The following is a 125,384-nucleotide window of genomic DNA, read 5'->3' on the forward strand; positions in this document are numbered from 1 at the left end:
ATTAAGAATCATCCCATCACTTCAGGGCCATTTGGCTAAGATCAAGTGTGAAGAATCATCCTGAGCCTTTCCTGCTAGAGAGAGGAAGGGCAGAGTTTCCTGTGTTTGCTTCTTCTGAATCACTTCGGATCACAATCATCCTTATGTCAGGGTTGCAGACTTTGGGTAGCATACTCTGAATGCTCGGAACCCCTTCATTACCTTCCAAAAAATGTTCTAATTTTCAATCAGACCACCAGTGTACAAGAGGGCTTATGTCATCACACTCTGCCCACAGTGGATATTCTTAGGTGCTTCTTTTTAAAAGCTATTTGAATTAAAGAGAAAAAGAGCTGCATTTTTGTTTTTATTTGCAATTCAGTGAAGGTGAATCTTTTTTTTTTTTAACGTCTACTAGCCCTTTTTCTTTGTCTTTGTGGGTCGCCAAGTTTTATCCATGGTGGGCATGGAATTTAAATGTTCTCTTGTTAACTATGGAGAAGAGAAGAGCAGGTTAGGTGGGTCAAGAGAAGGAAGAATAGGGTATACAGAGAAGAAAATGGAGCCCCTAAAGAGCAGGGAAGTCCTGAAGTAATTGAATGGGCAGGATCTGCTAAGCGGTACAGTGAAGTAATTAGGTCATTGCCAAGGAATGGAAGATCAGCTTTGGCTGAGATCATTCGGCTTGACTGGCTCCTTCAAAATGAGAGGACCTCAGTCCTTAACCTTCAGAAAAGCTGCTTCTTCTCTCCTTACCCTCCTCCACCTTCCAATACTGGAAGGGTCTGAAGAACACCCATGTATACAAAAATAGATATCTGATGATTTTATTCTTTTGTTGGTAAAAGACGTCGAATCTCATAAAGCATTATATTTATTTCTCTAGCAAGATTCCTGTGGAGTAGGGTCTATTTTTTCATACTTTTGCAAGTGGTACAGAATGCCAGGCCGTGAAGAAATTGAGGAAGTTGAATGCTAAGGAGGAAGTTGAATTGTTGATCGGACAAACGCTCAGCCGAGGATGAGGGGAAAGATAACCAGCCGAAGCCGTTACAACTTTACTTTTCTGATTAGGAAAATAATCTATGACCATAAATATGAAAAACAGAAACAAGTATATAAAAACAGTAATTTCTCAGAATCCCAACACTCAAAACTCTATTACAACAGTTGAGCTTCTTTTAGTCTCTTCAGGAAAAGGTTATTTTAATAATTACTGACTTGCTATTCCTTTGGCTTTTCTTGACTCTACTGCAAATTTTGTGTGTGTGTGTATGTGTGTGTGTTTTAAGATTTTATTTATTTATTTGACAGAGAGAGAGAGCATGAGCAGAGGGGAGCAGATTCCCCCCTGAGCAGGGACCCTGGTGCGGGACTCGATCCCACAACCCTGAGATCATGACCTGAGCTGAAGGCAGACCCTTAACTGACTGAGCCACCCAGATGCCCCTGCCAATTTTTTTTTTTTTAACCCACTGGATATTATAAGTTGCTTCAAACCACTTATGGGAAGAGAGGAAGCTGGGTAAAACTATAATAGCATCTAGCTTGTTCCCCGGAACATGAATCATAATTCATTCCCAGAAGGATGTGTAAAGAGCACATAGGCCCTCCTGTTTGCCTGGCCTGAGGCTCACGGTGAAGTAACTCATTCAAGGTATACAACTTTCCTTACGGACCGTAGAATCCGGCCTCCTAACTCCCAACCCATGGCATTTTCTACTAAATCCTGTTGCCTTGTGACTTCGCTTCCTTAGTGGGCAGATCTATGTGAAGAACACAGATCTAAATCCATTATAACTCACTCTGGATCTGGGACTATAGGATTTCCCATCTGGAACTAAGTTTAAGGGTGCACCTCAAGTACCAATGATCTGTGAAGAGAATCCAAAAATCCCTTCTCTGGCAAAAGCAAACTTTGAGTGGAGAAAATGGAGGGTAGTCTCAGAAAAATACCAGAGAATAATTCTCATGCATCCTACATTAGAGCGTCCTAGTGGGAGATCCAGTTTTGGCACAACAGCTACTTCCCTGTTAACTGCTTAGAACCTCTCTGGGGTCGGAAGCCTTAGATTCAAAGCCTTTCCGGATTCTGTAGGGAAGGGTAGTAACTGGTAGTAACTAGATAACTTGAGACATCAAGACTCCAGGCACAGATCTTTCTTTGGTTCCCAGGCCAGCCCTTTGAGGGTGGGACTAAAAGGCAAACAGATCTTTGTGTGTCCGCATTCCAGCTTTTGTTATCCCACTTTCTAAAACATTAGAGTTAATTTGGTTAACCTGCCTTTACCTTAAAGAGAAGGAGGTATTTGCGGTAGGATGCATCTGGGCAACTTCATCCTCCTGGGAATGAGGGGGAGAGAGATAGAGAGAGAGAGAGAGAGAGGAGAGAGGAGATTGGAAGGAGGGGCACACAGAGTTACCTCTGTTTAATTCCAAGCAGTATACAATCCAGGAGGATTAAGCTTATGTGGGCTGCCTTTATGTTTTCTATTTCCAGAGTCTAGCACAGTGCCTGGCATAAAGTAAGCACACAAAAAATGATTGTTGTATGAGTGAATGAATCATTCGATAGTGGTACATGGGATTTCCATTTCTGAAGGTTTTTCAAAGAATAGCTCAGGGTAGTGTGGGGTCTCCTTATGCCATGAACTTACTGGGGACTGTGATTGTTTTCATTTGCCTTGTTAAATCATTAGTATCCATATATATTTAATTACAACTTTTAAGCTTTTATTAAAGGGCAATGTTCACTTCTAATTTAGTGGTTGACTTTATGTTCTTCAGTTTTCTTCAAGCAAGGGGAAAATGTTTCCAGAATTTAGCAAAGTACTTGGCACTGTGCGGTGGGTTAAAACATACTTTTACTTCATGAGTCTCCACAACATTCCAGTGAGGCATAAACTCCAGTTGAGAATAGATAAAACTGGACAAACTAGAAAAGCAATGAGGTGGGTTTGCAAGTGATTTCTACCAAAATCCATCTCCAGAACTGAAGACAGATCGATTACTTAAAATCAGGTTCTGCCAAACGCAGAGCTACTTTTCTGGTTTTCCTATTTTGTCACTCTGGGCCTGTCTCAAGCCCGCTCTGAAGGCAGGTCAGGGGGTTGTATCTTTCCACAAGGTCGGCTTTATGCAATCATAAAGCCAGGTAAACACAGTTGTAAAGCAGGTTCAGGATTCCAAATTCAATGGCATTTCACCGTGCATTTAACTTGGCTTCAAACATGGCACCCAAAACAAAGCACGATACAAAGTCAAGGACGGAAGGTACAATAAGGAGTAAGAAAGTAACAAACCAAAGGCAAAACATGTATGTCTAGGGGCAAGAGGTAAATAGACTACCATACATGAAAACACTGTTTACAGTCTGTAATATTATGTTGTTTTATAACTAAGACGTATTGGGAAAATAGGTATGTTGAATGTACCCACATCCACAGACACAAAATTAGAAGTCCTTAATACTTGGAATCTCGCACTAATGTGATCAGGGAAACAGGGAGATGAAAACTAGAGCACTCGATCAATACATATTTGATTGTCTAGCATGTGCAGACAGTGGTGGGAGCTAGAAACAGATGAGGGATGTGCTCACACACCACTCCTCCGAGTGTGGACCGCGTACGTTCACACCCACATGCAGCTAACTACCAAATAAAGTAAAACGATCCGTGTTCTCTTTGGTGTATCATCTAACTGGCAGGGGCTCGCAGAGGAGAGAATAAGGGAAGTGTAAAAAGGTTTCAAAGGAAAGGTGGCGAATGTGTCATTTTCTTGACACGCGATGGGGGAGGGGCTTTTGTTCACTCTTCTCTCTCCCCCCTACTTGTGGTTGGCCATGCCCATGAACTCTTAGACATATTATCTCCTTTTATTCTCATGACTGACCTACAAAGGTGGTAAAATTATTTTCACTTTTACATGGGGGAAACCCCTTTGAAAGGGTTTGTACATTTGTAAAACCTCTCCCCTTGAGTTCTGGAACTTCCCAGACTGAGACGGCTTCTCTCTTTTTCCTCTCCAGACATCAGGCTGCTCTGCAGGTACCCAATTTGGGCTAGGGTGAAATCACCTTGGCATTCCACTAACTTCAGTTTTAGGTTTTACACAATTTTGGGGTGAGGACAGCTGTTTGGGGGGGTGGGTTTTTTTTTTTTAAATTAGCCTTTATTCATCCAGTGCCCTGGTCACTCTGTGTAATAAGTTAGGTGGTCAGGTAAGCTTGCAAATGTGCCTTTTTAAGGACCTCACCTAGCAGCAGAGAAAATTAAGCCTTGGAAAGAATTTGGCTTAACAGCCAGTCATATGCCTTGATTTATAGCATACCCAGCCAATATAGGGAGGAGGGTGAGTGTGTGTGGAAAAAGATAGGTTAAGCGATTAATTTTTAAGCACTAAATATTTATTGACAGAATATCTCTCCAGGCAGTGTTCACATGCTTAGAACTGAAGCTTTTAACTTGGCAGTGCTGTTTAAGCAAACAAGCCAGTCAGTTGAACGCAATGATTAACAGGAAGTTGGGGAGCTGACACAGTTGCCAACCTTTGGCTGGGAGAAGAGCCTAGGGTAGAAGTCTTAGGGGGATGACTTGCGGAATGGTGACCTCACCCTTCGGTGATTTTACGGCGGAGATAGGTGGCCTCATCAGAATCAGAATCTGCCTGAGGCCGCTTGTTTTTGAGTGGTAACAGGTTGCAGGTTAACGGGAGCCGGAGCAAAGCAAATCCAAGGGAGCTACTTCAGAGATGTGTCAGAGAAAGGTGGAAATGAAACAGCGGTGAATGAGCAGGGAAGGAAGACAGCAAAAGGACAAAACGGTCAACTGTAAGGGCACACAACCACTGATCAGAATTGCGTCTACCAAGAGGATGATTTATGGATTCTGGAGAAAATGTAAGTTAAATATATCTACACTCTGATCAGCTCTGGAGAGACATTTCCCTCACTTTCTGGTCTTGAATGATGGTCTCTTGGAAGCATTGTCTTTTTACCGTGTCTCTTATCACTGCCCTGATTTTTGTCTTTGTTTACAATAACGAGTTATGGGAGGAGAAGCATTTTCTGAAGGCATCTCTGTCCAATGCTTCACTGTTAGCAGAAGTCTGTCATCAGATTTTTAAGGGGAAGGTTTTTTACCCAAGAGAGAATGCATTGAAAACTACCCTCAGTGAATCTACCTGTTACGAGTACATGGCTCAAAGTCATTATATAACAGAAACACTATCGGAAGAAGAAGCGGGGTTCCCTTTGGCGTACACGGTGACCATCCACAAAGACTTTGGCACTTTTGAGAGACTCTTTAGGGCAATTTACATGCCCCAAAATGTCTATTGTGTTCACGTGGATGAGAAGGCGACAGATACATTTAAAGATGCAGTAAAGCAATTACTGAGCTGCTTCCCAAATGCTTTCCTGGCTTCCAAGATGGAGCCAGTTGTCTATGGGGGGATCTCCAGGCTCCAGGCTGACCTGAACTGCATCAAAGACCTCGCAGCGTCCGACGTGCCCTGGAAGTACGCCATCAACATGTGTGGGCAAGACTTCCCCCTGAAAACCAACAAGGAGATAATTCGGTATCTGAAAAGCTTTAAAGGGAAAAACATTACCCCAGGGGTGCTACCCCCCGGTCACGCTATTGGACGGACTAAATTCGTCCACCGGGAGCTATTAAGCAAAAAAAATTCCTACATGCTTAAAACAACAAAATTGAAAACTCCACCTCCTCACAACATGACCATTTACTTTGGCACTGCCTATGTGGCCCTCACAAGGGAATTTGCCAACTTTGTCCTCCAAGACCAGCATGCACTTGACTTGCTTTCCTGGTCCAAGGACACTTACAGCCCTGATGAACATTTCTGGGTGACCCTCAATAGGATCCCAGGTATGTGTGTCTCTTAACTTTTGTTTTTACGGGTAAACACTGCATGGTTGATACTGAATGAACTGCTTTAGAAAATAGTAAAAAAAAAAAAAAAAAAAAGGTTAACATTTCAAAGATCTTTTCAGTTTTAAATGTTAATTAAAAAAATCTTTATAGCAGTTCTGCTCACCGATGTCATTCATGATATGACTCATGTCCATTTTACAGATGAGGAAACTAAGGCATAGGGATTAGCAGGGCAGAGGTAGAGCTCAACCCTCTGACTCGATTTTGCTGATATGTCGAACTGCCTTTCTGGACCCACAGACCCACTTCAGATATGTGCTGCAGCCTTGAGACAGGGCAAAGGATTGAGGGAAAGCCGGCTGTGCCAATGAAAGACTAAACCCAACTCTCCTTTAAGTGTGATGGCATTTACAATCAGGAAAAAATATTACAAAGTAAATTGAAATGGCAATTTGAACATTTTAATAATACTTTCACTCCTGTCAAAGCTCCAATAGCTAAATTCACATGCTTTCAAAATGGGAGCAGCGTACGACTTTAAAACTTTTTATTTGCAAGTTCTTTCCTGGAATTGAATCAGAAATTTAGAGCACCTTAAAGGCTTCTAGACCAATACCTTCATTTTATAGACAAAGAAACGTCAATGGGGTTGTGTGAAGTCCTCAAGCTACCCGGCTAGTGAGTGATCGTGCCAGTGATATAAACCCCGTCTCCTAAGCCTGATGTTCTATTAATTTCAGTTAGATCTCAGTTGTTACTAAATTAACTGCACCTTTCCTTTGGCCCAAGTTCTAAATGATTTGAATGATCTCAAGTGTTTCTAGTGAACGGATTCAGTTCTGCTAGTTCAATTCAGAATAAAGATTCAGATTCACAGTTCAAGGGAAAAATAACTTGAATCAATATGAGCATCAGAGTCATGGTTTCTTGAGATTAGTGGTTCAACCCTGGATGCATACTACATTCACCTGGAGCTTTTAAAAATATATAAGGTCAGGCCCCATTTCCCATAGGGCCTGACTTCTGGGGTGGACCTCACCTTAGGTATTTGTTCTGTTTCCGGATAATTCTCAGGGACAGCCAGGGCTGTGAACCACTGCAGATGCTTGTTTTAGATGTTGTTATACAAAACTTCATAGACTTAGAATGCTTTTTTTTTTAACCACTTGAAAACAACCTCTCATTTATTTTTAAGATTTATTTTTAAGCGAGGTATAATTAGCATGTAACATTATACTAGTTCCAAGTGTACATACAGCGTGACCTGCTATTTGTAGATACTGCAAAACGATCACCACTCTAAATCTGGTTAGCATCCATCACCATGGAGAGTTGCAATTTTATTTTTCTTGTGATGAGAATTTTTTGTATGTGTGATAAGAACATTTAAAACAGCTTTCTTGAAAATAATAATAATAATAATAATAATAAAGCGTTTCCTTAGCAATTTTCAAATATACTGTCAGAGAGGAAAAAATTTACCTCTTCTTTTGAACGTTATTCTGTCTGGTCTAAGAATTCAATTGGCATGAGATAAATTAACAGGAGGAAAAAAATCCAAAGTTTAATTACTTGTGTGCCGAGAACCAATAATGAAAGTATGACCCAAAGAAATGATGGTGGCATCCAGCTTTTATACATTTTAGACAAAGAGACATAAATCTGTGAGAAATTGACAGGACAAAGAAAACTTATGTTTGGGAGCCTCAATTACTAAGAAATTCTAAACAGGATTTGGGCTGGGGTAATAAATTAGTAAAAGTACCAAGGTTTGTTTCTCCATTCTTCTCGGCTCTGAATTTCCTACCTCTGGTGAGAAGGATGTCCCTTTATCTCCTGATACAGGGAGGGTAGCTTTCCACAGGAGATTTATTTCCTGCTTTCTGGAGACAAAGGGTCGGGGGGAGGGTCAGGATGTTGCTCTTGCGTGGGCTCTTTCTTTTCTTTTCTTAATTTAACTTTTACTTAGTTAACATACAGTGCAATATTGGTTTCTGGAGTGGAAATCAGTGATTCATCACTTACGTACAATACCCAGTGCTCATCACAAGAAGTGCCCTCCTTCATCCCTGTCACCCGTCTAGTCCATCCCCCACCCACCTCCCTCCAACAACCCTCAACTTGTTCCCAATGGTTAAGAGTCTCTTATGGCTTGCTTCCCTCTCTCTTTTTTCACCCCTTCCCCTATGTTCCTTTGTTTTCCTCCTTAAATTCTACAAATGAGTGAGACCATATGATATTTGACTTTCTCTGACTGACTTATTTCACTTAGCATAATACACTCTAGCTCCACCCACATTGTTGCAAGTGGCAGGACTGCATTCTTTTCGATGGCTGAGTAGTATTCCATTATACATTTATGTGTGTATATATATGAGATTTTTATATTTATATATGTATATATATGAGATTTATATATTTATATATAAATAAATCTCACATCTGCTTTATCCATTCATCAGCCGATGGACATTTGGGCTCTCTCCATAGTTTGGCTATTGTTGATAATGCTAGTATAAACACTGGGGAGCACGTACCCCTTCAAATCTGTATTTTTGTATTCTTTGGGTAATGCACTGTCTCTTTCTTAAGTAACTTCAGTTCAAAATAGTCAATATGCCAAAAAGTGGCACATTTTTGGCGTGGGCTGCCCTTCGGCCCCACAGTATAATACAGTATTATTAACTAGAGTCACCATGTTGTACATTACGTCTCTATGACTTATTTATTTTAAAACTGGAAGTGTGTAGGGGCACCTGGGTGGTTCAGTCATTAAGCGTCTGCCTTCGGCTCAGATCATGATCCCGGGGTCCTGGGATTGAGCCCCGCATCGGGCTCCCTGCTCGGCGGAGGCCTGCTTCTCCCTCTCCCGCTCCCCCTGCTTGTGTTCCCTCTCTCGCTGTGTCTCTCTCTGTCAAATAAATAAAATCTTTAAAAAAAACCCCAAAACTGTAAAGTTGTACCTCTTGACCACCTTTACCCATTTGCCTCCCCATCCCCCCATCCCATCTCTGGAAACCATCAAATTGTTCTCCGTATTGTGAGTGTTTTTTTTTTTCTTTCCCTGATTCCACATGTAAGTGAGATCATACAGTATTTGTCTTTCTTTGTCTGACTTATTTCACTTAGCATAATGTCTTTGAGGTCCATTCATGTTGTCACAAATGGCAAGATGTCATTCTTTTTTATGCTCAGTAATATTCCATTGTATATGTATCACATCTTCTTTATCCATTCATCCACTTCTGGACACTTAGGTTGTTTCCATGTCTTGGCTATTGTAAATAGTGCTGCGAGAACAGGGAGTGCCATATCTTTTTCTTCTAGTGTTTTTGTTTTTTCAGATAAATACCCAGAAGTAGGATTGCAGGATCATAGGGCAGTTCTATTTTTTTTTAAAGGTTTTATTTATTCATTTGAGACAAAGAGATACAGAGAGCGAGCATGAGCAGGAGGAGAGGCAGAGGGAGAAGCAGACTCCCCGCTGAGCCGGGAGCCCGACTCGGGGCTCTATCCCAGGACCTGGAGATCATGACCCAAGCCGAAGGCAGATGCTTAACCATCTGAGCCACCCAGGTGCCCCAGGGCAGTTCTATTTTTAACTTTTTGAGGAACCTCCATACTGTTTTCCAGAGTGGCTGTACCAATTTACATTCCCACCAACAGTGCAAGAGGTTTCCTTTTTTTCCACATCCTCACCAAGACTTGATATTTCTTGTCTTTTTGATAATAGTCATTTTAACAGGTGTGAGGTGACGTCTCATAGAATACTTTTCAAATCTGCGGTTTTCCAAAAGTTGGAAGGGGTAATGTTGTAGTGATAAAAGAAATCAAGACTCAAGAAAGTTGGGGGGGGGGAGTCATGACCATATAATTGTTTATATGGGATTCTGGTGTCCAGAATGAGGGAGGAATAACCCCACTTCTGACTTACATGTTGCTTGGATCAAGCATGATGTTGACTGTTTAGGTATAAGCACCATACTTTAAGCAAAGATGTTGACAACACAGTTTCCAAAGATAGCAGCCAAGAAGGATAAAAGACCAAACCCCATTTTTTTTTTCTAGAAAGGACCAAGGCAAACAAAAAGTTTATTCAATCTGAAAAAGATTTGAACAAGGATCACTGTCTTCACAAAATTAAAAGATTTGCTCAGTGGTGGGAGATTTAAAAACCTGTCAATCTGGAGTTAGAATGGGTAGCTTCCTTGGTGGTGAACAAGCAAAAGGGATAGGTAGAAACAGAGAAGGAGAAATGCAGTGAAGGCAGCTCATTTATCAGGTGTTAGACAAGATGGCCTGTGAGTCTCTTCCACTCTGAGATTCCGTGATCCTAAAGGATGATGCTAATCAGTTTGTTGAACAGAAACTTAAGGCTAACACCCTGGCTTCTCAACCTGGTTCATCTATTGGAAATGGATTTTTACACCTCTGGTTAGCGGTTACAGATCAGTGAAGCAATGGCAAACCATTGCACCGCTCCAAATCTTAGAAGAGTGAGCCCTTGAAATAGTTTCTGTCTTATATGTGTGAAGGATCTTTTTTTTTTTTTTTTAAGATTATTTATTTATTTATTTATTGGGCAGAGAGGGAGAGAGAGCAGAAGGAGGGGAGAGGGAGAGGCAGGCTTCCCTGCTGAGCGAGGAGCCCGATATGAGCCTGATTATGACCTGAGAGAAGGCCGCCGCTTAACTGACTGAGCCACCCAAGCGCCCCCGAAGGATCCTTTCTGGAAGCCGGTGCCCCCTCACTGGTAAAGTTGGCTCATGAAAGACCTGGGTGAGCCTTAGTAGAGAGCTTGGTCATGAGGAGAGAATGGAACTGAAACCTAACTGTCTGTCTTGTTTAACTATCACTCCTGCTATGTGGATATCTGAGTCAATTCTGTTTTGAGGGCACTTCTGGTTGATGTATTAATTGGCTGCTTGATTGTTTTGGACATTTTAAGGTTTTTCTAGTTGACTGCAGTGATTTGGGGTTTATTAGAATTCTCAAAGAAGTAATAGGGCCAGGACAAAAAAATCTCACAGACAAAATGGCCTCATGGGGAGCTAGAACAGCACCACCCAAGAGAAATATAACGTGAGCCATATATGTAATTTTAGATTTTCTAGTAGCCACATTAAAAGAAATAAAAACAAACTGGGTGTTATATGCAACTGATAAATTATTGAACACTACATCTGAAACTAATGACGTACTATATGTTGGCTGATTTGAATTTAAATTAAAAAAATGTTAAACATATAAAAAATAAAAACAACAAAGAGGGGAAATTAATTTAAGTAATATAGTGTATCTAACCGAGTATACCCCAAGTATCATTTGTACGTGTGGCTGGTGTACTCGCAGCAGGTGTCCTCCCCGCTCTGGGTGAAATGGTGGGACAACAGTGATGGCATCCCAGCAGCGTCGAGGAGTCAGCCACGCTTGTGTCTCTGCGTGGTCCCCTCCGCTGCTTTGGCTTTGCCTGCTTCCTTTTCTGAAATTCACACCCCGGCTTCAGCGCTTCACTTGCTGGTGCTGCCCACTGCCCTGTGGCTCACGCTCTTTGCATCTTCCTCCGCCGCCGCCGCCGGACGCCGTGGGGTTCGGGGAACGTTGGCCGTTTCTCACGGCGGCCCCTTCCAATATGCACAGAGAGTCTTGCTTTGAGTCACGTAGGAACTGCAGGATGAGTCTCTGTTCTCATTTCACATCACATCATAGGCACACTGCCTGCTCTGTACGTGGCTGCCCTTCATTTAGGTCTCAAGCTGTTCTAGTCTGCTGCGGGTTAAAGCATGAAACAAAACATGCCCCGCCTACGTGCCTTAAGAACTGGCAGGTCCTCTGGAAGCCTCAGAAGGTAAGAATTTGTGCATAGTCCACACAGGTGAAGGTGCCCATCAGGACAGAAGGGTCACAGAAAAGGAGTTCACCTATGGTCTTTTTTTTTATTATTGAAGATTTTATTTATTTATTTGAGAGAGAGAGAGCACGTGTTCATGAGCAGGGGCAGGGGCAGAGGAAGAGGGAGAAGCAATTAGGATCCCCCCTGAGCAAGGAGCCTGACTTGGGGCTCTGTCCCAGGACCCTGAGATCACAACCTGAGCCAAAGGCAGACACTTAACCTACTGAGCCACCCAGGTGCCCCCACTCATGTTCTTAAAAAGATTTCTCCCTCCCCAAATAAATAAAAATTAAAGCAAATATAAAGAGGTTGCCCAATAAACTTCACTAGCTGTTGTGAAATTAGGGCTTCCTGCCCTCCCTGCTTCCCCTCCATGCTTCCATCTTTCCCCCACTTTTCTCTAAGCTCTCTCCTCCCCATCTCTTCCTTCAGCCAGTCTGCAACAAGATGGCAGCCTCTTAATCCTCTGACTCACCTGGGCATGATTTCCAATTAGGGAAAAGATCCATTTGTAGGCCCCAGGTGCAAGTTCTTGGCCTCCCACTTTGCTTCTGAGTTTCTCCTCTTGTGTATGTCTGGCTTGCATGGTTCTGCCCGGGTTAGGGTAACACCAGTGGGTGTTATGCTCATCGAGTGTTCCTTGGATTTAAAGATTTGAAAACTGACCAATGATTTCTGCCTCACTTGCTACAAAGGAGTATTTGGAATATGATTCCGTGGGAGTTTATTTGAAATTCGTATTAAAATCTGAATGAGTGAGGGTGCCTGGGTGGCTCAGTTGGTTAAGCGACTGCCTTCGGCTCAGGTCATGATCCTGGAGTCCCGGGATCGAGTCCCACAGCGGGCTCCCTGCTCAGCGGGGAGTCTGCTTCTCCCTGTGACCCTCTTCCCTCTCGTGCTCTCTATCTCTCATTCTCTCTCTCTCAAATAAATAATAAATAAAATCTTTAAAAATAAAATAAAATAAATAAAATAAAATCTGAACGAGTGAAAAAAGAAACCTGACTGCAGGTTTTGTTGGAGAGGGGAGGAGAAAGGAATGCCAAGGTGCGTGAGGGAAAGGAACAGAGAAAGGAAGAGAGCTGGAGATAGTGGACCTAGAAGGCAGACTCCCTGCTTCTCATTTTTCTTTCCCCCTGGAGCCAGCCTACAGACCAGCCCTGAAGGTTTTCTGTGTCCTGCATGTATCTCTGTGCCCTTGATAGGGGAGGCTTGCTGCCGTAGAGTCCATACTAGAGTGACTCTACCATTATCTGCGATGGCTAATCTCCTTATTTTCTATCTTTGTAGAAATGCAGTCAGAGGTGCCAAACTCTTGAGAGAAGCAGCTGCAGGAGTCAGGGAAGAGCAGATCTGAATCATGGTCCTGGGAACTCATCCTTTGGCCCCAGTGATTTGGCTGGGATCTTGCTATGCCCAGAGGGAATTTATGTTCCTCAAACACATTACGCTCACAGAGCTTCCAAAAAAGCCGCGAGGTGTATGGGCAGACTTGCGGCTGGGGGCGGTGTAAGTCTTACTATTAGCCTGAACAATATTTTTTCATGTCTGCTAGAAAATACCAATTTTGTCAACTTACAGGAAAGGGAATCGGTGAATGGGGCCCCCATGAGTTCTTTTCAGGGAAATACGGTCTCTTGAGAAGGTGATAAACCGCGTGACACACTTCACCTTTGCATAGATAGATTGGCAAGGAAATAGTGGTATTAGTTTTATTTCTCCGGAAGAAATGGGGGTGGGGCAGGGGGAAGTGGGTTTGCAACCTTTGAATGATCTTATCTGTGCTGTATTTCTGTCTGCCCTCCTTCCCTGGTCACTGAATTTGTTTTTGGAGCATTCTGTGGCTCATACTCTAACCTTACTTTCTCTCCTCTTTATCCTTCCTCGCTAAGTTAGACAATTCTCTCCTGCTTCTTTTCTCTCAAGAGGGTGACCTGGGTTATCTTGACAGTTACACCCTGATAGGACTGAGGTCACCTAGAAGTTCAGGCTCTTTTACGGTCTAAGTTATGGAATAGCAGGCTTACTTGCTTATGATGACAGCAGAGCCAAGGACCACTGGAGATCTCGGACTCTTTTTTGAGTTTTTAAACTCAAATTAATGATAATTTCTGCAAATCAGAAATTGCCCTAAGATGCAGTTTAGTTTATTTATATGCATTTTACATATCCACATATATTACTCTCAAAAATGGTTTGCATCATAGTGCTGACACATAATGAACAAGCTTGCTTTGTTAATTAGAACATCTGGGATTTCTGAGGAAAAACCGGAGACATGACCCTAGATTAATCAAGTTAAGATATTAATATTTAGATTTAATTGATTTAATGAAGATTGTAATGCTTAATATTCAGAGATAGCATTTCTTCCTGTGGTGACCCATCTTAATTTTAGACTGAGGAAGATGAAAGTAGATTGAAGAGAAAGAAAAAGGAAGGGTTAGGCCTAACTGAACTAGAGTCAGCGGTCGGTTAGAATGCATTTCAGACTTCAGTGGTCTGTGGAGTGTGTTGAATACTGTTTACTCTGAGGAGTCAGAGGGTGGCCTCCATTTGCTGGTGGGATTTAAAAGCAGACCGTCTTAGCTCCGCCACCTACACTTTATAACTTTGGGCAAGATGCCCAATTTCTCTGAGACAGATTCTTCATCTTACCTTGAAGATAAAATATCTCTTTGTAGGCCTGTTGGAAGGATCACGTTGTAGGAAGTCAATGTCCAGAAAGAGGGGAACAGACTAACTTCTTAGATGTTGATTTTTGCGGTTTTAGTGTTACTATTCTAAAACTTCTGTGTGTGACCAAAGACAGTCTCCCCACCCTTGCTGGTGCTGTCCCATTGTTCTGGAATGTTCTTGACTCTCACCGCCCAGTCTAGCCATTTCTTCAGATCAAGCAGCCGCCCTCCCCACCTACTTTACTCCTAGTTGGATTATAACGTCTCCTCCATGCATCTTAATTTACTGCATGGATCCTAGTCAGTCACCCACCACATGCCCCCCAAATATGAGAATGTGAACTGAATGATTGGCATGAAGACTGAGACACTTGCCTAGCCTTATCATTCTGTGGGGTTCCCATATCATGTTGAATGAGGAGCAAAGGAGTGGGGGAGAGAAGTCCTATTGTGCTTGTCTAATACAATATTTTCTACAAACAAGGAAGATGCTTCTTAAGCTTTGCAGAAAGTTTATTTTCTTTTCAACTCTGGCTCAGCTTTGAAGCAGTCCACAGGGCAGGACCTGCCCCCCCACTTCCCACCTACTTTTCCAAAGGATACGCCTATGCTACATCCATTTGAAAACACTCTTGGGAGTGCAGTTGGCCTGTGGGAGTTATTAGTCATCTGATTGCTAAGGTCAGCATAAATTACAGTTCATGCATTTTGAAGACTGAAGTTGTAGGTTTTGGAAAAGTGGAATCAACAATTAAGGGAATTTGCCATAGTCATGTTGGCCTTGAGAGACTTTGTTCTAAAATATCCGGGGGTGGGGGGGGGCACCTGGGTGGCTCAGTCAGTTAAGGGTCCGACTCTTGATCTCAGCTCGGGTCTTGATCTCAGGGTTGTGAGTTCAAGCCCCAGGCTGGGTGTGGAGCCTACAAACAAACAAACAAGTAAATTTTAAAAATCCAGAAAATACAGGTGAAGTGGTTTGTTTGACTACCACTTGAATTCTCTGTATAATTGCTAGGCCCCAAACAGACTTCCTGGCCTTTCTGCCAGTTTTCCCCCCTGGCCCCTTCTTTGTCTGGAGAAATCCTGATTATCTTGGAGGGCCCAGCTGAGTTGTAATGTCTGCTGTGAAACCTTTGACAAGCCACAGCCCCAGGCAGAGTCCACCTGTGCCCTCTGTGCCCCATCTATCTGTTTTTACCTAACTGGATAGTCCTTATCTTCTCGTTTGGTTTTTGTCATTTTAGCCTCTCCAGGGCCTGATGGAATGCAGCTCTGGAGGGTCTGGAGAGCTTTACGTGTTTGCCAACCTCAACCCACACAGAGCTCGGTGTCAGGTTGCATTTGATTCACCTGATGTTGTTAGTATAAAATAAATAGGGTGCTGCTTTCATGCCAATCCAGAAGTTTCCTGCTGTCCAGGTCACCGACAGCATGCACTAGGCTGACAGAATGACTAGCTGCTTTTTCAGCCCCAGGTTTAGGAGCTGTGAAGCCTTTCCAGAAGGTGTGAGTCCTTACAATGTCAGGCACTGGACAAATTACCTTTTCTTTCTTTCCTTTTTTTTTTTTCCCCCTAAGTTAACCGCTTCGTTGAGGTATAATTTACATACCACAAGACTGAGGCATGTGATTCGGAAGTCTAGTTCACACACCGTAAAACACCACATTCACCCATTTGAATGTACAATTCACTGATTTTCAGTATGTTTACAGAGTTGTGCAACCATGACCCCCATCTAATTTAGAATATCTTTTTAAAAGATTTTTTATTTATTTATTTGACAGAGAGAGAGAGAGAGAGAGAGCACAAGCAGGGGGAGCGGCAGGTAGAGGGAGAAGCAGACTCCCCGCCAAGCAGGGAGCCTTATGAGGGGCTCGATCCCTGAGCCAAAGGCAGACATTTAACCGACTGAGCCACTCCGGTGCCCCTAATTTAGAATATTTTTATCACCTCCAAAAGAAACCTCCTGTCCTTTATAGCCGCTTTCTATTTCCATACCCAAACCTTACTTTCCTGTCTGTATGGATATGCCTTTTCTGGACATTATATATAAATCAAATTATATATATATTTTCATGTCTGGCTCTTTTGCTTTGTGTGATATTCTTGCGGTTTATTCATGTTGTAGCATGACTCAGTACTTTACTCCTTTAGACGGCTCATCTACTCTTCCATGATATGGATGTACCACATCTTGTTTATTGATCCGTTGATAGACATTTGGGTTACTTCTACTTTTTGGCCATTATGAATAGTGCTACGTGAACATTCCTGAGTAAGTCTTTGTATAGACACAGGTTTTCATTTCTCCTGGGTAGATCCCAAGAGTGAAATTGCTGGTCCATGTGGTAACTCTATGTTTAACATTTTAAAGACCTGCCCAGCTGGTTTCCAAAGCAGGTGATGCTTGTTACTGCCTGCTCTTTTATTTACACCATTGTAGTGGCTATAAAATTATAGCTGTGATTTAGATTCGCATTTCTCTAACGAACAACGATGTCCAACATCTTTTCATGTCCTTGCTGGCCTTTGGTAGATCTTCTTCCGAGAAGACGAACTGCCTTTTAGACCTTGTTTCCTTGCATCTCAGTATTATGGCAATCCTATTTTATAGATGAGGAAACCGAGGTATGGAGAATTTGGGGTACTTTCCCGAGGACACCCAGTTCATAAGTGTCAGAGTCAAAAATGTTAAATTTGTTTTGAGGGTGGAGTGGACTGAGAGATGAAATTGTCCAACCCTGAATTAAGAACACAGGGCATGGCCCCAAATGTTAAGGTTTTTGCCTCCTGAATCCTCTGACTAAGCAATCGGCTAAGACTTATTTAAAAGATGAATAAAACTGGGCGCCCGGCTGGCTCAGTCGGTGGAGCACGAGACCCTTGATCTCCAGGTCGTGAGTTCAAGTCCCATGTTGGGTGTAGAGATTGCTTAAATAAATAAGCTTTAAAGAAAATTCCTTAGGAATAAATAAAGCAACCCACGTAAATGAGACGCAGTTACTGTGATAGGATCCTTTTTCTCTGGGTTTACACAAACCACGATTCCTCCTCTTTTTAAGAAGCAAATGACTCCAATTCCCTCCTTTCTGATAAAACCCTGTGGACTATTTCAGCCCCCATCCTTACCCTCCCTGTTCTTTATGAGGAAGGGTGTGTGCTGGAGTCCTCGTTGGGGTTTCTGCAGCTTTTACTTTTTGTTCCCTCCATTTCTCAAGAGGTGCCCCGTGGCTGTGGTCTCTGTTCTGGGGGCGATGCACCGGTCTGTGGTCGGGGCGTTCAGACACCTGGACACTGAGGAGGGAGGCTCAGTTACCTCAACGTACTGCTCCGAATGCTAGTTCTTGGCTTACAGAGCTTGACGAACTCAGGGCAGCGTCTCACAGAGTTTCACAACCAGTTTTTTTGCCTTTTTTTTTTTTTTTTTACCTCAGAGGATTCATAAATGTGTCTCTGTAGTTTTCTCCTTATTAGGAATGAAGCGAGCTTCAAATTCCTATAATCTCTGCCATCCTGACTGACCTCCTTCGAGCCTTGGTGAAAAAATCATAACAAATTTTTACAGAAGGTAAAGTCCCCCGGTAGAACTTTCCATTCAAATGCCGAGCCATGCACCACTGTTTTTTAGCTGCTCTTGGGACTTCTCAGGGCTCAGTCCTGCTCTGGGAGACTCCAGTGTCTTCAGTCTCAGGAATCTGGCAAAAGCAAGGCGAGGGGCAGGATTTAAGGCTCTGCTTGGTTTCTGCTCTGAAGCCATAAAAGGGAAGGTTCGGACGGGAGGGGAAATGAAATCAAGGAGACAGCGGGATTGGGATCGCTCACTACTAACAAAATGTGGGTCTTGAGGGTGGAGACCTTGACTTGCTCTGAAGGTCACAGGGCCCAGCAGAGCCGAATGCATAGCGCAGCTAGAAACAGCTCAGCCTTTTGCTGAAGCGTGTGCCCTGCTTTTAGCTTATTCCCGAGCTATCTCCCATGATAGCAGCCTCTTTGCTGTTGTGCTTGGTGCTCACTGTGGAACTTCCAGCGTCTGCGTGTGCTGATAGGCTGGCGGTGGTTGTAGGTCAGCTACAGATGGATCCTGGCGGCACGCAAGGTCCCAGGCACTTGGTGTCCCTTGGCCAGACACCTCTGGCGGAGAGAGCTTTGTCTCTCTCTCTATATACATGTTTTTTATATAGACATATATATATTTCACATATATATGTCTATATATATATTTATATTTATATGTCTATAGTTCTATATATATGTCTCTATATATGTCTCTATTTATATTTCATATATATATATATATATTTTGGTCCATATTTTTTACAAGTGCCAGACAAATGATTGTTTTCGGTAGATGTCACGGGGTGAAAACGGTGGAAAAGTATTCCCTTAATATACCATTCCCACATTAGACCCTAGATTTCAGAATCTCAGAGGGGCAAACTTTCCACTTGGTATAAAATGTAGGGAAGAGCTGAATCCAGTAACAAGGCACGGATCTCTGGGTAGCATCCTGGTGCTACGTTCATTCTATAAAATGGGGATATTTCCACATTCTAGACGGCCCCAGCATTGGCAGTTTTGTTGCTGTTGGTAATGTACATTTTCTCAAAGAAGAAATTTTCTAGAACAAATGCTTTCTCAAGGAGAAAGCAGAAAGACTTAACGTTGATGCTTCATGGATTGAGTCACTTAAGCCTTACAGAAATCCTCTGAGGGAGGGGCGCCTGGGTGGCGCAGTGAGGCGGCAGACTCTTGGTTTCGGCTCAGGTCATGATCTCTGGGTCCTGGTATGGAGCCTCATGTCAGGCTCCCTGTTCAGCAGAGTCTGCTTGGGAATCGCTCTGCCTCTCCCCCAACTCACACGTGCTTTTTCTCCCTCTCTCTCTCAAATAAATAAATCTTGTTTTAAAAAAAGGAAATCCTCCGAGGGAGGTAGATATTATTACCTTCAATTTGCAGGTGCAGAAACTGACACTCCAGAAGGTAAAATGACTTAATTTCTAGGTTTGCGTGACCCCCCACTTCATAATCAGTCTAATCCACCAGGCTGCCCTGCAGAAGTTCCCACAGCTTAAGCAGTGTATTTAATGGAAACATAACTCCGAAAAAAAAAAAAAAGAGAGAGAGAGAGAGAGAAACTGAAAAACAGATTCTTAACTCTGGAGAGCAAATTGATGGTTCCCAAAGGGGAGGTGGTTGGGGAGACGGGTGAAATAGGTGATGGGGATTAAGGACTGTACTTGTTGTGATGAGTACTGAGTAACATGGAAATGCTGAATCACTATATTGTACACCTGAAACTAATACAACACTGTATGTGAACTATGCCGGGATTAAAATTTTAAAAATTAAACTAAAAAAAAAACATGACTCTGATTATCGAGAAAATGTTTAAAGATCTCAATGAGTTTTTAACCTTTTATTTTAAACTCTTTTCAAAATTATTATACTTACAAGAAGAGTATAGAGCTCTACCCTTCATTCCCACGTCCCCCAACCCATAACATTTTACCACGTTTGCCTTTGCCTTATCTTATCCTTCCCTCTCTCTCTTTTTTTAAAGATTTTATTTGTTTATTTGAGAGAGAGAGAGAACACGAGAGGGGGGAGGATCAGAGGGAGAAGCAGACTCCCTGCTGAGCAGGGAGCCCGACGTGGGGCTCGACTGTGGGACTCTAGGATCATGACCTGAGCCGAAGGCAGTCGCCCAACCAACTGAGCCACCCAAGCGCCCCCTTCCCTCTCTCTTTTATAAATTTTTCCTAAGCCACTTGTCAATTCCTCCTTACTGCTTCAAACAGTGTTTCCTAAGCACAGAGAAACTCCCCTATATGACTAACGCCACCATCCAGGGACATGTCATTGCTCTTCAAACCACAGACCCTATTCCAGTCTTACTGGTTGTACTAAAAACGTCCTTCATAATCTAGGATCTGAGTAACGATCTCAAGCTGCACTTAGCTGCCCTCCCTCTTTAATCCCCCTTAATTTGGAACCATTTCTCAGCCTGTGTCCCCCCAGCTCTTACTGTTTTTGAAGAGTGCAGTGTTGATGTTTCCTCGTGATTAGATTCAAGTTATGCCTTTTGGGCAAAGATACCAGAAAAATGATGCCATGGAAGCATGCAATGTTTATTTCTTCTAGTAGTGGTGATGTTAACTTTTGTCTCTGGGGTAAGGTACTAACTGCCAATTGCTTCCCTATAAAGTTAATCAGTAAGATTGTGTATTTATTACTACGTCATTAATAAGCATTTTGCGTGGAGACCGTTTGAGACTCTTCAGATACACTGTTCTTCATGAAATGTTCACTCCCCGGTTCTACCATCCACTGATGGTTCTTGCCTGGCTCAATTATTATTGTGTGGTTGCCAAAATATGATTTTTTCCTAACTCCCTCTTTCTATGTCTATTAGTTGACATTCATCTATAAGGTACATGTGTTTGTTTATTTATATCCCTATGGACACGGATTCCCATTTTACTCAGTGTGTTATAATCCATTACAATTTTTACCTACTTTGCTGCTGAAATTGTCTCAGACTCAGCCAGTGGGGGCCCCTTCAAGGTGATTTTTGAATCCCTTCAACCAACCCCATTATTCTTTGAGCACTTCCTTACTTGTACTAAACCTGCCCCCTGTCTTGGAATCAGCCATTTTCTTCAAGGAACCCTGGTTCCATTTCATGGAGAATATTTAGAAACCAAGGTCTGGGCACTCAAGGGCGTTATTACTTCTATGCCCTCTCAGGGCGTAGAGCTAGGAAAAAAATATATATGTATGGGTACCCATAATGTCTGTATATACGCATGACACGCATCTGTACAAACATGCACTCCACGTCGCTCGCACATTCACACACATACCCATCTATATCTTAGCTTTTCGAGTAGAGATTCAAACCACAAGTGCACACTGATATCTGCACTTCTGATCCACCAACACAGGGTCGATCCCCTCCATTTCCTTCCCTGGCAGTGAGGGACCCAGCCCGCTGTTCTCCTCACTGTATTCACTTAGGGGCTTGCTTCCACCCTGTGAAACGAGTCCTCCCCCTCACGGTGCTCAGCAGCAATCCTGCTCCCAGGAGCCGCCGCCCACTAGCTGCAGCTTTGGCTCCTGGGAAGAGAGAGGAGTTCTGAATGATTTCTTTTCTTTCTTTTTTTTTTTTAAAGATTTTATTTATTTATTTGAGAGAGAGAGATTGAGAGAGAGAGAGCACGTGAGAGGGGGGAGGGTCGGAGGGAGAAGCAGACTCCCCGCCGAGCAGGGAGCCCGATGCGGGACTCGATCCCGGGATTCCAGGATCATGACCCGAGCCGAAGGCAGTCGCTTAACCAACTGGGCCACCCAGGCGCCCTGAATGATTTTGATAACATCATAAATGTACTTGTATTGGGAGGCAGGTAAATATGGAAATATGTAAAATACAAAGTTAGGCTCCAACTCTACCTGATTTCATGAACTTGGGTAATTTGGGGACCTCTCTGAGTCTTACTTGCTCATCTGTAACAGGGGGATAATAATAGTGCTTACTTCACAGGGTTGCTGTGAGCATCAATGATGTCCTGCATGAAAGAGTGACCAAATACTTGGCACCTGACAAGTATTCTCTCAATGTTATCTTTTATTAGTGTTATAGCAGTCAGAGGCCCAGCAAGAAACAGATAGCATGCTTAGATTAGGCTAATCAAAGGGTGCCTGAGTGGCTCAGTTGCTTGAGCCTCGGCCTCTTGGTTTTGGCTCAGGTCATGTGATCTCAGGGTCATGAGATCGAGCCCCACATTGGGCTCTGTGCTCAGCAAGGAGTCTGCTTGAGATTCTCTCTCTCTCTCTCCCTTCTCCTCTGTCCCTCCCGCCACCTTCATGCACACACATGCTCTCGTGCGCTCTCTCTCTCAAATAAATACATAAAATCTTTAAATTAGGCTAATCAAGAAAGACTTACCCAAGGGACTCTGTGGGCAGAGTGGAGGGAAACTATAAAGAGTATGGTAATACCCAGGGCCAGTAATAGTGGAACTATTGTTACCACTTCTAGACCTGAAAGAAGGAGTGCTTGGAAAAGGTGTTGTGGACTGGGCTCCTTTGAGAAGAACTTCAGTCAAAGGAGGCAGCTATCCTGCTGTGACTGGCAAGAGAGGAGCTGGGGAGCAAACACCTTGAGCTCTCTCTCCTGCCCAGCCAGGGCCAGAGCTGCTTGATACACTCTCTATAAGTCAGCCCTCCTGCAGGGTGGAGAACAGAGGGAGGGACCTAAAAGGGCCAAATGGAGGGGTGCCTGGCTACTCAGTGGGTAGAGCAGTGACTCTTGATCTCAAGGCTGTGAGTTTGAGCCCCATATTGGGTATAAAGTTTACTTAAAAATAACATCTTTATTTATTTATTTTTAAATTACTATTAATTATTTTTTGAGTAGTTTCCATGCCCAGTATGGAGCCCAATGCAGGGCTTGAACTCACAACCCTGAGATCAAGACCAGAGTTGAGAGCAAGAGTTGGACATCCAATCAACTGAGCCACCCAGGCACCCCAAAAATAAAATCCTTAAAAAAATAAAAGGGCCGAATGGAAGCTATTAACTCTGTTTTTCAAGTTGAGGGGGTGAGGGTATGTTTTGGTCAAACAGGTAACTGATTCTGACGGAATTCTTGCAATAGTGTATCAAACCCCTGTCAAATATATCAGTCATGTGGATGGTCTCACACCTAGTCCTCCTGAGAAAGGAAAGCTTAAAAACAAACAAACAAACAAACAAAAAAAACCTTAGCAGAAGTCACCAGGACAGCCGGTGTCTGAGGATGGGGAAGGGCTGGGAATCCAGGAAGCATGAAGCAAGATCTGAGCACCTGGCATCCCCAAGTCAGATCAGAACAGAGGAAGGAGTGCTTTGGGCGTGGGGAATTGTTCTCTGCAGAAAGAGAAGAGAGAGGGATGGTACACGGGGCCTCTATTGCTCCAGATTGTTACCAAGCACCTGGTAATTAGTTCAGGGGCCAGACCTCAGGAACCCAGTTCAGCCTAGGCCAGGAATTCCCTAGATCCTGCCTTCTACTTGTGGCCAGTCAGAACATGCAGAAATGTGGTCACCCAAAGAGGGGAGGGAGGGATGGAGTTTGGAAATCAATCATAATATGTGCCGTAAGGAAAAGATTTGTCTAGATGGTTTTTCTGAGCTATAGAAAAAAGAAGCTGAAAGGAAAGGAAAGGACATTTCATGTTTCTGTCCTTTGTGCTTTCTGAACACTGCTGCTTGATTGAACTTAAATCAGAAAATAGAAGTGTTGGAGAAAAGGAATGCCTGTGTCTCACTGGAAGTGAGCCCAGACCCCGTTCCTCCTCATGATCTCTCCACGAAGACCATCTCGGTGCTATGCCATTCCTGGGCCTGCCTGATGGGGCACAAGATGGCACAGACACCCCCATTCCAGTCCCGGGTCACCCCTCCCCACTGAGTGACCCTGGGCTGGAAGGTCCCTGAGTCTCAGTTCCTCATTGGGCAGGTAGGGGTGATAGCCCCGGATGCCAGCTATCAGCTTTGTCATTCATACATTTGGTTTGTCTCTGTGGGTGCCTCCTCCATCCACATCTGTTCCAGGTGACAGGTGCCCTAAGGGCTAGCACTCAGCAATGTGCTGATGAGCACAAAGGGCTTTTGAATTTTTGACCTCCTGTTCTGTTTTCTCTTGACTCCTTTTCTTCTGGACGTTGCTCACTGGCAGGAAGGAGAGGTGGCCGGCTGGGTCGTGGCCCAGGGTGGCTGGTGTCAGGAACCAGACTGGAGACACCCGTAGCAGTCCGACTGCTTGAGGAAGAAGTGAGTGGGCTCTGGTATGTGTCTGCCGAGTTTTTGGTCACCCTGGGTAATAACCCATAAATATTAGTTATTCCAGGACGCCTGATCCTAGAAGATCCTAGAAGGACCTACTCACCTAGAAGACTCACCTGGCAGAGTTTTTCTGGGAGAAGGACCATGACTCATTTCATTCATTCATTCATTCATTCATTCATTCATTTTTGGTGAAGAGTTGTAGAACATGGGAAAGTGCACAGATTAAGAGTGTTCAGCATGGTACAGTTTCACCCACTGAGCACACCCAAGTAACAACCATCAAGACACAGAACATGACCTGCCTCCCCGTCACTATCCTGATGTCTAACACCACAGATTACTTTTTCCTGCTTTTGTCCTGTATATACATGGAAATAAACAGCATGTACTCTTTTTCTCTCTGGCTTTTTTTGCTCCGTGTTATGTCTATGAGATTCACTTTTTGTGTTGCAAGCAGTTACATTTTTCCATTCTCATTGCCTTGTAGAGAGAAGGAGGTGCATGAGGTGAGGAAGGATGGTTTTGCCCCCCCAGGGAACATTTGGAGATATCTGAAAATACTTTTGGTTGTTACAATTTGCAGTTAGGGGCAAGGGATGCTACTGGCACTTAGTGGGTCGAGGCCAGAGATGCTGCGAAACATCCTACAATGCACAGGGCAACCCCCACAACAGGCATATTCACCCCAAAATGCCAGTTGTGCCAAGGTTGAGAAACCCTGATGGGCATTTGGGTCTGTTGTGAATATGGCTGCAGTGAATACGGAGTTGTATGGCCTTTGATAAACGTGGATGCATTTCTGTTGAGTAAATCCCCGGGAATGGCATTACTGGGTCAGAGCACCTGCCTCTGCTCAAATTCTGCATTTCCCAGCGCTATGTTCATTCACACTTTGACCAGCCACACGTGAGATTCAGGTTGTCCCACATCTGCCCCCAATAATTGCTATTTTCTGCTTCTCTCTCTCTTTTTTGGGGGGTTGTTGTTTATTTTTATTTATTTTTTTAAAGATTTTATTTACTTATTTTAGAGAGTTCATGTGAGGAGGGAGAGGAGCAGACGGGGAGAGGGACAAGTAGACTCCACACTGAGCACGGAGCCTGACATGGGGCTGGATCTCATGACCCTGAGTTCATGATCTGAGCCAAAATCAAGAATCCTGACGCTTAAGGCATTTGGGGCAGGACTCTTGCAACTAGGGCTTCTCTCTCTCTCTCTTTTTTTAAGAGAGTGAGGTTGGGTAGGGACAGAGGGGGAGAATCTCAAGCAGACTCCCTGCTGAGCATGGAGCCCAAGGCAGGGCCAATCTCATAACCCTGAACTGAAATCAAGAGTCAGCCACTTAACGGACTGATCCGCCCAGGCACCCCTGGACTTTTGTCATTTAAAGAGCAGCAAACGGTACCTTTCTGGACGTCCATTTTCTTCCATTCTTCCTGGGGGTGCTGATAAGCTTTCCATAGTAAATGTTATGCAAGGGATCAGATTATCCACCATTTGAGTTCATGTTTATTAAGTATTTTCCAAATTGTGCAATATTGTTTTCCCCAAAACTTTGGTTGTTTTGTTTTGTTTGTTTTTTATGGTAAATGGCTTAGTCACAGGAAAATAGATCAGGTAGAATCATTGAGGAAAAAACAAAACCAAAGAATTCTGGTCTTTGATCTATTGGTTCTCAAACAGTTGGTCCCAAGAGCTTGTTAGAAACACGGATTGTTGGGGCACCTGGGTGACTCAGTCGGTGAAGCGTCCAACTCTTGGTTTTGTATCAGGTCATGATCTCAGGGTGGTGAGATCGAGCCCCACATCAGGCTCCACACTCAGTGCAGGGTCTGCTTGAGTTTCTCTCTCCTCTTTCTATCCTTCCCCACCCCTCTCAAATAAATAAATCAATCTAAAAAAAGAAGAAAGAAAGAAAGAAAGAAAGAAAGAAAGAAAGAAAGAAAGAAAGAAAGAAAGAAAGAAAGAAAGAAAGAAGAAAGAAAGAAAGAAAGAAAGAGAGAAAGAAAGAAATGCAGATCATTAAGTTCCACCTGGAACTTACTGACCACTTGGGGTGTGGGCCCTGCAACCTATATTTTTCACAATCCCTCCAGGGGATGGGATGCTTCACAGAAGTTTGCATACTTTTGATCTGGACAATCCTTATCCCTAAGCCACAGACACACCTAGTTTGGCTGAATACTTTTAGAAACAAATGTTTTGGTTCTTCCAGGGTTAAGCAGTTTACTTCCCCATGTAAATTCAGTAGTAAGTTTCCTCTTGGAATGTTAATATGCTGTGACTTATTTGGGGTAATTTCGTTTTCATTTTCTAAGCCTCCAAATTTCAGGCTCTTCCTATTTCCAGCTGATACATTTATGCTATCAGAACGTTGCTGCCTATCTGTGCGTGCTTGGGCACTTGCCTGTTTGAATATGTATATGCTGTCTTTTGCAAGTATTTGCATAGCATCCTTTAACATCCAGGAAGTGTTTCCATATAACTTTGCTCCATCAAAATCAGATGCAGATCAGTTCAGCTCACATCACCATGATACGGTGTAGCATAACCATCCTCTGGACCTGATCTCTAGGTCTTAAAATTCTGCATATTAAACTTCTTCCCTCCTCTGAGATGAGGGTTTGAAATAATGCTTTGGGTTCCATGGATCTAGACAACAAGTTCTTCTGTTGCTAATTCGATGAATGGTATAGAAAGCATAATAATTGGGTCTCAGGAGAAGGTGGATTTTTCCCCAGAGAACTCTCAGTTATGAGAGTTGTTGTTTTAGTTGAAGATGTATTTTGGAAATGTCTTCTTTCTTCTCTTTAATATCGTGATCATCATCATGAAAGAGAAAACCAAAAACCTCCATTTACAAACTATCTGGCCACCAGAACAGAATTACATAGTTGGCTGTCCGAAGTGAATTGGATTGTCACCATTCTTTACTTCCCTGTGAATTACCCTTAGCTCAATTAAAAATAAATCCCTGAGTCATTTGACCTGCTTCAATAACAAAGGAAACCACACAAAAATGACCTTCCAAAGGACACCCATCAGTTAGCCCAAGAAATGATAACATCTCACCTCATTCACTCAAACTTTTCAGCCACGGGACTTAAGCTCTCAATGTTACTTCTATAAACTTCATCAGACCCTGTCCTTGAGGGGCCCTTTCTGCTGTTATTTAACATTTTAAATGTGGTCTGCCTGCTCAAGCCTGTGTTCCCTCCATTTCTTTCCCAACTAAAGGACAGCAGTTAATTGAGAATGGAAAAACCAGTCCCAAAACAATTATGAAACCATAATGAAGCTTTCGTCAATACATGCAATTAAAGAAAAGGTGTGTGAGGAATTGCAAAAGAGTTCAGGGCCGATGTGATACATTCATAGTTAGGTCTCTGCAGGTATGCTCAAGGAATACTGGAACAGTAAAATCACAACTCATGGAGGGTTCTCCTAGCCTTTGCTGTTCTAATTTACAAATTAGAACAAGTGGCAAATACAGGTTTTAACAGTCCTTTTTCCATAGCTGGAAACGGTACTTTTCCAAATGTCCAGATGATTCTGGACCCATTCAACAAGCATTGAACACGGTGTGTGCCAAATGGCTCACCTTCCAGAACAAGAGGGAAGGCTGTTCGAGTTGCTGGACCATGACAGGAACAGGGGGAAAATGTCCCCACTCTACTGAGCTCATCCTCTAACTGTGACTGGTACTCTGAGGTCAGGGTTAGCTGATAAGAAGGTTTTTATCTGCTGCTAAGCCAGAGAAGTTCCAGATTCACAACTCGGCCCCAGGAAATTTCTCCACATTGGGCTTTCTTGTTCTTCTGTTCTTGCTCTATCTTGTAATCTCTCCAGGTGGAATGCCTTCTCTATGTTCTGAGGGTCAGAATCCACCCACTGGAAGCCTTTTCTCACCGTCCCAGTTCCAAGGGAGCTTTTTTCCCCTCTGAGCTTCCATCACATTTACTGGATGTCCTCTTGTTTGGAACCGATCCACAGTCTTCTGTGTTTTGCCGGTCATGTATTTTCAGCTGTATGTATTTTGAATCCTAGTGAAGATGGAATTTCCTACAGGACAGGGGCCATTCCTCACACTTCCTGCATTCTGTCACTGCTGCTTAGCGGATTCACCATACAAATACTGAATTATAGCTCATTTTAGCTAAAAGGGACTATAGACAACATCCTTTTTATTTTTTTTTCAAAGATTTTATTTATTTATTTGACAGAGAGACACAGCGAGAGCAGGAACACAAGCAGGGGGAGTGGGAGAGGGAGAAGCAGGCTTCCCGCGGAGCAGGGAGCCCCATGTGGGGCTCGATCCCAGGACCCTGGGATCATGACCTGAGCCGAAGGCAGACGCTTAACGACTGAGCCACCCAGGCGCCCGACAACATCCTTTTTAAAGATGAAGCAAATAGGGACCTAAGACCACATACTCGGTTAAAGTTAGAAAAGGGACTAAGATCCAGTGTCCTGATTTTTGCACCATGTGAGCACTATTGCCCTGTTAGTAATGTTGTGAGGGTTAATAGTCAGCCCTTGTTCGTTTGTGGTTTTTTTTAAGATTTTTTATTTATTCATTTGACAGAGAGAGAAAGAGAGAGCAAGTAAAGAGCATGAGCAGAGGGGAGGGCCAGAGGGAGAGGGAGAAGCAGACTCCCGGCTGAGCAGGGAGCCAGACAGGGCGCTGGATCCCAGGACCCTGGGATCATGACCTGCAACCACCTGAGTCACCCAGGCGCCCCTGGACAACCTTTCTTGACACATAAGTGAAAACATTATCTTGCATAGTTTCCCACAGAAACTTGATCGAAAGTTGTGGGTTTTTTAATGTCATTTAATCTACCTGGTCAATCAATCTGGTCAGACTCTTAATCATAGGAAACAAACTGAGGGTTGCCAGAGGGGAAAGTGGCAGAGGGATAGGGTATCTAGGTGATGGACATTAAGGAGGGCACGTGATGTAATGAGCACTGGGTGTTATGTAAGACTGATCACAGGCCTGTACTTCTGAAACCAATAATACATTAGATGTTAATTAATTGGAAAAAATTAATTAATTAATCAGAAAAAAAACCAAGAAAGAAAATAAAATCAATCCGGTCAGAGTTTTTGTTTGTCAAAATAAAAGATACCAGTTCCTTTGTTCCCAATTCCAGTTAAGAGTGCATTTACCTATGGCTACCTGGAACCATGGGGGATGTGGACTCCCTTCATTCATTCATTCATTCATTCACTGAACACATACAAACAGGTAAATAAATAGTATAAATATGGTAACATACATATTTCTACATTACAAGGTTGAACGAATGGAAAAGTAAGTCTAGACTTCCCACTGATTCCCAGCCCATGAATTCCTTAGTGACCCTGGGACTTTAAATCCTTCTTCTATCTGTATTTTTTTAAGAAAAAACCCCAAAGCTGCAGCAGCTGATGTTCTGTGAGTATTTACACGACTAAATCCCCATTAAAGCCTCAGGGTTGTTTCTAGGAAACATCGTTAATGAATACATAAATAATGGACTTATTTATTATTTGTTATTATTATCAGTGGGTGCAGTATACATGTATGGGCTGATGAATACTTCCTCACCGCGATTTATTTTGCTCTTGGTCCTCCCTCATCTGGCACGGGTGGCCTGGGAGCACTCCTCCATCTAAAAGTGTCCTTGGTGGTGCTCCTTTGCAGCAAGATGGAAGCCCAGTTTCTCACACAAGGTCCTTTACGACAGTCTGGTGAGCCATGATATGTGTGGTGCCGCCCCCTTCAATGCTGTCCTCTTTGACACGGAAAGCGTAAGGCTGCTGAGGTGTCAGAGGATCTTCTTCCGTTCCCTTGATGATTTCTTTATTTCATAGAGATTCTGAGTCTTCTATCATTTCCAAGAAAGGATACTCTCTTCATTTGGGGGCTGTGTTCTAAGATAGCTCCAGAGCTGGAAGAATTATCTACAGCTGTACAAAAAATAAAAACTGAATGGAATAAAGAGCAAGTGCTGATGGTGGCCCCAGGGGAGGGTAAGCACGGCTCGCCTGATTAATTGGCTAGCTGGGGAATAACTGCTTCCAAAGTGAGCGACAAGGCTCAGTTGCTAGGCCTACAGGTGCCCACCTGGTCCTTGCCTGCAGTCAAAGGCGGAGAGGGAGGGAAGGCTGAGCTGGTCAGTCTCGGTAGCAAAAAAACACATGGTGTCTGTTCTGGGTAAACCGCTCTTATGGCCTATTAGGAAGGAAAGGTAACAATTACAGCCTTTCTGTGTTTTGACATGCAGTTTCTTAAAAAGTTCTCCTGTGGGTTTTATTTTTTTGTGTTTTGTTTTATTTTTTTCTTAAATACCAGAACCTGGGGGTGGGGAAAGTTGGACCAAGGGCAGCCAAAAGGGCAGAGAGGGAAAACAGCTATATTTTAAACACACAAACAATGCCATTGGAAGTAATAGATTGAATACAGAAACATTGGGATAGCCCCTAATTCGGCTGGTGTGTATTTCTTAATATAATGGCATTATTAGTCTGTTCCCAAGCCTGTGTAGATCCGAGCTCCTGTGTTAATGGCCAGTTGGAAACAATAATGTAAACAGTCTCTGTTGGCCTAATTAAGTCATGCATCTGCACCCTGAACACTTTGTCAGGCCGCAAATATATTAATATTCATTCTAAGCCAAAAGGCTTTCCAAACTAGATACTGAAATGACTGTCTGTTGTTCTGAAATAAAATACACAATAACCTAATACTTAAAGGTATAATTTGGAAAAAGAGAAGCTTGGGATTGACTTTTCCATTATCATGCACTTTGCCGTCATTTTCTTTGCTTTATTCCGTGGAAGACACTAAGAATTAGATTTATCTGTTTTACCCACATAATGGCTACATTTTCTTTTTTCTACTTTGCCTGAAAATCTGAAGGTGGGTTCTACATGGAGTTTATTTGTGACAGGTCTTAAAGAATGAGAAGGATTTAGTGAAGGGGAGAGGAAAATAAGGTACGAGTTGGAAGAACGAAAAATAAGAACAATGGAAACTAGCAGAAAGAAAAGATACAGAGGGGCGCCTGGCTGGCTCCGTCAGTGGAGTGTGCGACTCTTGATGTCGGGGGTTCTTGAGTTCGAGCCCTGTGTTGGGCATAGAGTTTACTTAAAAACAAACCAACAATACAATGTGCTCAGGAAGTCTATCACTTGGAGCATGGTGCCTCAAATGGCGGGGGCTCACATTGTTTTTCCATCCAGGCGCCCCAAAGAGCTTGATATTCTTTAGCCAAAACACTACCCTTTACAGGTGGGGGAAAACAGCCATGCTTTTCCTAGGTGGTCAATAAGCCTGACTGGGCAGGTATGAAGTACTTCTCTGAGTATTAGATGATGTTCTCCGGGTGTTTAAGAGCTGAGTGCCCCCCAGGTCCCCTAATCTGAACATCATTTGTGGCCAGGATTCAAGTTCTTTCCAGGGAAACTTTAAAGGCTTAAGTAAATCAGGGGATGTAGCTTGGGACTTGCTCGTGTGACAAGCACTGCCGTGAATGCTGGATGCCGTAAGGGTGGGCAAGGGGCTGGCACCCGATCTCAAAGTCACGGCCCCAGGGAGCCTGCGTTTTCAGGTCCCCTAGGACTAGGAGTCCCGTAATCTCTTGTTTTCCTAAACGGTAGGGCAGGACCCGAAAGCATTACAAAGGAGCCGGGATGGATGCTGTTGTTTTTTTTCTTTTAGATATTGTCACTTTTGTCATTAGAGCATGTTTTTCATGAAAGCATTTGCGCACGGAGGCCACATTACATCCCGTGGATTGGACTGGAAGGGCCGAGGGGCCAGGTGTTGCCATGAGCAGCCGGGGTGGGGGTGGGGTGGGGGGGGAGCGCCGCCGCCTGCGGGTGACTAGCAGGAAACAGCACGCCTGCCAGAACACATTATTTCAACTTTGGCTTTCACGGCGCTAATCCCCTGAATGGCAGTAACCAGGGGGTGCGAAGGGGAAACACACGGGAACTCAAAGAAAAGACATCTGAGAAGCTCATCCTGCAGCGGAAAGGAGTTGCCGGAGAGATCGGGGGCCACAGCGAGCAGATGCGGGCAGGGAGGCAGAGGGAGGGAAAAGGCCGGCTTCGGGAACCTGCCGCTGGGCTTTAGACAAAGGCCCTCTGAGAAGCAGAGAAGGAGGCGGGACCAGTTACTAATATCAGCACGGGGACGACCGGAGCCAGCAGCCGGACTGCAGGCATGAAACGGAATCAATTCTCAGCGTCTCCTTCAGGCTAGGAATTGCTGGAGTATGTACCAAACTAAGAACTCAGAGGAAAAAGTAAGTTTGGGGAAGGACTTCCAGATTTTGCCCGGCTTTGAAATCTTGCTCCTCTGTGAGGCATGCCTTCGATGCGTTACCTCTTTATAGTTTCTGTTTCTTGCGTAATCATTTTTATTGTGTTCTACGTGCTCAGTTTTGGGGGAGAGCAAAGCTTCCAGAGGCTGAATAACTCAGACACTTTGATGCTGACTCAAGTTTGCGCATCCTTTGTCAGAGGCAAAACACCTTTCCTGTGGAGAAACAAACTGATAATGTACGAGAAGTCTTCTTGCAAGGATTACCTGACCCAAAGCCACTACATCACGGCCCCTTTATCTAAAGAAGAAGCTGAATTTCCTTTGGCATATATTATGGCCATCCATCACAATTTTGATACCTTTGCAAGGCTCTTTAGAGCTATTTACATGCCTCAGAATGTCTACTGTGTTCATGTGGATGAAAAGGCGACCGTTGAATTTAAAGATTCAGTGGAGCAATTACTGAGCTGCTTCCCAAATGCTTTCCTGGCTTCCAAGATGGAGCCAGTTGTCTATGGGGGGATCTCCAGGCTCCAGGCTGACCTGAACTGCATCAAAGACCTCTCGGTGTCCAAGGTACCCTGGAAGTACGCCATCAACACGTGCGGGCAAGACTTCCCCCTGAAAACCAACAAGGAGATAGTTCGGTATCTGAAAGGCTTTAAAGGGAAAAACATTACCCCCGGGGTGCTGCCCCCAGCTCACGCTATTGGACGGACGAAATTCGTCCACCGGGAACACCTGGGCAAAGAGCTTTCCTATGTGATCAGAACCACAAAGCTGAAACCACCTCCTCCCCATAACCTCACCATTTACTTTGGCTCTGCCTATGTTGCTCTATCCAGAGAGTTCACCGACTTTGTCCTCCACGACCCACGGGCTGTTGACTTGTTCCACTGGTCCAAAGACACTTTCAGCCCTGATGAACATTTCTGGGTGACGCTCAATAGGATCCCAGGTATGTGTGGTTGCGTGTGTCACGTGACGTCAACGTGCTGTACTTCGAAAGGCTTCTCAAGAGCCTGCTCCTTTTTAGTGGACATAGAAGATGAAAAGTGAAATCCATAGTTCTCCCTCTAATCCTTTCCAGATGCAGAATCGTGGTCTAGCATGGCCAAGTAATACTTTTGAGTGGTATTGCTTTACAACTGATCAATTTCTTTTGCATTCATCTTATGAAAACTTTACCACAATAGGCATTACTTTCTTGGTCCCCGGTGGTGTTCTTGCTTTCCCCCAAATTTGTCAGACTCGCTCTTACCTCAGGGTCTTTGCCTCAGCCATTCTCCTTCCTACCCCCAGACCTGCACAGGCACCTCATCAGCCGGATGTTACAGGTCACAGAGGCTGAGCTGACCACCCCACCCTATTTTTCTTTCAAAGGAATTTGGAATAATCACTTTTTTTAATTGGAATAATCATATTTACTTATTTGCACGGGTTTGTTCTTGGCCTTCTCTGTATTATTAGCGCCATGATGTTGGGGTCATTTTCTATCTTGTTAACTGCTGCATCCTCAATGCTTAGAACACATAGTAAATGGTCGATAAATTCGATAAATGATTGAGTAATGAAATGAATGAATAAATGACCAAGCATAAGGCTTTACACCATAGTTGCCTCCCCAAGACCTAGTGAGTTGAGAAATATTTGGATTCATGCATATACTATATCACATGTATAGAGTTGGTTGGTTTTTTTTTGTTTTTTTGTTTTAACATTTTACTTCAGATCAATAAGGAGATTCTAGGAGCAGCTCCTTCTTCTCTCAACAAAACATTTCTACCTTTACCAATGGACCAGATCAGTTATTTTTAAAACTACATAAACCGTGATAGGATTTCTTCTGAAGGAAATCGCATGCTTTGGACTCAATGAAAAATACAAAATGGATCTCTGATGAACTCAACAGCATTATTATAGCAAGAGAAAAGCAATCATTGTTCTGGTTTTGGGGTGCTGCCAACTTGGAAATACTGGTCGGTGCTCTCAGGCTGCAGGGCAGAGCCTGCTGGGCAATAAACATGCCAACATTCTCTGGAAAATACCGTGTTTGGTCTGTGAATTCCAGGGTGACTGGCCTGTTGAATAGGGTTTGCTCTTGTACTGTGAGCTTGGGCTCTCCTGACCTCCCCTCTCTGTCTGGCCCCCATCTTTTCTCCTCTTGTCTGCTGTTCCATCATTGGCATATAATTTGGGAGCATTAGGTACGTCGAGCTGATTTTCATATTTAAGTATGTAGTCCCTTTCTATTCTCGCTATTCCCTTTTGATTAATAAAAAGTCAGTACTATGTATGTGGTTCCTTACATATGGTTTGAGGTGAGGGCATTTCGTTAACTTAACAAAAGCCTGAATCATCACTTTTTAAAAGAAGAAAAATGTGGATTGGGGCTGGTGTTAAATGTCTGTGGTTATTGTGACAGGTGGATGATCAATCTTCTCAATGTCAAATCAACAGAAGAAAACCAAGGGAAAAAAGAATCTTTCACCTCCCTCCTTTTTCTTTTTCTTCCCCTTAGTCTCCTTCTCCTTTCCAGCCCTGTCAAATAGACAAGGTGGGAGACCAAGATGGTTATGTAGATAAGCCCAGGAGAGGAAAGCATTTTTGCTATAGGTCTGTGGTGTGGTACGCTTGCTGGCTTCTGCCCTCTCGGAGTGACCCTGTCACTCCATGTAAATCACATAACCTCTTGGAACCTTAAATCTCCCCAACTACCAAATGAGGGCCCAGGTAAGAAGACCCCCCTTTGTCTCTACCTGTGCCTTTCCTTGCAGAAGACACATTGCCCAGCACCGTATAAACACCTGGCACGCGACTATCAGGAATTTGTAGGAAGGTAGAAATAAATGTTGGTGAGTCAGGATTCTCAGTTGCCCATTAGCCTTGGCGAATGTATTCCATTTCCTTCGGAGGTGAGAGCTCCACCATGAGCATCCCCCAGGGAGGAAGGCAAGCACAGCCCAGAATCAGTGATCCCTCAGGTCTGATTCTGCAAGGGATGCTTTTCAGGATAGCGTGACATCTCCTGCGGCTTTGACTCCTTTCTTAGATGCTGAATGGCATCCTGGTTCAGGGAGAAAGCAGAAGGATATCCTGCTTATAGGTGGGGCTTCCTGAATTGCAAGTTATTTTTTTAAAAAAACAAATCATCAAACGCTCTAGCCCATGTTGGGTGTCTCCATCTTCAAAGGCAATGTAAAATCCAATCACACACTCAGGGAGCTACCGGGTTTTAAGCTCGAGTATTCCTTGTGACTTAAGATTTAGTGTGTGAATGGGATTCTTTGCTACCAGACAACTTCGAATGATATCAGCTCTTCTGTTTTCAATGTCATGTGAAAAGAGGAAAAGTCCTTCAGCAAGTAGGGTGTTGACATCTTTTTTGCAAAATGTGCAAGTAGAGATAGTGTTGTTCCTTTCCTCCCTCAAACGTTCCTTCCTCTCTTTCTCCTACCATCCTCAATTAAAGTGGTTGTGTTAGAAAGACCATGCCGGGGTGCCTCAGTTTCCCCAAATCACCCACCAAAGTAACAAGACCACGAAAATGGCTAGTTCCCTCTAATGAGATGACATCAGAAAACCAAGTGAAAATAGTTTAAAGTTGGTGAGACTCAGTGGAAAGTATATTCACAGAGGTAGCCCTGAATCACATAGCTTCACTGGCTTTTTTTTTTCTCCCATGTTATCTTTCTATTGAGAAAATGATTTCTCTCTTGGTTTTCAACACTTCAACTTTTTCCATTCTGCACTGGAATTAGAAATGGTATCGAAACAAGCCAGAAAGAGTCCCTTGGGGAAGAGGCCCCAGTCTCTCATCCTTCTTCAGGGGAGGCCAGACAGAGGGGGCTATCATTCCACTCTGTGCGGCTCCTATAGAGATAGACTATCTAGACCTCTCCCTTCTGGCCATATTCCCAGAGGAAACCCTCCAGGAGTGCAGATTTCAACACTTCTCTGACCGACACTACAGAGCACCAGGTTCTGCTAGCCATAGTCCAAAGACCATGTTCTCAAGCTTTTTTGGTTATTCCTATAGCACTGTCTTTGGCCTCCCTGCCCCATGGTGGAGAGCCAGAGGCCATTTAGATTTTTGCTTTAAATCTTGTGAAATTGATCAGTATCTGCAGAAACAGCTGCTGGGCTTGTTTTTTGCAGGTCATTCCCTTGACCAAATTGTCCATCTTCAATGGAAAAGCAAAGCTGTTATTTTTTTCTCCCAGCTATTTTTTTTAACCCCCTCGCTATGTAAGTTTGTTCTTTTGAATTTTTGCCCATGAATTACTCTGACCTTTCTCATGCCATGAGGTTTTTCTTCCATAAGAATGTTTTCGTTTGCCTCTCTCCCTTTTTCCATTTTGTATACATTTTTTTTTTCGGAGCCCCTTCTTCAAATAAATTATCTCAACCTCAGAAGTGACTGCATGATCACATTTCTGCATTTTTCAAATCTAAAAATAGCAAGTTTCCTACTTCCACTTATTTTGCTTCTTTAACTTCGAGTTTTATTTATATGTGCACATTCTTTGGGAGTGTGCTCTGACTCCTTAAGTGGCAAATGGCAGAAACACAACTCAAAGTTGCTAAAATAGACACCAGAACCCACTGGGTCACAGAATTGAGATGCTCAAAGGGCTCCAAATAAAGCTGGATCGAGAGTGGAAACAATATATTCAGGACTCTTTCTTGCCAGGTGGTCTTTCTAGGAGGTGAAAAACTGTTCCTGTTTGCCCAGAGCTAAAGGGAGGTCCTAGGTACGGGACTCTCAGTGCTACCATCAGAAAAGTCCTGGCAAACTGGGACGAGCTGGTGACCCTAGCTCTCTCTCTGTGTTGGCCCCATTCAGGCAGGTTCTCCCCACATGGTGTCAGAGATGGCCAGAAGTAGCTCTGGGTACGTGGTTCTGACCCCTGGCACTCCTGGGGGACAAGAAAATCTTTTTCCTGAGAGTTCCAGCAACAGTGTAGGGGAGTCCTCAGATTGGTCCTGCTTGGTCCAAATCCCTATCCCTAACCAAACTGGGGCAGGGGGATGAAGAATGTTGACCAGCCTTTCTTAGGTCACTTTCCCAAGGGGGCAGGCTATGGTAGAAGGTGGCTCCTTAGACCACAGCAAAATGGTCCCTTGTCCTGAGGGCAGGGTGTTAATGATTATCTCCACCTGGTATTAGAAGGGCAAGATTTAGTTGAGATATAAAACTTTAAGGCCTTGAGCAATTGTAATTTGGAGAATACTAATTAAGTTACTTTTGTGGAAGTGGCATGATCTCAAGAAGCATATCCCTTCTGCCTCATAAAAGCATATTTTTTTAAGACTTTATTTTTAAGTGAGCTCTACACCCGGCGTGGGACTCAAACCCACAACCCCGAGATCAAGAGTCACATGCTCAGGGCACCTGTGTGGCTCAGTCAGTTAAGTGGCTGCCTTCAGCTCAGGTCATGATCCCAGGGTCCTGGGATTGAGTCCTGCATCAGGACTGCTCAGCAGGGGGTCTGCTTCTCCTTCTGTCCCTCCCCAGCCCGCTTGTGCTCTCCCTCTCTCTTTCTCTCTCTCTCAAAAATAAATAAATAAAATATTTAAAAAATAATAAAAATAGGGGCGCTTGGGTGGCTCAGTCATTAAGCGTCTGCCTTTGGCTCAGGTCATGATCCAAGGGTCCTAGGATCGAGCCCCGCATCGGGCTGCCCGCTTGGCCAGAAGCCTGCTTCTCCCTCTCCCACTCCCCCTGCTTGTGTTGCCTCTCTCACTGTGTCTCTCTCTGTCAAATAAATAAATAAAATCTTTAAAAAATAATAATAAAAATAAGAGTCACATGCTCTACCAACTGAGCCATCTAGGCACCCCCATAAAAACATTTTTAATAACGTTCCTTTGTTATGTTTAGAGAGTACTTATTTTGCAAAAGTACTTACACATGATCTTTAATCCTTATAAGACCCCTGTAAAAGGACTACCGTTCCCATTTTGCAGATGAGAAACTTGAAGACTAAAACATGGGACTTGTCCAAAGATAAATACCTCATATACCTAGCAAGAAGTAAGAACAAAAAGAAACATCTAGAAGGAGAGGGGAGACTTGTGTTATACATTTAGATTAAAATGTACCTAGTTTGATGAATTCTTCATTTAATTATTGCAAAAAGTGCAAGTGTTCCAAAGACGAAACTTGGCTCATTGTAGGTCTTGTTAAGTTTGTGGAATGGTTAGGGGCGCCTGGATGGCTCAGTCGTTAAGTGTCTGCCTTCAGCTCGGGTCATGATCGGGCTCCCTGCTCCGCGGGAAGCCTGCTTCTCCCTCTCCCACTCCCCCTGCTGTGTTCCCTCTCTCACTGTGTCTCTCTCTGTCAAATAAATAAATAAATAATCTTAAAAAAAAAAGTTTGTGGAATGGTTAGATGGCTGGACCCACACCCAAGAGTGTTCTCTCTTGTTCCTTGTGTCATCTGGATAGTTAGCCTGTTTTCCTGGAACTTGGGCTTTTTCCTGTGAGTGGGAGGTAACAGGAAAAATGAGGGGACTATTTACTGTACCTCTAACAATGGGTCTGCCTTATCTTAGTTTAATCTTCACAAGAATCTTGTCCGGTCAGTACTTAAACCCACATTTTATCAACGAGAAGATGGAATCGGAACAGTTGAATAATGTGCCTTTCCTCCAAAAGTAAAAGGCACAGCGAAGGAGAGAATGGGTACAATGAGAACCTCAAATCCTGCACGCTCAGACCTCAGCCTACACCCTCACCTTTGCGTGCCCTTGAATCCCACAGGGTCCTCTCTGAGCTCCGCCCCACAGGCTGGATTCCCACTCTCTCGCTCTCTCACGGCCCCATCCCTGTGGATCTGGCTTTCCCTGGAGCTTGGGTTCCAAGACTTGGAGAGACCCAGGTGGGAATCGTAGTTCCTCCGTCCCCAGCCACATGGCCCGACACTTACGAAAAAGCACCAGCTTCGAGTCTCGTAGAGCAAAGGTATTGAAAGCATGGAGCCTGTAGCCAGACTGCCTGGATCTGGAGCCCTGCTTTGCCATTTACAAGTTGTGTGACTTTGGAGAGGTTGCCTACCTTTGCGGGCCTCTGTTTCCCCATCTGTAAAATAGGGAAAATAACATTTATCTCAAGTATATGAGGCTTAAATGAACTGGACTGGTGCCCAGCACCTATTTAAGTGTTAATTTTTATTATTGTTCTTGTTTCTACTATGTCTTCATCTATAAAATGCATATTCACTTAATAAATATTTATTGAGCACCTAGGTACCATGCTAGGTATGGGGATATAGTAGCGAGTGAGACAAAGAAGGCCCCTAGCCTCATGGAGCGTTTGTTGTAGACGGGGAACATAGATAAGAATAAGCAGACAGATAAGATAATTAGAGGTTATGGTAAGCGCTATGAAGGAAAGACAGGCTGGTCCAGAAAGGGACCTGCTTCAAAATGGGGTGGGTTGGGGAAGCCTTCTTGAAGAAAGGAGCACAGGAGCTGTTCCTCCTAAATGAGAGCGAGCCAGCCATGCCCTTGAGAAAAAGGTGCCAGGTGGAGGGGCGGGGCTTGCAAAGGTCCTAGGGGAGCAGGACGGTGGGGGCTGGAGCTGGGATGAGGTGGGCCAGGCCCTCGTGGGATGGCCACGGGGATGACACGAACTAGCAACTCCAGCTTCCTAGGGTTCCTGGCAGAAAAAGCAAGATGATGAGTACACGTTCTTGGCATAGCGCCGGATACAGACTAAACAGTCAGTAAACGGAATCTGGCTCTTCTCCGCTTCCAGTGCTACCATCTGTGTCCCCTTGTCTCTCTCCTACGACCGTCTCGTTTCTTTCTAACTGCAGCTGACCCGTGAACGACGTGGGTTCGAACCATGTGGGTCCACTGACGCGTGGACTTTTTAACAATCCAGTGCTGTAAACGTAGTTTCTCTTCCTTATGATTTTCTTAATGACATTTTCTTTTGTCCAGGTGGCTTTACTGTTGGGATAGAGCATATGATATGTATCCGATGCAAAATAAGTGTTGACTGGTTGTCATCGGTAAGGCTTCCAGTCAGAGGTAGGCTATAAGTAGTTAAGTTTTGGAAGAGTCCAAAGTTGTATGTGGATTTTCTCCTGAACAGGGGTGGGCACCCCTAACCCTTGCATTGTTCAACGGTCAACTGTGTTTTCCCTGACTCCATTCTCAGCCTGCTTTAACCCATTCTCCATAGCGTCAGGATGACCTTTATAAAAACTGATCATTCGATCCTCTCTCTCCTTGACGACCTTCAATGCATCCTCATCACCTCGAAAATAACATCCCAGCCCTTCACTGGGCACAGGGCACTCTTAGCCTTTCTAGCACCTTTTCTTGCTATGTACCCCATCCCATACTGTGCTCCAGCTCTACTGGACGACTTGTGAGTCCCAAATGTGCCACTCCCACCCGCCCTGCCTTGACTCATGCCAGTCCCCCTGACAGGATGCTCTGGACTTTTCCTCCCTCTCCCTCATTTGACTGACATATGCTTTTCTTTTAAGATTCAGCTTATAGTCACTCTCTAAAAAGGCTTTCGTAATTCTCGCTCCTGTGGACTCACTTCTCCTGTATCATACTGTACTATTAGTAGTCTTGGAATGCTGTGTTTGTGTTCTCAGTGGCCATCTAGACTGAGCTTCAAAGGTAGAACCTGTACCTGCTAATTTTTCTTTTCTTTATACCTAACACAATCCCTGGTACATGAGCAATGCTCAATACAATGGAGTCTCAACTTATATTCATTTAACCTGCGTAAACTCAACTGTATTCACACATACCCACAAACACACACACACGCGAGTGCGTGCATGCACATACAATGTGTAAATTTAGATGGTTTTGGCCATCCCACCCTGCCCTCCATTCCGCCCAGTTTGTCTGGAGAGTGAGCATGAGGTGGATTCTGCTTATTCCCATGATGGGCCTTGGTTCCCATGGCTCCCTAATGTTAAAGATACTGTGTATATCTCATAAGATAGCTCCTCAACTAGAGCCAACTTCTTCATTCGGTGCTTGTTAGAAGAAACCACCATCTGGACCAAGATTAAAGGGAAAATCAGTCATGTTAGAATTATGGAGACTCCCTGTTATCTTAATGTGGCACATTCCCAAGGGATTTCTCCAGAGGAATTTTGACTGTATGTTGTTTCCGCTTTATACACTGACTTGGCAACCTAAACTCCCTGTAGGATGCATATCTTTCTCTCAGTATGTCTTGAATTTATTGAATGGCTAGTAATCAGCAAACTCAGAACACGAATTCAGATTGTTTTAGGGCTAATCCAGTGTTCTCTCTCCTCCCTACAGTGAATGTATAGAATCATTCTTCTCTAGAAGTCATTTTTAGGGGCACCTGGGTGGCTCAGTCAGTTAGCGGGTCTGCCTTCAGTTCAGGTCATGATCCCAGGGTGCTGGGATCGAGTTGAGTGTCAGGCTCCTTGCTTGGCAGGGAGTCTGCTTCTCCCTCTCCCTCTGTCCCTCCCCCTGCTACCCCCCCCCCGCCCGTGCTCTCTCTCTCTCTCTCTCACTCAAATAAATAAAATAAATAAATAATAAAAATCATTTTTACTTAGAAAGGCAGATAGGTAAGAGCCACAAAGAGATAATTATCAAAGACTAAAGCCAGTAGTCTTTGAACAATACTTTGTTATGGAAATTTTTTTCCTTGAGGACTATCTAGTTTTATTTATTGGTTTATTTTTAATTTGTTACGTACTTGAAGAGGTACATTATCTTTTTAAATTTTATTTAAATTCCAGTTAGTTAACATACAGTGTAATATTAGTTTCAGGTGTACAATATGGTGATTCAACACTTCCCTACAACACCTGGTGCTCATCACAAGTGCCCTCCTTAATCCCCTTCACGTTTCATCCACCCCCATTCCCTCCCGTAACCATCTGTTTGTTCTCTAGAGTTGAGTCTGTTTCTTGGTTTGCCTCTCTGTCTTTTTTTTTCCCTTTGCTCATTTGTTTTGTTTGTTCTGTTTCTTAATTCCACATATGAATGAAATCATGTGGTATTTGTCTTTTTCTGACTTATTTCTCTTAACTCTAACTCCATCCATGCCGTTGAAAACGGTAAGATTTTTTTTTCTTTTTATAGCTGAGTAATATTCCATCGTATATAGATACTACATCTTCTTTATCCGTGCATCAGTCGGTGGACACTTTGGCTATTTCCGTACTTTAGCTATTGTAGATTATGCTGCTATAAACATCGGGGTGCATGCACCCCTTTGAACTAGTATTTTTGTATTCTTTGGGTAAATACCTAGCAGTGCAATTGCCGAATCATAGGGTAGTTCTATTTTTAACTTTTTCAGCTATGATTCAATAAAGGCTCTCATGTTGCCAAATGTGTTAAAGGGCATTGCTTTTAAATCCCTCTTTGAGAAACTTGTATTTAAATGGATAATTTTGTTCTTTTCTTACTCTTGGTTACCAACTATTGAGTTGAAACTTGGTTAATAGTTGATTTTAGGGTCACTATTCTCAGAGAAATTCAGAATTAGGGAAATTTGAATTTTCAATAAGCATCCCCCTGGGGTCTTTCCTCAGCTTGCTTTTTCGGCTCTTAATGTTCTCTCTCCCTTGGTGATTCTAATTTACGTCTGCAGCTCATCACGGCTTGGGTACTGATGAATCATCGTGCCCCCCAGGCCCTCCCAGACATTTCTCCCCATCTATTGGCTAGCTCTTCCTGAGGCTCCCACTGGCATGCTCCCCCTTCCACCTCTCTACTCCCCACAAACCCACTTCTAGAGAATCTCTGTGACTGCCACCTCCATTCTCTCCTGTTAGCCAATGGCTTTCCACCCCGTATCTAATCAGCACATTCTGTACATTCTGTCTGGGATGGTTTCTAGCGAGTATCACCCACCGTGTTCCCATCGCTAGCACTATAACCCCAGCCCATCATGCCACTCTAGTAGGTCGTTAGACCCGTCCAAGTGCACTCTCTAGCCCAGGTCTCTCTCTTCAAACCATTCTAACACTCTTGACATATTTTTCTCATGAAGGCATGGCTCTAAGAATAACTTCTCAATCCCAAGTGCTTTAAGGAGTTCCCACAGCTTATTAAATTACTCTGTACAGACATCTCAATGTGGCATGTTGCCTATCAGCATATTCCTAGTAACTATCACCTCATTGTCAGTTCCCACTGCTGCTTTCCCAGAAAAACCACTGTGCCTTGTGCTCCTGCCTTTGGCACTTTTCTTCTTCAGGTCATTCTCTCTACATAGGCCATTCTCCTCCATCTCTCACATTTAAATAATGGTTTTACTATGTCCACATTCAATGGCTTTCATTTAGGAAGCTTCCCCTGATTTTTTTTTTCAATTATACACTTTGTAAACCTTTGTCATAACTCTTTCATGTCATTCTATAATCTTCTCTACATTTTGAATGTGAATATCATATTACCCTGACTGCACTATCTAATCTCTTTTTGGGTCTTTTATATTTTTGGCAGCCCAACATAGTGAGCATCCAGTGGGATAAGAATAGTTACTGAATTGATTTAAAAGGACATAATTTTTTATTCAAGTATAATTATCATGCAGTGTTACATTAGTTTCAGGTGTACAATATAATGAGTTAACAATTCTATACATTGTTCAGTGCTCATCAAGGTAAGTGTGCTCTTCATCCCCTTGATCTATTAACATTCCCCCCTCACCCCAAACCTTCCCTCTGGCAACCACCAGTTTGTTCTCTGTATTTAAGAGTCTGGGTTTTTGTTTGTCTCTGTTTTCTTTGTACTTTTTTTTTTTCTCCTTAAATTCCACTTGTGAGTGAAATCCTATGGCATTTGTCTTTCTCTGGCTGACTTATTTCATTTAGCTTTATACCCTGTAGGTCCATCCCTATTGTCATAAATGGCAAGATTTCATTCTTTCTTGTGGCTGAGTAATATCCCATTGTATATATATATATACCACATCTTTATCCATTCATCTATAGATGGACACTTGGATTGCGTCTGCATCTTGGTTATTGTAAATAATGCTGGAATAAACATAAGGGTGCCTATGTCTTTCTTTTCAAATTAGTGGTTTTTTTTCTTCGGGTAAATACCCAGTGTGGAATTACTGGATCATATGGAAGTCTATTTTTAATTTTTTGAGGCTCCTCCATACTGTTTTCCACAGTGGCTGCACCAGCTTGCATTCCCACCAACCGTGCACGAGGGTTCCCTTTCTCCACATCCTCGTCAACACTTGTTATTTCTTATGTTTTTTATTTTAGCCATTCTGATGGGTCTGAGGTGATATCTCATTGTGGTTTTGATTTACATTTCCCTGATGATGAGTGACGTTGAGCATCTTTTCATGTGTCTATTGTTCATCTGTATTTTTTCTTTGGAAAAATGTCTATTCAGGTCCTCTGCCCATTTTTTAATCAGATAGGATTTTTTGGTGTTGAGTTTATGTGTTCTTTGTATACTTTGGCTACTAACCCTTATCAGATATATCATTTGCAATTATCGTCTCCCTTTCAGTAGGTTGTCTTTTACTGCTTTCCTGCACTGTGCAAAACTATTTTGGTGTAGTCCCAATCATTTAATTTTGTTTTTGTTTCTCTTGTTTGAAGAGACATAGCTAGAAAAAATGTTCAGCTGATGTCAAAGAAATTACTGCATACATTTTATTCTAGGAATTTTATCATTTCAGGCCTCACATATAGGTCTTTAATCCATTTTGAGTTTATTTTTATATATGGTGTACAAAAGCCAATTTCATTCTTCTGCATATAGCTGTCCAGTTTTCCCAACACCACTTGTTGAAGAGACTACCTTTTCCCCCGTTGTATATTATTGCCTCCTTAGCCATGGATTAATTGACCATATATGTGTGGGTTTATTTCTGGACCCTCTACTCTGTTCCATTGATCTATGTGTCTATTTTTTGTGCCAGTACCATACCGTTTTGGTTACTACAGCTTTGTAGTATATCTTGAAATCCAGGATTGTGATAATTCCAGTGTTGTTCTTTCTAAATAGAAATAATTTTTAATATGCTGCTCAGCCCTGCTGCTCAGTCATCCGCAAACTGTCATCCCCTCCACCCCCATCACACACACACACACACACACACACACACACACACACACACACAACCTAGATTACTTTGCCACGTTCTGAGGGATCAACTTAAGACAGCATTTTCTAGCCATGTTCAGTCTTTCTGGGACATTTCCTGAAGTCCTTTCTGCTCCTGGTCAACAGCAATGGGACTGGTATCTCTTCTTCAGTTTTTCCAAAGCATCTTGCTCACCTTGGGAATGCTTCCCAATGCCAAGCTTATTTTGGGAGCAGTATGGGTTCAAGCCAGACTATGCTTCAATCCGAGGTCTACCATCTTTGAGTTTACCAAACTCGTGCCTTATTCTGCACCAAAGAAGTAAAAAGAACAGCCCAACAGTAGAGGCCCCTGGCTGCTTTTTATTTATTTATTTATTTTTTACTTTTTATTTATTTATTTTTATTTATTTATTTTAGTTTTTTAAATTTTTAAATTTTTAAAATTTTTAATTTTTTTACATAAAGCTGCTTTTTAAAAAAATATTTATTTTTTATTTGAGAGAGAGAGAGCACGCAGTGGGGAGGGGCAGAGAAAGTCTTAAGCAGACTCCCAGCTGAGTGCAGAGCCCAATGCAGGGCTCCATCCCTAGACCCTGAGATCACAACCTGAGCCGAAACCAAGAGTTGAACATTCAACCAACTGTGCCACCCAGGCACCCCATAAGGCTGCTTCTTTGATGGAAAAAAACCCTCATCAGTTGGTTAGGGAAATGACCTTGTTAAGATCTTGGGTGACTTTTTTTTTTTCTCTGAACCTCAGAGTAGACAATTTGCAATCTTAGAAAGTTACATCCAAAGCAGTAGATATATTAGTTACTTTCCTAACTAACCATTTCTTAGTGTGGTTTCTTAGTGCCAGAGCTGTTTACAACCCTGTCTTTATCTCATCCTCTGACTTGCAGAGTATTTGACATTCTTTCTTGAGATGTTTTTGGACAAAGCCATGAGTGTCAGGTTTTCCCCAAAATATATTTATCCTGTATCTACGTCAGTGCCATGTTTTCAGAAAATAGATGGATGATATTGATTCCCTATAATTTTTCTTTTCAGCCAGATTTAAAAGATCAGAACTTAATTGTGAACATTTGGGGAGTAAAACTGCCATTTTTATATAGATTTATTTATTTTAGAGAGAGAGAGAGAGAGCATGAGTGCACGTGTGCATGCGAGCAGGGCAGGGGCAGAGGGAGAGGGAGAGAGAGAATCTCTAGCAGACTCCCCACTGAGCACAGAGCCCAATGCAGGGCTTGATCCCACCATCCCGAGATCATGACCTGAGCCAAAATCAAAAGTCGGACACTCAACTGTCTAAGCCACCCAGGAGCCCCCAAACTACCTTTTTTTTTTTTTCCTAAGCAAACTGAAGACACTCAGATCATCCTAATGCAGTTAGCTTCCTGCCATCCTAAGTCCCTTCTAGACACTTCCTCTTTCCCCACCCCCTTCCTTAGCCCCAATTCTCACAGGATTCCTCCTTGATGAAAATCTGTAATTCTGTCTTCAAGTCAGAGCTCCCTGGGGGTCTACAAAAAGAAGGCCCTCCTGCCTGGGACTCCAAACGCTCTCCCACATCCCACCTGAAAACTGCCCAGCTTAGACCCCGAAGTCCTGGCTAGGTGTCCAGTGGTCTCTTGGAGAGGCTGCACACCCCCATCTGGCTTCACCTCTCCCCGGACTTTGGTCTGTCTGAGCTAACTGCCCTCCACCCGCCTTCAAGTCTTCTTGATTTTATCACGGGTCAGTTATCCTACCACATTTTGGACTTTCCCCTGCACTTAGTGAATCCAGAAAAAACTCCCCAGTGCAGTTTTCCTGTAAAAACAGCCTCCTCTTTATTCTGGGCAGAATTTAGAATAATCACAGCATTTAGAGCTGAAAGAAGCCCGAGGGAGCATCTACTTCCAATCCTAAGGTTGTACAAATTTGGGAAATGAGAGTCAGAGAGCTCAAATGGCTGGTTGACTCTGCTGCTCCGTAAATAAGAAACATTTTCTGGCTTTGTTGCCCAATTTATTGCAAATGTTAAAATAAGTGTTTCCATTCATAAGACCCCCATATTTTTCTATTAGTCTCGTGTTCACAGAAAGAAGACCTCTCAAGTCACATGGGATGTGGAGGGGAGGGGATTTCAGAATCCGTTGACACTATAATAACAGTTATTTTCCTTTTGGGTTCTCCCTTCATTATGTAGGTTCTTATTAAGACATTCTTATATCCAGTGGGGAACATCTATGTGGGTAGTACAATTTATGTGTGTTCTTTTTGGTTCACTGTGAAGCTATCCCACAAATGCTAATCATTTTGTCCCCATTCCTCAGTGGTTTGGGATATGTAGGGAAGGGTTATGTAGTTTTAATGCTTTACAGTTTGCAGACTTTTGATGGTCTGCATGCTCCCCCACCCTGATCAATGGCTTAAACATTTCTTTCCCTTCCACACTGATCAGTTATTTTTTTTTTTAAGGATTTAGTTATTTGAGAGAAAAAGAGAGCACGTGCAAGCTCATGAGCAGGGAGAGGGGCAGAGAGAAAGAATCTCCAGCAGACTCCCCACTGAGCACGGAGCCCCACTGAGTGAGGAGCCCAATGCAGGGCTTGATCTCATCACCCTGAGATCATGACCTGAGCTGAAATCAAGAGTCAGATGCTTTACCAGCTGAGCCACTCAGGCGCCCCTGGTATTTTTTTTTTTTTTTTTTAGCCTTTCTTTTCTTTTCTTTCCTTTTTTTTTTTTTTTTTTGAGAGAGAGAGAGAGAGGGAGGGAGAGGAGGGGCAGAGGGGCAGAGAATCTTAATCAGGCTCCACGCTCAGCATGGGGCGTGGGGGGGGGCTTGATCTCACATCCTTGAGATCATGACCTGAGCTGAAATCAAAAGTCGGAGGCTTAACCGACTGAACCACCCAGATGCCCCACACACTGATCAGTTACTGAATACTCTTTAAGCAAATATCTCTCAGCTGTGAGTGGGCAGGACTGCTGGTGTCTAGGATGACCAATTCATCCTGGTGTGCCCAGGACTTTCCCAGTTTTAACACTGAAAATCCTACATGCCCCAGAAATTTCTCCATCTTGGGCAAACTGGACAGATGGTTACCCTGAGCGCTGCCCCAGCACATTCCTACTCACTTCCCAATGCCCAGGTCATCTCAGGATCAAGATATTTATGTTCCATAGAACAGCACTGATCAATAAACTGGAAACAGGTTATAATCAAACCACTCAGTTATGCAGGTTCATCATACTGAAGACTGGTTGAAGGGTAGTGATTGAAACTGCACTATCAGTCACAAGGGCCCTAACCAAAGCAGACTGGGGCCAAGCCTACTCTATTTATAACAATTTTTCCATTGTTTTTGAGGAGAAAAGATAGAGTTTAAGGAAGTCATTTAAAAGGATAAATCAGTACACATAAAATCTGAATCTAAAACCACTTTAACCAGTGGGAGAAATCAAATGCAAAGATCTTCAATGAAGTGCAAACACAGGACATATCTTGGAGAAAAATTTGTTCCAGCATTTTAATGTCTAGGAAAGAAGAAGTGTCTGCTTTTTGGGATTGATCCAAGCCCTCTGCCCTAATGAACTGTCTAAACTCAAGTTAATGACAGGTTCTGTGGGAAAAAAGTTAGTAGGAGAGTGAATTGAATAAACTGAACACGAGTCAAGAATTTAATAGGGCTATTAAAAGTAGAAGTTGGAGGGAGCCACTGCCTATCTCTATTTTAAGACGGTTTTGTTTTCCACTTATTTGAAAATGTTCAAAAGATAAGGAGTATCTTCAAGATACAGTTCTCTGGCAGCTGCTGAATGATAAAATACTGTCTCTTAGAATCTCCAACAGACACCCTCCTGAGTGCAGATTCCCAACACAGGGCTCAATCCCATGACCCTAGGATCGTGACCTGAGCCAAAACCAAAGAGTGGAATGCTCAACTGACCGAGCCACCTAAGCACCCCGATGAATAAATCTTAAAAAAAAAAAAAAGTGGAGATGTTTGCTTCAAGGCCTCTTCCAGTACAATTAGTGATTGTAAATTAGCCATTGCCTTGCTGAGTAATGCTATCTGGTAAAAGGTTTGTGGTTTATTTAATAAATGAAACTGCCAAATTAAAAAAAAAATACTGTCTCTTAATAGAAATACCATCCCCTGCAATGTCAGTTTGATGTTCAAAAATACGGAGATGGAGGAGTTTGGAGGTAGTTAGTGTCAGAAAGGTGGCAGAAGACTATCCCAGATCTGGACAGACCTTGGACATGCAAGTTCTCTTCATGAATCTACAATCTTTTTTTTTTTCTCAAAGGAGACATTTAGAAAAGTTGCATAGAAAGTCACCTATTCTGGGTGCCTGGGTGGCTCAGTTGGTTGGGCGACTGCCTTCGGCTCAGGTCATGGTCCCAGAGTCCTGGGATCGAGTCCCGCATCGGGCTCCCTGCTCAGCGGGGAGTCTGCTTCTCCCTCTGCCCCTCTTCCCTCTCGTGCTCTCTATCTCTCATTCTCTCTCTCAAATAAATAAGTAAAATCTTAAAAAAAAAAAAGTCACCTATTCTGTTCTTGAAATTTAACAGAATATAACCAAAGATAAAAATTTTTGTTTGTGTTTTGTGTTTGGTTTTTACTTTTGTTTTTGTGTGGGCAATTAGAATGAAATCTGGGCAGTTCACCCCAGAAGGGAGAGAACTTTGCTACCCGAAGACTCCTACTTCTAGGGAAATAGGAAAAGGAGTAGGACCCCAGAAGAATGAGGTTGTGCTATGTGGTGTAGCAGGTGGAGAAGATGCAGAAGAAGCCTTCTTAGCCAGATTCACTTTCCACCACTTGGATAGACTACTCCTTTTTTCTTCTTTTTTTAAAGATTTATTTATTTATTTGAGAGAGTGAGAATGAGAGAGAGAGAGAGAGAGCACGTGAGAGGGGGGAGGGTTAGAGAGAGAAGCAGACTCCCCGCCGAGCAGGGAGCCCGATGCGGGACTCGATCCTGGCACTCCAGGATCATGACCCGAGCCGAAGGCAGTTGCCCAACCAACCGAGCCACCCAGGTGCCCTTAGACTACTCCTTTTTTTAAAAATTGGGAAACTAAGGTAAAGGGATCCCAAGAGACTCTTTCAGGGTCATGTAGGAAGCAGCAGAGCCTTGGATTTTTTTTTTTTTTAAGATTTATTTATGTATTTTACAGAGAGAACACAAGTGGAAGGGGCAGAGGGAGAGAGAATCACAAGCAGACTCCACACTGAGCGTGGAGCCCGATGTCGGGCTTGATCTCACGACCCTGAGATCATGACCTGAGCCGAAACCAAGAGTCTGTTGCTTAACCAACTGGACGACCCAGGCACCGCCCCCAGCAGAGCCTTGTTTAAACCCTGCTCCAAAGCCTCGGTCTTCCCCACTGTGCTCTGTATTTGTCTCTATCATAACCTTTTTATGGGGTTGTATTTGTCTCTAGCATAACCTTTTTGTGGGGTATACCAGCAGGCTGGCACTCTGAAGAGGTAACCATTTGGATGTGGTTTGAAAAAAGAGTCTGAAGGGGCTGCAGTTGGGAATGAAGAGTAGCTGCCCCACCCTGGGGCAGAGTACAGGGCAGAAGAGGCCAGTGCCGCCCATGGTAACAGTGGCCTTGAGGGCTCCTGCCTATCCTTCGGGATCTTTTAGGTGGCAGAATGACCTCTCAAGCACAGCTGTTCTGCTTCACTGAACGTACCTAGGAAGGCAGATGGGGCAATAGTTTCCTAGGTGAGCCAAGTTTGCCATCAGAGAGATGCCTGAAGATGTGTTGAATCATTCTTCGGTGCAAGGCATTGTTCTAAGCTCTTTTTATGTCCCAACCTATTTAAATCTCTTTAGAACCCAGGGCGCCTGGGTGGCTCAGTCAGTTAAGCAACTGCCTTTGGCTCAGGTCATGATCCCAGGGTCCTGGGATGGAGCCCCGCATCGAGCCCCTGCTTTGGGCTCCTTGCTCGGCGGGGAGCTGGCTTCTCCTACTCCCTCTGCCGCTCCCCCTGCTTGTGCATGCACACTCTCTCTCTCTATCAAATACATAAATAAAATCTTAAAATAGATAAATAAATAAATCTCTTTAGAACGCTATGAGGTCAGTCTTCTTAGCACCTCCATTTTCTAGAAAAAGAAGGACACCGAGGCATATAATCCAGTGCCCTGTACTCTAACCCAGACAGTGTATGTAAGGGGCTCCGTGCAGGTTTAAGGATGACCAACATCACTATTTGCCCTCATTTTACATTCCTTTATCTGCAAAGATACAGAAATTCTAGGTGATGGCAAGGACTCCAATACTGCAAAATGTGGGCCTGGAGCATCACGATTGCAATCTAGAACAGAGATCAACAAACTACAGACAGCCCCTGGGCTAAATCTGGCCCATTTCTGTACTGTCCACAAACTAAGAGTGACTTTACATTTTTAAATGGTTGGGGAAAAAAATCAAAAGAAGACGATTTGGTGACATGGAAATTACATGAACTTGAGCTGTCAGTATCCATAAATTAAGATTTAGCAAGACACGGGTAATATTGTTATGGCTACTTTCGTGATGTGGTAACAGCACTCAGTGGTTGCATCAGAGATCAAAAGTCCCACAAGTCTAAAATATTTACTATGTGGCCCTTTATAGAAGAAATGTTGATGCCTGATATAGGATCATGTGGTCAACATAATTGCCTAATACTTTCAGGGGAAAATTGTTGTCATAATTGTGAGTTTATTAAATAACCAAAAGCCTCCCCTTTTATGCAGAAAAAGGTTTATTAAAAAAAGATTCTGAATAAACATATTTCACAAAAGACTTTTTTTTAGATTTTAGTTATTTATTTGAGAGAGAGAGAGAGAGAGAGAGCTCAAGCAGAGGGAGTGACAGAGGGAGAGAGAGAAGCAGACTGCCCACTGAGCAGGGAGCCCAATGTGGGGCCCAATCCCAGGACCCTGGGATCATGACCTGAGGCGAAGGCAGACGCTTAACCCACTGAGCCACCCAGGGGCCCCCACAAATGACTTTTTAAATAGCATCTGCAGCATGTATGCATAAGATACAGAAATACATTTATATTTCTATTCACTAGATGTTAGTACTCTGCTTCTTTTCAAAGAAAGTCTGGTTGACCCAATGTTTGCAGTGATCTTTATAGTTGTCAAACCCTTTCACAGTGACATTAACTTATTTGATAGTTTACAAATACTAGAGGTCCTGATCGACAGTAATAAAATAGTCACCGAGCTATATGAATGCCAGCCATCCTTTTATTGAATGATTGTGCATTGCTCTGCTCCTGGAGTTTTTCTGGACCCTACTTCATCTTCTGTCCGCCACCTCTTGACGAGGGTGCCCGGTTCCCCAGTGCTACATCCCTCTTTTAATCTGTGACTCCTTGTCTGTTCAGTTCCGAGTCAGTTTGTTACGATTGTGTCTAAATGAAGAGTCCAGAGGCTAAGTCTCAAGAGGGATTCAAAGTACATGACCTTTAATGCTTAAAACAAGAATGATAAACTGGCATCTTTAGGGCCAAATGCAGTCTTTGGGGGTGCATATGCATGCAGGCACTTGTGTCTTAGAAATGTGTTAGTGACTTGGTAACATTTAAAGAGTTTGGGATCTTTATATATGTGTGTGTGTGTGTGTGTGTGTGTGTGTGTGTGTGTGTGTGTGTGTGTGTATAATTCAGCTTTCTCACTTCTCTTAAAATATCTGAAGAGTTGGCAGCACTGGTCCTATGACCAGCATGGCATTAATAGCTGGCGCTGAGCTGGAGCTGCTTGCTTTAGGTGGGACCCAGGCTCTTCGCTGCGGTCCCCACCTCCCCTCACCCTCAAGGTGTCCATGACACTTTGGCCAAGTGTTCACTGCCACTCGTGAACTTACTAGTTCTGTCTTTCCCTTCCTCCACCAGCTTCACTTCCTTTTTTCATTTACCGCCCTCTCTACGTTCCAGTGTGTGAGTCCAGTCCACGGGCGTTGTGATCGTTGTTTTGGTTGCTGGGAGATCTTGTTTGCTTTCCGGGTCTCCCGTGCTGCCAAAGTGTTTTGGGTTGTCAGACTGACACCCAATGGTGTACCCTTGGCAGAGGTCAGGGGGCCCATCAAAAAGCATCACCTTGATTCTGTAGCAATAATTAAGCTGGGAGGAGCGATCTGAGGTCAAGGAGAACTATGAGCACTTGGGAAGGAGTCAGGCTTGGATCCCTCCCCTGCCCCTGTGACCACCGCACCAGCATTCGCAGTTAACCTCTCGTGGCCCAGTTGGGGTGGACAAAGAGCTCCTAGAACATTCATGAGAACTATGGGCCTGTGAGGGTAAAAAGATCCCACCGTGTTCTCAGAAAGCCCCAGAGTCTCGCCTTTTGCTTTCATGTTGAGCTGAGGGGATTATGCACAGTTAGCCCCTGTCTGGGTGCTGTCTCCTTGTTGGTGATGTTAAAGATTATCCTGGGACCGAGAGAGGCAGGGAGTGTGATACAAAATGTCCACATGATGACAGTTTTCAGTATGTGAAGCCAACTAGAGTGAACAGAGCAGAAATAATGTACTGGTTGGAAGTTAATAGCTTAGCCCGCCTAGTGATTTGCTAGAAGAAAATGCCTGTTCAGTTGCCACAGATACCAAGCAAAACAAACCTACCCGCTGAGCTAAGTGCTTAGCAGGCATCCCATTTTCAAGTCAGGTTTTCCATTCAAAGCACTGTAAATAAGGCAGGACAGACTATAGAAGGGTTTCTGGGGTACTGGTGTTTTGAACTGTAAATCACCTCACCCCACTCCCCACCCCATTTGCAATCTGCTTTGACTAGATCATGATTAAAGATTTGTTGAGTTTGCTTTGGATGGGCATTGCAGCGGGGCTCCCTCTTGTGGGGTCAAGGCTCAGGGCAAAAAGAAGGAAGAACTCACAGAATCTGTGATGAGAGCCCGTGCCTCCGCTCCTCCCTTTGGCTCTTTCCTTCCTGCTCTCCACAAGTCTGCCCAAGGATGTATTTTGCAGAAAAGGGTGTGGCTCTAACTAGAATAAAGGGAAGTGAAGGCATCCAAATGGACAATTCAGTTCTTCCCTTCCCATAGCCGTATTTCTACTTTTTGTCTGGGCCAAAGGGGGCTAGCGATGGGGGAGAAAAAGAATGGGATTTAACCTCCCCTCGTGTTCAGTGGGAATAAATCAACCCAGTGGAAACGTTTCTCTTTTCCATTACTAAGAACAGAAGTCAAAATATCAGTTCATTCACACGGTAAGAAATGTTGGATATTTTTCGAAAGAGAAATGACAACAGTAACTGGTAATGCGTATTGAACACGTGATCGTATACCCAAACCCTCAACAAGAGTCATTTACTGTTCTTCACAACCGCGCGAAATGGGAACCGCTGTAATTTTTCCATCTCACAGAGGAAGAACCTGGGGCTAAGAGAGGTTAAGTAACTGTAGCGTGGTCTCTCAGCTGGTCACTGACCAGCGGCGGTTTGAAGCCAAATAGACCGGCTTCAGCATCTGGACAAGGGAGCTGCAGAGTGAAGGTTTCTGGCTTCAGTCCAGCTGAATGACTTTGGAAAAAAAAATATTCTTCTTGCCTTCCATTTTCCTCATCTGTAAAATAAAGGGCCGTGTTAGATGATCTTTGAGTCTGTTTCGAAATCAATACCCGTCACCTCCAAGCCACTGTTGTCATTCATTAGCTCCGTGGATTATAGTAAGCTAAGGGGGGTGTGAGATAGGAAGGGGGCAGGGAGATTGCCACATTATACACCAAACACTTTCCTAACAGAGGTAACTGCTCCAATGGCCACAGTGCCCAGACAGGTAGGAAGGCTGGGTGACTGCGGGCTGAGAGGGGCGCAGGCCACTTTTAGTTACCATTGTGGCTGCCACAATTGATTTTTTTTTTTTTTAGCTGGATGAGTTACTTTCCCCCAGAAGCATCCTTACCACCCTCCTAAGTCTACAGCGCACTCCACATTTGCTGAGTGCTCCAGGCACCTGCACAGATGAGCGATGACAACCGCTCTGTAATGTGACCAGACCTGCTGGGCTTCCAGTCCTGCCTCCCCTGAATTACACTGACTGGTACTTCCAGGAATTTTGCAGCAGCCCTGAAGCCTTTGTTCTTTCTTCAGAGTTAAGGAAGTGGGAGAGAGGGGGCTGGGTGGGAAAGAGACTTCTTTGATTTGTATGAAATGACCTCAGATCAGAAGATGTCAGACTTTCGAAAGACCAGTGGCAAGTGACTCCATATATTGTAGATACTGCCGTGTTAGGAGTTGAAGATATCTGAAGCTCTGTGTGAAAATGGGAACCAACTTTCTGGGAACAATGACTATCACCTTTCCCTGTGGCGTGCAAACGAAAGTGTGTTTCTTTCATTTATGTCATCCACACCGACCCTTTAATGTTACAAGTCACTGCTAGGTTCCTTCTGCCCTCATCCCATGCCCCAAGAGTGTAATTCTTTTTTCTCTCTTCCCATACATAGCCTACACAAACATGTATAGGCTATGTAACACCACTGGAAACGGATTTAACCCAGCTCGCCACAGACTCTTTGGCCGCTGATAATCTTTTACCTACGCCCATTACAAGTGCATTTTTTCTTTATCTGTGTCTGTGTGCCCAGAGGTAGAAATAACACTGAAATGCAAAAGAGGGGCAGAGAAACGGGAAGACGAATAAAGCCGAGGGGCAGAAGTCCTAAATGTTGTGGTTTGCAAGGCGGGCTGGCAGGTTGCGGGGCGAAGCAGAAAAAGTAGAAGCACTTACTCTAAATGGCGAGGAGGAGAGAGCTGCAGAAGAGCCGGGAGATCAGATCCGAGTTGATGGGATGGAAGGGGGGCGGGGTGAGGCGAGGGAAACTCAGCCCCTGTGAAAAGGACCCGTCAGTCCTTTCCAGAACGTAATTTGCTAAGATCCGCCACTTGCATTTCGTATGCATAGGGGGAAGGCTTTCCGGAAGCGGGGCTGGGCGGAGAGGCGCTGCTGGCCGCTCGGGATTCAGCACCCGGGGTCCGAGAAAAGCGGTGCGAGCTAGGGCAGCATCTCTCGTCCGGCCCGCGCCGCAGAGGATGGACGCCACGCCGGAAAGGACAATAAATGAGGATTGAAGGACTCAAGCCCTCTGGAGAAGCTTGCCGAAATTCAGGACTGGGAAGAGAAGCGGTTCAACCTCTTCACACTTGCGGGTTCAGGGACTGGTCATTTCTCAATCCCTGGAGAGAGACTCCTTCCTCAAGGAAGTGAAAATAATGAACTTTTGGAGGTACTGCTTTTTTGCTTTCACTGTGTTCAGTGGGGTTATTTTTGTGATATTTTATAATAGCCCGTTACACCTGCCAAAGAATTTCGGGACGCTGAATAGCTCCAGTCACAGGTATTTTAGAATACATGCCTGTGATTACGCCTTAGAAGATAAGTCCACTTTTTTGTGGGGAAAGACCTTGCCATCACCTTTGGGGAGTGTCCCCTGTAAGGACTACCTGATCCAAAATCACTACATCACCAGCCCCCTGTCGGAAGAAGAAGTTGCTTTTCCTTTGGCTTATGTCATGGTCATCCATAAGGACTTTGATACTTTTGAAAGGCTCTTCAGGGCTATCTATATGCCCCAAAATGTCTACTGCGTTCATGTGGATGAGAAAGCCACAGCTGAGTTTAAGGAATCTGTGTGGCAGTTACTGAGTTGCTTCCCAAATGCTTTTGTTGCTTCCAAGATGGAGCCAGTGGTCTATGGGGGTATCTCCAGGCTCCAGGCTGACCTGAACTGCCTAAAAGACCTCGTGGCGTCCAAGGTGCCGTGGAAGTACGCCATCAACACGTGCGGGCAAGACTTCCCCCTGAAAACCAACAAGGAGATAGTTCGGTATCTGAAAGGCTTTAAAGGGAAAAACATTACCCCGGGGGTGCTGCCCCCGAATCACGCAATTAAGCGGACTAAATTCGTCCACCGGGAGCATATAGGCGAAGATGGCTCCTTTGTGAAAAATACAAATATTTTGAAAACCTCACCTCCACATCAGCTGACCATCTACTTTGGCACTGCCTATGTGGCCCTTACCAGAGAGTTTGTCAACTTTGTCTTCCATGACAAAAGGGCCATTGATCTACTACACTGGTCAAAAGATACTTACAGCCCCGATGAACATTTCTGGGTGACACTTAATAGGATTCCAGGTATGTGCTGATATCCATTCCAATTTTTTCTTATTCATAGATTTAGTTCACTGACATACAACGCTTCTAGAGAACAGACTTGTTTGAAATTATTTGAAAAAAAAAATTTAATGCTTAGAAGACTATTAGTCTGGTTGCTTTTTAGTGACCAGCTTAGTGCCAACTCTCTTGTAACTGTGCGGTATAGTGATATAAGAAGTATGCAAGAGCTGCAGGAGCTCTGGCAAAGCTGTCTTTGATCTTGTATCATGTAGCTCGGTCTTTTGTTTGTGTGTGTTTTTTTTTAATTGAGGTGTGATTGACATATACTAGCTCAGTCTTGTGAATGAATGCTTTTCATGTCCTTGATAAGCATAGCCATAACATGTTGAAATTGATTTTTAATAAGCATTCTAGAATTTATGACTTGAAATAGGTAGTGTTTCTTTCAGAGCATGTCACACAGTACCCCATTCATCCTCCAAGTCATTGCTCAAAGTCGGTGGGGCTGTTTTTAGAATCTGTGAATCTTCCTTGGAAGTTGATAAATTGTCTCTTCAGTTAAATGTCTCTAATCTAAGACCTGATCAAGTTACCCAGGTCTCAACCAACTTGGTTCAACAAAAACAGTCTGATACTTTGTTGTCGAGAAGAATGGGTAAAACGAATTGGAATCCCCAGAGTTGATCAACAGCTGGAGGTGATCCAAAGTAAATTTTCAATTTCGAAGTCACAGATTATTGGAAATTCCACTTTGCGGTCTCTTGATTTCATAGACTGGGAAGTCTTTTCTGTTGTTTATGATCATTTGGAAAGGGGTCCGAGGTATGCCAGGCCAGTGTAGGCAGAAAACAGCTCCAAATTCCCTCTTGGATTCAGGACTGAGTTTCTTTTCAAAATTCTGTTTTCCGTGTGTTGTCTGAGAACACCTGTGTGACCTGTAGCACCTGTTCCTGGTGATGTACCAATAAACGAGTTTCCACTGTTGTGACAGCATGGCTGTGGGTATCAACCCTGTATGAGGGTGGTCCTATCCCTGCTCTTACATGGAGTATTGTTACCAAGGACACATTTGAGTGATGTTTCAAGCTACCTTCATAGATGAAAGTACATTCATAGCAGTGACTCTTTTCTCAATTACTCGGCGTTCCTAAGAGCCAAGTTGGAGTGGTGGTCACAAAGTCTCCTCAGGGCAGAAAGAGGACAGGCAAGGTGACTGGGAACAGAGACATACTCTGTCCTGTGGGCTACTAAATTGTCAGATCACAAAGACTTGTAGGAGCGGGAGTAAACCAACACTTACCAGAGTGTAGTGAGTGTTCGTTCTTCTTGTTTACAAATGACTATTTTAAACACATGTAAATATGCTGTAGGTGGCATCTAATACTATTTTGGTTGATATAGTTTGCTCCTATATGCTATATGTTCTACATCGTTTCTTTCAAGGATAAGAAGTAATCATTGTTATCCTCATGTACAGAGGAAGAAAAGGAGGCTTAGAGAAATTGAAGTAATATGCTCCTCTTTACACAGCTTGTCCAAGCAAAGCTGGGATCTAATCCTGGATTCGTGTGACCTGAAGTTTGAACTTGCACCAGGAAAGGAAGGAATAATCATTTCTTCTTTCCTATATCTAAAGCAAATTCCCGGGGCACCTGGGTGTCTCAGTCGGTGAAGTGTCCTACTCTCGATTTCAGCTCAGGTCATGATCTCAGGATCCTGAGATCGAGTCCTGCATTGGGCTCCAAGCTCAGTGTGGGCTCCAAGCATTGGGCTCCAAGCTCAGTGTGGGCTCCAAGCATTGGGCTCCAAGCTCAGTGTGGGCTCCAAGCTCAGTCTGCTGGTCCCTCTCCGTCCCCCCTGCTTGTTCTCAAGCACTCACGCGCACTCTCTCTCTCTCAAATAATAAATACAATCTTTAAAAAAAAAAAAAAAAAGTAAAGCAAATCCCCTGCAGGATTCCCGAAAGGGGATAGGGTAAGGATGGGGGAGGGGGGGGCAGAACAGTGGAAGTAAGCTCCACCTGACCACTTTAAGCTGGAAATAAGGTTAGCAGGAATATGGAGTGCTAGTGTGTGTGTTGGAACACAGTGAACATGCTGAGGCTTAGCAGGGCAACTGTGCTAGCTGGAGTCATGGGAAGGTGTCCTTGCCAGAACTGATTGCCAACCCCACACAGGCTTCTGTGCCAATTTCCTCAGTCCCCATCTGCAACAGGCTTTGGTCGGCCTCTTCCTCCTGTGAGCCAGTGGAAATGGGAGGTGTTCTTCAGTTAATGTTCTTACAAAAGGCTGGTGGGGGGAAAAGCAACCAGGCTGAGACTCTGAACCTAATCACTGTGAAGTATCTTGAGGACTTTGCCTTTACAATGAGTAGAAGTCTTTTTTTTTTTTTTAAGTAATCTCTACACCCAACTGGAGCTCGAATTTACAACCCCGAGATCAAGAGTCACATGTTCTACCGACAGAGCCAGCCGGGCGCCTCTTGTTCATTTTACGTATACTGTTTTTAAGTTTACCACAAAAATACACAGAAAAAGAAAAATGATCTTTATTTTAGGCACCCTATTGTTCATGAGAAACAAAGGACTACTGGATATGTTATTTATTTACATAGATCATATGCAGATATTTAGGAAGCTCATTTTAATTTAAATGCTTAAGTTTTTCTTATTTGGAAGCATTTTATAATCTGGACTCAAACCATTTGGTGGAACTAAGTCTCCAGGGATCTTCGCTTCCCAGAACGCAACAATGGCAAGTGCACACAACTCTCAGATAGGTTAGTACAATGCTTGTTTCCTTGCTTCAAGCTTTGCAGTGGCTTTTCATTATCTTGAGGATCAGGTTGAAGTTCTTATGGTGACATGACCTCCATGACCTGACTTCTCCTTACCCTTACCCTTCCCTGACCCATCTCTCTACTTCCTTTTTACTCGATGCCTCAGACTTCATGTTCCAGCAACTCCTTAGTCCTACACACTTTCCCAATTTTCACTTAATTTGGGGGGGACGGTCTTTGGGATATCCCTCCTACCATCTCTATCTAACTCCGATTCATCCTTTATAATCCACCTTGGATGGCACCTCTGGAAGCCATCTCCAGTCACCCCCCTCCCAGATCATTGGTACTCCATCTCTGGGTTCTCCTCTACTCAGTGCCACAGCTGCCGGCATTGGATTATAATTTCCTGCTAAGTGCATATCTCCTCTGCCCTACCCCCTCAGTGTTTGGGTTCCTAAGGGTAAGAAATAGGAGGACCATCTTTGTCTTCCCCATCACTACCCCACACTACCACCTACCACCGTGCCTGACTTGAGGATTTGTAGCTTGCTGGATGGCAGTGGGGTAGGTGTGGGGAGGGGCTGGATAGTTACGAGAAGCTTCGAGGGATGTATAAAAGTGTCCTGTCTCTGGGTGGGGTGGGACGAATTTTCAATAGTAAGGATTAGAGAAAGAGGAGGTAAGATACTGCTTGGAGGTGTCATGCCACAATAACGAAGTCCCACAAATGGTATCAGTAAAGAGAAAGAGAAAGATACCAGAAAGATGTTGTAGAATTGGCAAGCCCCAGAGTTCCAGCTGAAATGTTAATAGGGCAAAGTTCCTCCTTAAAAGATTCTGGTTTCCAGGTAGCCACCCTGGGCCCATCATGCATTCGCATCTGATTCCAGGAGAAAGCACTGGCACCCCATGTGGGCGCCTCCAGTTAGTTCCCACCTTACTCGCACCTGATTTGAGTTTCTCCCACAACCTGGCACCCACCCAGCCCTGCCTGTGGTACTTCTTCCTGACCTACTCACCGTTCCTGCAGTGGGCTTCTACTGCCATAATTTGGTCGAGGCTGCCTCTTTGCTACAGGATTAGGAAAAAAAAACAAAACCCCTGAGTATAAGTAAATGAAAGGTTAGGAAAAGACAACAATAGAAAGAAAACTTGAAACATTTCTCCAGGTGTAGCTCCCGGCAAATGTAAACAGTGAGCCATTGAGAAACTCTGTGTTCTCCACGAAAGGTTACCAGGCCCTTAAATCTGGGCGGGGCTGGCTCAGTCCCAGTTTTTTTTCAAAGTATATGTTGTATGCTCTGTACATCAACCTAAATTTAGAAGTCAGTTTCTAGAACCACAAAGGATGCATTCAATCATGCCGACTGTACCAATGGCTGAGAATTAGAAACACCGATGGCCTGGTGGAGTCCTGTCGTCATGAATGTCATTAGAACAGTCAGGTCTACGAGAAAGCTGAGTTTGTGTGTGTGGCCAGATGACAATCCACACTGGATGTGGAGGTAAATTCTGGTTGAAGGAGAAATTATATAAAGCAGAAACTTCCGTGGGTCCTTATCCATTTAACAGTTTTAAAATGATACCACTTTAGGGGCGCCTGGGTGGCTCAGTTGGTTAAGCGTCCGAGTCTTGATTTCAACTCAGGTCATGATTTTGGGGTCATGAGATTGAGCCCCTCATCAGGCTGGGCGTGGAGCATGCTTAAGATTCTCTGTCTCTCTCCCTCTGTGCCCGCCACCATGCATGTTCTCTCTCTCTCTCTCTCTCTCAAAAAAATAAAATAAATAAAATGTTGCCACTTTTGTATAGCCAGATAATACCAAATACACATAATAAATTTGGACATGATTTTTCAAATATTATGTCAGTGATTTGGGCCTTATGCCCTGTTTTTCCTCCATTAGAAAAGGGCTCCAGGCTCTTCTCGGGCCAGTAATTTGGGGAAGATTTATGATTTACAATTTATCCTGACTCTTGAGTACCTAGACTGATAAGTTTATATCATAAAATGGTGAGCTCTGGTAGAGAAACCTTAGGCAAGTTGCCTACTATTTAGATAATTAAGTTCTGCTGAAGCCATAGGCTTCAGTTGAAGAATCATTTATGATGCCTCCAGGCATTGGCTGTGCTGTAATATTTGGATCATCTTTCCTGGAGAATCTATGCCCAAACATTCTTTGCTCCCCACCCCTGTGAAGGAAAAAGTCCGGAAACACTGCTCTTAATTAGCTTTTAATTCCTAATCTCTAGAACAACATTATGCAAGGCAGAAAAAATTGGATTAAAGTATATATGAAGATTTAATTAAATATAAATACCATTATGATTGGTAAATATTCACTGAGCTTACCATGACTTGAATTCTGGCGGAAAGGATTAATGTAGCTACCATTTCAGAACTGGCGAGACCATTTGTCCAACATTCTTTCAACCTGCCATCACTGTCTACAAATTGTATAAGACAAGTATTTTCTAGAAGCCATAGTTGCCTTTTTTTTTTAAAGATTTTTTATTTATTTATTTCAGAGAGAGAGAATGAGAGACAGAAAGCACGAGGGGGAAGGGGGTCAGAGGGAGAAGCAGACTCCCCGCCGAGCAGGGAGCCCGATGTGGGACTCGATCCCGGGACTCCAGGATCATGACCTGAGCCGAAGGCAGTCGCTTAACCAACTGAGCCACCCAGGTGCCCGCCATAGTTGCCTTTTTTAAACAGAAACATAATATTGCATTTCAATGACTCTTTAAGCAACAACATAAAATGTTTTGTGTATCAAAGCCCTAATAAATGTATGATCAATGTCAAAATGATCTGTTTAACACAAATATCTCTATCTATTTCTCTGAACCATTACAACAGCATCTCCCTCCATCCGCCTTTGAGTCCACACAATACTATGAAAAGGACTCGGGAGCCAGACAAAGTTGGAAGTCCCGGATCCTATTATTTGCTAACTATGTGGTAGTGGCCTTAGTGTATGCTGACCCTCAGTTTACCCATCTGTGATGATGGGAATAATAAATAGCACTTAGTTCCCAGAGAAGTTATAAGTATTAAGTAAGATAATGCATATAGTGCAGTGGTTCTCAGCCAGAGCCCCAGAACCAACAGGGCCTGTTGACACAGATTGCTGGACCCTCCCCCCAGAGTTTCTGATTCAGCAGGTATGGAGGAAGCCCCAACATCTGTATTTCTAACACGCCCCAGCTCCCAGGGGATCCTGATGCTTTTGTCTAGGAGAACGCTGATCTAGACCCTCTCTTATGGAGACTGGTCCACGTATAGATTTGCAGCAAATGTTCTTTCTGTTGATTTCCATCAGAGACTCTCCTTGACTGAGAAAAAAAGGCAGCCACCAGGACAAAGGAAACTGAGGGTATATACATAGGAAAAGCCGGACCGGTGGTGGTTGCATACAGAAGGTGTTATAAAGGTGGTGTGCAAAGGGCTGGTGGGAAACTATTCCTATTGAGCAAATATCCCCTGGGCTCAGGAATGAGGCAAACCCTCTGATGAGTTTTAGCTTTGTCCTTATTAGCTTGGTGACCATGGGTAACTCTAACCTCAGATACCTCATCTATACAGTCCTGATAACAACAGCTACTTAATAAGTTGTTCTGAGAGGGGCACCTGGCTGGCCCAGTTGGTCAAGTACAGGCTTCTTGATCTCGGGGTTGTGAGTTTGAGCCCCATATTGGGTGTAGAGATGACTTAAATAAAGCTTACCCAAGAATTAAAAAAAATATAAGTTCTGAGAATTAAATGAAAAAGTTGAGTGTCATGAGTGACAGGATAAGTGTTTATCCACTGAGTAATATGAATATGTATAAAGAAAACCTTAATGTGGTCTAGAGTTCCTAAACTAACTAGATCCTCAAGGTATTAAATACAATTAATTTAAATATCTTTTTACTATAAAAGCATGTCTACACTATGGCTCCACCACCAAGTACAACTGGATGTGTAGATATACCCAGAGAAAACCAGGAGGAAGTATAGGAAAATGTAAGTAAATTTCACATGTTGGGATGGGCACTTATTCTTTGTAATTTTGATTTCCCTTAATGTAATCGGTATAATTTTTGAAACTAAAACAGCTCACTTTGTCCTCACACGAATATTGCTGGGTGTGTATTATCCATAAGAAGTGTTTCCTTAAAAATCCAAAGGATGTCAGTAGTGTCTTCAGGACTTTATTTTTGTGAACACATCAGGTGAAAGGAATTGGGATTCATAGGTTGCTTTGTTTTCTGAAAGCATACTGTGCCCCAGAAGGGACTTACGTTGTATTTGTTTAGAATATAATATAATTTCTCAGAAAAGGAAATCAACACAGCCAGGACCTGAAAAAAAATGAGAACTTTTTCACAATCATTCTATACAGATTTTCGCTGGCGCAGCCACATCCTTCCCATTTTGGGTGTTCAACTTCCTCAAAGTTAAAACAAATGTTACCCCTCCTAGCTACTTACACAGGGATCACTTATAAACCCTAATACGAAATTCACCAACACGCAGCTCCATTACCCTCTTGTGCCCATCAACCAGTTTCTCCAGCTACCAACATACTACACAAACCCAAAGCCAGAAAACAAAATTTATGAAAAATCTTTGAATTGACTCTATAATTTTCAGACAGGAGTAGCTTCCTCTTTTCAAAGGAAATATAAAATTCCAGTAGTCCAGGCTGAGGCTTTCTGCATATCCCATGATAATGATCTCCTGAAAAGTGAAAATCTTTTTATCTGACCTAAACTTTTAGGATCTGTTACATCAACCAGATTGTGTTTTCTTCTCTCCGCCCCCCCCCCCTTTATTTTTAATGGACAAAGCTGAATCTACAAACTCTTTAAGCCTTAGAAAGCAAGGGTCAGAATGATGCTTGTTATGTTACTAGGAATAGTAAAACTGATTTAGTGGGATAGACCCTTCCACGTGCAGTGTTTAGAGATACTTTTGTTGATCTCTTGTTGCTACTGAATATCCACTTCCTCAAAACAAAACAAAAAAAGGACAAATAGACAGTCTATTTTAAGAGTCCCTGTATGTTGACTGTGGAAATGACACAAGGATATTTCACTTTCAGCTATATATTAATGTATTTAACATGACCACTGGTTCTCGCAGACCCTTCTCTTTTTTTCTTTTTAAAGATTTTATTTATTTATTTGAGAGAGAGAGAGAGAGAGAGAGAGAGCATAAGCAGGGGGAGCAGGCAGAGGGAGGGGGGAGGAGCAGGGTCTCCGCTGAGCAGGGAGTCCGATGCGGGGCTCGATCCCGGGACCCTGGGATCACGACCTGAGCCGAAGGCAGATGCTTAACCGACTGAGCCACCCAGGCGCCCCGAGCCTTCTCTGCTGGGTTCAGTCATCTTGTTAATTTTTCACATGTGTGATTTCACCTGAGATTCCTCGGGTTTCAAGCTTCCGAGCTTTGCATGAGGCTCCTCTCATCTTGCAGGACTGTGTGGAAGGACGAATTTCAACGTTGGCATCCCAGCCTCATCAGTTAACAGCTGGTCTGACACTGGGCAAGTTTACTTTACCAACCTGAGCCCCAGTTAATTTTTGGTTTTAGGAATTTAGAGAAAGTTTGGAAGGTATTTGGGAATTTATTAAAAAGTAAGATTGTATATTGGGCAGTTCTGATTCAGTTTCACTCCCCAATATATAAATATGTAGAATAATGCATTTCACAGCAGTGGCTCTGACTTGCTAGTATTTCTTTTCAAAGATGCTTGTAAAAGAGCCAGAAGAATCTTGAGGTGGCTCTAAGGAGGAGAGTTTTGGATGACCCCAAAGGACACTCAAGAATTAAAACAGCAGGGGCGCCTGGGTGGCTCAGTTGGTTGAGCTTCCAACTCTTGATTTGGCTCAGGTCATGATCTTGGGGTCATGGGGATCAAGCCCCATATCAGGCTCCGAGCTGGGCGGGGGAGTCTCCTTGAGATTCTCTGTCTCCTCTGCCCCTCACTCTCTCTCACCTTCTCTCTCTTTCACTAAAATAAATAAGTAAATCTTAAAAAAAAAAAAAAGAATTAGAACAGCAGTTTGTGGACTTTGAGTTTTTTAAACACTTCACACTGCACATCTAAAAATAGTAGAATACTAAACAAATGGACAGTAAGTGTTACGAGCCTGGTGTGAATGTTTTATTTTCCTTTTTATAAGTTCTTCACACTCCAACCACTGGACCACATAAGAGGGGCCAATGACCTAGATATACACACTGCAAAATTACCTTCTTGCCTCTGTTCTAACCTCTGTCCTTGTATGACCCTAGGTAAGTCACCTAACTTCTCTGGGCCTCAGGTTCCTCCTCAGTAAAATGAAAAAAAAAGTGGGCTGGGTGATCTCAAAAAAATTCTCCTGCATTATTTTGCTTTAACTCTGGAGCATGCAGTGGAAGGAGCAAAAATTTTACACATTCATTTACCTGCTGGCTGATCGTGAGCAGTTTAACCTATCCTACGTCGCCTCAGTTGACTCATCTATAAAATGGAGACAATACTAGCAATTTATAAAGTGGTGGAGAAGGTAGCTCCCAGTTCAGCCTTTGTTGATTGTATGACCATTTCCATCCTGCCTTTTTTCCAGTATAGGATTACTGGAACAATGGCTTCTGGGCAACGAATTTCTCTCCTTGTCACAGTCACCATGTCTATGTTTAGATGCCAACTGCCACTCCTGCCATGACTTAATAAAACTCAGGCCAATCATCATAGGCAGTGGGTGTGGGTGATTTTTGTGCTGTAGAATTCTAACCAAATGAGGATGTTAGTTACTGAGTACTAACACAATAACCCCATTTGCCTAGCTGTCTTAATATAGCACATATCTCCTGGTTTCTGGAGAGTATTTTCTGGGCACGCCCATAAACATTGAGCTAGATGAAGGCTAGTGTAATATATAACTGTGGGGGAGGGGAGGAGGCCCTCTGGAGCCAGACGACTTGGCTTCAAATGCAGTTTTGCAGATTTCTAGTGTATACAATTTGAGGCAAATGATGTAATCACTCTGAATCTCAGTTTCTGTATTTGTAAAATGGGGACAATAACAGTACCTACTATTGTAAGTGAATTATGTGTAGTAGTACATATCAAATGCCAAAAATGGTGCATAGTGCCTGGTAAGTATTAACAACTGTTAGGTTTTTGTTTTTGTTTTTACTCCACCCAATTGTCCTCATTAAGAGACAACAGGAACTGGAAAAACACAATTTTTCCATGATCCAAAGGCTTCTGAGATTACTACAAAGGATCTGGAAGATTTTCTGGATCTCAGACACAAAATCAGCTTGAACTTCCCTCTCCCCACCAGCTTCCAATACTACTTTCCTATGTGGGGAAATGAGAGGAAAAGAGTAACTGATAGTATGACAGTGGTTAGTGAGAGTATTTGTCTCACGTGCATCATTTTTTGGTGGGCAAGTTCATGCTTAGATACGAAGAAACTCAGGTGTCCAACAACAATCCTGTGTCAATGTTGGCATCTTGACTCTTGAGGATACCTGCAATTTCCAGATAACCTGAATCTCCTCTCTGCCCCAGTTGAAAAAAAAAAATGCAGTATTGTTTCCACCAGAATGAGGGGGGGCACCTGAACCAGGTTGAAACAGCGTATCTCAGGAAGGGGCATCTGGTCCATCTCCCTGTCCGCTTCCATCCATTGTGTCCCAAGAAGGACACGTGGAGTGAGGAGTGTGCCAGATGAAAGACATGGCCTCATTTACCTTCAGAGCCCTCCAGTGGCCTACATGGAATTGAGAACTGTGGTAGAATGAGGAATGTGGGCACCCTTCCCTCAAAGGGGAGGGGGTTCAAACCATGGCTTCTTCTAGCTTGTGATTTGGGCAGATCCCTTCAATTCTTCAAACTCCCATTTTCTCAGTCAAGGAATGATACTGCTAATCTCATGGTGGTGATGGGAAAGGAAGCACGTGTTGTTAAGAAATGGATCAAGTGGTAACTCTTAACTCTACTGTAACTCTATAACTAGTAACTTATAACTCCAGCCAGAACTCTAAGGCCCGTAATGCCACTCCTGACTCACAGAAGGTGCTCACTGAATGTGGTTTTGGGGATAGGTTTTGTTTTTGTTTTTGTTTTTGTTTTTGTTTTAAGTGGACCATGCAAGAAAGAGTAAAAACTTAGAATGGCTATTTCAAGAAGAACAAAATGACTTTGTGAAGTGACATGGGTAATTTCGTTTTGGAGTTGGAAGGGATATTCCCATCATTTAGGTTTAAAGAAACCAAGTCCAGGAAGGTGAAGTGATTTGTTTGGGTCATCTGATTTAGCAGCTGAACTGGGTCACGACGATGGGACTTCTAAGTCATAATATGATAGTTTGTCTATTTAGTGCTTCTCACAATTTATTTCTGAAATACTCTAGATTTTGGAGCAAAAGGGCAGTAACATTTTGGTATGCATGTTATCCAATACTGAAAGATAAGTTTGAATGATGAGATTCTATAAATTTGTTCCAAATTCATCAAAAAAGGTAGTGAATTTAATTCATATTCCTCAAATGAAAATTTTTTATTGGTATACTACAAAATGGAATTTTTCGATATATCCATTTACCGTGAAGGAGACCTATTCTGTTATACAATATTGTTGAATTTGAGGAAGCTTCCTTTTTTATTTTTAAATTCATATGCACTTTTTGGTGTCTAGTCCCATGTGTTCTGACAGTTGCATAGTGTCATGCATCCACTACCACGTTGGCAAATCCTGACGTGTTCTCTATCCAGTGGTTTTGCCTTTTCCAGAATGTCATAAAAATGGAATCCTAGAATATGTAGCCTTTGGGGTCTGGAAAAGCAGTTTCTTATTCAGCCTCCTTAAAAATCTTAATGGATATGGAGGGCCTGGGTGGCTCAGTCGGTTAAGTGTGTGCCTTCGGCTCAGGTCATGATCCCAGGGTCCTGGGATCGAGTTCTGCGTTGGGCTCCCTGCTCCTTGGGGATCCTGCTTCTCCCTCTGCCTGGAATAAGTGTTGTGGGTTCCAAGGTGAATATGATGGTTTCTTATAGACCGTCTGGCATCTTAATAGCTGTTGATAATTGGTTCCATTTAGCAGACTTTTCCCATATTATTTATGTATTATTTTCCATAAATAATAGAATCAATTGGAGCTTTTATTATTAAAAAAAAAGCATGGTCATTTTTAGTAATATTCACTGGGGTAATAAACTAAAAGTAAATACAGTATGTAGTTATATCATTACTAAGCTTCAATTTGGTAAGCTTTTGTTAGCTTTGATTTGACAGTAACTGTGATTCAGAATACAGACAGTCCCTGACTTAGGATGGGTCTGGTTCTACTCCCAATTTTTCAACTTTAAGATGGTGTGAATGTAATTCGCATTGGGTGGAGATGGTACTTTGAATTTTGAATTTTGACCTTTTCCCAGGCTAGTGATATGCTGCCCTCTCTCGTGGGACTTAGCAGCCAGCTGCAGATCCCAGTGAGCCCTGCCATCAACAAGCGCATCACAGCTGAGGTGCTGACAAATTCTGTACGCAGACAGCCATTCTGTTTTTCACTTTCAGTACAGCGTTCAGTCAAATTGCACGAGTAGTCAACACTGTATTATCAAATAGGCTTTGTGTTAGATGATATTGCCCAACCAAAGGCAATATGGGTATTCTGAGCATATTTGAGGTAGGCGAGACTAAGCGTTGATGTTCGGTAGGTTAGGTGTGTTAAATGTCTTTTCAACTCGATATTTTCAACTAACAGTGGGTTTATTGGGACTTAACCCCAGTGGAAGTCAAGGAAGATCTGTAAACAGTAGGAACATCACAAGCTTAATTTCACTTTTATTCCAGAAACACATGTGACAGATTCACAAAACTTCCATCGTGAGTCCTTTCACTAAGTCATATGAGAGCATCATAATGAGCACATCCCAACATCCCAATATGACCTCTTATCAGAACTCATTTGGGGGGCGCCAGCTGGTTCAGTCGGTAGAGGATGCAACTCTTAACCTCAGGGTTGTGCGTTCAAGCCCCACATTGGGTGTGGAGCCTACTTAAAAAACAAACAAGACTCATACAGAAGAAGAGTTGTCTAGGTTTGTAGATGGCCTAAGAGTTTATCTTTTACTATAAATTAAATGTATTAGTCATTGGTCTTGATCTAAAAATGTCCATAATTCAGAGTTTCTAAAATATTGAAATAACTATCATACAAATGAGAACACCAGTATCAAGTACTTCAGAATCAGGGCCCGGAAACCTGAAAGCTGGAGACCCAAAACCAGCGCGGTGATCCCAAGGATGACCCTGGGCAGAAGGAAAGGGGCCAGGGCAAGGAACTGAAGGGGCCAACATTTCTTTGAAGTCTCATGTTTTATTTTACAAATTTATAAAAATACACATTCTTACACATCTACAACCTAAATTTTTATTGAAATACTACATAAATATAAAACTGCACTTATTGGAATTGATCACTGAATTTTCAACTGATCCTTACCTGAGTAACCTGCACAAGAAAATATGTTACTGCTAATATACCAGGAAACCCTTCCAGTCACTTCCAAGAGTGACAACCATCCCCACCCAAAGAATTACTTTTAACTGTCTTTGTGTTGTTATTGTGACTTCTAACTGTAACCCAGTGCTTTTTATCCAAATGTTTAGGTTCAGATGTTCCCAGAAGAAATGCTAGGCCTGCCCTGTGACTTTCTGTATTTCTAAAAACTGCAAACTCCATGGCATCGGGGCTGTGGGATATCCATATACCAGGGGCACATCCCAAGACTCTTTCTCCTATGTTTCTTCTCTTTTGAAAGTTTATTTAGATGTTTCTCATATTTTGCAGAAGAAGGGTATAAACAGAAGAACTACTTCTCCAGTTCTGTATAAAAGATTGCTTGCTATAGATAGGCACTTAGTTCCCAGAATTAGCAACCTTTATATATACCCCAGTACATGCAGCAACAAATGGAACTTACCACTGACCTTTAACTCTTTTGGACCTGTCTTGGGTTGAAAATAGGGATTAAAATTAGACAAGAGTCCTAAGCAAGTATGGTTTTTATTTGGCTGCTTTTACATGGAATTGGAGGGAATGTTTTACAACTTGCGAATGAATTCTTGATTTACGTCCAACTGGGTGTAGCCTGGTGCCTTGTTTTGAAGGTGAAGAAGGCACTATGTACTGGGCAAGATGAAAATTTGTCTAATGGATTTGTTAAGAACCTTTTTCCAGATAACCAACGAAGTAGTACAGGGCATGCAATGTTCTCTTACCTCCAATAGGGAATGATCCTGACATGAAATCCCTTATCTTGTAATGGAATGAGAAGGGAGTCAATCTGGTAAATGCTTTTATTTGAAACAGTCACGTAAAATCTAGGAAATGCTACTTGAAGTGCATATACTTAATTGAAGCTGTAAACAAACACATCTAAACAAATAGGTCACAGAGGAAATTACAGTACTTGATGTTCATGTGCTCCAAATAACAACAGAATCACCTGTTTCTAGAATCTATAAAAATGTAAGTCCTAAGGAAACAGTTTTTGAATTGATAAACCTATGAAAGTGGTAAACTTGTACATATGGAGTGCCCAGACTCATTTAAAGAAACCCAATCCATCTCTCTCTCTCTCTCTTTTTTTTAAGAGAGAAAGAGAACGAGAGAGAGAGAGAGAGAGCATGCACGCGAGCAGGGGAGGGGCAGAGGGAGAGAGAGAGAGGAAGAATCTTAAGCAGGCTCCACACTCAGCCACGGAGCCTGTCCCAGGCCTTGATCTCATGACCCTGAGATCGTGACCTGAGCTGAAATCAACAGACACTTAACGAACTGAGGCACTCAGGCACCCCAACAACCCATATATCTCAATGGTAAAAGCTGCTTGTGAAAGGTTATTTGCAATCTATAATCCAGTATAGGTCAGTCAACTAGTTAATAGCTATGTTGAAGTCTTAAGGGGACATGGAAGTATTTATTTGTATAAGAAGATGCTTTATGAAAAAATGTGTTTTTTTATTCTTTTTTTTTTTTTTAATTCTAGTGTAGTTAACATACAGTGCTGTATTTGTTTCAGGTGTACAATCGAGTGATTCAGCACTTCCATATATCACCCTATCACGACAAGTACCCTCCTCAATCCCCATCACCTCTTTCACCCATCCCCCCACCCACCTCCCCTCTGGTAACCATCTGTTTGTTCTCTATAGTCAAGAGTCTGTTTCTTGGTTTCTCTCTCTCTTTGCCTATTTTTTGTTGTTGTTGTTTCTTAAATTCCACATATGAGTGAAATCATACATTTGTCTTTCTCTGACTGACTTATTTCACTTAGCATAATACTTTCTAGCTCCATCCTTATCGTTGCAAATGGTAAGATCTTATTCTTTTTTTATGGCTGAATAATATTCCATCGTATAGGTATACCATATCTTCTTTATCCATTCTTCTGTTGATGGGCACTTGGGCCGCTTCCATAATTTGGCTATTGTGAACAATGCTGCTAGAAACATTGGGGTGCATAAATTAGCATTTTTGTGGTTTTGGGGTAAATACCCAGTAGCACAATTATTGGACTGTAGGGTAGTTCTATTTTTAACTTACTGAGGAAGCTCCATACTGTTCTCCACAGTGGCTACACCAGTTTGCATTCCCACCAACAGTACACAAGGGTTCCTTTTTCTCTACATCCTCAGTACTTGTTTCTTATGATATAATCTTTTCTTAATGATTGTTATCTGTACATGTAAGATTTTGTAATGTTTTGGGTTTTTTAACTTCCGTTTTTGTTCTTTGTACTGTTGTGCATTATTTGAATCCATTCTAATAACCAGGGTTCAATTTTTCACAAATTGTAGAATAATATTTTTAGAAAGAGAAAAAGGAAAGATTCACAAGGCAGATGTACCATAGTGCTTGACACTGATTAATTTTGGGGAGTTGAAAAATAAACAACTGGTCTCTTTGCCCTTTTCTGTGCTTTTAAAACCTCTAACACTTAAAATTGCTTTATTTGGTGAAAAATAAAATCTCTCCTTACTGAGGCACAATGCTTGGTGTTTGAGAAGCTAAAAAGTATTATCCTTATGAAGGGATGTTCCATAAAATAATTCTGTGAAGAACAGGTGTTCTCAACCCTGGCTACCCAGTACAACTATATATGGGCATTTTGAAAAACATCAGTATCTGGGCCTTAACCAGTGACCAGTGAAAATGGAAGACCAATTCAGGAATTCCCAAAAGGGTGGTAGGACAGCCCGGTGTGTGTGGACAGTGTTGGATGATGAGGTGGGCAGTGTGAAAGATGAGGTCTGGAAACCGAGTATTACACCTGATGTGTTGATCTGGGCCAGGTAGACAAGATGAATGAGTGAAGTATGATGGGGATCAGGGCGTCAGGAGAGTTCCTGTCTTCTTAAAGCCCCAGTGAATTGTTGTCAAGCGTCCAAATTGTTTGGACACTGGCAGTCCAAAGTTCTGTGGGGAACCTTCTGTTTTTTTTTCAGTGTTCAATCCCCATTTTGTTGAGGGTCGAACCAAATAAGACTGCGATTAGATGTGGCTTATGAGCTGCCTGTCTTCTGTTTGTAGCCTGGGGGATAAGATTGCAATGATCCTTTTGTTGTCATGGTCAGTATTTTGGTACCTTCCTGGCCAGAATGTGAACTCTAGCAGTGAACTGCTGGTCTCAGCCAGGGTTTCGGTTCTGAGGAGCTAGCGGCGGCCAGCTGCTTGATTAGGGACAGTCTGAAGCCAAAAGTTAAAAATGCCAATTGAGAGTCAAGCTTTTGAGGGAGGAGATAAGTGTTAAACTGGGTCCAGGGGGATCAGAAGCAGCGATGTAAAATGAGCAATGGTGTGAGGAGTGAGAATTCCAGTAAGAGGCAGAATGGGCCCCGTCGGGAGAGGTTTGGGTTGATGGCAAGTCTGAATTTGCTTTCATTTGTTGGGGGATGAATGGTTGATGGGTAAGCATCTCAAAGTGGCTTGAAGAAACAGACACGGGGCAGACAGTTCAAAGTAATCCCGCACTCCCCCCCTCAAATGGGAGATAAACAAGGTCAACCCTGATTATAGAAAAAGCCATCTAGTGGTATCGCCAATAAAGTGGACAGATTGGAGGTAGTCAGAGTAGTCTCTGGCGAGAGATGTGAAGCCCCTGAATTAGGACCATGCCAGCAAAGGGAAGCAACATCGTTATAAGCCAGGGAGAACCATCGGTAGATTGGAAATCAGTTGGGGGCTCCCGTACTGCACTAAATGGCCAAGTCGTAGCTGGAAGCGATTAATGAGTGGATTTGGGTTCCTTGCGAAGGTGAAGAATTTTGAAAACTGTCCTGGTTTAGTGGAGGAAAGGAAGGCCAGTTGACAGACTCCAGGCCTGGCAGTGGTAAAACTGAAGGGCTTCACCATCTCAGAAAAATGTGCCATGAATAAAGGAGTGTTTGAGAAGAGTTAAAGGTGATAAGCAGCCAAAGGTAAATGTAGGCAGCCGGAAGATGGGTCAAGGTCAGCATTTAGGTCAGGATTGTATTTAAATCTGAACTGCTCTGGGTCAGATTTTCCACCTTTTTAAACGTGTCACTGACCTTCCCTGTTCTTCACCAGAAGACTGTCGGGGAAAGACTTGACTAGAGGTGTCTGTCTGCTAGTAGAAATATTAATAAATATAAACCCTTCTGGATACACTAGGCCAAAAGCTCCAAGGACATCTCATTCATAGCTTTACCCTCAACATCTACTCTAGAACATAGGAAGCATTCAAGGAAACTGTTTGAATAATTGCGTAAATTGTCTTGAAACAAAATCAATAAATTATTAAGGACGTCCACACTCCTGGGCAATTCACTTAAATTTCCTAGGCTCTAGTTTACACAGCATGCCAATGAGAAGGAATATATTAAAATAGTAAAGCATATTAAAATTTCTAAAATCCCTTTGAGTCTAAAATTCTGGGTTTTTCTTCCTTTACTCATTTCATCTTTTCCTTTTACAACCAAAGAAGAATCAATTTGTTGACAATTACTGGAGGTAAAAGCAGGGGTGTCGTTTTTAAGGATACTATGCCATTATCTCAAAGACTCAGAACTCTAGAAAACATGCATAAGAGGGCGCCTGGGTGGCTCAGTTGGTTAAGCGACTGCCTTCGGCTCAGGTCATGATCCTGGAGTCCCGGGATCGAGTCCCGCGTCGGGCTCCCTGCTCAGCGGGGAGTCTGCTTCTCCCTCTGACCCTCTTCCCTCTCGTGCTCTCTATCTCATTCTCTCTCTCTCTCAAATAAATAAATAAAATCTTTAAAAAAAAAAAAAGAAAACATGCATAAGAAACAAGACGGGATCTCTTTTAGTAAATTTCATGCGTTAAAAATCCTAAGTGATTAATGAACAACTTTGTAGGTAAAAAACAAAAATAGACCTTTTTATTGCTAAACATGACCCCAATTAACAATGAGAAAAAGGGCTACAAGTTACTTCACACCACATTTCCCACTTATTAGGTAATTTCCCCCTTTTTTTTTTTTTTGGTTGGTAAAGCGAATCACCACTGAACATTGTGCCTTTCTTTTTCTTTTGTGAATTATTCTTAGAATATTCACAAGTACAATGACTAAGTCAGCAAAGCCAGTAAGCCTCAGCGGTACATAAATAAACGTATGAAAAATATAAAAGCAATAACATTAAAGAAGTTTTTGCAAACTAAAAAAAAATATGTTCATTTTACACGCAAATATTTGCACATGATTTTATTAATAATGTATAATTTCGTGTTCTCAGTTGGGGCAGTGTTGCTCCCCAGGGAACATTTGGCTACATCTGAAAACATTTCTGGGTTGTCATGGGGCATGGGGGGGTGGGAGGTAGGGGGATGGGACAGGTATGGGGACTGCTACTAGCATCTAGTGGATAAAGGCTCCACATCCTCCAAGGCGCAGGTCAGCCCCCCCAGCAATGAGAATGTCATTGCTGCCCAAATGTCAGTAGTGCCCAGGCTGGTAAACTTGATCTTAGCCAAAAGGCCGAGAAGCAGTCGAGGCTGGAAAACTTGCTTCTGGTTATAGTAAAGAAGCAGTCTCTTCCACAGCTACAGCTGTTCCCATGACTTTAATAGAGGGATTATGTTTGCAACCATTTCTTTAGGGAAATGTGCCAGGCACCATGCTAAGCACAAGACATCCGTTATCTTATTTAACATGAACAAAACCCTGTAAGGTTTTGAAGGTTAGTATGTGATAGCTTAAAGAGATCCATAACTGTTCAAGGTCACACAACCAGTAAGAGCCGAGAAAAGGATTTGAAATGTGGACTCTGACCTCAAAGCCTGTGCTGTTAATCATGTATAAATAATGTCAAAAGGAACATCTTCACATACAGATACTTACGCTTAGCTTAGCTCATTTTGAAGCTATTGGTTTAAAGGGCCAGAGGGAATTGGGGGTTATAGAGGCTTTCCCTGCATATTTCCAAATTCATTTTCCAGAGTTATACCAATTTACAGCACCACCATTAATTTGTGAGCATTGTGAGCATCAGCATTGACTTTTGAGACTTAAAAACAAAATCCTTTGTTTATTCAATAAGTTAAAAAGTATATATCTGAGCTTCAATAATAAGCAGTTGCTGGACTTCATTACCACATGTAGGTCTCCCCAAATGAGGACTACACTGTGTGAGAACAATAAGGAGAAAATCAAGACAATATAAATAAAGCTTGCATTTCAAAGAACCATATTCATTAATTCAACAAATGCAGTTATTTGACTAATAATGGCTAAGTCCAAGAAAAACATTCTTGATTACTCTGTAAACTTATCTAAATCTTTTGTTTAAATAAGCCTATGAAGAGCAAATGAGAGAATTGGAGTTTATAGTTTAAAATAGTTTCTCCAATAATATTAGTGTCTTCTTTTTGCCCCATCCTAGAAATAATGCAAAAGAGACCCTTCCTAAGACACTGTGAATTGAGGGTAGACTTTATCCATATACCCCATAACTACCCTCCTAGAATCCTGACAAGTAAGAATAATCATAATCATAACAGCAATACAAAAAACAGTCATCCAGTCCAGTATTTTTTAAAAGAGCACTCTTTCCCACGAGTGGATCCAGAAATCACTTTAGTAGGCTTTGACCAGAATTTTTAATATGAGAAAATAACACAAAAGAAACAAGTGCATCATACGTAGTAAGCCTAAGGAGTTTGTGAAACTTTTGTTGGCTTTATGTATGTGTGTGCTCCTACAATGGCATGAATTGTTTTTCTGTGGATTGCAGTCTAAAAGGCTGAAAAACCGCTGATACTTCATTTGAAGTTCTACACTTCATTTGAAAGGTGAGTCTGTGTGGCCTTAAATGGTGGTTCCAGGATACACAGCTGGTTAGTGACAAAGCTAGGGTAAGAACTAAGTTCCCCAGTCCCAGGGGAAAGGCCAGTGTGTTCCACGGGGGCATGGGGGTGAGGTGGGGTGAGGGTGGCGTCTGCCACAGGTCCATCTCTGGGAGAAAATTATGCTTAGTAGATACTTTTAGGAAGTAGAAGGGGCATCCGGGTTGGGATGGGGTCAGTAGCTTTGGGGTCTCCCTGTGTGTTTTAACCCAAGCCACATTATATTACTGCATAGTGGGCACACAGTACATTTAGACCTTTCAATCTCTTGCTTGCCATTATCCTCTCACAATAATAATCAAGCAATGCCTGCAAAGTATTCATATTGAGTTGATATTTGAGCTGTCTCCAGAAGTCTCGTTGAGGGTTTTATCACCTCCCAAGCTAGTTGTACCAGGCCCGATATGGCAAATAGGTGATTGATGTCCGCTTAAGCAATTGCTGTAGGGCAAACTGAAACAGGTTGGCCTTGGCTAAGAGAGGAGAATAAATACTTTTCATACTGAGAGGTAGAGCATGATTACACCTTCAAGTACAGTGACCTGTACTTGAAGACAGAAACCAAGGTGGCAAGCAGGCCTGTCTTAGCCACACACAATCTAAGTGGTCCTACCATCACCCCTGAAGACTGAGTTCCTGGGCAACCCTTGCACGCCACACCCATTCACTCCCTTAACAATGACTGAGAATCCCCCCGTGGGCCCAGTGCTGTGAGTTCAAGGCACCCTGAGGACTGGTCTTCTTCTCAACGCGGCTTTACCCCACACCAGGTGGGCCGATGGTCTTCAGGAAAGTGATTTGAGAGGTCTACTCAAATGCCTGTATTCCTTGCTCTGTGGACAGGTTTGTAAAATTAACCAAAGGATGGAAGGTACATAGTACCAGATTTCTTCATCAGGGCGAAATGTAGGGAAAGGAGAAAGAAAAGGTAACCCGAAACCTGATGAAGGCTGAGGGAGCGACTTCAAGGAGAGAGGAGACAGAAGCTATGTCCTCTTTGCAGTGCTGGTTACAGCCCAGAGCGTCTCAGACTTGATCACGTGCCGGGATGCTCTGGGGATCTTGTGAACATGCTGATTCTGGTGCAGAATGAAAGAGAAAAAAAATATCTTGTCCTTTAAAAAATGTACTCATGTAAAGGAGGGCAGGGACATTTTGTTATGGCGATACGTTCTTCACACTGTTCTGCTAAAGCTTTTTGCCAAAATAGACTTGTAAAAATTACATCCATGTCAGCTGATCTTGTTGACATAAGTAAATATACCAAATTATCTCTTTGTTTTCTGGACTGCCCTCCCCCCCCACCCCCAACTTAACCAAGGCAAGTTTTATTCTAAATTCTTTTAAAATGTGTACTAAGAACAAAATAAAGAAGCTTCTCTTGGGAAAGCAAGCGCTAAAGTAATTTTTAAAGTAATAAATGCAAATCAAAGCAATAGGAAGAAATATTGCTTAATAAATGGTATTTTTCGGGCGCCTGGGGTGGCTCAGTTGGTTAAGCGACTGCCTTCGGCTCAGGTCATGGTCCTGGAGTCCCGGAATCAAGTCCCACATCGGGCTCCCTGCTCAGCAGGGAGTCTGCTTCTCCCTCTGACCCTCTTCCCTCTCATGCTCTCTCTCTCTCATTCTCTCTCTCTCAAATAAATAAATAAAATCTTTAAAAAAAATAAATAAATGGTATTTTTCTTGGGGACTACTCAATATTTATAAGCAAACTTTTTGAGTTTGGCAGTGAGAAGAAAAAAGGCATCTGTCTTATAGCAAGCCTTAGGGGTAAGGATTCATGCCATTTACAGGAAAGGCTGTGCAAAATTTAATTTTATTTGGGAGACCTTGGTACAATTCTTGATTTAGATCATCATAATTATCATGTGACATCAGGGCAAAAGAACAGAGCTTTTTTCTTCTGAAAATGCACATATTTATTAATGTTCTTAAAGAGGAAACATGTTTATGTGCCTAATCCAGTTAAACTTTTTGAAAAGTATTGGTCTTGTGCAGTTTTTTCTTATTAAAAAATATCTATCATCCTGGGTAATTTTTTTTCTCATTAGTATGTATATTAGTTTTTTATTTGCCATTGTAACTACCACAGACTTAGCAGCTTAAACAACATAAATGTATTATCTTACAATTCTGTAGGACAGAAGTCTGACACGGGTCTCACCAGACTAAAACGAAAGCGTTGGCTGGACTCTGTTCCTTTCTGTACGGTCTGGGCCTTTTCTAATGGTCACCCGTGTTCCTTAGCCCCTTCCTCTACCTTCAAATGGTAAAAAAAAAAAAAGACCAGCTCATCACCTCCCTCTTCCACCGTTAAAGACCCTTGTGATTGCATTGGTTCGGCCTGGATAATTAAGGATAGTTTCCCTCTTTTAAAGTTAGCTGATTAGCAAACTGAATTCCATTTTGCCCTGTGACCTAATTTCAGGTTCCAGAGATTAGAATCCAGACTTCTTTGAATATATGTCATCGGGAGGGGCGTTATTCTGCCTACTGGATCTTCTGAGAAAGGACTATTACAGTCTGGGTACAGATGTCATGAGCGTGGTGCCATTATATGAGAATTATGTTCAGATTGCATTGCTCACTGGTGAAAATTGTTGGAGCGCTTATAAAACAAAGTATTTCTTCTTTTGCTGCATTTACCTTTGATTCTCATATACCTACTTTCCAGTAATGGAAATCTTGGGGTAAAACTACTCTACTCTATAGGATTAGATGGACCCTTTAATCTCTGACTTATCCAAAATTTATTGAGATGGAGAGGGTTATTTGAAATGGTTTAGCACAGGGGTGTCTGGGTGGCTCGGGTTGGTTGAATGTCTGACTCTTGATTTTGGCTCAGGTCATGATCTCAGGGTCCTGGGATCAATCCCCACATCAGGGTCTGCGCCCAGCAGGGAGTCTGCTTGAGAGTCTCCCTCCCTCTCCCTCTACCCTTCCCGCCCATGCTCTCTCTCTCTCTCTCGTTCTCTCTCTCTAAAATAAATAAATCTTAAAAAAAAAAGTTTAGCACAGCGTTTCTCAAATGGGGCAGTTTTTGCCCGACCACCCTCCCTCCTGGGGACATTTGGCCATACCTGAAGATGTTTTTGATTGTCACAGCTGAGGGCTCTGTCCTACTGGCATCTGGTAGGCGGAGTCCAGGCATGCTGCTAAATATCAATGACAACAGGACAGGCCCTACCACAAGGAATTATCCAGTCTAAAGTGTCAAGAATGCCCTATATGTTAATTAATTGAATGTAAATAAAATAAAATAAAATAATTTTTAAATAAAAATATAAATGTATATAAATAAATATTTAAAATATGCAAAAATAAATAAATAAATAGTCAGTAATGCCAAGGTGGAAAAGCCCTGGCTTAGTGGCGACCTAAAGCCCTCCTCCCCTTTTCAAAGGCTCTTTACATTTCAAAGGTGAATTAGATAACTAATTAGTTAATGGATCAGCCACTAAACTTTGGGCCAAAGAACAGCTGAAAGAAATAGAGAAGATGGGTGGGTCAGTGCGGGCCAGATTTCCTCCAAGAAACTCAAAGATCAAACTTACTGCTTGGGGTCAACAGTTTATTCTCACTGGGTGTTGGAGAATCATCTTGTTTCTTGTTTCTCTCTCTCTCTCTCCCCAGGGCCCAGCACAATGCTTGGCAACACCAAATGCTCAAGAAGCACTTTAACAAATAAAAAGGATAGTGTGTCAGGGGGGCCTGACTGGCTCAGTCAGTGGAGTGTGGGACTCTTGATCTTGGGATCATAAGTTCGAGCCCCATGTTGGGTATAGAGATTGCTTATAAAAAATAAAAAATAATTAAAAAAAGGATAGAGTGTTAAGGGATTTGTTTGAGTTTATAAGTAGTGAACAAGGTATTTCCCTTCTGTATGCTGAATATTGCAACTTATTAGTGCTTAGCACATAGAGTAGCCTGTTTTCTGAGCTTCATTTTAACATACAAGTCATTTGAAGTCTTGAAAAGCTGTAATATTAGGATTGAAAGCAAATTCAGTTGAAGGCCATTGAGAGATAACCTCAAATCTCCCAACTTTTCCATCTGCATTATGATTTCATGCTATGATATCTCTTAAACTCTATTTTGCAGGCTTGGGCACACATTATGACCAAAAAAAATTATGCAAATATATTTTTTTACTGGTGGCAAGGCAGGGTTCATAACCATCAACTATTCACACCATAAGCTTTTGAGGTTTTGCACACCGACAATGGAAAATCTAACGTGAAAGATAATCTACCAAAAATATAAGCATAACTTGGAGGCTTCATTGATGAAATGCCACCCTTCTTTCTTGGTTCTCATTTCTGCTTTTCTTCTTTATCAACATGCAGGTGTCCCTGGCTCCATGCCAAACGCATCGTGGATCGGTAACCTCAGGGCTATAAAGTGGATTGACATGGAAGATAAACACGGAGGCTGCCATGGTGAGCCATTCATTCCACACTTTGAGGCCACAGTGCTTGTTGGTGTTGGCATGAAGGTCGTGAAATACAGGGGTTCTTATGGAGAGAACTGCTGGTATATTTAGAACAATCTGTGAGTTCTTAGAGTAGCTAGAGTCTTCAAGACATGGTAAATTTAGGAGGCAGGGGTGCCTGGGTGGCTCAGTTGGTTAAGCATATGACTCTTGATCCTAGCTCAGCTCTTGGTCATGAGTTCAAGCCCAACACTGGGCCCCACGCTGGACATGGCACCTGCTAAAAAAGGAAGGAAGGAAGGAAAAGAGAGAGAAAGAAAGAAAGAAAAAGAAAAAAGAGAAGAGAAATGACATGAAGTTATCTCACTGATGTTCTCCAACTCTTGATTAGCAAGTGGGTGTAGAGGCGGGCTCAACTTATGATGATACTTTCTTGCTAGTTTCTGCTTTCTTCTTACTTATTCCTCTTTCTGTTCCTTTTGGGATTGCAGTGGTTAGGAGGGGAAAGTGGTCATGATGAGACGTGATGTCAGGTTCTCACCACGGAGCAAGCTGGACCTCCACCCCTGCCCCTCACACCAGCCTGTCCCCCCTCCACGCCCCCACCCCGCACACAAGCTTCCAGCTGGCTTAGAGGTATTTGCTGCAGCTCTGGCATGATGGCAGGCAACACTAACAAGATATTTCTCCTCCAGACGGACAAGAATGAGATCGTTCCTTTCTTTCTTTCTTTATGTATTTGAGAGAGTGCTCCTCCATGAACGGGGTGGGGCGCAGAGGCAGAGGGAGAAGCAGACTCCCCACTGAGCAGGGAGCCCGATGTGGGACTCGATCCCAGGATCCTGGGATCATGACCTGAGCTGAAGGCAGACGCTTAACCGACTGAGCCACCCAGGTGCCCCAGTTGTTTTCATTTCTATAGAACTTTATAAAGAAGGGCTTTCATCAGCCCTGGTCTACAGTCCATTGAGATTCTTGCCTGGTACCTAGTGAGCCTGGTATTCATTCACTAGGGCTAACATAACCATGTATGAGAGACTGGGTGACTTCAACAACATAAATTTATTTCCTCACACTCCTGTGGGCTAGAAGTTGGAGAGCAAGGTGGCTACAGATTTGGTTTCTCCCGAGAGGCTCACAGATGGCCACCTTCTTCCCGTGGCCTCATGTGGTCTTCCTTCTGTGTGTGTCTGAGTTCTCATCTCCTCTTTTTATACCCACACCAGTCATACTGGATTAGGGCCCATCCTGTATGACCTCATTTTAACTTGAATAGCTCTGTCTCAAATATGGTCACAGTCTGAGGTATGGGGGGCTAGGACTTCAACATATGAATTTGGGGAGGGGGACAATTCAGCCCATAACAGGAGGTGGGCAAGTGGTTAAGTGAAAGAGCAAGTGTGAGGGTTTCACCTTTGTTCCCTGTGGTGACAAAGCTTTGCCTCCTCCACTCGTCCATCCACCTGCAGTTTCTGGCTTCCCTCTTTGGTCCATCGCATTGACAATATTTCAGAGGAAAACCTCCAAATGGGTGCCTCTTTGCAGTTCTCCATTACACTCCACCCCTTCTCCTGTCTTTCTGAGCGTCCCCTTCTGCTGCAGATGGCAACATCCTCATGTCACTGTACAGTTTGCTCTTCAGCGTATTCATGTCTTTACCTTAATCAGCCAACATATTGTCCCCAGAGGACAGCCCGTGCCACCTGCCTGCATTTCATCATGGCCTGCCCTCCTGGTAGAAGGAGGAAGGTGGAGAGGAGATTGCTTTGCTTTTGGATGTCCTAAGTCTTCTTTATTTTATTTATTTATTTTTTATTTTTTTAAAGATTTTATTTATTTATTTATTTGAGAGAGAGAGAGCACATGAGAGGGGGGGAGGGTCAGAGGGAGAAGCAGACTCCCTGCCGAGCAGGGAGCCCGATGCGGGACTCGATCCCGGGACTCCAGGATCATGACCTGAGCCGAAGGCAGTCGCTTAACTGACTGAACCACCCAGGCGCCCCTAAGTCTTCTTTAGAAAAGAGACCATCACCATCAGTCGGGGTCTCAATATTTGAGATGTGTTGACTTCCCCAAAGTGCTCCCACAACCCTGTCACCCTCCTTCTAGGCCCACCGTGGTCATCCTCTGATCTGCTTCTCCACCTCCTCTCCAGCTGTAACTCGTGAGAACTTCAGCCTCCACAGCAGGGACCCATGTGACATTACTTTGTGGCTCCAGCCCCCACCACAGAAGCTTCTGTCCCACTGCATCAGTCACCAACACCCTGCCCCTCTGTCAAGCCTTACCCTCAGTCTCCTTGTCTTCACCTGTGTCCAGGCCCTACCCCATAGAGAAGGTATAGGCTAGTCAGGTTTGCATTTTTAGAGGGATCTTTACTTATCACATGACAGGTGGGCCCATGAGAGTAGCCCCGAGCCAGGGACCTACCTAGGGTACAAAGCTTGGGCAGCCCAAGCCTCTCAGACAAATGTCTCATTTTTCTTCTCTTAGCACCTTTTATGCCAGTGAACATCTGAAAGCCTTGTACGGTACAGAGCAGAAAAATAGTTTGTCCCCCAAACCACTAGATAGGGAAAAGAAAAAGGACCCAGAGGAGGCAGAACAGTGCATGCCAAACCAGCAAGTCAGGAGTCCAATCTGGACCTTTTCCCCTTGGTTGTGAGTAATAGGATTTGTCCTAAACCCATGGCTGTGTACCCGCTCTGTAGGACCTGTTAGCACTTAGAATCACAGGACCACCTAGCTCTGTGGTCTTGAAGTTGGAGCTTCCACCTTTGATTACAGTCTCTTTGTCGCTCTCCTAGTTTTCTTCACCACCTTACTATCTTCCTGTCTTTCTCCCCAGAGCAGAATAGAAGCTCCCAAGGGGGCTAGGATTTTTGACCAATTTGTTCATTGCTATATCCCCACACCTAAAATATGTTGTTGTTGTTGTTGTTGTTGTTGTTGTTGTTGTTGTTTGAAGTGTGGTTGCTTTTTTAAAATTGGGATTGCCAAGGTTTCAACTGTCCCAGCTTCTTCCTTCTACTAGCTTCCTTCTGAGGACTCCCTGTCCAGCCTGTGTACTGGGTCAGCTGTCCCATGCTGTTCTCACTCAGCATTCCAGATTCCTCTGCCATTTGACCCTGCAAGGTCCATTCCTATGCATAACGATTCCCAGCATCTGCTTTATGCCATTTGTGTTTCCCTAAGCAGAACATCACTGGAGACTCTTACAGAACTGTCCCAAACTCACCCCCGAGAGCGAGGCTAGACCCTCCTGGCTGCCTACTCATTCTTTTATTTACCTCATTATCTTCCTGGTGTCCTTTTCATCTTTCCTGCTTGCTTTAACCTCTTAATCTTACGGCCTTTCCACCCTCAAAAGGTAACAATTTCAACTTGAGGAAGAACTTTCGAGACATTCCGTCGAAATCCCCTTACCAGTTTGTCACGCCACCTCCATTCCTCCATCTCAGGGTACTTTGGACACACACTCATTGTTCCTTCCTGTTCTGAGAGGAAAAGCTACCCATGCTCACAGCCGGGGCCTGGGGGTCTCAACTTTGTGCAGGTTCCCCTAAACGATCCCCTTGCTCTCTTGCCATCCTGCGTTGCCCTCTGTGCTGGTGGGGAGTGATTCTCTTCTCTCTCAAGTGTGGACTGATTGCCTCTAGCTGGAAGACCAAGTTGTCTGTGTAGCCTCTACTCCATGCACATGAAAAGGTCGCTCCTGTTCACTTCATTCTCTTAAGCATGGACGTGCTGCTTGTGCATTCACTTCTCACCACCTCCCCCCGGGTACTCCTCTGACTTCCCACAACTCTGGCTTCTGTGCCCCATGGTTTCCACTCTCTGTTGTGCTTCCTCCCAGGCACATTAAATTAATCACAAGTCCTGTCAGCCCTTCTCTGTTCTGTTTCTAATACCCTTCCTTCCCCACTCATGGCAACCATTCACTTTGAACCGGTTCTCTGGTTTACATTAAGTTGTTAGTGTGGCCTCCTGATTGATTTCTAATGTACCCTGCAAAACTCTGCAAAATTAATCTTGCTAAAATTCGTTTCACCATTTGATTCTTCCATTCAAAAATCTTCAAAGACTTTCCCTATTTATGGGATTAAAAAAAAAGGCCCAGCCCTTTAGTTTGTTTTAGGTCAGTCGACCGTAGTCAGTCTACTCTATGCCAAGAAACCTCTAGAAAAGAGGTTCAACTTCCTACCATTTTTCTTCTAACCCACTTCCCAACCAAACTCCAGATTCTAGCAGAGAATTCACACCTTTGCACATTTTTTCCAGAGGCATTGTCCCCAAATGAAGCCACCATCTGTACCCCTGATGCTCCCCCCCCCGCAGTTCTATGCTTCCACTAACTCTCCACTCATCCTTCTCTATCCATTCACTCAGTAGCTATTAATGTAACTCCAAATATTTACCAGGTACTGTCCCAGATGCAGAAGACCCAGAGGGGAACAAAATGGTCTCAAGTTCCAGCTCTTCTGGACCTTATGTTCTAGTCCTGGGAGAAAGACAATAAACAATTATCTGGAAAGAAATACAATAAACAAAATATTTGACTCCGTGGCACTGACACACACATCTGTCTGTTGGTAATGAGAGCCAAGAGGAAAATTAATCAGGGAAGGAGGAAAGGGAGGTCAGAGGAGGCCTCACTGAGAACACAGCCTTGAGGCAGATAACCTGGGGTGTGGTGTGAGAGGGAGCCTCCAGGATGTCTGGTGGAAGGGGGCTGGCAGGGGGAGGAAGAGCAATGTGGATTCTCAGGTACAGCATGCATGGTGTGCTCGGATCCATCGAGGAAGCCAGTGTGGCCGGAGTGAGTGAGCAAGGGTTGTAAGTGAATGAGCAAGTGGTGGGAGGTAAAGGCCAGACTCTGAGGAGTTTTCAGTGCCATTGCTAGCATTTTGGCTCTTCCTCCACATGAGATGAGAAGCCCTTAGAGGGTTTTGAGCAGAGGAGACATCATGATGTGCTTAACATTTAAAACAATCGCTCTGGCTGTTGTGCTGAGAATATACTAACAGACCAAGGTGGAGGCAATTATTACCGTAACAAGTCAGACAGGATGGTGAGGTGGTGTGGGCCCGGATGGTAGTGGTGGAGGCAGTGGAAAGAGATCAAATTCTGTTAGTATTTTGAAGGTTGAGCTGACAGAGTTGCTGACAGATTGGATGTGGGGTGTGAGAGAAAGGAGGAGAAGTACCCAGGGGGACTTGGAGGTGGGTGAGGAGTTGAGTCTTGACATGTCCTATCAGTGAGGTTTATTCTCATCTCAGTGGAGATAAAAATAGGCACTTGGAGAGGCTCACAGAACAGGCCTGAGCAGTGCAACCCATCAAGACCTGTCCCATCTGTACACTTCTAGAACCTCTCTCATCCATCATGCTCACTTGATAATACACGAATTGTCCTGACACCTATTATGTTCTCGCTTTGTATTATTTCACTCTCCTGTTATTTAAGTACCTATGTGTTCCCTTTGTCTTCCTATAAAGAGCTGAACTTCCTTGTGGGCTGGGCCTACACGATCCTGTTTCATTCAAATCCTGTAGCACACGGCACGCTTTTAGCTACTCCATAGGCAGGCAAGACTCTACGGCTGGGCAGCCTCACTACCCCCAACTTTGGAAAATCAGCATTTTCTGACTGTCTCTTGTTCTCTCCTCTGCAGGCCGCTATGTCCACGGCATCTGTATCTATGGAAACGGAGACTTGAAGTGGTTGATTAATTCGCCCAGCCTCTTCGCTAACAAGTTTGAGCTTTCCACGTACCCCCTCACCGTGGAATGCCTCGAACTGAGGCTTCGAGAAAGAGCCCTAAATCAGAGTGAAACAGTAATACAGCCCAGCTGGTATTTCTGATCCACTGTAACACGGGCTCGACAGGCGCTCGCAGCTGGGAAGAAGAGCCTTTCTTTGTGAGAGAACTTTGCCTTGCTTATGTGAATAGTTGCCAGAACGAGGTTACGGCTACAGGACCTGGCCATGTTATTCTGTGTGAAACCATCCACTGGACACTGTGAACTCTGCTATTGGGATGGCTGCACAGGGCCATGCCGGCATTTTGGCCACAATGGCGGCCTCCTGACGCTCCTACGTCATGCTAACTCTCTGATCAGTGATCAACTGAACTGATGTCAAACCTTTGCACCGGATACTCATTATAGAGAAATGTTCTCATGAAAAGAAGAACTGTAGATAATACTATTTAGGAAAATAGGAATTGTGTTTCTTTGAAGGAATCTTCTATGAGAGATCTATAGCCACGCATCTGTGGACACCACTCCTCTTTGCTCAGCCGCATGTAGGCATAGAAACAACTTTCTGGGCAACTCAGCAATCTCTTTTAAAACTTGAGCTACCAGAAGGGAAAACTAGATCTTGTTCCCGGGTTTCAACACTAACCTTTCCAGTTTACTGTGTCTGAAGTCCTGTATAGGAGGTAAAGTCATTGACAGGAGGCGGGATATGCTTTCCGACAGCAGCCACTACCTCCTGCTTCAGCAAAGGAATCCCAGCAAAACAGGACATTTCTTGTGGTGAGTCAGAATGTTCGCTAGTCCCCCTGCCATTGCTTTCCATGGACAACACTGCAACGTTCCCACAGAATGAAGATATTTCTAGAAGAGAGGTGCTAGTGCATGAATCTTGTCCCAGGTCTCTAACCTCAGAATGAATCACTTTCCTCTTCGGTCACCACCCTCCACCCCCACCACAGTGATCTTACCTGCAAAATGGAGTCTAAATTCTACACCGTGAAGGCTTTAAGGACTCCAGAGTATTTTGAGTAGCTTATTCTCAGTATTCTCTGAGTAGCTTTACAATGCTTAGTGCTGATAAGAGTGCCTAGAGTTTTAAGAGCTTTCCATTGTGAGTGAGCATCTGTGTCTCTTATCCTTTGTGCTTACACTCACCCCTTATCCTTTATCCAATTCGTTCACTCAGCATGCAGTCAGTAAATATTTCTTGAGTGCCTGTTGTATGCCAGACCCATTTGACACAAGGAGAAAATGAAGAGAGAAGCTTTTTCACTCTAAAATTCTTGGTAATAGCTCCAACGTTGGAAAGGCTGCTCTAGAGAATCTCACGGATTGCTTGTATTTTAATGCATTCATATGCAGAGTTATAGACTGGGATATCAGGCCAAGAATATGAGTGATTAGAAGTCGAGGTCTAGGGGCGCCTGGGTGGCTCAGTCAGTCAAGTGTCTGCCGTCGGCTCAGGTTATAATCCTGGAGTCTTGGGATTGAGCCCCATGTTGGGCTCCCTGCTCACTGTGGAGTCCACTTCTCCTCTTTCTCTCTGCCGCCCCCCCCCCACTCGTTCTCTCTCTCTCAAATAAATAAATAAAATCTTAAAAAAAAAAAAGAAATCAAGGTCTAAATCAGAGATCATTCCAAAGGGAGAAAGGAAGGAATAGACAGAAGCTAAATCCTGCTGTGTTGTAGGCATCCACATAGCTCCCTTATGGCTCATTGCCTTAACACCTTACAACACTCTTGGGAGGCTCACATGATTACCTCCATTTTGCAGATGAAGTAAGTGAGGCTTAGAGAAGTTGTTAATGAGCATGAGGAAACGAGTTCTCTGAGGATTGGGATGTTCTTAGTGGTCTCCTTAGTTCAGTTTCCTGAGATGGAATATTTAGAGAAGGTGAAATAAAGCCATATTTAGTATACCAGAGAGGGTAGGTTTTAAGAATGGTCTCAGTGTTAATATGAGAAAATGTGCTGTCACCTCAGAAAAATGTGAAGTCTACTTTTGTACTCCTAAATCCATTGAGTTCCTTAATATTTATTTATTCTAACAAAAAAAAAGTTACTACAACTAATGATACCTTTAATTCACACTATTTTTTTTTCTGTGACTGCCTGTTGAATGTTAATCGTATTTAAGGGAATGCCTTTGAAATAAAGCCTTTTTTCCCTGCTACTGAAAAAGATGGAGCTGTATAGAGTGGTATAGTCTTGAAGCGTAGGGAACACACCCAGAGCTAATGGTGGAGTCTAAGAATCATCTTTTTTTTCAACTTCTTTAAATGACCCCACCCGAGAAGAAATGTTTTACACTGGATCTTTCTCATCTAGAACGAGAACTCTTTTGGAATAGAAGATGTTTACATGTCTGTTGCTGGTCATCTCTGTGTCTTAAATACTTTAATATTGGAAGACTGTAGTGTTTGGGCAAGTGGGTTTCCACTAGCCCATGGGGATGGGCTGAAACTACTAAATCCGTCCTTGTTTGCAATGATGGTCCATGTTGTTATCTTGGAAATAAATTAATATATTGTTTTCACCTTTGGGGCTATTGTGTATTTTTATCTGAGGGTTGGTTAATATCCACTAAATACAAACAAAGGGGTGCCTGGCTGGCTCAGTCAGTGGAGCACCTGACTCTTGACCTCACGGTTGTAAGTCTGAGCCCTACGTCGGGTGTAGAGATTACTTAAAAATAAAATCTTAAAAAAAAAAAATACAGGGGCGCCTGGGTGGCTCAGTCATTAAGCGTCTGCCTTCGGCTCAGGTCATGACCCCAGGGTCCTGGGATCAAGCCCCACATCGGGCTCCTTGCTCAGAGGGAAGCCTGCTTCTCCCTCTCCCACTCCCCCTGTTTGTGTTCCCCCTCCCACTATGTCTCTCTCTGTCAAATAAATAAATAAAATCTTTAAAAAAAAATACACAGGGATACCTGGGTGGCTCAGTAGGTTAAGCATCTGCCTTCAGCTCAGGTCATGATCCCAGAGTCCTGGGATCGAGTCCCCACATCGGGCTCCTTGCTCAGCAGGGAGTCTGCTTCTCCCTCTGCCTGCCACTCCCCCTGCTTGTCTCTGAGAAATAAATAAATAAAAATAAATAAATACATACATAAAAATAATTAAACTTCTAATTTTAGAATAGTTTTAGTTTTATAGAAACTTTACAGAAAAATTGCAGATAGTACTGAAAGTTCGCATATACACCCCACTCAGTTTCCCATTATCAACATATTACATTAGTATGGCACATTTTACTGAGATTTCCTAAATTTTTACCTAATGTCCTTTTTTGGTTCCAAGATCCCATCTAGAATGCCACATCATGTTTAGTCAACAGGCTTCACTGGGCTATGACTGTCTCTCAGACTTCTCTTGTTTTGATGACATTGACAGTTTTGAGGGGTACCATTTGGCTCTTTTGTAAAGTGCCGCCCCCAATTTTGTCTCATGTTGTGCTCATTATTAGATTGGACTTTTGGGTTTGGAAGAGGGTGACCACAGAGGTGAAGAGCCAGGGTCCATTCTTTCTAAATGACTTATCAGAGTTGAGGCTAACCTTGATCACCTGACTTAAGCACTGTTTGTCAGTTTTCTCCACTGAAAAGCTACTCTTTTTTCCCCTTTCCATATAGTACTCTTTGGAAGGAAGTCACTATTGGCAACCTGTATATAAGGAACAGGGAGTTATGCTCCACCTTCTTTAGAGTAGGATACCTACATAAATTATTTAGAATTCTTCTATAAAAGAGATTTGTCTCTTTTCCCCAATTTACTTATTAAAAATTTTATTTACATCAACGTGGGCTCATAGATGTTTATTTTAAACTTCAGGGTATAATCCAATAGTACCTTGGTCGCCTGGGTAGTTCAATCAGTTAAGTGTCTACCTTTGGCTCAGGTCAGGGTCCCAGGGTTCTGGGATCGAGTGCCGCGTCAGGCTCCCTGCTTCCCCTCTGCTCGTGGTCTCTCTCTCAAATAAATATATAAAATGTTAAAAAAAAAAAAATCCAGTACCACCTTTTTTTTCTCCAATTGTTCCAGGTATGGCCATAGGTAGTTCTTTCAGTCAGCTCCAAGTCTTTGACACATCCCCATCACTGTAGGTTTTTCCTTGAATACTTTCTTATTTTCTGGCATTGCAAGATGCTCCACTCGAGCATCTCTTACTATTCCCTTACTCAGTTTTGAGCATAAATGACAAGTATAATAGCCATGGCATGAGAAGTTCATGGTGATCAGAGGCTCAGACTCTCAGATGAGGGTCTGGGTCACCTCACCAAGTAAGCTATACAGACCTGCAGAGGTGCTAGTGAAGATTATGGGGAATCTGAAATGGGAAAGAGAAGGAGACACTGGGTATCTGTTATGGCTTCAAGACCAGCTGCAGTGATGGAAGCTGTAGGTCATTCCACTAATCTTGCCTTTATAAGTTTTCCTCAAGAAAAGACACTCACAGGATTTAGAGGATCTGCTCTCTCAGTTTATAGGAAGAAATTGATCCAAGCTGCTCAAGTGTGGATGATGCACTGGACAAATGGGATCTTCTCAGGACTGAAGCTCTCAGCCTTCCCTGGAAATTACTCTGTCTAGGAGAGTGACCCCACCCCACATCACATCCCATCTGGGGTCAGCCTACACCCAATTCCAGGAGTGTGTGGGGCTATAAAAGCCCAATGCCCTCACCTTAACCTGGGCCCATAGCACCTGATGAGCTCTCTGGGGTGGAACGAGGCCTTATTGTTATTGTGTCACAGCCCAACTTCTTTCCTTAATCCTAAACCCTTCTCTTCCTCCATAAATACTGAATGTGAAGAGCTCCCTTGCACACTAATCATTTTAGAGCCTGATTTTTGGAGAACCTCACCTGTAACATGTTCCCTACACAAAAGATGATACAAAACTGTACTTATATTTTCTTTTTTAACTTTCATAGTTGTTTTTTTTTTCTTCCCTCTATGTTTAACTGTTAAGGATTTCAGCCATCTAGAATGTATTTTGTCATATGATTGCAGGTAGGCACCTAAATTCTTACTCTGCTAAGGAAAACCAGTTATCCCAATATCTTTCCCCCATTGCTTTGAAATGCCAATATGATCATGTATTAAATTCTCATATACTTGGGGGTCTTTTTCTGGAATCTATTCTGTTCCACTGATTTTTTTGTCGATCCACATGCCAAAACTATTTCAAAAATTACAGTAAATCTCTGCTCTGTGGCAAGACAAAGAATCCTTTACTGCTCTTTTTCAACATTTTCATGGTAATTTTTGCTCATTTACTTTCAGGCAAATGTTAGAAACAGTTTACCAAATTCCTTGAAAAATCCTATCAGGATTTTAATGGAATTTGCACAGAATTCATATTGATTAATTTTGAGGCAATTATACCTTGACAATATCAATCTGTAATATGTCTATTTATTCAGGTCCCCTGTTGTGTATTTTACTAATATAGTTTTCTTATGCAAGTCTTGCACATATCATGTTATTATTAATTGCCTGTATTTTTTTCTAAAGATCTTATTTATTTATTTGACAGAGAGAGACACAGCGAGAGAGGGAACACAAGCAGGGGGAGTGGGAGAGGGAAAGCAGGCTTCCCGCGAAGCAGGGAGCCCAATGTGGGGCTCCATCCCAGGGCCCTGGGACCATGACCTGAGCCGAAGGCAGACGCTTAAGGACTGAGCCACCCAGGCGCCCTTAATTGCCTGTATTTTAAAGAGTTCCTGTGCTTACTGAGAATGGGATTTTTTGGGGGGGGGATGGGATTTTTAAAATATATTTGTTTTGTTGTTGGTAGCATAAAGAAAAACAACTGATTTTGATCATGTATGTGGATTTTATTAAACTTTTTCATTATTCCTAATAGTTTCTCATTGTGTTTTCTTTTCTCCTTTTCTTTTTAAGTAGGCTCAACACCCAGCATGGAGTCCAATGTGGGGCTTGAACTCACAACCCCAAGATCAAGACCTGAGCTGAAATCAAGAGTTGGACACCCAACCAACTGAGCCACCCTGTGGTCTTCCTCTTCCAAACCCAAAAGTCCAATCTAATCATGAGCAAAACATGAGACAAAACCAGTGGGGCACTTTACAAAATACCCCACTAGTGCCCCTCAAAATTGTTAAAGTCATCAAAATGTGTTCTCTAATAGTTCCTCAATCTATTATACCTCACATTTTCTGGTAATTATCTATAAATACCAGTTTTGCCTCTTCCTCCTCAAAATTAAATCATCTTGTTTCTTTTTTATTTTTGTCTTCTAACATCGGCAGAAATTTGCAACACAATTTTAAATGGTAGCAGTGATAGCAGTTACCCTTGAGTTGTTCCCAACATTAAAGGGCATGTTAACTCTTGTGCATGATGTTGGAGGTTTGATATAGGTTTCTGGTAGATACTCTTTATTGAAAAGAATACCAGAAAATAAAGATATGTTGAAATATATTATGACTCTAATATATACATATATATATATATATATATCTCCTAGTTGCTATCTCTTTTTTTGTTGCATGATACAATTATGGGTGACTGGCTTTTAAAATTTTTCTTTACATATATTACTTCAAAAAATGAGGGGGAAAAGTCACTACTCCTAAACTTTTTAAACAGTAAGAATTTAGTGTAGTAGTTGATGTCAAGTGGGAAACTGAAGCAGGGATCCATTTGAACAGACTAAGCAAACAATTGAAGTTTGAGAAGACTAACGACCGAGCTGGAAGATTCCTTATTGTAACTACTCCCTCTTCTGGCCAGGATGGCTTAGGGATTAAGCGCCAATGGGAAACAGACCAGAGGTCAACCTCTCAGAGCCAAGTTCTAACTTTGGAAAGAGGACTAACAGCAATGTGTCTGAGATGAGGAGGGTAAGAGGTGAAGTTGTCCATGCTCACTTTTCCACGAGGAACATCTACAAACTTAGAAAGTGGGGTACCTACTGTAGCTATCTGGAAGACTAACTTGGCAAGTCCTGTTGTGAGCCCAGGAAGCCTAACCTACATCTTGGGAAGGATCCTGGGGTCTGTATCAGATAAGTGGGCTGAATGATACAAAAATAAATGGTTCTTAAGAAAAGAGGACAGAATTCAGAAACTGATGGACAGCATCAAGTGTCAAACAGTAGAAGGGAATCTCGGGCATAACTGTCATCAGGAGCTGAGGATGTGAGGCGAAACAGTTAAGAAAGTTAGTACAAGATTAAAGTGAATTATTTATGAAATTCAGGCCATTTATTTCAGCTAAAGTGAATTATTAGTGAACTTCAGGCCAGGTACACAAGGCAAAAATGTAGGGTTTTAGAGGGCTTCCTTAAAATTTTTTACTTTGAAATAAGGTTAAACTTAGAGAAAAAGTTACAAAAATGACAGAGTTCTTGTATATCCTTCAACCTGCTACTTCCAAAGCTAACATCTTACATAATCAAAGTTTAATGATCAAAACCAGTTTGTTTGGTTTTTAACTCTGCGCCATCTGTGTGTTGAGAGTTGCGGCCAACTGACTTTTACCTTTGCACAGGACAGACCAGATGGTATGTCGTGAGTCCCAATAACATGTAGTACCATCATATTAGACCAAATGAAAGCGAGGGACTGGTCTCAAGTGATATTTCCCGATGAAAATTGTACTATGGAGAGGAAAATTATGTACATTCTCTATTCCAGACTATGGAAGTGAGATAAAAGGAAAAGATAGAAGAGCAGATCCATAGTCATATCACTAAGAAAATGGTGGAGAAGAAAACAGGTGTTTGGTGGTTAAAATGTATCTTGTATCTTACAGATCACTGGTTGGAAAACTCTAATTTAGATTCATTTTCTCAGGATTTCACTAAATAGATTTAATGGGTCATGAAGAGCTAGGAGGAAAAGCACTGATTACTGCCATGTCTACACATTTAAACTCTGACATTTAACACCTTTGGTGATCCCCTTCTGCATACGTCTGAGTGGGCCAGGCATGGAAGCTCCACAATTAGCATTCATGTGGTGGCCTTTACGGAGGACTCAGCAAGAAGTATTTAAATTAGACTTTCCACCTGCATAGCTGTGTATCAGAGATGACCCAGTGGAAGAAGAATGGTTTAAAGAGTAACCACAGTAACAGCGTGGGATTCTTTGGGGATACAGTTACAAAAAACAACAGAGTGACTTTAAATACATTATGGACTGGTAGACAAATATATGAAAATGTAGGAAATTTAAAATACTAATGTGGTAGTCATTATCATACATCAAAATTTTCTTATCTGGATATGTAATTAGGAAACTTTTCTAAGGAAAGGTGGGAATCAGGGCAAATGTCGTTTGAAAAACTTTCATTATATAAAATAAAGGTAAAGAAATATGTTGTGTTTTCATAGGATTTTCTTTTTTTTTTTTTTTGGTTGTCAAATGATACTTTTTTTTTTTAAAGATTTTATTTATTTATTTGAGAGAGAGAGAGAATGAGAGATACAGAGCACGAGAAGGAAGAGGGTCAGAGGGAGAAGCAGACTCCCCGCTGAGCAGGGAGCCCGATGCGGGACTCGATCCTGGGACTCCAGGATCATGACCCGAGCCGAAGGCAGTCGCCTAACCAACCGAGCCACCCAGGCGCCCCGAATGATCCTTTATTGAAACATTTTCCTTTGTAGTTAACTAGCCGGGCATTCCAGCGCACCACTGTTGATGTCATCTATGATGTCATGAGGGTGGCGGCCATCTACATTGCAGCCCACAGACTGGGCAGTCCCCAGGATCTCTTTAATGGTTCCAGAGAGTTCTCTCGCTAAAGATCGGTGTCGCATCTGTCGGGCAATATTGACAATCTCATCAAAAGTGATATTTCCACTGTGCTTAATGTTTTTCTGCTTCTTTCTGTCTCTTGGTGGTTCCTTGAGGGCTTTGATAATCAGGGCAGAGGCAGAAGGTACCACTTCAATCTGGGCCTGTCTGTTCTGAATGGTCAGTTTCACCGTAATCCTTAGACCCTTCCAATCACCGGTTGCCTTGGCGATGTCATCACCAACCTTTTTTGGAGACAGACCCAGCGGGCCTATCTTCGGGGCCAGGGCAGACGTGGCACCGACTTCGCCACCGGTGCACCTCAGGTACACGACTTTGATCTCGCTGGGGTCGAACTTAGGCGGCATGGCGGAGGCGGCTGGTGTCGGATGAACCCGGATTCGGGACGACCGAAGAAAGTTGCACCTTTGCCTCCCCGAGCCGAAAGCCAAAAGCTTTCATAGGATTTTCAAGCAGGAAGATTCCATTTGTTCATATATGTTTAACAAAGAAATTGTGCCAGGTTCAGTTTCTGGTAATATACCTAGGTATTAAGACTGATAGATCTTTTATATTCAAGTTGAAGAGGTAGAAAAGGTACAAGAATACATCAACAAACAAGATAATTTTAGTGATTAAGTTCTGTGAAGAAAAGAAAACAAAGTGAGGTGGTAGAAATCAACAGACATAGAGGGAGAGGGGCTCCTTTGGATTAGGCTGTCAGTCCTAAAGGAAAACAGGCAGTAAACTCTTACACATGGGTCTTAGCTATAATTTTTTTTTGGATCATCTCCTCAGGCAAGGGCAACAAAAGCAAAAACAAACAGTTGGGACTACATCAAACTAAAAAACTTTTGCACAGCTAAGGAAACCATCAACAAAATGAAACAGGCAACCTACTGGATGGGAGAAGATATTTACAAATGGTCTATCTGATAAGGGGTTAATATCCAAAATATATAAAGAACCCATACAACTCAACACCAAACAAATTAAACAATGCCCCCCACCAACCCCCCCCACAATCGAATTAAAAAGTGGGCAGAGGACCTGAGTAGACATTTTTTCCAAAGAAGAAATACAGATAGCCAACATGTGTGTGAAAATATGCTCAGCATCACTCATCACCAGGGAAATGCAAATCTAAACCACAATGAAGTATCACCTCATACCAGTCAAAGTAGCTAGTATCAAAAAGATAAGAAATAACAAGTGTTAGTGAAGATGTTGAGAAAAGGAAACCCTTGTGCACTAGTGGTAGGAATGTAAATTGGTGCAGGATCTACGGGGAAACAGTATGGAGGTTCCTCAAAACACTAACAATAGAAATACCATATAATCAAGCAATTCCACTTCTGGGTATTTATCCAAAGAAAACAAAAACACTAATTCAAAAGGATATATGCACCTCTATGCTTATTGCAGCATTATTTACAATAGCCAATATATGGAAGCTACCTAAGTGTTCACTGACAGATGAATGGATAAAGAAGATGTATATGTATATAAATACAATGGAATATTACTCAGCAATAAAAGAGTGAAATCTTTCCATTTTTGACAACATGGATAAATGTAGAAGGTATTATGTTAAATGAAATAAGTCAGACTGAGGAAGACAAATACCGTGATTTCACTCGCCTGTGGACTCCAAAATGTAAAACAAATGAACAAACAAAACAGAAACAAAGTCCTAAGTACAGAGAATAAAATGGTGGTTGCCCGAGAGGAGCAGGGTGGGCGGATGGGTGAAACAGGTAAAGGGGTTTAAGAGGTACAAACTTCCAGTCATAAAATGCATAAGTCGCAGGGATATAAAGTATAATGTAGGGAATATAGTCAAAATATTGTAATAAATCTGTACACTGACTAGCTAGATTTATCATGGTGGTCACTTAGTGACGCATCAAAATGTGGAATTACTCTGCTGTACACCTGAAACTAATATACTATTGTATATAAACTATACTTCAAGTAAGAAAAAGACCCTGTTAAAAACAAAATAAAAACAACAAAACATTAGGCTGTCAGGCAAGGCCTCTCCTCAGAGGGGACGTTTTGAGATTAGAGTTTTGCTATCTGCAGTTGATCACCAAGGCTGTAGCTGTATGCTAGGACTCGATTTTACCCACGTATTCCTTGGCTTTGCTAAAGTTTCACAGTCATGTGCTCCTTGGAGAAAAGACTGGTTCCGGAGCTTGGGTGGGGAAAGTATGAGTCTGCACCATAACGTGGCACCAGAAAGTAGGTAGTACTCAAAGAACGATGAGAACAAATCAAAAGCACCAGAGTCCCCTTTAAGGGGCTCCTACAGGCTAACATAGGACACTCGGAGCATCAAAATAAATATTTAGAAAGTAATAGATTGTAACCCAATAAATAAAATGAGTTCATGAACCCCTACATGTATATATACATACATGAATGAAGGAGGAAGGAAAAGTAAAAGGCCAACTAATAAATACAGAAGGAATGATGGAGTTAGGACATCATTAATGGGTGATACAACTAGTGGGCAAAAGTTTGATAAGGAACAGAATATTTACGGTTTCAAAATATCTTCCCACAGATTATTTATTAATTGTAAAGGTATAATTGTAACTTTACAATGAAAAAAAATTGGAGAGATCCCCTAATCAAGTGAGTGAAGTTATATCACTAACACTGGGACAAATCAACTCACAGACCTCCTGGAAGAAAGCAGAGTTGAACATGACATCCCTGTGGTGGTTAGTATTCCTACCCAAAGTGTATAAAAATAAACTGAAGTTGTAGTCATGAGAAAACATCAAGCAAACCAAAATTGATTGACACTGTACAAAATAACTGGCCTGTACTCTTCAAAGATATAAAGAAAAACTGGTGAATTTTTGTAGACTAAAGAAGATTAATGAGAAATGAAAATCAATGCAATGTACAATCCTGGATTGGATTTTCAACTGGAAGGATAAAGAAAACATATGAAGGACGTTCCTGGGACCATAGAGAAAAATAGTATGTGGATTATGAATCAGATAATGCTATTGTGTCAATGTTAGGTTTCCTGATCATATAAAAAAAAAAATTTCTTTGTACTTTGTACCAAAGTGTCTAGAGTATAAGGTAGCATGATGTCTCCAACATATTCTCAAAAGTTTCAAAAAAAAAAATGTATACGCACAGAATGGTAAATGGGACGGATGCAAACATTTAGTGGATCTGGGTAAATGGTATAAGGGAGTTCCTTGTACTGTTATTTCAGTTTTTCTGTATGTATGAAAATATATCAATATGAAAAGTTGCCAAAAATCCAACCAACTAACCAATCAACTGAACACACCCCAAACTGCAGTTAGTTAAGCTGCTTCATCTGGTGGTATGATTGAAGTTATCATTCCTGCAGGAATTCTGACCTTAATTGCACAGCAGTATAAGATGGAAGTGAATTCCTATTAACTCATCTCCCTGGACATGGTAGTACCAGAAGCCAAGTTCCAAGTATAATCTTTTCAGCCCTTCACTTGCAGCAGAAACCTTATTTATCCTTTGTAATTAGTGTTTATCAATCTAGCCAAAACCATAATCTTTTTTTTTTTTGGCCTATTTTCCCAGTGGCATAAAACATCCAGAATATCAGCCATCAAAAAAAAAAAAAAAATGAAATCTTGCCATTTGCAATGACGTGGATGAACTAGAGGGTATTATGCTAAGCAAAATAAGTCAATCAGAGAAAGACAATTATCATATAATCTCACTGATATGTGGAATTTAAGAAAACGCAACAGAGGATCATAGGGGAAGAGAAGAAAAAATAAAACAAGACAAAACCAGAGAGGGAGACAAACCATAAGAGACTATTAATCATAGGAAACAAAGTGAGGGTTGCTGGAGGGGAGGGGGGGGGAGGGACGGGGTAATTGGGTGATGGGCATTAAGGAGGACATGTGATGTAATGAGCACTGGGTGTTCATATTAGACTGATGAATCACTGAACTCTACCTCTGAAACCAATAATACACGATATGTTAATTAATTGAATTTAAATTTAAAAAATAAAATAAATGTAAATAAATAAATAAAACCCCTAAAAAAAAGTCCAAAATAGCTGGGTATTTTTCTCAGTGGAATTGTTTTTACATCTCCAGTAGAAAAAGTGTTTATCACACAAGGTTCTTACCAGCAATCAACAGAAACTGATTCTGGCTGATTTAAATAGAAAAGTAGTTTTTTAAAAGGTACTTTTTAAAAGCTGACTTTTACTTTTTTTTTTAAAGATTTATTTATTTATTTTAGAGAGAGACTGTGTGTACACGAGTGGGGGGAGGGGCAGAGGGAGAGAGAAAGGGGAAGCGGACTTTCCCGCTAAGCACCAGAGCCTGATGTGGTTTAATCCCAGGATCCTCAGATCATAACCTGAGCTGAAACCAAGAGTTGGATGCTTAACCGACTGAGCCACCGAGGCGCCCCTGACTTTGACATTTAATGGACTGGGCATTCAGACCAACCCTTCTGCTGAAAACAACTAAGAAAGCTGGATGAATTAAAAATATGTCCTTCCTAACAGTATCAAAGAGACAGCAAGATAGTGAGGCAGGATTAAGCCAAGATACCAGAGAAGTGGAAATCCAAAGATTTCTGATCTGGGAGAAACAGCTGAGAGGCTGAATGGCACCATTGACAGTCTGACTGGCCTGGGACAGGGATCTGAAAACTTTTCTTAAAAGTGCAGATGTTAAATATTTTAGGGTTGCAGACCATACAGTCTCTGGTTCTCTGCCATAATTATTCAACTCTGCCATTATAGAACAAAAGCAGTAAAGATATTTGCACACACCCACGTTAATAGTAGCACTACTCATAATAGCCAAGAGGGGAAAGCAACTCAATGTCCATTGGCAGATAAATGGATGAGCAAAATGTGATATATACATACAATGAAACATTTACAATAATTTATCTCTCATATAATAAGAATCAACAAATTTCAAAGAATTGGAAATATACAAAGTATATATTCTGGCCAAAAAGCAATTAAGCAAGAAATGTTTCAAAAGTAACTAGGTGATCCTCGTATGTTCTGAAATTAAACAATTCATTTTTAAATAGCCCATGGGTCAAAGACGATATCAAAATGAAAATTAGAAAATATTTTTAATATTTTGATAATGTAAATAAAATGTGAGTGTAGTTAAAGTGTGCTAAGGGGGGAATTTATAAGGAATATATGCAAATATTAGAAAAGATAAGTACCTGAAAATTTAATTATAAAGGTAGCAGAAATTAATGAAATAGGAAACAATATACAATAAAGACAGTCAACAAAATCAGGGGCTAATTCTTTATTATTCAGAGATCTCAGACATAAGTTTAGATAGAGTGGATAGAGGAACAGAGTGAGAAATAATTCATTTTTCTCTGTCTCTGAAACTCACTTTGAATCTTGGCTATAAATAATTCAATTAGGGGCTGGTTCACTTGGTAGAGTATGAGACTCTTGATCTTGGGGTTGTGAGTTTCGGCCCCACATTGGGTGTGGAGATTACTTAACAATAAAATCTTAAAAAAAATTCAAATAATATTATTTAAATGGGGCACTTTAATCTATGAGCCAAAGAATAAAATATTAAGCAAAGAGTCAAACTTCAAATGGTGTGTGTGTGTGTGTGTGTGTGTGTGTGTGTGTGTGTGTGTGTGTGTGTGTCTAAGCAACTGTAACCAAATATTAAATAGGATTTAGTTTTCTGTCCATGGAATTAGTGACAAGAGCCAGAGCTGAGGTCAAAGGGGTGTTAAGTTCCACATTACTGGGGTCATAAATCCCTATCAGAGATTCTTAAGACATGGCAAAACAAGTCTTTTTTATTTTATTTTATTATTTTATTTTATTTTATTTTATTTTACTTTACTTTATTTTATTTATTTGAGAGAGATCACAGAGGAAGAGTGAGAGGGACAAGCAGACCCCCCGCTGAGCAGAGAGCCCGATGCCGGCCAGATCCCAGGACCCTGAGATCATGACCTGAGCTGAAGGCAGACGTTTAACTCAGCGACTCAGGCACCCCCAAAACCAGTCTTATTACTATGAACCATGATTCTCTAACTCAGAGGTCAGCAATCTTTCTGTGAAGGGCTAGATAGTAAATAGTTTAGGCTTTGTGGGTATGGTTTACTGTTAAAACTATGAAACTCTGCATTGTAGTGCAAAAGCAACCATAGACAATATGTGAACGTGCCTGTGTTCCAGTACAACTTTATTTACAAAAACAGGCAGTGGGCCCGATTTGTCCCATGAGCTGTACTTTGTCGACTCCTGATCGAAACACTCCCTCCTCCCTAATATCAGGCTAAGACTGATGAAGGAGAAAGAGCATCACCATAAACGTGGAATTATCAGCCCAACGGGAATGCTGTTGCCCCCCACCTCCTACTCCTAAGCAAAGTGAGGAAGACAAGAGAATCACTTGAAAATACAAGTTATGCCCAAAGGGAAGACTGGCATCTTCTACTCTAGTTAGATGTATTTCCAAAGAGTGAACTTACAGCTCTGAACTTCACCTAGCTAAACAAGGAAATGAACTGCAGAGAATTGGCAGGGCAGAGGGAGGGAGTATAGCAGAGGAAGGAGCAACAATTGCTGTAACAAAGACGTGTAAGATTCCCTTAATTCCAGGGGTCACGATGGAAGGAAACTGGATTTGATTGGTTTTGCCCTAATTTTATCTAAAAGGACTTGCATCCTGGCCCAAAGACTACCCAATCAGTTGTGAAAGAGTTTGAGCGGGGACCAGACTTCCCAGGTCAGAGAAGCTGGTCAATAGGGAGGCTTTCAGGCTTTCCCAAGAAAGCACGCGATGCCACAAAGGGAGAGTGCTTGGTGACCTGCCATGAAATAGGTATCCACAACCAGTTGGAGTGAAAAAGAGAAGTAGCCACAGCCAACAAAAGGCCACACCATTAGCTAAATCTGTAGGAGACACTCCTCTGTTCCCAAAAAGAGAGGGGACAAGAGCACATGTCCTCTCTTCCCAACCAAACCAACACACTTAGAGGTGAGGAGGAGTGAAGGGGGCTCAAAGAACAGACCTTGCCTTCCTCCACACTTCAACTTCCCTCAGTTTGGGGACCTTTTCAATGGCAGGGGAAGGAAAGCCTTAGATTGGAATGATTGTGGCTTTAAAGGGAATGGATTTTTCATCACCGAGGGTAACTTGGAAGCTCTGGAATCTGCTCAAGGTGCTGTTTAATAAGGACTCTGCCATGAGAAGAAAGGGAGAGGTAAAGCAGTAGACTTGGGAGCCATGATTGCTGGGAGGAAAAAGTTTAGTGTTTATATCCTGGGGTGGAGACTATTCGAAAACTAAATATCCATGAAGAGTAACACCTCACTAATCTGGAGTCTATGTAGTTAGTCTTTTTGGCTGCCCATGCCAGGGTCAAGAAATTGGAACACACACTCACACCTACACAGACACACAGGCACACACATCTATGAAGGAAAATCTGCCTCTTCTTTATATTCTTATGTGAACCATTCAAGTCTTCACTCAGAGCTGAATTAAGCTAAATGATGAGACAAAGTGAGGGTCCAGCTCTAGTATCACAAAGGATGCATTTGGAGCGTAGAGGTAATTTTTTCTACACACATTTGAACTTCCCTATAACAATGAGATAACTCTATGCTTCCACCCAACAAGATCTGGCTACCCTTTGTGTAAGAGGACCTCACATTTCTCCAAAATCGGGAGACACAGTCTAAAGAGTCCATCACTGGCTACATTAATTACTCCTCAAGTACAGGCATAGTCCCACTGAATATTCCATTGCCTAAGGAAAACATTGCAAAGTTAACCTTCAATAACTTGTATACATAAAAATATGTACAATAATAAAAATAGTGGGAAGAATGAGAAAAACTGGTTAGTATGTACAAAGAAACACAAGCAATGAGAAAACACGCAAAGCTACCATCGTCCTCAATGTTTTTATCATTTATTTAAATTGTGTTTAAAAATATATAACAGGAGCATCTGGCTGGCTCAGTTGGTTAAGCTTCTGACTCTTGATTTCAGCTCAGGTCACGGTCTCAGGGTCATGAGATCGAGCCCCATGTTGGGCTCTGCATTGAGCATGGAGTCTGCGTGAGATTCTCTCCCTCTCACTTTGCCCCTCCCCACCCCTGCTTATGCGTGTTTACACTTTCTCTCCCTCTCTCTAATAAATAAAGTCTTTTAAAAAAATAAAAATATAGGGCGCCTGGGTGGCTCAGTCAGTTAAACATCTGCCTTCGGCTCAGGTCATAATCTCAGAGTCCTGGCATAGAGTTCCGCCTCAGGCTCCCTGCTCTGTGGGGGGCCTGCTTCTCCCTCTGCCTCTCTCTCTCTCTCTCTCTCATGAATAAATCAATAAAAAATCTTTAAAAAAATATATATGACATAAAATTTACCATGATAACCATTTTTTCAGTGTACAGTTCTATTGTGTTAAGTATATTCACATTATTGTGAAACAGAGCTCTAGAACTTTTTCATCTTGTAAAACTGAAACTCTATACCCATTGAACAACAATTCTGCATTTCCCTTCCTGCTAGCCTCTGGCAACCAACATCCTATTTCCTCTTTCTACGAGTTAACTACTTTAGAGATTCCTCATATAAGTAGAGTCATACAGTGTTTGCCCTTTTGTGACTGGCTTATTTCACTTAGCATAATATCCTTAAGGTCCATCCATGTTGTAGCATCAGATAGGATCTCCTTTTCAAAAACTGTACAATATCTCATTGTATGTATAGACCACATTCTTTTTTTTCCTTTAAATTTTTTTATTATTATGTCAATCACCATACATTACATCATTAGTTTTTGATGTAGTGTTCCATGATTCATTGTTTGTGCATAACACCCAGTGCTCTACGCAGAACGTGCCCTCTTTAATACCCATCACCAGACTAACCCATCCCCCCACACCCCTCCCCTCTAGAACCCTCAGTTTGTTTTTCAGAGTCCATTGTCTCTCATGGTTCGTCTCCCCCTCCGATTTACCCCCCTTCATTCTTCCCCTCCTGCTATCTTTTTCTTTTTTTTTTTCTTAACGTATATTGCATTATTTGTTTCAGAGGTACAGATCTGTGATTCAATAGTCTTGCACAATTCACAGTGCTCACCATAGCACATACCCTCCCCAATGTCTATCACCCAGCCACCCCATCCCTCCCACCCCCCCCACCACTCCAGCAACCCTCAGTTTGTTTCCTGAGGTTAAGAATTCCTCATATCAGCGAGGTCATATGATACATGTCTTTCTCTGATTGACTTATTTCACTCAGCATAACACCCTCCAGTTCCATCCACGTCGTTGCAAATGGCAAGATCTCATTCCTTTTGATGGCTGCATAATATTCCATTGTGTATATATACCACGTCTTCTTTATCCATTCATCTGTCGATGGACATCTTGGCTCTTTCCACAGTTTGGCTATTGTGGACATTGCTGCTATAAACATTGGGGTGCACGTACCCCTTCGGATCCCTACATTTGTATCTTTGTGGCAAATACCCAGTAGTGCAATTGTTGGATTGTATGGTAGCTCTATTTTCAACTGTTTGAGGAACCTCCATACTGTTTTCCAGAGTGGTTGCACCAGCTTGCATTCCCACCAACAGTGTAGGAAGGTTCCCCCTTCTCTGCATTCCTGCCAACATCTGTCGTTTCCTGACTTGTTAATTTTAGCCATTGTGATTGGTGTGAGGTGGTATCTCATTGAGGGTTTGATTTAGATTTTCCTGATGCTGAGCGATGTTGAGCACTTTTTCATGTGTCTGTTGGCCACGTGGATGTCTTCTTTGGAAAAATGTCTGTTCATGTCGTCTGCCCATTTCTTGATTGAATTATTTGTTCTTTGGGTGTTGAATTTGATAAGTTCTTTATGGATTTTGGATACTAGCCCTTTATCTGATATGTCATTTGCAAATATTTTCTCCCATTCTGTCGGTTGTCTTTTGGTTTTGTGGACTGTTTCTTTTGCTGTGCAAAAGCTTTTTATCTTGATGAAATCCCAATAGTTCATTTTTGCCCTGGCTTCCCTTGCCTTTGGTGATGTTTCTAGGAAGAAGTTGCTGTGGCTGAGGTCGAAGAGGTTGCTGCCTGTGTTCTCCTTTAGGATTTTGATGGACTTCTGTCTCACATTTAGGTCCTTCAACCATTTGGAGTCTATTTTTGTGTGTGGTGTAAGGAAATGGTCCAGTTTCATTCTTCTGCATGTGGCTGTCCAATTTTCCCAACACCATTTGTTGAAGAGACTGTCTTTTTGCCATTGGACATTCTTTCCTGCTTTGTCAAAGATTAGTTGACCATAGAGTTGAGGGTCCATTTCTGGGCTCTCTCTTCTGTTCCATTGATCGATGTGTCTGTTTTTGTGCTAGTACCATACTGTCTTGATGATGACAGCTTTGTAATAGAGCTGGAAGTCCGGAATTGTGATGCCGCCAGCTTTGCTTTTCTTTTTCAACATTCCTCTGGCTATTCGGGGTCTCTTCTGGTTCCATACAAATTTTAGGATTATTTGTTCCATTTCTTTGAAAAAAGTGGATGATATTTTGATGGGGATTGCATTGAATGTGTAGATTGCTCTAGGTAGCATTGACATCTTCACAATGTTTGTTCTTCCAATCCATGGGCATGGAACGTTTTTCCATTTCTTTGTGTCTTCCTCAATTTCTTTCATGAGTATTTTATAGTTTTCTGAGTACAGGTCCTTTGCCTCTTTGGTTAGATTTATTCCTAGGTATCTTATGGTTTGGGTGCAATTGTAAATGGGATTGACTCCTTAATTTCTCTCTCTTCTGTCTTGTTGTTGGTGTATAGGAATGCCACTGATTTCTGCGCATTGATTTTATATCCTGCCACTTTACTGAGTTCCTGTATGCGTTCTAGCAGTTTTGGGGTGGAATCTTTTGGGTTTTCCACATAAAGTATCATATCATCTGCAAAGAGTGAGAGTTTGACTTCCTCTTTGCCAATTTGGATGCCTTTGATTTCTTTTTGTTGTCTGATTGCTGTGGCTAGAACTTCTAATACTATGTTGAATAGCAGTGGTGATAGTGGATATCCCTGCCGCGTTCCTGACCTGAGGAGGAAAGCTCTCGATTTTTTCCCGTTAAGAATGATATTCACTGTAGGTTTTTCATAGATGAATTTTATGATATTGAGGTATGTACCCTCTATCCCTATACTCTGAAGAGTTTTGATCAAGAAAGGATGCTGTACTTTGTCAAATGCTTTTTCTGCATCTACTGAGAGGATCATAAGATTCTTGTTCTTTCTTTTGTTAATGTATTGTATCACGTTGATTGATTTGCGGATGTTGAACCAACCTTGCAGCCCAGGGATAAATCCCACTTGGTCATGGTGAATAATTCTTTTAATGTACTGTTCGATCCTATTGGCTAGTATTTTGGTGAGAATTTTTGCATCCATGTTCATCAAGGATATTGGTCTGTAATTCTCCTTTTTGATGGGGTCTTTGTCTGGTTTTGGGATCAAGGTAATGGTGGCCTCATAAAGTGAGTTTGGAAGTTTTCCTTCCATTTCTTTTTTTTGGAACAGTTTCAGGAGAATAGGTATTAATTCTTCTTTAAATGTTTAGTAGAATTCCCCTGGGAAGCCATCTGGCCCTGGGCTTTTGTTTGTTGGGGGGTTTTTGATGACTGCTTCAATTTCCTTAGTGGTTATAGGTCTGTTCAGGTTTTCTATTTCTTCCTGGTTCAATTTTGGTAGTTGATACATCTCTAGGAATGCATCCATTTCTTCCAGGTTATCTAATTTGCTGGCATAGAGTTGCTCATAATATGTTCTTATATTTGTTTGTATTTCTTTGGTGTTGGTTGTGATCTCTCCTCTTTCATTCATGATTTTGTTGATTTGTAGACCACATTCTTTTTATCCATTCATCCACTGATGGACATTTGAATGCTTCCACCATTTGGCTATTATGAAAAGTAATGCTAAAAAGAACAAGGGTATGGAACTACTTCTTCAAGATCCTACTTTTAATTCTTTTGAATCCCACAATCCCACGGGATTGCTGGATTACACAGTAATTCTATTTTTAATTTTTTTGAGTAAACTCCATATTGTTTTCCATAGTGACTACACCATTTTACATTCCCAACTACAGTCCTCACTTTTATAATCAGTTATAAATTTGCACATTATAGCTATGACTTTCTTCTTCCACTACCCATTCCATATTTCTCATGTTCTCAGCTAGAACTTCAGGTGGTCAGGGTTCTTTACCTGGTGGGGTGATCCAAATCTTCAATTCTGAAAGGTATGAGTCCTTTATCATCTTACCTCTTTTTGGTTGCTGTAGTTTTCCATTAACCTTTACTATTTACTATTGGGCATAAAAATATTAAGGGGCAACCACCAGAGAATTTCCTTGGTTCCCAAAAGTGTCCACTTTGCCCCTACTGGGTAGTGCGATGCAATTACCTTTGAAAATGGCAATCACTCCAGCCAGTAGAGTGATGTGCTTTTTTCCTTTCTCTCTTAGAGTGATACTTTTTTCTCCCTGTTGTTCAGTGGCACAAGGAATCCAGGATGACCAAGTAGAAATCTCATCTTTGCATTCAGTGGAACCATTGTTGTGCCCCTTAGAGGGAACATTCCACTTTAGAAATCAAGACTTCCAAATCACAGATTTCGACTCAGTCCTTGATTCCCAGACCCATGTATTCTGGCTATGGAGAAGACCACCATACAATAGTCTCTGATTCAAAGTATTTGTGGCATCCTGTATAAGAGAATTCCATATTACAAAGTTGTAATCACCAAGACAGCATGGTACCGGCACAAAAACAGACACATAGATCAATGGAACAGAATAGAGAGCCCAGATACAGACCCTCAACTCTATAGTTAAATAATCTTTGACAAAATGGTTCTGGGAAAATTGGACAGCTATACGCAGCAGAATGAAACTCGACCATTCTCTTACACTATACACAGAGATAAACTCAAAATGGGTGAAAGACCTCAATATGTGATAGGAATCCATCAAAATCCTAGAGGAGAACATAGGCAGTAACCTCTTCGACATCGGCCACAGCAACTTCTTTCAAGACACGTCTCCAAAGGCAAGGGAAACAAGCAAAAATGAACTTTTGGGACTTCATCAAGATAAAAAGCTTCTGCACAGCAAAGGAAACAGTCAACAAAACAAAGAGGCAACCCACGGAATGGGAGAAGATATTTGCAAATGACACTACAGATAAAGGGTTGATATCCAAGATCTATAAAGAACTTCTCAAATTCAACACCCAAAAAACAAATAATCAAGTCAAAAAATGGGCAGAAGACATGACCAGAAACTTCTCAAAAGAAGACACACAAATGGCTAAGAGGCACATGAAAAAATTGTTCATCATCATTAGCCATCAGGGAAATTCAAATCAAAACCACTTTGAGATACCACCTTATACCAGTTAGAATGGCAAAAATTGACAAGGCAAGAAACAACAAATGTTGGAGAGGTTGTAGAGAAAGGGGAACTTTCTTTCACTGTTGGTGGGAATGCAAGTTGGTACAGTCACTTTGGAAAACAGTGTGGAGGTTCCTCAAAAAGTTAAAAACAGAGCTACCTTATGACCCAGCAATTGCACTACGGGTATTTACCCCAAAGACACAGAGGTAGTGAAAAGAAGGGCCATATACACCCCAATGTTCTTAGCAGCAATGTCTATAATAGCCAAACTGTGGAAAGAGCAGAGATGCCCTTCAACATACGAATGGATAAAGATGTGGTCCATATATACAACGGAATATTACTGAGCCATCAGAAAGGATGAATACCCAACTTTTACATTAACATGGATGGGACTGGAGGAGATGATGCTAAGTGAAATAAGTCAAGCAGAGAAAATCAATTATCATATGGTTTCACTTATTTGTGGAACATAAGGAACAGCATGGAGGACATTAGGAGAAGGAAGGGGAAAATGAAGGGGGGGAATCGGAGGGGGAGACGAACCATAGAGACTATGGACTCCGAGAAACAAACTGAGGGGTTGAGAGGGGAGGGGGTTGGGGGGGATGCGTTAGCCCGGTGATGGGTCTTAAGGAGGGCATGTATTGCATGGAGCACTGGGTGTTATATGCAAACAATGAATCATGGAACACTACATCAAAAACAAATGATGTACTGCATGGTGACTAGCATAACATACTTAAACAAATAAAAATAAATTTTAAAAAAGAGAGAATTCCATTCTTTCAGGATTTTGTCTCTCAAGAGGAGCTGGTACTGAATTTTCAGAAAGCCATTAGAGATTTAAATTACGCCAGACACTTGTACTTGAGGTATGTGGTGAGACCAGTTAGTTCCATGGACATGAGCGAATTGCCAAACTTCTTTTGCTCTAAAATGAGTTCCTTGATTATTTATACAAAATGACATGATGATAGATATGTCATCCTATAAGTCTATGGATTGTGGTGCTAGCAGAAGCATTACAGGCAGGAAAGGCAAATCCATATTCCATGTCTATTCCAGTGAGGGTACATTTTCACTCCTTCAGTGATGAAAGAGGTCCAGTGTAATCACCCTGACACCTGATAGCTGGCTGGCCCTTTAGACAGGAGTACCATTTCAGGGCTCAGCGTGGGACTCTGTAGTTAGTAGATTAGGCATTCAGCAGTGGCATTGGCCAAGTCAGCCTTGGTAATGGAAAATCCATATTGTTGAGCCCATGCTTAGCTTCCATTCCGGCCACCAGAGCTACTTTGTTCATGGGCCCAACGAAGAAGGATTGGATGACAGGGGAAAGTGGCTGGCTAATATACACAGAATGTGTCATTTGCTTCACCTGATAATTAAGAGCCTCCTCTGCAGTCTCTGTCATTTGTTGGGCATTCACATTAGACCCAAATATCTTCATAGTCTTTTCCCGTTGTGAGAGACCCATCCACATACATCTTCCCCAGACTTTTCCTCACCAATCGTCCAATCTTTTTTCTCCCAATCCCTAACATCCAGCCCAACTGTGCAACTGCCGATGTAATGAGTACAGATCCATACTTCTGGCCATCTCTCCCTCCAGACAAAGCGAACTACCAAATGTACTCAAAGTTCTGCCTATTGGAGGATTTCCCATTAGCACTATCCTTCAGGGTCACCCTTGACTGGTACTATAAAGCTGAAGCTGTCCACTTTAAGTGGTGCAACCCTGCCCTGTATTTCTATTACTAGCCCCACCTCTCTACTCAGCTCTACATCCAGCCTTTTTTCTGGTACAATTTATTTTTAATGTTTTAATATAAAAGTGTCCAAACATACTTTAAATATAGAGCATGATGAACCCCATAAATCCTATCAATCAGCTTTAAGAATGATCCAGGGGCACCTGGGTGGCTCAGTCGGTTAAGGGTCTGACTTTTGATTTCAGCTCAGGTCATGATCTCACGATCCTTAGATTGAGCCCCACAACAGCTCTACACTCAGTGAGGAGTCTGTTTGCCCCTCTCCCTCCCCCTCTACCCCTCCCGGCTCCCTCACACATACACACTCTCTCTCTCAAATAAATAAAATCCTTAAAAAAAAAGAAAGAAAAGAATGATCCATATAATGCTATCTATACTTGATTCAGTTATTTTCCTCCACATTTTCCTTAACTTCAATATTTGAAAACGAATCCGAGGCCATTACGTCTTTTCACCTCTAAAAACTTCGGTATGTATCTCAAAAGAAAAAAACCTCACCATTTTCTTATTCAACATAATACCATTAACACATACAAGAAAATTAGCAATAATTCCTTTTTTAAAATTTTTTTTTAGCAATAATTCTTCAATGTAACTGAATACCCAATTCAAATTCAAATTTCCTAATTGTCTAAAAAAAGTTCATACTCTTAGTTTGTTGAAATAAGGATCTGAACAAGCTTCATCCATTGAATTTGTTTCTGACCTCTCAAAGCTCTTTTAAGTTTCTTTTTCTTCTAGAACAGATCTTTAGTCATGTAGAACATCCCACATTCTAGATTTGACTGATTGCTTTCTTGTTTTGATTTTCATTTGTTTCTCCATCCCACGCATTTCTTACAGACCGGAAGTTAGATCTAAAAGCTTGATTAGATTAAGGTTAGCTTGGCCAGAAGTGCAAGGGGATCGTCTTGCATGGAATCAGGATACATATAATGTTTGGTTGTCTCCATTTTAGGGATGCAAAAATTCACAAGTGACTTCAGGAAGATTCACTTCCTTTAACTGCCCCACGAATATATCCCCAGGAGAAGCCATCCCCCCACCCAAACTGCTCTTCCTCCTTTATTCATCTTCAAGGCAAAATGTTCTGAGATATCCAGCCCCATTCTTCCCTTTCCACTGGTTCTCACATTCCAGTTAGTTTCTAAACAAGGAGCATTTCTTGCATCAGATTCTTCTCCATGTACACCACACTGCCTTAGCTGGAGAAGGTTCCAGAACAGAGATATTTGAGTAGGCTTGAAATAAGTAGAACTAAGGACACAGATTCATTCCTCTGACTCTCCCAGACAGGATAATCATCATCCTTCTCTATTTTCACAGCACTTTTGTTATTCCTCTGTGACTGGATTTATCCCATTATATATATAATGTCTATTTCTCTTCATATCCAGGGTAGAAATCCTTTTAGAGGAAACTAAATTTTATTCGATGCCCTAAATTCCTTATACCTGGTTACATTAAATGTTCACCGTTGAATGAATGTTTCCCTTACAGGCAATATTAACATTTGAATAAGTGGCATATTTTCCAGCTCTTTTTATTAGTTATTAAATTATGTTTAAAATGTTTAAAATATTAAATTCAGTTTTATGCTAGTAATCTTAGCCTGATGTAAGATGTAGGAAAAAATTTACAACCTAATATTTCACAGACTAGAACAAGGATGCTCAGGAAGATGTGGGGCCCCCTTTGGAGTGTTAATGTGGTGTAGGTCCCAGTCTACTGATAATGATGCTATTGGCTAGCAATGCCTGAGCCACTCACGCAACTGTATTACTCACAGGGCCAATGTTGTGGCTGGACCAGCCCTTGTGATTCTTTTTTTTTTTAAGATTTTATTTATTTATTTGACAGAGCGAGAGAGCACTAGCAGAGGGAACAGCAGAGGGAGAGGGAGAAGCAGGCTCTCTGCTGAGCAGAGAGCCGGACAATGTGGAGCTCGATTCCAGGACCCTGGGTTCACAACCTGAGCTGAAGGCAGATGCTGAGCCCCCCAGGTGCCACCCAGGAGCCCCACTAGCCCTAGTGATTCTTATTTTTTTTTTTTTTTACAGATTTTATTTATCCACTAGAGACACACAGAGAGAGAGAGAATGAGCAGGGAGAGAGGTAGAGGGAGAGGGAGAAGCGGGCTCCCCGCTGAGCCAGGAGCCCGATGTGGGGCTCGATCCCAGAACCCTGGGATCATGATCTGAGCCTAAGGCAGATGCTTAACGATCTGAGCCACCCAGGTGCCCCGCCCTTGTGATTCTTATTATCATTACAGGATGCACTTCAGCAAAAGCCATCAGGGAACTTTGAGGAACAAGATTTTTTTTTAGTTTTTATTTTAATTCCAGTTAGTAACATATAGTGTTATATTATTTTCAGGTGTACCATATAGTCATTTAACACTTCTATACATGACCTGGTGATCATTCAATAAGTGCATGCCTTAATCCCTATCACCCATTTAGCCCATCCCCCCACCCCCTCCCCTCTGGTAACCAACAGTTGTTCTCTATAGTGAAGAGTCTTTCTTGGTTTGCCTCTCCCTCTCTCTCTTTTTCCTTATGCTCGTCTGTTTTGTTTCTTAAATTCCACGTATGAGGGAAATCATCTGGTATTTCCCTTTCTCTGACTAACTTATTTCTCTAAGCATTATACTCTCTAGTTCCATTCATGTCATTTTAAACAGTGAGGAACAAGATTTATTACTCATAGGTTCATGGTACATGGTACATCCGAGGGGCACAGAGCAAGGTCATGGAGAGAGAGACACACACACACAAATACACAGAGGGCCCAGGGAGCTGCCTTTATTAGGATCCAAGGGTGGGGTAACCAGGGTTTTGTGAGTTCACTCTTCATTAGCTAATTTAAAGTATAAAAGCAGGAATTAGGGTATAGGAAGGGAGAAGCAGGGTTACTCAAGAAGTCAGTTATCTAGGTTATCCAGGGCTTTCTGAAAGAAGAAACTTCATGAATGGGGACAGCCTAATTCCTTACTTGATTGTTTATCCAACTGGCAATATATGGCAATATTCAATATGGATGCCTTTTGAAATGGTTGCCTCAGCAACCAAAAGCTTAATGTCAGGCACTTACTTCACAATCAGAAAGCTTATGTCAGGCTCTTACACTACAATTAACTCTAAGGTCCATAGATCTCCACAAAGTTCATGGTCATATTCAGAGAGAAACTAGAGTTACCCTAGATCAGCTGGATATAATTGCCAGCAGGCACACGAAAAGACACTCAATGTCACTGATCCTCAGGGCAATGCAAATCAAAACCACAATGGGATGTCACTTCACACCTATTAAAATGACTATCACAAAGAAGATGAGATTAGTGCTAGTGAGGATGTGGAGAATAGGAAACCCTTTTACACTGGTGATGGGAATGTAAATTTGTTCAACCACTACAGAAAACAATATGGAGGTTCTTCAAAAAATTAAAAATAGATCTACCATATGACCCAGGAATTCCACATCTGTCTATATACTCAGAGGAAATGAAAACAGGGTATCAAAGAGATATCTGCACTCCCATGTTTATTGTAGCATTATTCACAATAGCTAAGATATGGAAACAACCCAAGTGTCCAGTGATGGATGAATAAAGAAAATATAATACATAGATGCTAAGAATCTACAAAAAAGCTTTTAGAATCCATAAGCAAGGTCATGGGCGCCTGGGTGGCTCAGTCCTTAAGCGTCTGCCTTCGGCTCAGGTCATGATCCCAGGGTCCTGGGATCGAGCCCCGCATCGGGCTCCCTGCTCGGCAGGAAGCCTGCTTCTCCTTCTCCCACTCCCCCTGCTTGTGTTCCTGCTCTCCCTATCTCTCTCTCTGTTAAATAAATAAAAATCTTAAAAAAAAAAAAAAAGAATCCATAAGCAAGGTCAGTAGTTTGCTGCATATAAAGATCATTATATGTAAGTGAATGGTGTTCATATATGCCAGCAAAGAATATTCAGAGCAAATGATAAGACCATAGGTCATTAAGGATAAATCTAATAGAAGATGTACAAGACCTTAACAGATAAATTTATAAATCTTATTAAAAATTTTAAAAGGAGGGGCACCTGGGTGACTCAGTCATTAAGCAACTGCCTTCGGCTCAGGTCATGATCCCAGGGTCCTGGGATAGAGCCCCCCCCCCCCCCCCCGCCATGGGGCTCCCTGCTCACAGGAAGCCTGCTTCTCCCTCTCCCACTCCCCCTGCTTGTGTTCTGTCTCTCGCTGTGTCTCTCTCTCTCTGTCAAATAAATAAATAAAATCTTAAAAAAAAAATTTTAAAGGAGTGATATACAATTTTCATGGATTGAAAGACTCAATATTTTAAGGAGGGCAATTCCCCTAATTTCCAAGTTCCAGGCAGTTCCAGTAAAAATCACAGCAGGATTCGTAACAGAACTTTATAAGCTGTTACTAGTACTAATTTGCAAATAAAAGAACCCCAAACTGAATGTCTCTCTAGTTGTCTTTTCTTTATTAACTGTTCTTCTTAAGTGTTAGTGCTTTTGTTTTTTGAACTTGGGGATTCTTTATGTTTCCATTTTCTTCAATTGTTTTTTATATTTGTTGGTATGTCTCCTTCCTTACTTTTAAGATTCTTTCCTCCTGTATGTGCACATTGCTTATAGTCATCATGACCTGTGATGATGGGATGGCAGGATGAGCTTGAAGCTAGAGGACATTGTACGCTTTCACTTAAGTCTTTGCTCTTACTCCTCTTGAGCATCATTAGTCATTCAGATAATAACACAGCTTCTTTTTCCCAGATATCTACACCAAGGGCCTGCAAACTGTAAAATTCCCAATAGTAAATATTTTAGGCTTTGCAGGCCACCAGGGTCTCTGTCATGTATTTTTGGCTTTTTAAAAAATGTTTTAAATGTAAAAATGGAAAATGGAAAAACCATAGCTACCTTGCAGACAATCCAAAATACAAAATAGGCTACAGGTGTTTTTGGCCTGTGGACCATGGTTTTTGCTGGCCTTTGCTCTAATTCTACCCTCGTTCCCCTAACCTGAGACAAGTCCTTATTTCCTGTTGCTTAACCTAAGTGGAGATGAAAGAGAGGACTTACTATCAGGTACCTCCTAATTTAGTTTTCCAAGCAATTACTCTGGCTTTTGCCCAGGGCCCTACCTTCTTCTGCTGGAGCACTCCTCCTGTTCCTGTGCCTGATGCCATTCCAGGACCCTTCCTCCTCCAACCAGAACACATCTGTACTATAAGCTTTGAACTTGATTTACTGCTCCCTGTCTTCCAAAGGACATCCTGATGGTACCCTTATTATTTTCCAGTGCTGTCAATAACTAATTATACCTGAAAATATATATCTTTTCTGTCATGGGTAGAATTTAGGGCAGAAGGGGAGGATCCACAATGTTTATCCAATCTTTACTACTTTCTAGGAAAATTTTCTTCAGAATTGCCCTGAGCCTCAAAGCAATGTCATTAACAACTACTTAGACTTAACTATGAGTTTAATGTCTCTAGTATTTTTTTTCTTAAATGCCATTTCTCTCTTATTTTTTAAAGTTAATTAATTTATTTTTAGTAATCTCTACACCCAGCGTGGGGCTTGAACTCACGACCCTGAGATCAAGAGTCCCACATTCCTGGGGCACCTGGGTGGCTCAGTCAGTTGAAGGGTTGAGCAACTGACTCTTGATTTCAGCTCAGGTTGTGAACTCAGGGTCATGTGATGGAGCCCCACATAGGGCTCCGCACTTAGGGGAGTCTGCTTCTCCCTCTCCCTCCACCCCTCCCCATGTGCTTTCTCTCTCTCAAATAAATAAATAAATCTTAAAAAAAGAGTCCCATGCTCCTCCAACTGTGCCAGCCAGGGCCCCCCCATTTTTCTTAGATTAATATTTTATTGAGTTGGAGTATATCCCTGGGCAATTTTTTAATAAATGTTCTGAAAGTGGCATACACTATTTGAGTTACTGCACTGATTTCACTCTTGAATGACAAATTAGTTGGATAGATAATTTTAAATTTAAAATAATTTCCCTTGGAGCTTTGCTTTGATCACTTTTAGCATCAAGTGTCACTAATGAGGAATCTGTTACCAATGAGATCTTTACCTTCATAGGTAATCTGTTCTCTCTCCTCTGTATAGAATCTTAGGATTTTGCCTTTGACCATGAAGATGTAAAATTTTATCAAGAAGTGACTTAATTTGTGATTAATGATATGAGGTAGGAGTCTGAATTTATTCTTTTACATGTAAATATTAGGTTATTCTAGTATCTTTTTCTTAGAGGGGGGAGGGGCAGAGAGAGAGAGAGAGAGAGAATCTTAAGTAGGCTCCACACACAATGTGGAGCCCAGACAAAGGGCTTGATCTCATGACCCTGAGATCATGACCTGAGCTGGAATCAAGAGTCAGACAGTTATCCAACGGAGCCACCCAGGTGCCCCAATTCTAGTGTCATTTGTAAAAAGATTATTCTTTCCCATCAAATTATCATGGCACCTTATTGAAAATTAATTGACCATAATTATAAGGGTTTATCTCCGGACTAGTGATTCTTTTCCATTGATCTATATGTCTACTCTGTGCCAGTACAACATCATCTTGAATATTGTCACTTTGTAGTAAATTTTGAAATTAGGAAGTATAAGTCCTCTGATGTTATTGTTCTTCTTTTTAAAGATTGTTTTGGCTATTCTGGAATCATTGGCCTTTTAAGCTTAATCTATTCCTTTCTTTCTCTCCTTGAACTAAACAAAATTAAAGAAGCCCTTTCTGTTTTTCTTCAAATTTCTACAAGCCTTAGCTCATTCAGGATCAAAATTTGTTTTCCCAATGCTCGCATGGGCTCACACAATTCATCTTTATTTGTATGTCCTTCTATACCTATCATTTTAGAACCAGATCATTAAATGGATCTTATCCAAGTTTCATGAGCTACTTCTCACTCTTCTTCACTGGAGTCATTCATGACCATGTTGTCTGATTCTTGTTCTTTAGAACTCCCCATCCCCTTTTGGATCATCTATCCTTGGAGAGCTTCTGGTGATAAAATTAGATGTTTCTAGGGGCACCTGGGTGGCTCAGTCATTTTTTTTTTTAAGATTTTTATTTATTTATTGAGAAAGAGAGGATGATACAGAGAGAGCATGAGAGGGAGGAGGGTCAGAGGGAGAAGCAGACTCCCTGCTGAGCAGGGAGCCTGATGCGGGACTCGATCCTGGGACTCCAGGATCATGACCCGAGCTGAAGGCAGTCACTTAACCAACTGAGAGGTGGCTCAGTCATTAAGCGTCTGCCTTCAGCTCGGGTCATGATCCCAGGGTCCTGGGATTGAGCCCTGCATTGAACTTCCTGCTCAGCAAGGAGTCTGCTTCTCCCTCTCCCTCTGCCCCCGCTTGTGTTTCCTCTCTCGTTGTGTATCTCTCTGTCAAATAGATAAATAAAATCTTAAAAAAAAAATTAGATGTTTCTATTTTTTTTTTCCTTGAACTTTTTGAAGTTTTCTATCCTAAAGTCGTGCCCTGGGGTCCTTTTCTTCACTGTTGTGCGCAGCGGTTTGCTAAAAGGCCTCAGACTCTGTGTGCTTCTGGTCACAGGAAAGATGTGAGGACCACGTGCTGATGAGCACTCTCTTTCCTGTAACCTGTAACCTAGAAAACAGACAGTGTGGTCAGCTATGAACCCCAGATTAATGACCTGAATCCTTCCATTCTGTTAATGTTGGTCACACACGGTGACCACAAATGGAGAAGCCAATAAGAGACACACTAATTACATCTTCCTTAAACCTGGGGACTGTGTAGTCTAGGGAGCTTTCAGAAAGACCAGCAATTCATTCACAGATAGTAGTAACATGCAGGGACTAGATATAGAAATGTTGTTAATAGCCTTCCTTCTGGCTGAACATTAGTAAGCTATCACAACACACCAGAGTATTATGATACAAATTCCCTCTTCTTCAAGGCCTTGGACTCCTTTGCATACTGTCCACCGAATACTCTTTTTTTTTTTTTTTTTTTTTAGCAGAGCTGAGGCTGAGCAAATGGTTGTGTTAGAATGGCTCAGAGGGCTGGGCAATCTCTGAGTTACCTGGAACCCCAGTGACTACTGATTTCTTCCCACCCTTACGTGACTTCCTATAAAGATGGATAGTAGTACATCTTACTGGGCTAAGTTAACTGCCTTAGAAATAAAAAGAGAGTTTGCGAAGTTGGCCAAATTAACAAACTAAAACATAAGAAATTCAATCATTTTTCTCGGAATATCTCTAAGAAATATAATGGGGGAAGCTCCCACTAACATGAAGTACACATGATAATCTGAATGAGAAATGTTCAAGATAAAGTGCAAGGTGGGAAGAACAGTTTTAGCCTATGTGACTGAGATTTAATATTCTCTTTTCTACGAAGAGGGCAGTTATAAATCGATGAGAGGCAGTTTACAAAAGAGGAAGAGGAGGATGGGTAGGGGAGTTGGAGTTGAGGACAGACCACTTCACTCTTGCTGCCATAGAAATACTAGGAGAGAGAAAGAAGATGGTGAAGTGACAGATTTAGTATTTATGTGTGAAACTCCCTAGTTAAAAGGGAACTTGACAGGACCCAATCTCCCCAACTCCTCAAACTTTCTTTGTCTTAGAAAGACAGTGTGTTTCCAGTCGGGGGTGGGTATTGTTGGGATCATCTCTCTTCCTCTACAAAATAAGTGTGTACAACACGTTTTATAAGAATTCAATAAGATGTAGGGTTTTTTATACCCCAGCAATTCTCAGAGTATGTATGTTCCCTGGAAAAGCATCAGCACCACCTGGGAACTTACTGGAAATGCAAATTCTCAGGTTCCATCCTAGATTTATAGAATTAGAAACCCTAGGGGTGTGAGGAGAGCCATGTTTGTTTACCTAGCCAGCCAGGTGATACTATGATGCATGCTGACCTTTGAAAACTGTTGTCATGGCTAACATTTTCCTTTATTGTTTCATGAGAAATTCAAATAAATAGCTTATGTGTTTCAATCCATATTGTAGATGTTGTCATATTTGTTAAAATGCTAATAACATATTACATCTACAAAACGAAATCTCTAATGTACTAAATTTTAGTATCTCATTAAGTAAAAGATGAACAGAGATGGATCAAGGAGAGAGTGGTTGGTTGGCTGGTTGGTTGGTTTTTTTAAAGAAAAAGAGCCCATGGAAGGACAAACAGCAAAGCGAGAAAACATGCCAATTCATAAAAGGTCCCCCAAAACATGGTTTGTTCAGGGAAGCTCCACAAATTCCAGTGACTTATTTCAGTCCCTCTGTCTTTCTCCTCACTGACTCTCCAGGTGTCCCTGGACCCATGGCCCAAGGCATCTCAGATATGAGTCTTAGAGCCGTGAAGTGGATTTTCCAGGAAAATATTCATAAAGGTTGCCATGGGAACACTTTCTCTCTCTCTCTTTTTTTTTTTTGCCCCTCATTGTGACTACATTTTCGCCATTAGAATGAAAGGAGGGGATGGAATGGCATTTAGAAAGAGAGTGTCTAGCTAGAGTAATTGTGTCTGGGTCACAGAGTGAGTGCTCAAAAATTAATAGCTCTGAAAACATGCCCACAGATCTGCAGTAATTATTTTGTCTTAGAGATTTAGAGTTTTAGGACCCTAAGGAGCTTTGGAAATCCTCTAATCTCCCTCATTTTATAGACATGGAAACAGAGAGACTAAATGACAAGCCAGTGAGAGGCAGAACTGGGAACAAAATGTGGCCATCCTAACTTTGAGTCTAGGATTTTGTCCCTATCACCCGCTTCCCCTTAAATCTAGTTTTTTTTCGTAGTAATAACTACATAGAACCTAGAAATCCTGGAGGTTCTAGGAGATCACTTTAAGTGTTAACATTTGACCAGCCTTCCCCACTCACATAAGTATTTGTTTGATGCAGGACCATTTACAAAATTCTTTGGTATGTCTTGTCTTCTTGGCTCATGCATCATCCTTAATGTACATGCAGGTATGAGAATGACCTCCTATTTGTGAACCGCAACAGAGGTTCACTCTGGTTTTGTTCTCAGTTACCTTCAAGGCAACAATCTGTGGAAAGCTTCTTTCTCCCCCCTCCCTCTTCCTCTCTGTGCCGGAACCCAGAACCCACCTCTGTCAGTGTTTTTCACAGCTTAGTCTACAGAGAATGCCACCGTGTGACAAGGTCTCACTGGTCCTTAATGAGGAGAAAAAAACCAGTGTAGCAAGTTTTTCTTAAAGCTAGATTTCTTAGCTATGAAGTACTATCCTTTCTTTGAAATTAAGTTCTTCCTCTTTTGTTTTTATACTAAGATGCCCTATTTAAAAACAAAGTGATGGGAACGGATGATGGAAAATCCAAAAGTAATAAAACCAGCAAACAAATAAATAATAAAACAAAAAGTTGGCCATTATAGATAGATTTCACTTTAAAAACATTTTTTTTTAATCCATGAAATCAAATCAAAATGTCTGTGAGAACAACGTCTCTAGGCCATTGCTCTTTTTCAAAGTGCTCACTGGGGAGCCTGGTTGGCAAAGTCAGTTAGGTGTCAGACTCTTGGTTTTGGTTCGGGTTGTGACCTCAGGGTCATGGGATCAAGCCCCACCTTAGGTTCTGTGCTCAGCGTGGAGTCTACTTGGGACTCTCTCCCCCCGCCCTTTGCCCTTCCCTGCTGCCCCCCATGTTCTCACTCTAAATAAATAAATAAACAAACAAACCTATCTATCTTAAAAGAAAGTGCTTGTTAACCATCTGTGATGAAAACCCAGTTTTTTTTCTCTCCAACCAGTTGTGGAATGACGTCTTTATAAAAGACAATGACATAAATTAGAAAAATAAAATGCTGCTTGGATGCCACAGCGATATCAGATTGTTGCACGAGTTTCAAAAGCTGCTCAATTTCTGCATTAACCTTGCAGCAGACTGGTGAAGTGTCAGCAGACCAGCTCCAGTCTGCAGAGCACATTTTCAGGACACTAAATGTTTCATTTACAACATCACACTCTTTCCAACACTGTGCCCTGCAAAGGTGTGATGGGCTACGGGGTTTTATGGTCCCATCCATTCAGGAAATGTTCAGCGTCTTTCATCTGGTTATATGGGGAATGGTATTACAGTATTTTTTTTCTTTTTTTTTTTAAAGCTTTTATTTATTTATTGGTCAGAGAGAGAGAGAGCATACAAGCAGGGGGAGGGGCAGAGGGAGAAGCAGGCTCCCCGCTGAGCAGGGAGCCCCATGCGGGGCTTGATCCCAGGACCCCCGAATCATGACCCAAGCTGAAGGCAGATGCTTAACCCAAATGAGCCACCCAGGCGTCCCAGTATTTCTTGAACTTATTTGGCCACAGAACCACCACTCCTTTTTTTGGTAGTTCATCTTTTTTTAAAGATTTTTTTATTGTTTTTAAAATTATATTTAATTTTTTAAGAAACTGCCAAACAGTTTTCCAAAGGGACTGTACCACTGTACATTCTCACCTCCAACATGGGGCTCAAACTCACAATCTCTAGATCAAGAGTGCCATGCTCTTCTGATTAAGCCAGACAGGTGCCCCAAGTATCTTTTTCAATGTCTTTCTCTTAACTCTACTGTTCCATAGATCACAGTTTGGGAAGTAGTGCTCAAACACAGCATATGTCCGTGACTTGGAAGAGACCACTGATGTCACTTTCCTCATGCTAACTTTCCATTTGGAACACCATACTGGAAATGTGTGGATGTGTTGGTGGGCCCACACTTCTTCCCATGACTGCACTTCATTAAGAAGCAAAATTAATCCAGTGTTTTCCTCTCCCTGTGCCAACAGATATCACTTCTGAAACTTGCCTCATTTCTATGACCTCCACTTGCTATTTCAGTGAAACTCCTGAGCCTTGATACTGTTACAGAACCTGGACTGGATCGCCCATCAGAAGAACCACATGGCACTTGGAGATCTTGGAGGACAGGAGGTTTATTTAATGCTAGCAGGCTCAGAAAAGAGTTGTACCCAAAGGTCTGAGCCCCCAGCACAAACAAAGGGGGTAATTTATACACTTCTACTTCCGCATACTTGGCACTTTCAGCGCCTGCGCGAAGCGGGGCAGGGAGAAGAACCCGGAAGAGCCCCGGGGCAAGGACTGGGACTCTCTCGCTGGCTCGGTTGGCCATCTTAGGACACAGATTTCCCTTATCGGTACCTTTCACATTTCTCTAACTAGCTCAACTAGCTCCTTCCTGTAGCCATTTTCCCTCATCCTTTCCTTCTATGCCCATAAATTCACCACTTGGTTTGCAGGTAAAGCCATCTTTGTCCTTCAAATTCTTCCTTTACACTGTTGCCAGAGCCTTCTTTTAAAGGCACAAATCCAAGCATGCCACGCCTCTGCTTACAACTCTTCCCTATCTTCTCAGTAGAGTCCTGTGACAAGGGACAAGAACATCCTAGCTCTGTGCCTCCCAACCCTGAGCACCCCCCCACCCCCCAGCCACTGTGTGCTCAGAACCCAGGAGCACTTCAGGCATGTTTCCCCATAGGGTAGGATGGCAGCTAAAGGAGTAAGAGAGATGAAAAAAGGCTAGAGGAGAACAGGACATTGTGAGATCAGGCTTCTCAAGGGACTGGCAGCATGACCTGTGGGGTACCCTCGGTTTCTGTCAAGGTGAACAGTTGTGGGGAGGAAGAAAGGAATGTGTGGCTTCTAAAGTTCTGCTTGGACAGAGGAGGTACTCAACAAGAAGGGACAAGAAGAAAAGAAGTAGGTTCCTTGGGAAGGATGTAATGACCACAGATCCACTGGGAGAAGGGAAATCCTTCATTCCAAAACTTCCAACAATACACAAAGCATAACTGTAGTGAGGTTATGAAGCATGGTCATAGCAGCCATGAAGCTACAGATGACTTTAAGGAAATCCCCTCACAATGAACCGAGTCATCCAAACCCTTGCTTCTTGACTATACAAAGATGGTTAGGTGGAGACTAAGGTACAATTTGAGACCATAAAAAATAAAATCCACCACCTTGCATAGAGATTTATTTCTTCATCTTGATCTCATTATAACTTCCATAGTACTCTGTATGTCTCTGGGGCATGAATTATATTTTATCTTGTATTTTAGCAGTTTGGGAAGTTTCTTTAAGTTTAGGAGCTGCTCCAGGTATGACAAGATGCCTGATTCATCCTGCAAATCTGAAGTGGGATGTCTAATATTTCTTTAGTGAGTAAATTAATGCTATGTTTCTGTA

The 125,384-nt window shown here is 42.4% G+C and overlaps 2 protein-coding genes across 10 annotated transcripts; one reads left to right on the top strand and one right to left on the bottom strand.

The window, feature by feature from the left end:
* The first annotated feature begins 4,510 nt into the window (after nucleotides 1–4,510).
* GCNT2 (glucosaminyl (N-acetyl) transferase 2 (I blood group)) lies at nucleotides 4,511–90,706 on the top strand. Of its 9 annotated transcripts, none has more exons than XM_073877566.1 (4): nucleotides 4,511–5,870; nucleotides 64,526–64,609; nucleotides 82,323–82,415; nucleotides 88,083–90,706. In XM_073877566.1, the coding sequence occupies exons 1-4, from the start codon at nucleotides 4,946–4,948 to the stop codon at nucleotides 88,271–88,273; spliced, it is 1,293 nt and encodes a 430-aa protein (XP_073733667.1). In that variant the 5' UTR covers nucleotides 4,511–4,945; the 3' UTR covers nucleotides 88,274–90,706. The 9 variants fall into 9 exon arrangements, with proteins under 9 accessions (XP_073733667.1, XP_025746713.1, XP_025746720.1 ...); XM_025890932.2 differs by lacking the exons at nucleotides 4,511–5,870; nucleotides 64,526–64,609 and adding exons at nucleotides 55,617–57,840; nucleotides 82,629–82,802 and having other exon boundaries at nucleotides 88,083–88,199; XM_025890928.2 differs by lacking the exon at nucleotides 64,526–64,609.
* A 6,072-nt stretch (nucleotides 90,707–96,778) lies between these two features.
* LOC112838176 (large ribosomal subunit protein uL11-like) lies at nucleotides 96,779–97,380 on the bottom strand. Its single transcript, XM_073877568.1, has one exon. The coding sequence runs from the start codon at nucleotides 97,296–97,298 to the stop codon at nucleotides 96,801–96,803; it is 498 nt and encodes a 165-aa protein (XP_073733669.1). The 5' UTR covers nucleotides 97,299–97,380; the 3' UTR covers nucleotides 96,779–96,800.
* Nucleotides 97,381–125,384: the final 28,004 nt, after the last annotated feature.

Source organism: Callorhinus ursinus, unplaced genomic scaffold, assembly GCF_003265705.2.
Source record: "Callorhinus ursinus isolate GAN/ISIS: 27379988/994484 unplaced genomic scaffold, GSC_fseal_2.0 scaffold26, whole genome shotgun sequence".
Classification (NCBI taxonomy): Eukaryota; Metazoa; Chordata; class Mammalia; order Carnivora; family Otariidae; genus Callorhinus; species Callorhinus ursinus.

Bases quoted from the DNA above. Each gene is read 5' to 3' on its own strand.
- GCNT2 (XM_073877566.1), top strand. From the start codon at position 4,946: ATGATGGTCTCTTGGAAGCATTGTCTTTTTACCGTGTCTCTTATCACT. The intron at 5,871-64,525 runs GTATGTGTGTCT...TTACTATAAAAG, and splicing joins GACCCTCAATAGGATCCCAG to CATGTCTACACTATGGCTCC. The intron at 82,416-88,082 runs GTGAGCCATTCA...TCTCCTCTGCAG, and splicing joins TAAACACGGAGGCTGCCATG to GCCGCTATGTCCACGGCATC.
- LOC112838176 (XM_073877568.1), bottom strand. From the start codon at position 97,298: ATGCCGCCTAAGTTCGACCCCAGCGAGATCAAAGTCGTGTACCTGAGG.